The sequence below is a fragment of the Vulpes lagopus genome, chromosome 3 (assembly GCF_018345385.1).
Source record: "Vulpes lagopus strain Blue_001 chromosome 3, ASM1834538v1, whole genome shotgun sequence".
Taxonomy (NCBI): domain Eukaryota; kingdom Metazoa; phylum Chordata; class Mammalia; order Carnivora; family Canidae; genus Vulpes; species Vulpes lagopus.
In genome coordinates, this window is record NC_054826.1 from 113984781 (window position 1) to 114128959 (window position 144179).

Below are 144179 nucleotides of genomic sequence, written 5' to 3' on the forward strand. Positions count from 1 at the left end.
GTTGTGAGGCCAGAGGGGTGGGTGCTGGGAGAAGTGGGATCCCTGGGCAGGGTCTGGGTGGGGCTGAGGACACAATGTCAGGGATTGAATCAGAAGGGGGTCCAGAGTTTGAGGGGGAGTGCTGTGATGAAATAAGGCTGAGCTGTGGCCAGTGAGAGTCTCAGAGGAGAGAACAAGGGGTTGCATGTCAAAAGGGGGAGCTGGAGGGAGAGAGAGAAAGAGAGAGAGAGGGAGGAGAGAGAGAGAACAACTTGTGCTCTGCTACCCTTTTCCTGGAAATGCATATAGTTCACGTTTTTGCTCCCTCGGTCTGTTAAACAAAATAAATGTTAAAGACCTTATTGGCTTTATTCAATGATTCATGAATCAGGCGACATCCCATCCAGCAGATAGAAAGGAGCTCTGAGATGCTGTACAAGTGAAAGACCTTCATAGGCTGAAGGGAGCAGGAACAAGGCAACAAGGAAATTCTACTACACAAAAAGCTGGTTGGTAATTACAGGGTTGCTTTCCATCTGCGGGTGGCAGATGATCTATCTAATGCTGATCAGGTTAACTACTGATTGAGTGGCTTAATATTCCATTTCTGGGAGAGCCAAAGACTGTAATTAAGTTACGCCTCCATTTGGTGACACGGGACCTGCCACAAGTGACTCCATTTGGAGCCTGTTGTCCTGTTTTTAACAAGTCAAACAGAAACTTCTGAGTGAAGCTTCTCATGGTCGCCCTATTTAAAAATGTCAGTGTGCCTCCCTTCACCTTCTTCCTTTCAAATCTTTCCTGATGGACATTTCTCCTTAGCACTCATCAGCGTCTGACATACAGTCATAGAATCTATTTCTTGATCTCATTCACTATATCCCTCATGTAGAGGGTAAGCTCCATGAACACAAGGTATGTTGTCTATTTTGTTCGGTTCTCTATCTCCAGTACCTCCAATGGTACTCAGCATGTATTTATTAAGACCTCAAGACATATTTGAGCTTGTTATATATATGAATGAATGAATGAATGAATGAATGAGTGAATGAATGGGAGTTATTACCAGGGTCCACAGAAGTCTGACCATGGAGGGATTTGTCCACCAGTTGCTGGAGCTTGGTCTCTATCTTGTGAAGCCTAAGCACTAGAAATCTTTTAGGCTTATACTCAAACCTGCCCCAGGTTAGCAGGAAACCTCCTACCTCCCTCTCTGGGTCTCCCATTGCCCCATCTCCATAAATTGATCAGGAACTTCTGAGAATTCTTTTTGTTTGTTTTTTAAATAAGCATTCCTCAGCTTTGGTATTTATACATTATTTTTATTAAAGTATAATTAACACACAGTATTATATTGGTTTCTGGTGTACAATATGATTCAACATTTCTATACCTTGCTCAGTGCTCTTCATGATAAGTGTACTGCTAATCCCTGTTTCACTCATCCTCCCACCAACTTCCCCTCTGGGAACTATCTGTTTGATCTCTGTTTTTTTTTTTTTTTTTTGGTCTGTCTGTTCTTTTTCTTTGTTTATTCATTTGTTTTTTCTCTTAGATTGCACCTATGAATGAAATCATATGGTATTTGTCTGATTTATTTTGCTTAGCATTATATCCTCTAGGTCCATCCATGTTTGTTGCAAATGGCAAGATTTCATTCTTTTTATGGCTAATATTCCATGCAAATATATACCCCACGTCGTCTTTATCCATTCCTCTCTGGATGGACACTTGGGCTGCTTCCAGATCTTGGTTATCATAAATAATGTTTCAATAAACATAGGGTTGCATTATCTTTTCAAATTAGTGTTTTCATTTTCTTTGGGTAAACACCCAGTAGTGGAATTACTGGATCATAGAATGATTCTGGTTTTAACTTTTTGAGAAACCTCCATAGTGTTTTCCATAGTGGCTACACCAGTTTGCACTCCCACCAACAGTGCATGAGGGTTCCTTTTGTTCCACACCCTCACCAACATCTGTTTTTTCTTGTCTTTTTTAGCACATTTTCATATGTCTGTTGGCCATTTGTGTGTGGGAATACTCTTGTCAAAGGTGTATGAGGGGAGAATGGGAAGGGGAGCCACAATAGCCCTGACTGGCCTGGCTAGTACTCAGATGCTTTACTGTCCATTCTAGCTGGATGACTTGCCTTGGTTGATTTTATTTGTGTGGTTCTCAGCCTACAGACTGTAAGACAGGGTTAATTAACTAAGGTTTTCAATGACAATACATGGATCTCATTTGGATCCTGATTCAAACAAACTTTAAATTCTGAGATAACTAGAGTAATTCTCACACTGTCTGAATATTTGATAAGAAGTTATCTTTCATTTTGTTAAATAGGACAATAGTATTGTGGTTATGTTTTATTTAAAAAGAAACCTCTATCTTTTAGAAATTCATAATGGATTATTTATGGATGAGCTAATGTAATACATGGGACTGGCTTCACAGGGCAGGGAGTGGTGAGAGTAAGATTGGTGGTGACAAGTACTCAAGTTGAGTGACAGGTACATTGGGGCACACAAGCCATTTTCTCTGTTTTTGCATTCAAAATTTTTCAAATAGAAAGTTAAAAAATAGAATCATTTGGGGACCTTTTAAAACATACACATATCTGGACTGCACCCTGAGTGATTCTGAATTCATTGATCTGGGTTGAGCCTAGCATCAGTACTGTTAAAAAACTCCCAATGGAATTTTAACGTGTAACCTGGGATAAGAAATGCTAATGGAGTACAAGTTCTTTATCATATCCTTGAAACTACCCTGGGATGGGCACTATTCACCCATTCTACAGATGAAGACACTAAGTTCTAATAGTGGACTCACAAATTTGAGGAATCCAAGATTTGAGGGGTGAGCGAGGGCTCGTGGGCAGTGTGGTATGGCGATTTAGACCTGAGGTTTGCAAACTTTTCCTGTAGAGGGCCAGATAATAAATATTTTTGTCATTGCTGGCCACATATGGTCTCTGTTGCAACTATTTAACTTGGCAATTATAGTAAAAGTAGCCAGACAATAGCAAAAGAATGGGTGTGACGGTGAGCCAGTAACACTGTATTTGTGAGAACAGGCAATGGGCCAGTTTCCTGAACCCCAGTTTAGACCACAGACATTGAGCTTAGGTGTACCTGAGCCCATGTGCTCTTTCATCTACCTGCTAGCTGGTCTTGTAGCAATCTCCACCTTCATGAAGGCGGCATCATAATTGTACATACTGATGTAGGAAATGTTGGGGTTTGGAACCGACAGCCAAGAAAGAATTCTTGAGATGTCTTTGATGCAAAAAGGTGTGTTTATTAAAGCATGGGGATGGACCTGTGGGGCAGAAAGAGCTGCACTGGGGTCAGGAGGGATGGTCAATTATATACTTTTCAAGTTGGGAGAAGGTTAGGGACAGCCTGTGTCTCTAAGGAATCTTGGAAGCAAGGTCCCCAGGACCTTGATGGGGCTAGCTATTGTTAGGAAAAGATCATTTATTACTGTCTAGTAAAGCCTCAGTCATGAGACCCTTCAGATGTATATTGGTAACTCATATGCTAGGGAGATGATTGCTAACATATATCTTGGTGGGGGTAGAGATAAAAGAAGTTTCCAAAGGAAACAGGAGTGCCTGGTCCCTGCTATCAGTTTCAAAAACCTGTTTTGCAACCCCTAATCAAAAATCTGATTCTGTTCTCTGTTGCAGCCTCACCCGACCCCTCCTGAGGCAGGACTCAATTGGACGATGGAGAGTAGAGGGTATCAGGGTGGGGGGTGGGGAGGGGCTCTGCTAATGTCTCAAAATATTTTTCACAGCATCCATTTTTTAAAAGAATGTTTTATTTATTTATTTTAGAGAGCTCTCACATGAGAGCAGGGGGAGGGGTTGGGGGTAGGGGCAAAGGGAAAGAGAGAGGGACAAGCAGACTCTGCACTGAGTTTGGAGCCCCATGTGGGACTCAGTCTCCTGACACATGAGATCATGACCTGAGCTAAAACCAACACTCAGACGTTTAATCGATTTTGCAACCCAGGCGCCCCTGTTCACTGCATCCGTTTTGCAGTGGGCACTAGAGAGGCACTACATCATTGTGGTTAGGTGCATGGATTCTGTAACTAGGTTGCCTGCCCCCAAATGTGGGGCGATGCTCGGGTGGAAGCTGGTGGCCCAGGCATTGAAAGGATTCACCCAAGGCAGAACAAAGGAGACACTGAACTCTAGGAAACAAACTGAGGGTTGCTAGAGGGAAGAGAGGTGAGGGATGGGATAACTGGGTGATGGGCATAAAGAGGGCATGTGATGCAATGAGCACTGGGTATTATATGCAACTGATGAATCACTAAATTCTACCTCCAAAACTATAAAACACTATATGTTAACTATAACTATAACTATAACTAAATTGAGCTCAAATAAAGAATTTTAAAAATAAATAAATAAATAAATAAAGCCTCTATACCTATTAGCTGTGTGATGCTGGGCAAATGATTTAACCTCTCAGTGCCTTATTTTATACTCATTAAATGAGGGGTACAATAGTACTATTCCTACCTCATAATTTGTCAAAAGAGATGTGATGGTATGAAAAGCACTAGACCAGTGCCTGGCACATGAGAAGCACATTTAGCTATAAGTACTTATAAATTTTAGTGCCAGAATTGGTCACAATTCTCTATATTTTAGGCAAAAAAAATTTACATTAGGTCAATTTTTAGAAACTTCAGGTAGTTTGACAAACATATTTGGCAAATACCAAGTGTTTATTCATTCCTTCATGTATTTGTTTGTGTCACTCATTCATTTTCTTACCATAAATGACAAGTGCTAGGACTACAGCAGTCAACAAAGAAGTTAAGATCCCTATAAATTTAATCTGAAGGTGTGACCTAGAATATACTGCTATCGGTCTTCTTATGTAAGACACTCATATAGTCTATGCTACACAGAGAAACAGCTCTATGCCTGAGGAGTACTTAGGAAGATCTGAGGATGTGATTCTATGCTCTAAATTGTTAAAGAAGACATAATTAGGGAAAGTGGAGCTTACAGAAGGGCAGCTTCTGACCCAGACCATTCTAACAATTAAAAATAGTAAAGAAAAAAAAAAGAAAGAAAAAGAAAGAGAAGGAAAGAAAGACAAAAAAGAGAGAAAGGAAGGAAGAAAAAAAAGGAAAGAATTAGGAAGGAAATCATGCCATAGATCTAAAATGTATTTTTATACTTTTATAGGATATATGTGATATATTTCATATTATTAAGAAAATCAGAACACTGAACAGTATGCATTAGCTGACTCCATTTATGCTTAAAATTGTACGTTTGAGGGATCCCTGGGTGGCGCAGCGGTTTGGCGCCTGCCTTTGGCCCAGGGCGCGATCCTGGAGACCGGGGATCGAATCCCACGTCGGGCTCCCGGTGCATGGAGCCTGTTTCTCCCTCTGCCTGTGTCTCTGCCTCTCTCTCTCTCTCTATCATAAATAAAAAATAAAAATTAAAAAAAAATTTAAAAAAAATTGTACGTTTGAATGTGCATATATAGGAATTTTCAATATGTGTAAGAATTCATTTCAAACTGTTAATAGTAGCTTCTTCAGAAAGGATTATGAGAGATTTTATTTTGTACTTAACATATTTTTATTATATTGTTTGGAATTTTTACAAATGTTACTTATAAGTTTTAAAAGAAATATTTACTGTTGAGAAAATTTTTTCAAGTATCAAATGGGGATGTGAATGGGAAGTGAGTGTCCCATCATAAGGGGCATTCAAGCAGGAGCTGGAGGAGCATGAAGCAGACGCTGTGATGGAGAATTGGACCAGTCATCTCTGTGGCCCAAAGGCTCACCCTAGGACTTTGGATTGGGACTCATCTCTGCAAAAGTCTCACCTATTGTCTGGGGGAGCCCGTGGGCTCAAGTGACTGGCCTGGGAATAGGATTCTTGTTGTTCTGAGTGGGGCCCTGCTTTGAGCTATCCCTGTGCAGTTTACACAGGGGCTGAGGGTAAGCTAACACTTTGCCTCTTCCAGTGCCCTGTCAAGCTGTGGGCACTGCTTGGGAGGCCGTGGGCCTGCTCAGGCCATGTTCTCTATACATAAACTGGCTGGGCAGGGAAGGGTGGGGAATGGAGTAATAACATGGTGCCCTGCCACCGGTGTTGATAAGGGCTCCTGTTCTTTGTACCCCTGAAGGACAGCCATGAAGCTGCTATGGATGGCCCTGCTGCTAGTGGCCATTTGCGTCTCCACTGTCCAGGGCTTGCCAGAGGAGGATTTTAGGGAAGCCAGCATCAACATATCCCAGCCCTTGCATATCGTGGAGGAAGGCAACCTGTTAGTGCTAACACCTCCTGGCCTAATCCAGATGCTGAACCAGACTCGTTTCCTCATGGTGCTTTTCCGTGAGTATCCCTGACTCCTGGGTGGCAGGCGATGGGGAGGGGACAAGATCTGCCTCCTTGCTCCTGGTAGCCAGAGGAGTTTTATATATTGCTAACCACACAAGAACACGTTATTGACATACTTAAAAATAATATGTATATACTATCATTCCCAATTTCCAGATGAGAATCCTGAGGTCCAGGGAGGTTAAACAATTTGCAAGATACTACGTTTCCACTTTAGTCTTGATTTATATGTTGCTCCTCAATCTCACTGAAGGTAAAAAGCCAAGATTTATTCTTAGGTATCTTTACATTCTGAAACTCAACTTTCCTCTTTGTAAAATGGGCATGAGCATCATGACCATACTGAATTGTTGTAAAGGTTAGATGAGATAGTATGTCAAGTAGCTGGAACACAACCAGAGAACAATAAATGATGGCAGGTACAGGCAAGCTCTTGAGCAAAGATTTACAGATCACCATGTGTATCTGAAACCTGCTCACAAGTGGGAACCACAGACCCTGTGCTACACCTGCTCCCACTTGCAAGGATTGCAAGGGTGCAGAAGGCAGATGAGAACACCAGATTCTAGAATCCTGTGGAGCCTTTTCTGGGAAGTGTCTGGCTATATCAGTCCCCAAGACCTGCTTCCAGGATGTACCTGACCTGACTAGCAGGCCTGGAGGCCAAGCAGGGCCTGAGTTTCCAGAGCTAGGCAAGGTGGGGCAGGGTGGGTGCGGCCCCTTCTTGGTTTCTGCCCCTTTCCATGCACCCCTCCCCTGGCATCCTCCTCCCTTCTTCTTGGTTGCTGCTCTGGTGGCCTTTTCTTCCCTCTGTCAGTTTTCTTTCCTTGAACCCAGACCCCTCACGGGCTTCCTGTTCTCTCCAGTCTGACCAATGCATTTACTGGGATGAAGTTCAGCTTTAGAGGTTCATGGCCCTCGGCTCAAATGCTGGGCTCTGTCACTTATGGGCCACGTGGCCTTGAGCAGGTGACCTTGATCACTCTGAGCTTCTCTTTACTTGGATGTGAAATGGAGAATTTGATAATACGATATAATTCCTGGGGTGCTTAGCACAGTGCCTGGTGCATGATAAGAGCTTAAGAATGTATTGGCTGTCATTCTCTTTATCATCATCATTAGATTCCTCCCATCTGCACAAAAGCATTAATGATTTTTCCCTTGCAGGTTGTTGTGGTGATGAAAATGGGCTCAAATATGCAGTCATTAGTGCGTAGGGAGCATTCATTGGGCTGAAACTGTTATGATTGCATCCTGATTCACCCCACTTTTACTCAGCTCTGCTCAGTGCCAGGCCTTGGACGGACCCTATGGGAGCCCCAGAAAACAGGGGCCTTGGTTTCTGCTCTCAAAGACTTTGTAGTGGAAGCCAGGAATGTCACAAAATATGAGAAACTCTTTACAACAATATTCATGCCATTAGGATAGTCTAAATTGTATACATTGGGGGCCTTATGGAAAGTGATAGCTTGGACTTGTCCTTAGAAATGGTTCTTCTGGCGGCAAACCAGCTGAGAAGCCTCCTCGGGCTTGGATCCTGCATCCTTGTATCCAAGAATGCACACAGGCCTCCATGCCAATGCAAATGCATCTTGAACCTTGAAGTTTGGCCTGAAGTGAGAGAAATCTTTGCTATTTGGCCACCCAGTGACGCCCAGTGATGGGCAATCTTTAGCCAGAGCAGTGGAGTAAGCACTTTGGAAATCTATCATTGTTGATATCAATAATTATCAAAGACCACATGCCAAGTGCTGGTAAATCCTAAAGTGTTTTTTTAAACTTGAATCACCCACACACTTTTAAAGTCTGTAAATGATATCAAAGTTTGGGGTAAAGTCCATGGGTTTGGGAGTCAGGCAAGCCTGAGTGTGACACCCAATACTGCTATGACCTAGACTTATGGCTTTGGGTCTTTGTGTCTCACTTACATCTCCAGAGTAGGAATAAGATAAATGGCGGAGTCATAATGAGGATTGACTGAGAGTATCTATGAAGGATCTGGCACTTGGACTCAGTAAATGAGTCCTGATCCTCCTGTGGCCCTGGGGCACAAAACCGATCATAAACTTTCTATCAATTATGACTGAGTTCAACTTTAAGGAATAAAGAATCTGCTAATCATGACTTAAATCCAAGATTTATCTCCTGTACTCATATGTAGACCAGGGATAGGCAGTCAATGGCTGTCCAAGCAGCTTTATGGTCTCAAGGACACAGGCTCCTTCTGTCTTCTTGCTCCATAATACCTGACATGTTGTAGCTCATGGTCACAAGATGGCTGGGCACCTCTTGCATTGTATTGTGCATTTTTCTAGGGAAAAGGAGGGACAAGCAAATAGTAAAAGGACAAAATATGTGTCAGCCAAGTATATATCCCTTGAAAAAAACCAAAACTTTTCCAGAAGCCCCACCAGTGACTTCTGTTCTGTGTTAGAGAACATTCCAAGGCTAGAATGAGGCCATGGCTGTTCCCAACGGAGGCATCTGAAATGGTGAATGTTTCAGGTCTCTATCTCTATGGTCCAGGGGGCAAAGAGGTTGGGAATGGTTGATTCATAGCATTTGCCACAAGATTCAAGGTTGTAGGCTAACTTAAAGGTGCCAAATATCTTATTGGTTTTTTGCATATTATAGTTCTATTTTTAATGGTAGATGAATGAAGTCCTATAATGAAATAAATTCAAAGATTCATTGTCCGCTTTTGCACCCAAATGCTTTCATTGTTCTGATTTTTTAAAAAAATATATGTAGGGCAGCCCCAGTGGCACAGCGGTTTGGCACCGCCTGCAGCCTGGGGTGTGATCCTGGAGGCCCGGGATCGAGTCCCGTGTCGGGCTCCCTGCATGGAGCCTGCTTCTCCCTCTCCCTCTGTCTGTGTCTCTCTCTCTCTCTCTGTCTATAAATAAATAAAATCTTAAAAAAAAAATATATATATATATATATAGAGAGAGAGAGAGAGAGAGAGCATGAGCAAGCAGGAGGAGGGGCAGAAGGACATAGAGAATCCTAGGCAGATTCCATGCCCAGCATGTAGCCCAAGGTGGGGCTTAGCCTCACGATTCTGAGATCATGACCTGAACCGAGATCAAGAGTCAGACATTTAACCAACTGAGCCACCTGGGCACCCCTCATCATTCTGATTTTGATTATATATATTTTTTTATTTTTTTTACTACATATTTTAAAGATCACTGTGTTAGGGGAAGTAAGTGCTATACAAACTCCCAAATCTAAGTTTGTAAAGGTTGATTTCTTAAATCTTAGTCTCAGGCAGGTCTGCAGAGGAGCTTTGCTCCATATAGTCATTCAGGCACCCAGTCTCCTTCCATCAAGTGACTCAAGCATTCCTTAAGGCCTAGAGTACTCTACTGAGTCCTCTGCCTCCAGCCAGTAAATGGATTGAAAGATAGAGGACATGCTTCTGGGCCAGGCCAGCCCTGGGAATGGTGCATTCACATCAGTGTTACTTGAAGTGTGGTCTGTGGACCAGCAGTGCCAGCATCACTTAAAAGCTCATTGGGATTGCAAAATACCAGGCCTTGCTCTAGACCTACTGGGTAAGAGTCACAGTTGAGTCACATGGACATTATAGGGTAAGAAGCATGTGTAACACCACTTCTGCCCATGTTTCATTGGCCACAGCTCTGTAAGAGAGGCTGGGAAATGAAGTCCAGCAGTGTAAATGAAGAGGAAAAAGAAACAGGGTTTGGGGAACACATGGCATTATCTGCCTTAATCACACTGTACCTCATAGAAGCCTTGAAACAGCCTTTGATTCTAAGACAACCTGAAGCTGAGGTGGCTGAGAGGCAGCCAGGTGGTGTGAGCTCTTTCCAGACACTGAGCCAACAGAAATAGGTTTCTTTTCTGGGCAGGAATGTCAACAATTGTTTCCTGCAATGGGTTGACTTTATGGACTGTTTGCTCCGGTTAATGTTCCAAGGACACTAGGTTCCCAAATCCAATAGGCACTTGTCAGTCCTCACCTTCCTTGATCTCTCTGCACCCCCAAACTGAGACCCTCTGCCCATTCTCGTCTGGTTTCCTTTGATCTCTCTGGCTCACTTCTCAGTTCTTTATGCCTCCTCTTCTTTCCCATAACACTGAAATCAAGGATGTAACAGGCAGTCCATGGATTGAAGATGGCCAGCAGGTAGGTTATGTTTGGGTCACACAGTGTTTTAAAAATGGAAACATTTCACAGTTAAAGTGGAATTTACATCTGCTTTTGAAGAAACAGAAGATCTAGAGGCACAGGCCCACATTCTTGCAATGTAACAACTGGCTGGAACTGAGTCATGATTTTCCCTTTTGACCTGAAAACATTCTGTCAGTTTGTCACATCCCTGCCCAGCCAACCCCACACAGTCACACTCCTTGCCTCACCACTGCAGCATGAGTCTGTGTCCCCTTGTCTGAAAATCAGGTCTTCAACAGCGTGGTTGCCCTGGGTCCCAGAGCCTCCTCAGCTGGCTTGTGCAGTCACTTCATACAACATCGAACAAAAACATTCTTTTTGTGCCTTTAACCTTGATAGTTCCCAGAAGGGAAAATCCGATTGGGTCATTTTTGCTTCTATCCAATATAGAGCATGCCTGATACATAAAATTCCATCAAAATAGTTCCAAGCTTCTGATCTCCATCTAGCCCAGTCTCTTAATGGTTTCTTTCATTGTACCAGGGTGCATGCTGGATTTGCCTTCAAGCCTATGAAACAAGACCTTGTGTGTGTGTGGTGGGGGTGATCTGGTTTGGGACATTCTCTTTACACAAGCCTGTGAGCAGGGCAGGTGTTTCTACTTTGCTGATTGACTCCTCTAGCTGATTCTACATGTCCCTCATCCACTCTAGGAAAGGGGCCACCACTTACGAATCGGTTTCATGGTTTCTTCGGGGAAGAGCTGAGAATCCTGCAGCTCTACTCTGCCTGCTATAGAATCTTAAGATAGGACAGCCCAGGTGGCAGTGCGGTTTAGTGCCGCCTGTAGCCCAGGGTGTGATACTGGAGATGCGCAATCAAGTCCCACATCAGGCTCCCTGCATGGAGCCTGCTTCTCTACCTGCCTGTGTCTCTGCCTCTCTCTGTGTGTGTGTGTGTGTGTGTGTGTGTCTCATGAATAAATAAATAAAATCTTTTTAAAAATTAAAAAAAAAGAATTGTAAGCTAATGGTTTGCCCAGGTCAGACATCCAAGAAGGATATCCATCTTCTCTTTTTTGCTGTGGTCCTAATCTCTGATCCTGGACCCTCAATGTTGAAGGACTTAGAGCCACACACTTTGCATGACACAATGCACATTTACCCTTCCAAAAATGATGCAGCAGGTAGACAAGAAGGAAGAACCTATCCTCCCCACATGAGAAAGCAAATCTCTGCCCAGTGGCTGCTCTGTTTTAATTAGGGCAAAAGGGGGGAAATCCATGGCTCTTTGGGGCTTTAACTGACATCTTATAACTCAGGGATTGACACTGAACCTGGGGCTACAGAGAGATCCAAACAATTTTACATTCTTTTTTTTTTTTTTAAGATTTTATTTATTTATTTATTCGAGAGAGAGAGAGAGGGAGAGAGAGAGAGAGAGAGAGAGAGAGAGACAGAGACACTGGCAGAGGGAGAAGCAGGCTCCATGCAGGGAGCCTGACATGGGACTTGATCCTGGAGCTCCAGGATCAGGCCCTGGGCTGGAGGCAGCGCTAAACCACTGAGCCATCAGGGCTGCCCTCAATTTTACATTCTTTAATGACATTCAATGACAACCAATTTGAATACTTAAAATTTATTTATTTATTTTTTAACAGATTTTTTTTAAATTTTTATTTATTTATGATAGTCACACAGCGAGAGAGAGAGAGAGAGAGAGAGAGAGAGAGGCAGAGACATAGGCAGAGGGAGAAGCAGGCTCCATGCACCGGGAGCCCGACGTGGGATTCGATCCCGGGTCTCCAGGATCGCGCCCTGGGCCAAAGGCAGGCGCCAAACCGCTGCGCCACCCAGGGATCCCTGAATACTTAAAATTTAAAGCATTCCCACTAGCCCTATTTCAACACTAAGCACCAACAGAGATTTTGTTATCTAAAGGAGACACTCAGGCTCATTACATTTGAATATCTGATTTCTTCCAATACACAACTGAAATCAAAATGAGTTCTCAAAAACTGGCCGGCCTTCTAAAGTGACCTTTGGAAAAACTCATCAGTTGGGGAAAGCATTATAAACGTTTTTCTCCCCCCGCCCCCCCAGGAATCAATAGGCTCTTTACAAAAAACAATTTTTCCAATATTGTCCCAAGGACATGCTGCATAGTACCTCTCTCAAATCCTTAGCTGCTGCCCACTTTCTTAGCTCTCTGAGGGCTCCAGGCTCAAGAGCCAATGACCAGTAGGACTTTTCTCTTGCGTGTTCCTGACTTGGCATGTCTCAAATGCCACATGTATTTTAAACAGCACTCAGCACTTTTAGTTTGCTCCCTACAACTTGCTTTTTCTCATGCCCTGCCTTAGCTGACAGCACTTCTGTCTACCCAGTGTCAAAATCAGAAATCTCAAGATCATTCTTGAGTCTCTGTTCTCCCATCCAACTCATCACCAGGTTCTGTTGATACCACCTCCTTAAGCCCTTTGCAATCTTCAGTTTTCCCACCCCCTTACCACTGCCTTTGTTCTGGCCAGTGTTCCCAACCTGAAATACTATAGCACCCCCTAGAGCATCTGCCCACTTCCTCTGATGCTGTCCCTATAGTGCACCCAGAGATATTTTTTTCTAAAATGCCAAGTCTGATCAGGTTACTTCCTGATTAAAAATCCTCAGTGGTTCTCTAAGACCCCAAACTCCTTAACATGGCTACAGTGTCCTCCACTGGATCTAGCTTCAGCCAACTTCCCCACTTTATTTGAGAGCTATGCTTTAGCTCCTGAGTAGTTTGTGGTTGTGATAGGCCACACTGGCTTCAGCCTCAGGGCCTTTGCACTTAAAATTTCCTCTGCCCATAGTGTCCTTCCTACACTTCCTCACCTGGATTGTGAGGTTTATTTATTTTTTTTTAATTTTTATTTATTTATGATAGTCACAGAGAGAGAGAGAGAGAGGCAGAGACACAGACAGAGGGAGAAGCAGGCTCCATGCACCGGGAGCCCGACGTGGGATTCGATCCCGGGTCTCCAGGATCGCGCCCTGGGCCAAAGGCAGGCGCCAAACCGCTGTGCCACCCAGGGATCCCGCTTGTGAGGTTTAAACTTATGAAGCCACTTTGTCAGGAGGCTGTGTCCACCCTTACTCCCACTTGCACTAGCTAGCAGGTCCTCCCATGCTAACGCAACCCTCTGTACACTTCCGTTCATCAGTTCATCACACTGTATTGAACTGCTTTCAAATTTCTGGGCTCCATGGTGGGGTACCAGGGCCAAATCTCATTCATGTCTTGATTACTAACATCTGGCATTGTGCTTAGTAGGCCTGCATGAGATGCTGAAAGAATGAATGACTGAAATGAGCCCATTATGTTGTGCATGAGTGAGGCAAGGAGAAAAGGGTAAGCTACCTTTAATGGGGAGAAGTCAAAGTGAGGTTTATCAAGAGCTGTCTCTAGGGTCATTTAATAAGTACCTCTAAAGCAGAGAGGCAAGAATTCTGGGAGCAGGTTAGATGATTTCAGGGCAAGATTAAGGGTTCTCCACCTATATCATCATAATGGTTAATATTTTGGGGGCACTTCTGTGCCAGAACTTTGCACATCTTAGGACCCACAGATGGCTGTCCTTGCAGGAGCTCTCAGCCTCCCAGCAGAGGACTCCCTGCCTATCCACAGCCCACTGGGTTCCACTCTGCCCAAGCAACAATGTACATCAGAATTGTTCCCATACCCCAATCAAGCTGGCATTTCCAGTTGGCCAGGGCAGGACGTAGGTACCAAGACCTCAGAGGTGTATACATTCATTCCACCTTTACAGACTTGGTTTGCAGAGCCCCAGAGTTAAAACCGATTTGTAAGTTTTAAAAAGAAACCAGAAAGCAGGACTGAAAATCATAAAGAGTGGATTTGTCTCTACAGATTCTCCCTATTCTGACGGAAACCACCCAGAGCAGGGGAGATGGAAAACCCACCCCATCTCTCCCCTCCAGGAAAAAAGGAAACTTTTTTAGACCAACTTACCCATGTGGTCCATCAGAGCCTGAATCTGGGGGTCAGACAGCCTCGGAATTGAGTCTTAGCCTAACCACATACTAGCTGTAAGACCTCTGGCTTCTGTTTCTTTTTCTTTAAGATTTTATTTATTTATTTGAGAGAGAGATAGCAAGAGAGCATGAGTGGGGGGTGGAGAGAGAGAGAAGCAGATTCACCACTGAGCAGAGAACCCAACATGGGGCTCAATCCCAGGACCCCGGCATCATGACCTGAGCCAAAGGCAAATGCTTAACAACTGAGCCACCCAGGTGTCCTGGGCTTCTGTTTCTTGTCTGTAACATTCCTCACCTGGAATGATAGGTAACTCAGAGGTTGTTTCAAGGATTAACCAGGATAATGCAGGTAACACTTCACAATATGGTTGGCACAGTAAGTGCTCGATAACTTGTCATTGTTGTTACCTTGTATCATTACTGTCACCATCACCATCATCACCGTCATCATCGTCATCAGCCATCTGGCTGCTTTGGACAAAATCTCAGTCATCCTTGACTCCTCTCATTCACTCATACTTCACATCTAATCTCTCATCTCCTCCCATCTATCCAATCTATCACCTTTCATCTCCTCCAAAATCCCTCAGACTCTGACCACTTCCCACTCCTTCCACTGCCAGTACCCCGGCTGAAGGCAGTACTGTCTATCACCTGGATTATTACAGAGGCCTCCAACTGGTCTCCCTGGATCCACTCTTTTTCCCTTTTACTCTAGTGTTCATATAACATTAAGTACAGTCCAGGTACAAAGTAAGTAGGATCATATCTAATTCTGCCCCAAACCCTCCAGTATCTTTTCACAACCCTCAGAGAGAGGAGCCAAAATCTATTAGTGGCCAGTAAGGCCCTATATTGTCTGACCCCCAGGTCCTTCATTCTGCTTCAGGCCAAATGGACTTCTTGTCATTCCTCAAACATGCTGCACATACTCCCACCTCAGGGCCTTTACACTTATGGGAACCGTAAGTGCCTGGAAACTCTCTCCCCCCAGATATCCACATAGCCTCTGTCCCTCCATCTCCCTCACCTCCTTCAGTCTTTATTAAAATGTTTCTTCTCCATGAGGCCTCCTTTGGTCTCCCTACTTAAACTCAATCCTCCTAACACTCCTAACTTCCAGCTCTGCTTCTTTTGTCTCCATAGCACTTAGCATCTTATATAGTATATATTTTACTTATTTATTTTCTGCCTTCTCCAACAATAGCAGGGATGTTGATCTGTTGATTGTTAAATCCCCAGTACCTAGAATAGTGTCTGGCACATGGTAGATTCCAGAAAAGATTTGTTGAATGAATTATGAATAATTGGATGGATGGATGGATGGATGGATGGATGGGTGGATAAATCTCAATTACTGTTATTGTTAGATCCTATCCAGCTAGCTTTAGGATCCCAGCATTCCCGTTGTCACAGCCTATTTCTCTCACTTTCATTCTAGCTACTCAGGAGCACTGGATTGTGTGTGGAAGCTCTAAAAGTTCCACCATTTGGACAATCATTCCATGTGTTTTTCTTGCTCTCAGCTGCTTGCCTTAGGGACTCTGCTTTGGACACAATGTCAACCAGCAACCCTGAGCCAGGCAGGACTAAATCCACAAGGAAGCCAAGGGATGAGGCCTGAGGGCTAGAGCAGCTGGCAATAGGCCAGAGCCTGCTGGTGATGATGGATGGGGGGTATGAAAGACAATGATGGTGACAAAGCAGGCAGTGGAGAGGCAAAAAGTAGCATTTCCTATGCATTGATTGGAAATTTAATGAAAAGAATCATTCACTTTCGTGTTCCATTGCAGGAACAGGTGTGCTGACTGACTGGTGGGGCATGTGCCAGTTGTCCTGGAGCTGGCTCTCTGGGTTTTGCTTTACAAAAGCCTTCTCTGTTGGACTTGGAAGTTGCCCAGGCAGTGGAGGTGATTTGCACTTTCTCCAAGTGTGCTCCAGATAGACAGAGGAGAAGGGTGGGGACTGACACAATGCATTCTGGCTTGAGAGGGAATCAATGACCCCTTGCCCTGGCTCAGTCCACCTGCCGCAGACATCAAGGCAGGGAGGGTCCTGCAATCTCTCAGGGTCATCAGGAAAAAGGAAGGCAAACGAGAGCACCTTTTAGTCCTCTCTCATTTAGGCCAGGAAGGCCTGCTTGGGGGCCAGATTTCCATGCCAGCTCCCTGAGGTTTTCCAGAAGGGGCTCCCTACTCCTAACCCCCACCCTGCACCCAGGAATAGGAGGGGCCAAGGAATCCTAATCCAGAGTGTGAGGTCTCTTAGACACCACTTACCCCAAGGGGAAGACTCTGAGAAGGTGGGGGAGCATTGTAACCTCTTCTCACACCTGACTTCCTTATTTGAGACTAAGAGTCCCCTGATGTATTACAAGCAACCACAGGGCAATTGGAAGGGCTCAATGTGGCCTGTAACTCCGGGACTTTCCACCAGATGGCACGCATGCTCCCTCATTCTTTTCTCCTCTAACTTCTGACCACAGAAATTGTACAATAATAATAATAACAGCGGTCCTTATCATGTGCCAGGCACTATGCTGAGGGTTTGACACACCCAGTGTTGGTTAGAGAGGCGATTGAGTACTTCCAGATCCTGGCTATACGTCTCACTGCCACATAGCCCTGGGCAAGTAGGACATTTTACTTCCCATCAGTTTTCTCATCTATGGAATTGAGATAATAACCACACCTACCCTATAGGAATGCTGAGAAGATTAGGTGGCTCAATGCACGGAAACCTCTTAGAAATTGATAAGCACTGTATAACTGATTGTTAAGTAAGTCTTACTTGGCTGAGAACTCTATGGGGTAGCCGATAAAATTTTTCTCATTTTACCCATGAAGAAAGTGAGACTCGCAGATTTGGAACGAGTTGCCCAAAGTTGTATTACTTCCAGTGTTGCTGAGCCCAAAGTTCCCTGAAGTGCCTCCAAAATGGCCAATTTCATGAAATATGTGCCTTGCATCCTGTCACATTGCTGAAAATTTACCTACTGTAGCAGGGCCTGAGGAAGGCCCAGGAGCTAAGTGGGAGAAACCCAGCCTCCTCCTTGGGAGATGGGGAGTGGGAGAGGCTCTAGCAAGTTCTGATTTATACTGGCTCTTTCAGACAACCCATCCTCCAAACAATCCAGGAACCTGGCTAAGGAGTTGGGCAAAGCCGTGGAAGTCATGGGCAAAGGCAAGAATGGGCTCGGCTTTGGCAAAGTGGACATTACAGTCGAGAAGGAACTTCAGAAGGAGTTTGATGTTAAGAAGGCCCCAGAGTTGAAGCTGTTCTTTGAAGGCAACAGGTCGGAACCCATCAGTTGCAAAGGTAATTAATGCTTGTGTGTCAATCAAAGTAGTGCTAGCTATGGAAACACAAACACCAGCATTTCAGTGGCATAATATCAAGGACCCAGGTTCCTTCCAGCTTGCAGCTTTGCCTTCCCTTAGGGCTTCTGAGCTCCCTGCCATTTTCTGTATCTAGCCAGCAGCTGGGGCAGGAAGGCAGAGGGTTGCCACTGATGTTCATGACCCAGGCTTGGGAATGGCAAACGTCACATCTCTTTCCATTGACCAAAATTCTAAGTGGACCCACTCAATTGAATGGCTGAGCAATATGGCCCTGATCTGTGTCCATAAGGAAAAATTTAGTGAATACATAGCTGCCTCCACCACAGCTTGCATCTTAGTTGATGAGCCGTAGAAGCACCATGAGGTAGGAGATAGTGAGATGCATGGTTCGTAAACTGCCAGAGACCAGAGAGTGAGTTCCTAACCCCACATCCCATCTCCCACCCCAATCTTCTACTTTAGAATGATTTTAGCAGGGTCCTAGGCCAAGAAAGGAGAGAGTAGGAGATGATGAAACAAGACAGATTTGGGACAGGGTGACTACCAAACACTTTAGCTTCTATCATCTACTTCATTCATTAACTTGTTCATTCATTTATTCAACACTCTTTAATTGAGAAACTACCATGCCTCAAGCCCTACCTTGGTGTCAAGGATGCTTGAAGAATTATGTGACTCAGTGCGGCACATGGTAGTCCTAGTTTTTAAAAATGCTAAATACATAAATGCATAAATGTGTACAAAATTGATTGATGGATAAAATGAAACTGACAAATGCCAATGTGCCCAGCACAGCCTGTACTATGCTTGTAGAAAGTTCCTAATACATGTGTGAATGATTGAATCAGGAAACTGAGATAGTTTTTTGCAGGGTCTGGCATTTAGCAAGTCTGAAATAAGCCTGTTGCAGAAACCAAGAGTGCCACCATCTGCAGGTGCCACAGGATGCCTTGCAGTTCCCTGAGTGGACACAAGGGGGCATGAGACACAGGCCAGACTCGCCAGCGAAAGTGCAGCAAAAGCGCCAACCTCAGGGTGGATTACAAACAAGACCAGGCAGTGCAATGGCTCCCTGGAGGCTTGTGGGACAATGGGGTAGGGGGGTTGACAGTAGTGAAGAGGGGGGCCCCCCCGAGGTGAGGTCTGGCTCCTCTTGAATAAAGGTGACAATGTGGCAACTTCCAGACTGTCTGAGCCCCTTTAGGTAGGAGCTGGTGCCTGGGACCTCCTCTATTCATGCAGGAAGCTGCAACACTGCCTCCCCTAAGAAGTCTCCTTTGACTGCCCAGATCAGGGTGCCTGCCCTCCTCTGGAGTCCCACAGCACCTGTGCTTCCACCTCAAGGCCCTCATTTCACAGAACCATATCTGTTCTTCATTGTCTAGAAAGAGCACAAGGGCAAGAGTTGATCTCATTTCTTTTCCTGGGTGCTCTAAAGAGGTTGCCACAACTGGCAGACCCCAGCTGGCTTTAAATCCTTGTCGTATGCCTGAAGAACAGTTCCTTCCTCTTGTCACATTTTATTTTCCTCGTCTGTAAAATGGGGATGGTGGCAGTATCTACCTCCTAGGGTCACAGATTAGGTGAAACAAATTTGTAAGGGACAAGCCCCGACACATATCTGAACCCTTTACTGTGCTCTAGCACTATTCTGGCCCCTTTTACCTATGTCACAACTACTCAATGTAGCAGGTACTTTTACAGACCGGGAATTGGAGGCATAGAGAAATAGAACAACTTCCTCCAGGATCCCCAGCTAATAAGCATTGCAGCCCACAAATGTTTTCTGCAAAGGACCAGAAAATATTTTAGGCCTTTCAAGCCAGACTATCTCTTTTAGCAGCTACTAAACTCTGCTGATGTAATAGAAAAGCAGTCCTACGTAAACAAATGGGTGTGACTGGGTTCCAATAAAACTTTATTTATAAAGTCAGCTGCAGGTCAGATTTGGCCCTTGGGCTGTCATTGACCAATCTCTGCTCTACGTTGTGCTGCACTCAAAGTAAATGGCAGATGTGGTTCTTATTATTATCAAACTGTTAGTTTCCGGACCCTTGTGCAGTGCCTGGAACACTTGGGTTCTTCCTGAGTAGTTTTTGAGTTTGAGTGGGATAGAATTGCAAGGGCTCACTGCAGGCAGTCTTGGGGTAAGGAGTCAACCCATATTTCTGTCTTGCTCATCCCTCTTTGTCTTCAGTATTATCCCCAACCAGGGAAAGAGGCAGTGGGATGCTGGGAGGGAGCCAGGGCCTGGATTTAGAACAAACACTAGTTATAAGAATTTGAACCATGGCAGCCCAGGTGGCTCAGCGATTTAGCACCTGCCTTCAGCCCAGGGCCTGATCCTAGAGACCGGGGATCGAGTCCCATATCAGGCTCCCTGCATGGAGCCTGCTTCTTCCTCTGCCTGTGTCTCTGCCTCTCTCTCTCTCTCTCTCTGAGTCTCTCATAAATAAATAAATAAATAAATAAATAATCTTGAAAAAAAGAAAAAAAGAATTTGAGCCAGTCTTCCAATTTCTCATTTCCTAAAGAGTTCTGCCAACTTGACAGGGCTTCCCTGAGCTAAGAGGGGCAACAGAGCTTTACTAGTCTCCTGTACGAGCTTTTCTGAAAACTTTTCCAGGAGACACGTGGGGCTTAGTCCTTGCTGGGTCAAAGCTATAGTTCTGGTTCTCCTCTAGTCTCCCAAGGATTGATGGTGGGAGACTCCCTGAAGGGAGGGGAACTCAGTTAAGCTTCAGGGCCTCAGTTAATGATGCATTCACAGCTTGTGCTTGGAAATATGCAGTGGGGCCACAGCCCCAGTCAATCATTGACATAGTGTTCACACCTCAGTTATTACCATGTCCTCTGGTTCAGAGCCAAGTGCCAGGGAGACACCTGCCCAATAGAGGCAGTGACTGATCTGCAAGTAAACAAACTATTTGCCAGATTCAAACCTACCTTGGTCCCATGGGTTCAGAGGGGCAAACAGAGCTCAGATATCCCAGAGAAGATGGCTCAAGATCAAGTTCCTTCAAGCCAGCTTATGTTATGATTTATTCACCTCATTTATTCATCCTATAATTATTTCCTGAGCACCTAGTACGAGCCAGACATTACAGGAGCTAGTGAGCAAGCTAGCCAAAAATCACAATTTCAGAAAAAGACTGACTCGATGAATTAAATGCAACAGGTCATAAACTAGAGAATGATATGATTGATGGGTTTGGGGGTGGTAAGAAACACCCAAACCTCAAACTAAATAAGCCAGAAGAGTTCCCTGACTGCTGAGGAGAAAGTGGCCCAGGCAGAGGGACTGGCAGATGGCAAAGTCTGGTGTGCTGGAGGATAGGGTATGAATGCCGTGTGGACCACAGGAGACAGTGGCACAAAATGAGATAGGAGCGATGGTTCTGATGACCTGAAAATCAAATGCATTTGGAGGGTTTTTGCTCACCTTTTTTCAGTATTCTCACAACTTTGAAACCTGTCCCTTCCAGAGCACTTACAACATAATTTTTTTCAGACAAATGCTTATAAGGGAGACTTTCCATGATATGTGCCTGTTTCTTCCTGAAAGATGGCTTGGAATGTTGAAAATAGAAATTCAGCTTTGGGGCTGAATCCAGGAGGGAGAGGGGGCACTGCAGCAGGGTGGAGTGCTGTGGTCTGAGGGTGGCACGGAGTGTCCCCCACAACCCTTCTCTGTCCCTTGAGGCCAGCACATCGTCCTTCTATGAACTTCTATTGGCCTGACTCATTGTGGCTTTTAAAATGGCCTACTCGGTATCTGCTAATGCTGAACACAGCATCCCCTATGACCAGAAATTCTACTCCTGGGCATGTACTCAACAGAAGTGCATGCAACGTGCCCCCAGAAACATACACGAAAATTAATCCTTAATAGTCCCAAACTGGAAACAACCCAAACGTGCACCAATAGAGGATGGATAAATAAATTATAGAACATTCACGCAACAGAATGCTACACAGAACATGCAACAATATGGATGAATCTCAGGTAACAACGCCAGATTCCAAAACATGCACTGTGTGATTCCATTTGTGTGAAGTTCAAGAGTAGGCAGACTAACTCATGCTATTAGAGTAGCGGTTACCCTCAGGTAGGGGTGGGTTAGGGGCTGGGAGAAGGCACAAGGGGTCTTCGGAGGGCCTGGTAATGGTCTATCTCTTGATCTGAGTGGTATTCAGGTGTGTTCATTTTGTAAAAATTCATCAAACTATACATTATAATTTGTACACCTTTCTGCATGGAAATATATGTCCTTGTAAGTTTTTTAAATGGCCTTATGTTCTCAGGAAATGTAAGCAAAGATGCTGAAAATAGAGTCCTTTCCAGTCGATTTACCAATTCAACACGCATTCATCAAGCCCCATGTTGCAATTTGTCCTGCACAGGCTGCTTGCTCTGCCCGAAAGCTTTTCCCTCTCCTTCCTTGTCCAGTTCTGTTCTTCTTGTTCTTACTTCCTTATTAACTCCTAATGTGTCCTTCAGTTTTCAGTTCATAAGTGATCTCCTCTGGGAAGCCCCCCTTGACTTCACAGTCTAGGACATGTATCCTTGCTACAGGCTCATAGTACTTTGCTTTTGAATACCTACTTAGGCTCTGATTATATACTTGTGTAATTATTTGACAATTGTCCTACTCAACAGAATGAGAGCTGCAAAGCAGTGAATGTGTTTGTTTCTGCTCACCATTATATCCCTGGGACCAAGCACAACACAATAATAGGTACTCAGCACATATTTGTCAAATGAATGAATGAGTGAAGGAATGAATGGTGAGTAAAAGAATAAAGGCCTATAGATATAGTCCAAAGCTACTCACAACAAATATTGCATTATCTCAAAAACTCAGTTTATTTTTTTTTATAATTTTTTTAATTTTTATTTATTTATGATAGTCACAGAGAGATAGAGAGAGAGGCAGAGACACAGGCAGAGGGAGAAGCAGGCTCCATGCACCGGGAGCCCGACGTGGGATTCGATCCCGGGTCTCCAGGATCGCGCCCTGGGCCAAAGGCAGGCGCCAAACCGCTGCGCCACCCAGGGATCCCAAAAACTCAGTTTAAATGTTCCATTCTATAGCAGTCTTTGATAGAAAATAATACTCTACATTATCTACTATCATGTAGAATTGATGATGCTAAAAAACACATGTCCACCTGTAGCCTAACATACTTTCTAGCACAATGTTTCATCTCCCCAGATATGGTATATGTGCCTCAATTTTAGAAGCTAAGATTTTTGTGTGCTTGGCAACCCCCTTTATGATAGCTGAGAAATAGAAGTCAGGCTCTATGACCTTAGGGGACATCTGTGCTTCAGCTAAGGAAGTGGAAGCACAGACAATAATGGAGTTTTCCCAGAGTCATAGAGCTAACTGGTATTTTTATTACATTTCATTCATTTACATTTTTTTTTAAAGTAAATTAATTTTCTTGTCACTTTGGAAGGTAGGTAAGAAAAGAAGACTGGGCATGCTTCCTCCTGGGTTTGATTCTCAGGTTCACTTGTAATAGGTAGCCACTGGCATGTCTAACCTCAATTTCCTCATCTTTAAAACGAGGAGAGGAAGAATATCTATCCCATAGGGTAGGGTGGTTGTGGGGATGTAATACATGCAAATTGCTCAGCTCAGCGCCTTGTCCTTAGAAAGTGCTCCATGAAGTTTAACTGCTGCTATAAATGTTCATGCTTTGAGGCTGAGACTGGAAGGAGTGAAAGGACTGACCTTGGCCTTCAGTGGGTGGGAGCTCAAGACCAGATATTTCTGTTCATTAAACTTGAAGAAAATAGGCCTTGCTCCAGTTCAGGAGGAAAGTGCTATGGGATCCATTTCACGGTCTCTCTCTCTCTCTCTCTCTCTCTCTCTAGGAGTGGTTGAATCTGCTGCCTTGGTCGTTTGGTTGAGAAGACAAATTAGCCAGAAAGCATTTTTGTTCAATAACACCCAGCAAGTGTTAGAGTTTGTGAAATCTAGGCCCTTGGTCATTGTTGGCTTCTTCCAGGTACTGGGGTCAAGGGGTGGGAGGTGGCTTTTCAATTGGTGAGGATTCCTGTGTCTGGGAGGGGATGAGGGTGGGGAGAGGTCTTTCATTTGGGTTAATGCCATACCCATTCTTCCCTTTCCAATGAGCTGGTTTTCTGGGTAACTGCAGTGTTAAAATGAAGAAGGAAAGAATAGAGGATGACCAGAAAGGTGGATAGGAATGCAGAGAGAGGGGAGATTAACATTTTTAAAAATGGTTTTGATATTATAACTGATCTTGTGGAGGTCTATTTAGAATATTGCTGGATAACGAATAATTTGCAAATTGCTTTTCCTTGTGGAGAATGAGTTTCTTATATGTCTTTACTCATTTCCTGGAACTTGGATTGCTCCTCCCTTCCCCCCAGTGGAAGTCAGAAATTTGGCATTATATTTTTACTTGGGGAGAGTATGTACCTTTCTGTCTCATCTCACTTTTTGACAGTGTTTCTAGCCCTGATTTTCTTGAAGTTCTAGAATGAAGGTTGTGACTACAGCCATATCTTGATTTCAAGTTTATATTTGGTGATCTATGTGGTCAAATCATTTGCCGCCTCTGAGAGCAATTAAGGGAATAAAATGCTTAAAAGTTTCAACCTGTGTTTTAGAACAGCCTCACTCCAAGAACTTGGAAAAAGTTGAGCTTCTCAGTTCTTTTCATTAATTTCTGTGGATTTGCCTATTTTGGCCTTAGTCATACCCATAGAAGTATTCTGAGTATGAAACATTCATGAAAGGGGACTTAGGGAACCCAAGAAACCCCAGAACTTGGAAAGGTGAGGAGATGAATTGGTCACCATTTCCACCTTGACCTTAAATAAGCCAGATGTTTTGCTTTCTACCAAAGCCTCACCAACCATCCTTTCCCAAACAGGATTTAGAGGAAGAAGTGGCAGAGTTGTTCTTTGATATGATCAAAGACTTCCCAGAACTAACATTTGGAGTGATATCAATTAGCAATGCCATTGGGCGTTTCCATGTCACCCTTGACAGTCTTCTGGTATTCAAAAAGGTAAGACTTGCATTCTTTTGCTAGTTAAGGGTCTCCAGCTCAAAATAGTGGACTATGAATGTATCTATAGGCTTTGAGTACAAATTCTGGTTCTGCCACTTGTGAGCTAAGTGGCATTGGACTAGGCAGCTTTTGTGAGATCACAGTCTCCCAGAGTTTCTCTGGCCTTTCTAGACATCTTCCATTGTAAGTTCCTCCTCCTTTTTTTTAAATCAGTAAATGCCATTCATGAAGGCTCAGTCCTTTGCCCTGTGTTTTCTTGTAGTCCATGCTCTCCCACCCACCCTCCATCAGCAATTGCCACCCATACACCCATGATTTACAAATCTCCATTTCCAGCCAGACTTCTCTATCTCCAGACTTTCATATCCAACACCAGATTTCTCAACATGACCAAGCCTAACTTCATAATCTCCCCTCCAAATCATCTTTCAGTGTTTTTTTTTTCCTCTTTCAATGAATTGCATCACCATTTCTCCAATCTCCCATCTGAGCAAAGCTGTAATACCCAGGCATTATTCTAACCCTTCCCTCTTCTCCACTCTTCATAACCAGTCCATCGCCCCAAACCCACCAATTTTAAGTTCAAAATATCCCTTGAGCACTGAGGGGGGCACTTGATGGGATGAGCACTGGGTGTTATTCTGTATGTTGGCAAATTGAACACCAATAAAAAATAAACTTATTATTAAAAAAAATATATCCCTTGAGTTTATCTATTTCTCTCTATTGCTACCATCCTAAGTCAAGTGACCATCATATCCCATAGCCTAATGCAATATCCACCCCACTGGCCTGCCACATTCTCTCTTATCCTCTGAAGAGTAATCTTTCCATAACTCAGTGTGATGGCCACCTGCCTGCTTCCCACCAAAAGCACTTTAAGGCTTCCTATTATTCTTAGGATAAAGACTCAAGTCCCTAATAAGGCCCACAAGGCTTTCCATAGTCTAGCCTCTTTACACATCTTCCTCTTCTCTCTCCCTGATCTGAGATTAGATCATCTGAGCTGTCTGATATGGCAGTTGCTAGTCCCATGTGACTATTTACATTAAAATTAATTAATATTTTAGTTCCTCTATCAAAATAGCTACATGTGGATAGTGGCATCTATTGGACAACATAGATATACAGAGCATTTCTGTCATCATAGAAAGTTTATTGAACTGTGTTACTCTAGACACTGTAGTCTGGTTCCTGGAACATGCCTTACTCCCTCACCACAGAAAGCCAAATCCTTAAAATAATCATGTTATTTATAGATATGGCTTAGATTGGGTTTCTTGCCCAAAGCCACATAGGAGATAGGTAAACTGATCTGCTTAAGACTGTGAGTCACTACATTTTCATTTGGGCTCTTAAAAGTCATTACAAGGTTTTAAGTTGGAGAATAAAATAACTTGATTTGTGTCTTTGAATGAGAAAACAGAATCCAAAAATAGATCCAAATATATATGGAAATCTAGTATATGATAAAGATATTTTAGATCAATAGGGAAAATATGTTATTTAATGACTAGAGTTGAGAGAATTGGGTAGCCATTTAGAAAAAAAATAAAGCTAAATCTATATATCCTCCTTCCACTGAATTAAATTGCAGATTGATTTCTGATTTAAAAATATAACAAAGAAACCATGGAAAGACTAGAAGATGCCATGGGGGGGGACTGCTTTCTAAACTTGGAGTTGGAAAGCCCTTTTATAAAGCATGATAGAAACCCCAGAAACTATGAAAAGAAATACTGATAAGTTTGGACCACATAAAATTTTTAAAATTCCACAGAATAAACCTCAGCACAATATCAAAAGCCAAAGATCAAACTTGAAAAATGCACTTAGGACAGAGTCAGTCTATTTTAATGGATAAAAGCATGAGCTCTAGAGTCAGACTGCTGGTTGGGATCACTAGCTAAGCAACCTTGGGCAAGTCACTTCACTTTTCACCATATGTTCTCAACTGTACAATGGGAGAAATAATGATTCATAGCTCAGTTAGATGTTATGAGGATTAAATGAATTCTTGCATATAATGTATTTAGGATTATGGCTGGGACAATATGAGCTCTCAATAATTCTGATTAGCATTATCAGACTATTGTCATGACCAGAAAAGAGTTTCAGCTTTGTTCAAAAGACAGCAGGGGTGTACCTCATTGTGGTTTTGATGGCAAATGATGAGGAACGTGTTCTCATGTGCTTGTTGGCCATGTGTATGTCTTCTTTGGTGAAATTTCTGTTCAGGGGTAATGGAAGGGGAGGTGGGTGGGGGGATGGGGTGACTGGGTGATGGGCACTGAGGGGGGCACTTGATGGGTTGAGCACTGGGTGTTATACTATATGTTGGCAAATCAAATTCCAGTAAAAAAAAAAAAAAAAAGGACAATGGGCTGTGACGTATTTGAAAAAGAGAATGACACGAGTTGTTTTTCTAAGAGCATCACTCTGGCTAAAGGTGAGGGGAGAAAAACAAGGGGAGAAATTGGAAGATTATTAGGTAGCTTTAGTAGGAATTCAGGAAAGAGGTTTGGACTAGAGAGTAGGCTCAGTGAAGGCAAAGAGAAAGAGACAGAGTTGGGAGAAATCAGCCAGAGAGAGCCAAGTCTTTGTTCTCCATCCCCCAAAGATTTTGATCTCGGGCCACAGAGAATTATTTGTTTCTTTGTGTTGATCCTGGTCCTTCTGAGAAGCAGTCGTCAAGCAGGATTAGGCATGCAAAAGATTGGAGAAAATGCCTATGAAGGGAAACGGAGGGAGCTGGAGGAGACGCATCAGGCCATGATGTTGGTGTGACCCTTTGGAAAGAAGGAAGGTCCCCTGACTGTAGTGAAGTTCTAAGAAAGCTGGACAATGTCACCTACCAGAGAAGTCCCGCATCTCCCAGAAATGAGCTTGCCTTAGTATCCCTGACACACTGTCATTGGTTAGGAGCAGTGGGTAAGAAACTGCTCAGCATTAGCACAGCTATTTGGATGGATTTCAAAATGAAACAACCCATTGACCAATGACTATACTCCCTGCTTTGTAGATTGGAAATTTTAACAACCGCCACAGACCCATATTCCACTCACAGGCTAATAATCTGCCAGGCCGTTCATATTTACCAAATACCTAGATTATGGATTACACTTGTCATTATGGTGTTCTCCTTTTGTCCATGGGAAAAATTGTGCTATTTATATTTATTAAGTGTCTACATTATGGAAGCTACTGCCCTCCAATGCTTTTTTCTTTTTGTCCAAGGGAAAAATTGTGAAACGCGAGGAGCTTATTAATGACATTACCAACAAACAAGTCATCAATCAAGTCATAAAACAGCACCTCACAGATTTTGTTATTGAATACAACACTGAGGTCAGTAAGCCAAAGGGTCCCTGGGAGAAGGGTGGGTGGGGCAGCTGTGTGCATGGATGAACTGTTTTCCTGGTAATTTCAGAACAAGGACCTGATTTATGAATTGCATATCCTGAATCACATGCTGCTCTTCGCCTCCAAAAGCTCAGAATCATTTGGTATGATAATGCAGCATTATAAGTTGGCATCAAAGGAATTTACAAACAAGGTTTGTGGAAAGTGCTATTGCCCTTGTTGGATGAGTATCCAGGACCCATAGACACTAATGCCCTTTGCCTGCCCTTCTTATTGTAAATTTTAAAAGAGTGATTTGCATATTCATCTGCATACAACTATCCTTATTTACATATGGATACTACATATTATTTCCTACTTAAACCAGCTTCCTACCTTCTTCCTGCCCAGTATCTCTTCCTTTCTTGCCATACCTATGCTTCTTCTTCCCTCATCTTTATGAAAGTCTACTTGGGAACATGATGGTTTGGCTGCTTTTTTGATGAACCAAGCTCTAGCAAAAGAGAGTGACTATAGTGCAGGTGGTCTTTGACCTAGAAGTGAGGGGGAGGAGAGATTACCTCAGGGAGGGAGTAGGAACAGGCTGAAGGTGTGAAGCAGCACAGATTATCTGATAAGTGACTGCTGAGACTCAAAGCTTTAGCATTGCAGACCTGGGTTCAAATTCTCTTCCTCTTAGAAGCAATTTTGTCATGAGTTTCTTAGCCACTTAGTTTCAGTCACCTTATGTAAAATGGAGAACTGCATGAAAGAATTAGAGGTGCCACAGGTAAAGCAATGAGCAAATGTTCAGTGATTGTGCTATTATTATTATTGCTATCATTGTTAGAAACAAATCTGTTTTTTTTCAAGCACTATACCTATATGTACCACCACTTGAACTATGGGGGCCATTTACTTCACTTGTCTCTTATTTTTTTATAAGAAGTATGGTAATGGTGAACCCTGGTTGGCTCAGCGGTTTGGCGCCTGCCTTTGGCCCAGGGCGTGATCCTGGAGTCCCGGGATCGAGTCCCGCGACGGGCTCCCAGCATGGAGCCTGCTTCTCCCTCTGCCTGTGTCTCTGCCTCCGCCTCTGTATCTCTCTGTGTCTATCATAAATAAATAAATCTTAAAAAAAAAAGTATGGTAATGGCAGATTATTTTCCTTTTGAGGAAAATTACTCTAAAATTCAAATGAAATAATTAAAAATTATAAATAAACACACAGTAAAGCCACTAGGGCATGAACATATTTAATGTTCATGCTACATCGTGCCACACTATTCTCCAGGAAGTTTATTCCAATTACAGAAATACTTCTTGTAAATATATTTCCTGGTATATTCAATTATAAATTTTTGAAGTAATTCAGCTGATCACAATCTGATTGCTTCCCTGTACTTATGTTATACTAGTCAATATGTAGCCATATTTCTTCCAGATTTTTTTTAACTCTTTAATCTAGGTGAAGTTTGTGTTGGCATATATTGTGAGATAAGTTTCTTTTTTTTAAATTAATTTTTATTGGTGTTCAATTTACCAACATACAGAAAAACACCCAGTGCTCATCGCGTCAAGTGTCCGCCTCAGTGCCCGTCACCCATTCCCCTCCAACACCCGCCCTCCTCCCCTTCCACCACCCCTAGTTCATTTCCCAGAGTTAGGAGTCTTTATGTTCTGTCTCCCTTCCTGATATTTCCCAACATTTCTTTTCCCTTCCTTTATATTCCCTTTCACTATTATTTATATTCCCCAAATGAATGAGAACATACACTGTTTGTCCTTCTCCGATTGACTTATTTCACTCAGCATAATACCATCCAGTTCCATCAACGTTGAAGCAAAAGGTGGGTATTTGTCGTTTCTAATGGCTGAGTAATATTCCATTGTATACATAAACCACATCTCCTTTATCCATTAATCTTTCGATGGACACCGAGGCTCCTTCCACAGTTTGGCTATTGTGGACATTGCTGCTAGAAACATCGGGGTGCAGGTGTCTCGGCGTTTCATTGCATCTGAATCTTTGGGGTAAATCCCCAACAGTGCAATTGCTGGGTCGTAGGGCAGGTCTATTTTTAACTCTTTGAGGAACCTCCACACAGTTTTCAGAGTGGCTGCACCAGTTCACATTCCCACCAACAGTGTAAGAGGGTTCCCTTTTCTCCGCATCCTCTCCAACATTTGTTGTTTCCTGCCTTGTTAATTTTCCCCATTCTCACTGGTGTGAGGTGGTATCTCATTGTGGTTTGGATTTGTATTTCCTTGATGGCAAGTGATGCAGAGCATTTTCTCATGTGCATGTTGGCCATGTCCATGTCTTCCTCTGTGAGATTTCTCTTCATGTCTTTTGCCCATTTCATGATTGGATTGTTTGTTTCTTTGGTGTTGAGTTCAATAAGTTCTTTATAGATTTTGGAAACTAGCCCTTTATCTGATGCGTCATTTGCAAATATCTTCTCCCATTCTGTAGGTTGTCTTTTAGTTTTGTTGACTGTATCCTTTGCTGTGCAAAAGCTTCTTATCTTGATGAGGTCCCAATAGTTCATTTTTGCTTTTGTTTCTTTTGCCTTTGTGGATATATCTTGCAAGAAGTTACTGTGGCCAAGTTCAAAAAGGGTGTTGCCTGTGTTCTCTTCTATGATTTTGATGGACTCTTGTCTCACATTTAGATCTCTCATCCATTTTGAGTTTATCTTTGTGTATGGTGAAAGAGAGTGGTCCAGTTTCATTCTTCTGCATGTGGATGTCCAATTTTCCCAACACCATTTATTGAAGAGGCTGTCTTTCTTCCAATGGATAGTCTTTCCTCCTTTATCGAATATTAGATGACCATACATTTCAGGGTCCACTTCTGGGTTCTCCATTCTGTTCCATTGATCTATGTGTCTGTTTTTGTGCCAGTACCACACTGTCTTGATGACCACGACTTTGTAGTACAACCTGAAATCTGGCATTGTGATGCCCCCAGCTATGGTTTTCTTTTTTAAAATTCCCCTGGCTATTCGGGGTCTTTTCTGATTCCACACAAATCTTAAAATAATTTGTTCTAACTCTCTGAAGAAAGTTCATGGTATTTTGATAGGGATTGCATTAAACGTGTAAATTGCCCTGGGTAACATTGACATTTTTACAATATTAATTCTGCCAATCCATGAGCATGGAATATTTTTCCATCTCTTTGTGTCTTCCTCAATTTCTTTCAGAAGTGTTCTATAGTTTTTAGGGTATAGATCCTTTACCTCTTTGGTTAGGTTTATTCCTAGGTATCTTATGCTTTTGGGTGCAATTGTAAATGGGATTGACTCCTTAATTTCTCTTTCTTCAGTCTCATTGTTAGTGTATAGAAATGCCATTGATTTCTGGGCATTGATTTTGTATCCTGCCACGCTACCAAATTGCTGTATGAGTTCCAGCAATCTTGGGGTGGAGGCTTTTGGGTTTTCTATGTAGAGTATCATGTCATCGGCGAAGAGGGAGAGTTTGACTTCTTCTTTGCCAATTTGAATGCCTTTAATGTCTTTTTGTTGTCTGATTGCTGAGGTGAGGACTTCCAGTACTATGTTGAACAGCAGTGGTGAGAGTGGACCTCCCTATCTTGTGAGATAAGTTTCTAAATGGCCTTTACACTCCACCTATCTAGCTTCCTGAATGCCCTTTACTGATAGTGATCCATTTTAGAGTAAAAAATAAATGGATGATATTATAAGAGGTCATTCCCCCATATCTTATCTTGTTCACAGCTAGTCAATATTTGTTGAAAGTATGCCAGGATGGTTTTAATTTGTTGCTTTGTTTTCAACTCCTCAGCAGAGAGAATGGTGTCAGGCACATAATAGGGCTCTTAATACTTTGACGGATGAATGACCTGAGGGTATCAGCATTTGCTGTGGCCTCTTAGTGGTGTCCCTGCTTCCACTCTTGCTACTTACTTCTCTGCAACCAGAGTCATCTTTTAAAAATTAACATGGTACTTTCTGGTTCTCACTATTCTTTAGTAGCCTTCTCTCTTATTCAGATAAAAGCCAGTGTCATTACTGGAGCTCTGATCTCATCTCTGATACATCTCTAACTTTGTCTCCTGTGACTCTCTTCCCTCATAGTGCCAAAGCCACACTGGCTTTTCCTTTCTATTCTAGAACATTCTAAGCTGCTCCCTGACCCCAGGCCTTTCCACTAACAGTTGCCAGTGCCTGATTCAATGTTCCTCTGACTTGTTATCTCATCACCCAGGTTCCAGTTAGAATATCACCTTCTCAGATACTCCTCCTGACCTTCCTACCTAACACTGAGCTCTGACCTCACTCCACTTGTATAGTCATTCTCTATCATGGTGCTCTGTTTTACTGTCTAACTGGCACTCATTGCTATCTGAATTTGTTAATTTGTTTATTCCTTTGTTGTCTGTCTTTTTCATTAGAACATAAATGCCATGAACACAGATCTTGTCTGCCTTGGGCTGTTTATATCCCTAATGCTTAGCAAAATACCTATTAGGCACTCCGTGAATATTTGTTGAATGATGAGTGCATAAAGTCATGAATTTCCTTGACAGAAGGATAATCTAGAATAATAATGAGTTGACATGTATTGAGCATTTTTACCTCCCAGTTATTGAACCAAGTCTTTATACACATTGTCCTTTTCTTTTTTTATTATTTTCTTTTTTATTTTTTTAAGTTTCTTTTCTGTCACATTTTATTTTATTATTTTTTAATAATAAATTTATTTTTTATTGGTGTTCAATTTGCCAACATACAGAATAACACCCAGTGCTCATCCCGTCAAGTGCCCCCCTCAGTGCCTGCCAACCAGTCACCCCCACCCCCTGCCCTCCTCCCCTTCCACCACCCCTAGTTCGTTTCCCAGAGTTAGGAGTCTTCCATGTTCTGTCTCCCTTTCTGATATTTCCTACCCATTTCTGCTCCCTTCCCCTCTATTCCCTTTCGCTATTATTTATATTCCCTAAATGAATGAGAACATATAATGTTTGTCCTTCTCCGATTGACTTATTTCACTCAGCATAATACCCTCCAGTTCCATCCACGTTGAAGCAAATGGTGGGTATTTGTCATTTCTAATGGCTAATATTCCATTGTATACATAAACCACATCATCTTTATCCATTCATCTTTCGATGGACATGGAGGCTCCTTCCACAGTTTGGCTATTTACACATTGTCCTAATTCTCTCAACAACCCTATAAGGTGGGTACTCTTATAATCACCACTTTATAGGTAAGGAAACCAAAGCACAGAGAGGGTTAGTTACTGTATTGCCCAAGGACCTGGATGAAAGCTCAGGACCTCCTGACTTCCTATGATTGTGTGGGTAGTATCCTATATAAGGACTGTGAAACCAGGCTGGTGGCCAGAAGCCTGTCGGTGCCCTGGAGCCCAGGGCTGCCCTTGCCAGATGGAAGGGAGCTTTGTTCTGTCTTTCAGGTGGAAATAGCCAGAAATCCTACTATTTATACTCTCTTAGTGCTCTCCCAAGGCTTCCCAATTTTCTCTCCCTCAGTAAGGGATTCCTTAGCCAATTTCATGACCTTTTCATGACCTCCAAACACAGAAAGACTCAGGTTTTATTTGATTTGGCAGATCCTTTTCATCCTTGTGGATGCAGATGAACCCAGAAACGGACACATCTTCAAATATTTCAGGATCACAGAGGTTAATATCCCATGTGTCCAAATCTTAAACTTAAGTTCTGATGCGAGGTACAAAATGCCTTTTGAGGAGATAACCTATGAAAATCTCAAGAAATTTGGCCGCAGCTTCCTGAATAGAAGTGCCAAGGTAAGTTTGTTCTTCGACAAGGTTTACTCAAAATTTCATAATTTGCTGGCTTTGGTCATCTGAATAGAGAGAAGCAGGATCTCATTGGTTCATTGTCAGGAAATAACTATATCTCTCCATCTTCAATCTTTTCAACTTTGACCTATCTGACCCTATGATTTCACATTAATTCTTTATTTTTGAAAGGCATTTCCTTTGTAGGAACTCCCAACTGAAGTGCAGGGAGCTCCCACAGCCAACATTCTCTGTGAGGTGACCCTTTTCCTCTCAGACTCTTATGGGAAAGATTTAAGGATAGACGGATTTTTTGGATGAGGGGACAGGGGGGGGATGTATTAAGCAATTAGGATTTATCCTCAAATGTTAGAAAGGAGTCTATTTTGCTAAAAGGAAGGAGAGGCCGTAAAAGGATCATACACAACACATATCTCTGATGTTTATGTGGCACTTGAAATGTCCCCCAGCCACCCTGCTGAAATAGATGACCATATTTTTTTATTTTTCAAATGGGAACACTATTGAGAGTAATGCAGGAGTTGAGAGGTACAGAATACTTTTAAATATTTCTTTAAAAGTATCCTGGAATAAAAGGAATAAATTGGAACTTTCCAGAAAACCAGAATGTTTGGTCACCTTCCCTCTGAGGGTTCCCATTACTTTTCTGTCAATTCCTGCACAGACACTTCTTCTCAAATGAAAGCCATTTTTTCTCTGACACAAATAATCACAGGCCAAGCAGTGAGGCTCCTCATCTTCTCCATGCCATTTCTCCTTCTTCTACCTTCAAAACCCCAGAGCCCATGCATTTGGACTTTAGATCGCCTGCTTCCACCCTCCACTGCTGTTCCCTGGGCATGTCCCTTTCACTGTCTGAGGACTTAAGCTCCTTATTTCAGACTTCCCTCTCTCCCTTCTCTGCTATCATTTCCAGAGATGCCAGTATCCAAAATCCTGGTCTCTCTTTTCTCTCATAATTGGTGTGTCTGTGCCATCCCAGACATCTACTCTGTAGCCACACTCTAGAGATGGCAGCCCTTCCAAAAACCCGATTTCAAGCTTCTCGTCCTATTATACTTCCATTTCTAGTATCCATGTTGCTATAATTCCTTACCTTTCTCATGGCCTCCAGTTTCCTGATTCCATTTCACAATCTGTTTACTGTCTTTCCTCATGAACTTAGTTGGATTTGATGGTTCATAGCAATGATTCCTTTAAAGGGATAAAGATTTCTTTATTCTTTAAACTACCTTCTACCTTCTTTACACCCTATAGAATTTATGAGGCAAAAATCACAACCCTGGTTCAACCCACTTAATATCTCTATTTCTTCCAGACCAATGCTGGAGAAAAAAAATACTGCCATGAGTCAGGGTGGCCTCATGGAATCACAAACCTCTTATAAGCTCTGGAATGTCCTGACATCTCTATATAAATTTCTCTTAGTGTGTTCACTCTCTGAATCTCTGAGTCTCTTTGTCTCCATATTCCTACTTCCAATCTCGGCTGAGTACAATCCCATATGTCATTAAGACAGGGGCCCCTCATTTTCTATCACCATATCTACAAACCTATCTGGAGCTCTACTCACTCTCTCTCTCTTCCCTCCAGTTTACCTTAGTAGGTGTCTGTCTCCTCCTCAAGGGACAATATATCCTCTCATGCTCTTACAATAGAGATGAGTATCCTTCACATGACTTATGAGATGTCATATGCCTGATCCGGCCCATTTCTAATTTCCATCTTTTTCATCATTTCCCATTTTCCACGCCCAGCCTCTACCCCCTTTGTGCTCCCTTGTAAGGAATCTTCAATCCTTTCCAGAGACTGATATAGAGATGAGAGAAGTATTGTAGGAATTGGAGAGCCAGGCAAAAGCCAGACAGCTACACATATTAAGGATTTGGGTATTAAGAGAAATGGAAAGCCAAATTTGTATGGTGAAAATAGAACCCTGTTGGTAGAATCAAGAGGTAGAGAAGGCTAGGGGATGCAGAGAGAATTATGTGAGGCCATTATAGTGATGAAGGTAAAAGATGAATGTTATTTGGACGAGGGTAGCAGCAGTGCTGATGGAGAGAAGTGCATGGATTCAAGAAATTGCAGGAAACAATGGTTGTAGAGAAAAGCATATGTTCTGAGATTTCTATTACATCCTTCAAAAAGAAGCAGAGCTAGGTCCATTCCTTCACAAAATATTTATTGAGGACCTACAACGTACCAGGCTGTGGATACTCAGTGATAAAGAAAGAAAAATCCCTTGTGACATTCTGTCTAGTGTTGTAGAGACACCATTAATCAAATAACCAGAAAAGTAAGATATAAATGATAAACTTGAATAAGTGATACAAGGAAAAATACCAAACATTATGAAAATTTATGGTAGCACAATCTGACCTAGTCTGGGGAGAGTTAGGGAAGCCCTCCCTTGAGATCACTTTGAAGGATAAATCTGAGTTGATCGGATGAAGAACAGAGAGCAGTAATGAGGAGTAGGGAAGGCCCTGCAGGCAGAGGAATGGCATGAACAAAGGTCTGAGGTGGAAGAAGGATAGCCCTTTGGGTAAATAGAAGACCAATATGGTTGAAGAAAGCAAAGAAATAATGGTAATGAGCTTGATGAGGCTGGCAGGAGTATAGGTCATGTAAATTATCTTGGTTTTGATTCTGGGAGTAATTGGAAACAGCTGAATTTTGGGGGGAGGGAGGGACAAACTAGTTAAGATGTTGAAGACATGAACCCTATTCACATCTAAGAATCTCAAGAATCATATATTTGGTGCTAGAATTCATCCCAGTTTGAAGACCTGCCTCCTCCCCAGCCCTCTGATCTCACTTTGCCCTGCATAATCCAGTCTGGACATCAGGCATTTCAAACTCTTTCCCAAGGCATTTGTAAGAACAAGAGAAAACTTTCTGTTGTTTCCCATCAGGGGAGGGAGCCCCAAATACCAACCCCTTTCTGGAGATTGTTAGACCATTTCAAATTTGCTTCCTAGAAACATCAGTCCAGCGAAGACATTCCAAAATATTGGGACCAGGGGCCAGTTAAGCAGCTCGTTGGGAAGAACTTCAACGTGGTGGTCTTTGACAAGGAAAGGGACGTATTTGTGATGTTCTGTAAGTATCTCTGCAGAAGCCATAGAAGGCAATGGCCCAGACATTACTTTTCAAGTGTTGCTCCTGAATTCCTGAGCCCCCAAATCCCCAAAATCTATTAAAGCACCATGCCAAGGATGTTCTTCAAACAACCAAAGAGTTTGGATCAAGATGCTATCTCCACTGCAATGCAAATCTCCTCAAAAATCTAATTCTTGGAACATGTGGAGTATCTTCCATATAATCCAGTCCTGTGGCTTTTATAGCAATAATAATGCTGACATTGATTTGATGCTATGGCATGCCAGGCCTTTTGCTGTGCTGTTCTATATGTTATCTCACTTAATCCTCCCAAGGAGCTACTATTATTGCTCCCACTTTGAATAGGACTAAACAGAGTCTTGGGGAGGTGAAGCAAGTGCTGGAACTGGGATTGGAGCCTGGGCATTCTGACCCCAGTGGCTGGTCACTGCTATACAGAATGGCAGTTCTGGCCATTCTTAACAGATGGCCTGTATTTAACCTACCTGAGTTGGTGTGACCAAACTGGAGACTCAAATCATGCAGGTAAGGGGCTTAGCAGTGTGTGGCATATTGCAAGTCCTTGGTAAAGGACAGCTATTGTTATTCCCATTGTTGTAATTATTTCCTTGCCTACCTAAAGACTATTGCGCTCTCTCTCTCTCTCTCTCTCTCTCTGCTCTTTATGATTTGCACATGAGAGCCATAAGCCAGGGATCTCCCTCCCACCCTGAGACACAGAGAAGGATGACACTGAAGTTACATCAGACGTCTCTTGTATTTTACCATTTATTGAGCACCTATAATGAGCCTGGCATGAGTTGGCTATCTACACACCTGATTTTATTTCCTCTTCAAAACAAGCCTCTTAGAAAGGTCCAGTGGATTTCCTCATGATACAAATGAGGGAACTAAGCCTCAGAAAGATTAATTACCTTACCTCAAATTGCACAGTAAACATATCGCAGGGCAAAAAGTTCAAATCAAACTCTGATGCCATTCTTTCCTGAGGGCTGCATTGCATCATGCAAGCCTTTTAAAATCACACTGAAATGGACTCTCATCCACAGGGCTAGAAGTTTAAGGTCCATGTGGTTGAATAACCATGATCTGTTGCCTTTATGTGAGAGGTGGGCAGCTTTTCTATACTTAACTGACACCAGAGTTAGGAGAATGCCCATTTGGTTCTGGTAAAAGGTAAAAGCAGCCTCATTTTCTTGGAAGCAGGCCTATCAGATTGGCCCCCTGGGACTGCAACCATTATGCTCTCCTCCTCTTCCAATCCAGGTCCATCCGGCTCCAGGGGAGATGCGGGGAGAACAGATGGTCAGGGAGCACTTGGTTTGTAAATGGAGGGATGATCATCCAAATGTACAGTGTCGGGGCCCTTGAGGCCACCCCTCCCACAGAGCCAGAAACTTTAATGGGATGATGAGCAGAGAAGGTTAGAGCTGGTCTCGGATTCTCTTCAGAGGACTAGGTGCCTGGGCCAGACTCAGAGCTAAAGGAACTGTCCCTAAGGAAGTCTGCTGTCCCCTTTTTAGGGGTCATTGTCCTTGTCATAACCTCCTGTTCACTTCTTGGATGTATTATCCTCCACGAGACTAAAAGTCACTGTGGTATAATGGTCACAAGTTAAAGCAACCTGACTTCAAATCCCACTTCCTCTGCTTAATTACCTGGGTGACCTTGGGCCGTGACTTAACCTCTGTTGGAAAACTCTTGTGCTTTCTCTTCTCTCTCTCTCTCTCTCTCTCTCTCTCTCTCTCTCTCTCTCACACACACACACACACACACACACACAATTTCTAGCAGAACGTGAGTAATCGTCTGGTATAAATATTTTTCTTTTTTTTTCTTTTTCAACTGGAGTGGAAAGCAATGTTGAACGAAAAACAAAGAATAGGAGAAAATGTTCCAGCATGCTCAAAGTGGTAACATCTGGGTAGAGGGGACTAGATCAATTTTTTTCTAGTTTATTTCATAGTGACCAAGCACTGTGGTTGAAATGTAAAATAAGGTAATATGCTATTCAAAGATATTTGCATAATAGCAGAACCACTAGTAGAACACGGTGATGTTTCTGGGGCAGTGTTGGATTTCCATCTTTATTATGTGTGAGCTTGCACAACAGCTCTTCTCTTCCAGATGCACCCTGGTCGGAAAAGTGTAAGGCGTTGTTCCCAGTGTTGGAGGAGTTGGGCAGAAAGTATCAAAACCACTCGACAGTCACCATTGCCAAGATTGACATCACGGCAAATGAAATTCAGCTGATGTACCTAGACCGGTACCCCTTTTTCAACCTGTTCCCCACCGACACTCAACAAGTAAGGGGCTCTTGGAACCCACATATGTGATTATCACAGACCTAGTTTCTCCTGATCGCCAGCTCCGCCTTCTACCAAATCAGCTTCATTCTCAGCTCCATCTCTCATTATCCTCTCATGTTCAATTTGAAGAGTGTTCTCCATTAGCTTCCCCAGAAGTCCCAAGACTTGCTATAATTGTATCCACCTTGAGTCAGCTGTTTTGTCTTGACCCAGTCAATGACCCCAGTGATGTGGGGTCTTGATTAGCCAGGCCCACTTCCTTCTGGTATTGGGGCAGAGCTCTACTCAGATGATATGGAACATGGTGGGGGTAATCTCCATGTGAATATTGGGGCTAGGGTACTACAAGAAGAAGGAAGAACACATGATAGAAAAACAATGTCTTTTACACACCAATATCACAATCACCAAGCATCATCAGTGTCATGTAACATACCCTCCATGCTGCTTTGGCACATGGGCAAAGGTGCCCATCAAAGCACTGCAAGTGAAGGTTCCTGCCCACTGAGTGTGGGAAAGAGGTCATGATATGGACCTACCTCCACATGCAATTGGAATTAAAGGGACAGATTCTGGAGGACAGTTATTCCATGCAGACATGGGATTTTAAAGAATGCTGAGGATTTTTTTTTAAAGATTTTATTTGTTTATTTGACAGAGAGAGAAAATATAAGCAGGGAGAGCAGACGGCAGAGGGAGAAGGAGAAGCAATCTCCTCAATGAATAGGGAGCCCAATGTGGGGCTTGACCCCAGGACCCCAAGATCATGACCTGAGCCAAAGCAGATGCTTTACCAACTGAGCCACCTAGGTGCCCTAAGAATGCTGAGGATTTAAGTCAGATTAGAAGAGGGGTGTGAACTATTGGCAGGAAGTATAACAGGCATGAGGAAGTAGGCAGAAGTGTGGCCACAGTGCTGAAGGAGAAGCCATCCTGGTACAGAACATGCATTTGGGGCAGTTGTGGGAAATGAGGCTGGGTTGAGAGGGTGGAGCTGTCACAGATCTTCCATTATCCAAGAAAGAGTGTAGACAACCAGTGGGCAGTAAGCAGCTTCATAATCTTCTTAAAGACTGAAAGAGGAAAGGGACCTAGGGGTGGCCGAGCAACAATCATGCATCAGATGCTTTGTAAAATGATAACTAATCTTATTCTCCTTGTTATAATAATAGCAACCATCTACCATGCTCACTATGAGGCAGGTATTGTTATTTTTTTAAGATTTATTTGTTTTAGAGAGACAGAGCAAGCAGTGGGGAGGAGCAGAGGGAAGGGGAGAGAGAATATCTCAAGCAGACTATACACTGAGCATGGAGCCCAATGTGGGTTTCAATCTCATAACCCTGAGATCATGACCTGAGCCAAAACCAAGAGTCAGCTGCTTAACCAAATAAGCCACCCAGATGCCCCAAGTCAGGTACTGTTTTAAGTGCTTTTCATCTAGTAACTCATTAAATTCTCCTAACAACTTATGTGGTAGATACTGTTATCAACATCACATTACAGAGAGGGAAACTGAGTCATAGTAAGGTTACACGGGGTTTGAGCCCTGAGAGGGTGGCTTCGAGGTCCATGCTCTGAAGCACCACATTACAGCATATGATGGAGGAATTTTTTATTACCCCTATCTTAGAGCCATGATAATAGGCTCAGAAAGGCTAAGGAACAAGCTCACTGTACTCAGATTGTTAGGAATTTGGCCTTGGATTTATTTTATGTAGCAATCCTTGACTATTTTGCAGGAAAAGGCTACCATTTTGACCTTGTTCTGTTTTCTTTCTAGGCTATAATGTATACAGGAGAACATACCATGAAGGGCTTTTCTGACTTCCTGGAAAGTCAAATCAAGATCAGGATTGAGGATGAGGATGAGGTAAGGCAAAACGGCAGTACCTGCAATTATTCTGTTCCATACAGAATCATCAAGAACTCAAACAACTAGGAAGGAGTGTGCCAAAAGTCCCATAATCTTGTGCTCTCTAGAGAGTGTTGGCAACGAGAGAACAACTACCTAGACTGGATGACTTTATTTCAAGGGCACTTACTACAAGGAAGCAGAGATGGCAGGCTTTAGAAGCAGAGAGAAAGGTTGTGACGTCTCCTAAGGCTGCTTCCCTGGGTCCACTGTTCCTGAGTTGGTAACCAAATGTCTTGACAGGATCCGGTGCTCTGGCATTATTTTCCTGATGGATGGAATAACCATCCCCTTTCTCTCCAAATCTCAAATTCCATTCACACCTCAATGAGGCCAGCTGCAGGAAAGTGCCCCCTGTACTAGTTAGGACCCTTTCAGTTAGAAATGTCAGAAATACTACTCTTTAGTTGAAGCAACAATGGGAGTTTAATCTATATAACTGGTAGGACATTAGGCATAGGTGGATTCAGGAGTCCAAACTCATTTTCTGTCTCCCCATCTCTGCTTTCCTCTATGTTAGCTTTATTCCCAAGCAGTCATTTCCCAATGGAAGGTCAAAGATTGCCCCACAGCTTTAAGCTAATATCCTCCCAGCTTAGAAAGTTAAGCACCTAATTCTTAGTAGTCCTACCAAAGTCCTGGATAGGAATTTCATGATTGGCCTGGGTCATGTGCCCAGCCCTGGAGCTAGACCTGGGCAGCCAAGCCTGTGGCCTTTGAGTAGAGGAATGGGATTCCCCAAAGGCCCTATTTCTGGAGGGCAAACCATGTTGGGAATTTCCTCACCTAAGCCAAATGGGCCTTTGTATCTATGAGGATCCTCCAAGAGCCTCTCTCTGGGCATTACCAGAAAAAGAAGGCTTGGTAATTACAATCACAATTATCACATATTTGTTGCCTTTTTATTTCTTTATCCTATTTCTTCCCTCCTTCTTTTCTTTTCTTGATTAGCTGTTGTCTATTGAGGAAAGTGAATTGACAGAAGAGGAGGCATTAGCTGAAGAAAAGAAGTTAGCTTTTATCAAGGAAGAGTTAACTGAACAGAAGGTGCTTGAGCTGGAGAATGTGACAAAGCTGGAAGAGCCAGCTGGGCAGAAGGAAACAGCCAAGGAGGAGAAAGAAAAGGTGGCTAAGCCAAAGGGACCTCCAAAACAAGAGAAGAAACCAAAAGTGAAGGAAGAACTGTAGTTTCTCCAAAGCCAAGAGCCATTTCCCAGGTCCTGGCATCATTTTCTAAATGGATATAGTCCAAAAAAATTATATATAATTGTGGTGAGTGGAGGCTGGACAATTAAAAATTGCTGAATATCTTTGGCCCTGTTCTACTTATTGCCTCTTTTTCCTGGCTGGTGCTGTCTTAGAAAAGCTGTTGGGTCCAGAATTCAGACAGCATTGCAAGCCAAGCCATAACTGCAACATTTAATGAGCATTTACAACATGCTGCTTAGTCATGCAATTCTCACAATGTCCCTTTCATTATTCCCATTTTACACATGGGGAAACTGAGGCAAAGAGAGGTTAAACAACCAGTCAGGATCACACAGTTAGGAAGCCCTTGAGATATGATCCCAGGCACTCTCACTCCGGATATTGCATTTAATTACTATGCAGACACTGCTTCCACTAGGTTGGAGTCCCCAGAGTGGGGATTGATTTGCTTATGCTGCATTTTGACAGAAAGAGATTCGGCCCCAAACGTGTCTCCAGTCTTCAATATCTCAGTAAGTGATCCACTTTCTTAAGCAGCAACGTGTTAGAATAATGCTCAACTCCCTTTGTTTACTACCCTAAAAATAATTCCACCAGTCTGTGTGACTCCACCCACTTGCACTGACCTGCACTTACTTCTATCCACTGACACAGGCCTCACTTATCTTTACAGGACTCTACCCACTTCCCTCCATGTGACCCCACCCACTTCGCTCCACTTCCTCCCACCATTTTCAGCCCTGGAAGTGTCCTGAATGGTGTGTCCAGAATGCCATTCTGTACCTCTGTGCCCACTCCCCCATCCATATTCCATAAAGTTGTTGAAATGATCTTTTAAAAAGCCATCGTCTTGAAGGCTTACAACACTACCTTGTTCCAACTCTAGAACAGAATCCTTATCACCTTTAGAATAAGATCCAGTCTGCTTACCACACCTTCAAGGCCTAGAACGTTCTGGCCTCACAGATCTCTTCTGCTTTTTCCACCCTCCCTCTCATTTTCTAGCCTCCAGCCATGCTTCCGGTCTATTCTTTAGTTCAAGTTCTCTCTCTCCTCATGGCTATTTCTTCTGCCTAAACGCACACACGATACACTCCCAAGGATCTTCATGCAGATGTGTCTTTTTCATCCTTCAAACCTCAGTTCAGATGTTACCACCTCAAAGAGGCCTTTCTAGATACCAATATTTGACTGCATCTTAATTTGCTGTGCACTAATATATTGCTTGCTTCCCCCACTGCAAATTAGATTCTGTATTAGTTTCCTATTATTGCTCTGACAAATTCCCACAAATTTAGTGGCTTGAAAAAGTACCAACTTACTATCTACAGATTTGAAGGCCAGAAATCAGAAGTCAATTACACTGAACTGAAGTCAGGGTGTCATCAGGGTTTGTCCCATCTGGAGGAGTACCCTGACTTGTCTTTTTTAGCTTCTGGAGACAGCCTGCATTCCTTAGCTCGTGGGCTTGCCCAGGTAAGGTCACATCAAGATCCTGAACTTCCCTTTTGCCATGTAAGGTACCATTGACAGCTGCTGGGGATTAGGACATATATGTATTGGGAAGTCATCACTCAGCTGACTACAGATTCATGCTGCTGATTCATGATAATCCTTTTGGCCAAGTGATAACAGAGCTCCTCTTAGAAAAAGGAGGCGTATTATCTTACAGACCAAGGTCTTTACAAACCCTCTGGGCCTTTCCACTTCTCACCTGTCATGTAAGAGAAAGGCTGTTTGTACTCTTTCAGGCCTCCTGATCCAGCTCCTAGGCCTACCTCTCCCACCTCTAAATCTGGCCTGTCCACATCCAGATGAAGCAGGGAACAGCCTGAGGCTCTAAAACTCACCTGAGCCAGACTGCCCTGACAGGAGCAGGTGTTAGTATTCAGGACGTGGTGTAAGGTTCACCTGCCTCAGCCCTAAGGCTATGTGGCTCCTGGTCATAGGAGGGGTTCATGGAGGCTGCTAGGAGTAAATCATGCAGAACGGAGTCCCCGATTGGCCAGCAGCCAGAGAATGCATGTACTACCTGCAGGTCCACCAAATGCATCTGGGGCTTTAGGAAGTGGGGGCTCAGGTTGGGATAAGCAGTTATAGGTAAGTAAGGCTGGTGATGACCCTCTGTTGGGAGGGTCTTCTCCCTTGGTTCATTTTCTACCCCGTATAACACACACTACTCTCACATATATCCTTTCTATTCTGTTTGATCCGTTTTTCAAATCTCTCCACACCTCAGCTTCATTCTCTCAAAAAAAGACCTGAAACCACTTATCCCTCATGACTGAGCATGGAATATTTTTTTATCTCAAGGAGTGCAGTGCATCATAGGAGTAATCTGAATAAGATAAGGACTGTAGGGACAGCTGGGTGGCTTAGTGGTTGAGCATCTGCCTTTGGCTCAGGTTGTGATCCTAGGCTTCTGGGATCGAGTCCCACATTGGGCTCCCTGCAGGGAACCTGCTTCTACCCCTGCCCGTGTCTCTGCCCCCCTCTCTGTGTCTCTCATGAATAAATAAAGTATTTTCTAAAAAAAAAAAAAAAAAGATAAAGGCTGTAGTATGGATTTAACATGGGCTAGTTGCATAATCTCAGGGAAGCAACTCAATATTTCTGAACTACAGTCTTCTTGGTAATGTGTTGCTGTGCCTCATTGTATGAGACACTAAATGTGAAAGCATTCAATATAGTCTCTGACCCGAGAGAGAGACTCTCAGTAAGGTGACAGCTGTCAAGATTATTAAGATCAAATTTCTTACCCATGTTTAAAAGTTCAGAGAAGAGCGTTCCAAGAAGATGGGAACTTCTGATAAGCTGAATAAGGTTTGTTCAGAAATTTTTATTACTTTTCTGGAAGCAAGATAAAGAAAAAAAAGGTCAAATTTGGTGATCTTGATGAGCAATGTCAATGAGCTGGCAGTTCAGGAAGTGTATCAGTGTGAATTTGAGTGGAAAGTGTGCAGATAAATCTTTTGTGAAGTTTGGCTATGATAGGATGGAAAGTAGGATGGTGGTTGGAGGGAGTGTGGGGTCAAAGGAAAGTTTCTATAGAAGGGACTAGCAGACAGAACAAATAAATAAATAAATTTTTTAAAAAAAGAAGGAACTAGCAGATGAGAATACTCCAAGAAGCTATGAGAAGAGAGTCACAGGAGGTAGGGATAAATGAAGGTGAGTCAGAAAGGCTATGAGCCCAGGAAGAAGGATGATGCCCCCATCATGGCAGGAGAGGAGATGTGAAAGATGAGTCCAGAGACAGGAAGATTAGAAGATGAGGGAAGCAATGCTTAGTGACTCCAATAGAGAAGATCATGATGTCATTAAATGTGTGGGGATGGGAGACAGTAGGAATTTCGAAGAGTGGAAAAACAACCAACTAGAAAAACACCACAGGACGATCCAGCTGTGTTGAGTGTGGGGGAGGCACAAATGTAGGTTTTATTATTTAGGTAGGTTTTATTACTATTTCTCAGATATAGCAAGGCTCACAGATGAGAAGGTGAATGCCATTGAGAACATGGTTGATTATATTCACAGATCCTAAGGAGGGGGTGCACAGGAAGAGGCACCAGGGTCAATCAGGAGGCCAAGGGAGAAGGGAGATATGAGCAACAGCCTTTCTTGTGGTTTCCATGGGAAGGAACAGGAGAGGCAGGGTAAGCAGGTTTAGGATTGGATAGTGTGAATAATTTCCACAGGCCCTGGGATGAGGGAACTGTCCCAGGTTGTCTGGTGCCTGGCCCTGGAGTGATTAGGGTAGGGGAATAGTGGCCCAGAGTGTGAGAGCCCCCAGCAAAGGAGGGCTCTGGGTAGTTGGTTTGCATATGAAAGACAGATCTCAGGTCATCTGTTTGCTATCACTATCTCTAGGAATTAGTTAGACTAGGAGGGGCAGTCCCTATAGAGTCACCAAAGCCCCAAGATGTACAAGCAACAAATATAGAAACTAGAAAAATGAAAAATGTGGTTATTAGACTGATGAATAATCTCCAACACAAATGCCCCACTTTCCTGCCTGTAGCCTTTGCCCAGACAATTCCAGGAGCTACCTGGAGCCCCCATTTAATCTTTTAAGGACACCCTGACTCGGGTTTAGACAGGGCCTCATAGGCACCAACCAGAAATGATATTCACCGTCCAAAATGGAGAAAAAAAATATTAAGAACACTTATTTTCTTCTCAAGCAGTAGGGCGGGGAGGGGGAGGAAGGACACATTCCTATAGGAGGGAAAAAAGGACATGGTCAGTTGAGAAAAAAAAATAACACACAAATGGTGAGAGATAATGATTTCTCTTTTCATTGAAGAACAGAAAAAGTAAACAATGAGATTTCTCACTTATTTTTTTGAGAAAGGTGAAGGACAAAGATGAAGCAAAAATGCTCAGGCTTGGTACTATGGTGGGATTATAAACTATTTATTTTTTAAAGATTTTATTTATTTATTTGAGAGAGCAAGTGAGCACACAAACAGGGGGAGGAGGAAAGGGAGAGGGAGAAGCATCGCTGAGCAGGGGGCCCAACGCGGGGCTCAATCCCAGAACCTCAAGATCACAACCCAAGCCAGTCAGATGCTTAACCAATTGAGGCAACCAGGTGCCCCTAAACTAGTTTATTTTGAAAAACCTCTCTCTGGAGTGCTGTTTAGGAAGTATCAAAATTCTTAAAATGGCACCATTCTTTGACCCAGAAGTTTCACTCCTACAAAATTATCCTGAGGAGTATATTGCACAGTGCTTGATGGTTACCCTACCACTAAATGAGGCAGGATAAGAAAGATGCTGAAAAAATAAATGCAGTGGGTCATTATTCTATTTCCTGCTCAGCCCAAGTCTACACACATTCAGTTTTTCTCAGTGAGATTGACTCTTAGACTGGACTGCCACCTGGGAATGGGTCAGGAGCCATGGGATTGAACCCATGCTCTACCATTTCAACTCCTGTGACTGTATGTCAGCAAAGCAGCATTGAAGTGACTTCCACAGATAGAGTCATTACTATACCTCTGTCCTCACATCCTCTCCTTTAACCACCATAACAACTCTAAGAGATGGGTACTTTCCATTTACAGACAATAAAAATGACCTCAAGAAGATTAAGAAATGAGCCATCTGGCACACAATAAATGGCTGATCTGGAGCCAGGCACACTGACTCAAAAGCCAGTCTACTAGGTCAGGAAAGTTATCCACCTCCCAAAGGGGCCTATCCTCCTTTTTTCACAAACTGGGTCTGGTCCAGTAATGTCTGAATTATTTTCTCACTTTGACCTTCAACCATTTTCACTTCCTCTCCTGCTCATGTTTGGATGGTAGAGGAGTTTGCTGAGCCCATGAGGACGGAGTATGCTTTAGCAGAGTGCCCTCCCCAGGACAGGGAACCCAAATGGCCACAGATGCATGTCTTAATGGTGCTAACAAATACCGCTTTTCCCCCAGCACAGCCTGGCTCAGCACATACTGGCCTCTGCCTGGCTCCTTGGGTCTACCTTGTCCTTCTCAGTAACCAAGAAAAAGCCTAGTACCCTGGCACTGCTTTTTCAGTTAATTTCTAACTAAGGAATCTCTTTATGCCAAAAGGTGCAAAACAGAGGCCTTATATTTGCAGGCACAAGTTTGACCCCCCAATGTCAGTCACTTGGGGTGTCCACATATTAGGAAAAAGAACAACAACAATCTGACAGCCTAGGAAAGGAAAACACTGTGCCCAAAGGGGAAAATATTCCACCCTCAAGAAAACAATCTCAAGAAACAGAACCAGAGAATAATTGGAGGAGAGATTGCCAGCAAGGGGTAGATGTATATATAGGAGGCACAGACCTGTAAACAGACTAATTCTACCTTTCTGGCTTCAGGTAAGGCTATCAATGGCTCTCTCTTCTCCTAGCCACTTCTCCCCCCACCTAGTTGCCTACTATTTCCCATTCCATTTGGGAGAGGGAGAAAGGAAATGAAGAGATTGGACACTGGGTCAGACCTAGGTTGGGTCATTCCTCTGTTGACTATTGGCTTCATTATCTTTGTTGGTCAATCTCCCTGTCTTTGAGGCTATGCTTTTCTAATAATAATGACTACTATTTCTTCACTTGTTCAACAAATATTAGTGAAGTGCCTACTATGTACCAGGCACTGGGGTACGGCAGTGAACAATAGCATTTGCTATGTGCCAGATCCTGCTTTGCTTATATCATCTTAGTTAATCTCCATGACAACATGGAGTCAGTTATCATCTGCCACAGTGTTTTCAAAGTATAGGTCATGACCCATTAATAAATCATGAAATCACTTGTGGATTATATCCAAAATTTTCTTTTCTTTTATTTTTTATTATTTTTTTATGATAGTCGCACAGAGAGAGAGAGAGGCAGAGACACAGGCAGAGGGAGAAGCAGGCTCCATGCACCGGGAGCCCGACGTGGGATTCAGTCCCGGGTCTCCAGGACCATGCCCTGGGCCAAAGGCAGGCGCTAAACCGCTCAGCCACCCAGGGATCCTCCCAAATTTTCTTTTGATTAAATTTTATAGACTCTGTCAGCAAGCAATGCAAACAGTAATGATAAGGTTTTTTTTTTTTTTTTAAGAAAACGTATTATATTGTGTGTGTGTGTGTGTGTGTGTGTGTGTGTGTGTGTGTACCCATGTACATACACAAGCAATAGCACCAGGTTATGGTAAAAAAATATTTTCCTTATAGCAGATTGTGGTTACAAAAGCTTGGAAAACACAGCTCCAGAACACAAGTTCTTTGATCACAGGGATTTCAAACTGAGCCTGGCACATCACAGCTTCTCAGTTTGTAAAAACAATAATCCCTATTCATAGATGAGGAAACTAATTCTTAGCGAATTGAAATACCTTTCCCAGTGTTACATTGTTAGCAATTAGTGAAATACAGATTTGGATCCTGGTTGCAGCTCCAGGTCCCACACATTTAACCACTATACTACTCTAGTTTGCAGCTATAAAAATTGAGGCAATAGTAATACTCACCTAGGATTATTTCACCAACTGAGTGAAATAATAAGTGACCGCTCTGGAAACACTAAAATCTTTTGTGAAGGTTCATCATCTCTCGAGTTACTTATCTTAAGCAAAGCTACCTCCAAAAAGATGGTGAGTCCAGAACGTGCTACCCTACCTTGCTGCTTCCTGTTTCAAAAGAGACTCACTTCTTCCAGATGCACTGAGATTGGGGAAGCAGAGGCTAATATGCGGGTGGGAGTAAGAGTTGGGTAACAGATGGGAAAACTACCAAAGCAAGGGTCACAATACTGCACATATTTTGTCATTCATATAAATGGCGTCTTCTGGAGTTGTGCAGTGCACAACCAAAGCACTCCTCTCAACTGTGGAGAAGTGAGTTCAATCATGTATTTATCCCACCCATCTCTGTTCCACAGGACTCCAGGCATCACAGACAGGGAGGAAACACCAAGGGGTCAACCTGTCCTTGCCTTTGGGCAGGTCTTCCCCAGACCAGAAGTAACTGTGAAGAGCAGAAAAAAATGGGGCAGCTTTCCTCTCTGACCTCGGTGTGGATGGTAGTAGTGGTAACCTCTTGGGTCATCATAGCTGCAAACATTGATACTGTGGAAGCAAGTAAGTGGTGTGTGTGGGAGGGGGGGGGAACAAGGCTGCTGTTAACAGAGCAGGTCTGGCTCCATCTCCTATAATGCTTAGAATTTGATTTATTCAAAATCCATTTTTACACTTTAATGTATATAGGACTCGGATGAGAATTTTGCTGAAATGCAGATTCCTATTCAGTAGACCTTAGGTAGAGTCTGAAATTCTGCATTTCTGACAAGCTCTCAGGTAATTCTGATGCTGTCTATGGTCCTTGGATCATACATTGAGAGGCAAGAGTCTAGAATACCACTAAGGTCCCCTGGTACTTTACTGGAAGGTCAGGAACATATTCAACCACACAGGAGATTTGAACACACCTAAGTGGTTTCCAAACACCTTCCCTTGCACTCTTAAGGGGTCATTCCATTGGATTTTGCATTATCCTCATCTAGCTTTCAGCTTCTCCTGGAGAAGGGAGCCGGATATCTCCCCTGAGCTGGAGCACTTTGGGGCACAGTAAATGCCATTTCAGGGTCATAGTTAAGAGGTTAAGAGCGTATACTCTGTGGTCCTGCCGCCTGTGTTTGTGTCTTGGTTCTGCTGCTTACTAACAGAGTAAGTGGCTTAAACCCTCTGAATCTCAGTTTGCTCAGGGTAAATACAAAAGCAATCCCACAGGGCCACTAGGGAGGATTCAATGAGATAATGAGTGAAAAGCCTAGTGTCCGGCATATAGTAAGTGCTTAATAAACGATAGCTCATTATCTTTATTGTTTTCATTGTTGTGGAGGATGTCAAAGTGTGACATTGACACACAAAGTGTGACTGCCCCTATCAGGGAGAGTTGGGGAAGTCTTCAGAGGAAAGGCAGGGAAGATCTGTTAAATGTTCAAAGGGGGGGTGTGTTGTGTGTGTGACATGGACACTTAAATCTTACCAAAGTGTCAAGAACTCTGCATTATTCCTCTGCATGTGGAAACATGGATATTTTAAAAGAAGACACAGTTGAAAGTAATGCTTAACAGAGAAGAATGCACAGTGGAATCATCAGGGGAGTTCTGTTCAGTTGTTTTGGAGGGAGTCATCCAGGGACCACGTCTTAAAAAAACATGGTACCCTAAGGGATGCGGAGGACTCTGGGTAACCACTGGCCCAGCTGCTCCCACTCTGAGGCTGGGCTCTTTTGTCCACAGGAAGCTGCTCTGAATGTCACAGCAATGCCACCTGCATGGAGGATGGGATGGTCACAACATGCTCCTGCCTGGTGGGTTTCACTGGCAACGGCTTTGAGTGCGTGGACCTGGATGAATGTGCCATTCCTGGTGCCCACAACTGCTCGGAGGGGAGCAGCTGTATGAATACGCCGGGCTCCTACCTGTGCACCTGCCCTGACGGCTTCCGTCTGACACCGGGGCTGGGCTGCATCGACGTGGATGAGTGCTCGGAGCCGGGGCTCAGCCGCTGCCATGCCCTGGCCACCTGCATCAACAACAAGGGCAATTACTCGTGCGTGTGCCCAGCGGGCTACCGAGGGGACGGGCAGCACTGTGAGTGCTCCCCGGGCTCCTGCGGCCCGGGCTTGGACTGCGTGCCTGTGGGAGACGCGCTGGTGTGCGCGGACCCGTGCCAGGAGCATCGCATCCTGGATGAGTACTGGCGCAGCACCGAGTACGGGGCGGGTTACACCTGCGACGTGGGCCTGAACGGCTGGTACCGCTTCACAGGGCCAGGTGGGGTGCGCCTGGCGGAGACCTGCGTGCCGGTTCTGCACTGCAACACGGCCGCGCCCATGTGGCTCAATGGCACACACCCGACCAGAGACCAGGGCATCGTGAACCGCACAGCCTGTGCGCACTGGAGTGGCCACTGCTGCCTGTGGGATGCGTCCATCCAGGTGAAGGCCTGCGCCGGCGGCTACTATGTCTACAACCTCACGGAGACCCCTGAGTGCTACCTGGCCTACTGCACAGGTGAGTGGGCACCTCCCCCCCCTCCTCCACCCCCTATTCCAGGCCTGGGTGGGCACCACGGGAGACCCCGGAGCATCCCTGTTGACTGTGTCTGTGATCCTGCAGACCCCACCTCTGTGTTGGGGACATGTGAGGAGTGCAGTGTAGAAGAGGACTGCAAATCCCATGATGGCATGTGGAGCTGCCAGTGCAAACAGGACTTCAATGTCACGGGTGAGGCCAGTGGGAGGAGGGTGATGCGTTGGGAAATGGCAGCAACTGGGGGAGGGATACATGGCTGTGTGTGAGTTGGGGACATGTGGGGATGATGCAGGGATGCATATCATCCCATGTGAATGAAAAGTGGATCCAGTAATATCTGTCAAAACCAGCAGAAGCTTGAGGTGCCTGGATGGCTTGGTGGTTGAGCATCTGCCTTCGGCTCAGGGCATGATCCTGGGGTACTGGGATCAAGTCCCACATACAGCTCCCTGTGAGGAGCCTGCTTCTCCCACTGCCTATGTCTCTGCCTCTCTCTCTGTGTGTGTCTTTCATGGATAAATAAAATCTTTTTAAAAAACTCAAAACAAAAAAGGAACCCCCCAAACAGGAGAAGCTCTCTGGGCTCCTAGGCTCCCTTTAGTTGACCCCAAAGCTCCGAGAGCTTGGGGGGCCCCATTACCCCAAGCCTCCTTTCTGAGGCTCCCACATCACAGCACAGGTGGCTGCCACTTGTTGTCCAAAGACTGCCTAAGCCATATTTCTGCAGCTCAAGAACAGAGGAGTAGTGACCAGCCTGTGGTTTGGAGGGCTGGGTCCTCCACTGACCAGCAGAGGATCCTAAGCAGACCTCCATGGGCCTCAGTTTCCCCATATGTACAATGATTAAAGCAGGAGAGTATCTCCCAAACTTTAGTCATGATTTTAGTCACATCCAAGTACCAATTTTATAATTTTGTATTATCTAAGTACTACCTAGATATGATTTTTATTAACTTGTTCTTTAAATTGATTGAATCATTCTTTTACATAAACTTGGGATATTTATGGTCACTGCTACATCTATCTGTGGCAAGTAACACCTTAGAAGGTAACAGTAAAAATAAATACAGTGAAAGAGAATTCTTAAATTCCAGCAGCGATTTAATTGAAGTATTACAGCTGGAATACTTCAGAAAAATCCAGCTGAATATCATTGTGTTCCCCAAACACTTAGCCTGATGTCTGCACTCTGTTGTTTTAAAAGAGAAATTAGCAAATGTATACTTTAAAAACTTTAGTAGCTAGTGTGGACTACCTCTCTGATATAGAAAGGATGGAAAGATAATTGCAATTAATATGTTAGTTTGTTGTTTTGTTTTACTGACATTAAGTGTATTTTTTTAAAGATTTTATTTATTTAATCATGAGAGACAGAGAGTGAGGCAGAGACAAAAGGCATAGGCAGAGGGAGAAGCAGGCTCCCTGCAGGGAGCCCAATGTGGGACTTGATTCTGAGACTCCAGGATCATGACCTGAGCCAAAGGCAGACGCTCAACCACCGAGCTACTCAGGTGCCCCAAGATTCAATGTATTTAGTTCTGGGGGGCGGATTACACAAAAATAATATTACTTTTTGTATACAATGCACACTTAGGGCAACATGGAGCTGATGATTGGCCACCTGGATCCATCTAGTGGTGTTCAGAATCCAATCTTGTGTCTCTGTCTCTCTGAGAGAAGACCACAAAAAGAGACAGAAACTAATCTGAATGCTTCCAGCCTGTGGCCAGCTGGGCCCTGAATTGTGGTCACAGGTTTCCAATCCTGCCTTCTCTGCCCATTTCAGATCTCTCCCTCCTGGACCGCAGGCTGGAGTGTAGGCCCAATGATATCAAGGTGTCCCTGAGCAAGTGTCAGCTGAAGACCCTGGGCTTTGAGAAGGTTTTCATGTACCTGCGTGACAGCCAGTGCTCAGGCTTCAATGAGAGGGGCGACCGGGACTGGGTATCTGTGGTGACCCCAGCCAGGGATGGTCCCTGTGGGACAGTGATGATGGTATGTCCTGGTCATTGTGGGACAGGGTTGGAGCACTGCCTGGTTCAAGCCCCGGCTTTATCATTTCTTAGTTGTATAAGCCTGCCTGTGCCTCAGTTTCCTCAATGTAAAATGGAGTATGGTAATAGTACCTACTTCACAGGGGTTGTTAAGAGGATTAAATGAGCTAATATGTAGGAATTGATTGGGACAGTGACTGGCACTGTGTAAGTGCTCAATAAATGTTAGCTTTAAATAAAGAGAATGATCCATGGTGACAGCTCCCCATCTTACAGATGGGAACAGAAAGGCCCAGACAGGGCAGTGATTCTTCTCAGCCAGAAGGTATTAGCACAGGGCTCAGAAGCAGGTCTGTCTGTCTTGGGTGGTGCTGGGAGGGGCAAGGTCTGCATCACTGGTGTTCTGAACCAGGCCTTCACCTCCAGAAACCTCCTCAAAAGTGACCCAGAGGTCAATGTTTGAGTGGAACACAGGCTTCTCCAACTCCATCATCCCCCCAAAAGAAAAGGAAAGAAGTCAAAAGAAAGGAAGAAAAGAATTGTTATTTATTTTCTTAGCACAGTGTTTGAAATTCCAGCATTAATAATGAGTCTGGACATAGTTTTTAGTGTTTTTACTGTTTGAGAGGAAGTGTGGCCTAATTCGAAGAACCCAGGCTTATTAGATCCATGTACTGTGAGAGAGTTACTCAAGAGTTACTTCAATTCTATGAACCCCCCTCTCCACATCATGAGGCAGGGGGCTAGTAGCCCTGCCTCTTAGGGTCATTGGAGGGGTTAATGCAGCGATGCAGCAGGAGGAGTGTTTAGCCCAGGGCCCAGCTCATAAATGGCTGCTGTCATTGTAACTTTGGATCATGACAGCTGGGAAGGTAGCTCACAGGTGGCCAGAGAAACCCGTTTGGTTTTGAATCCTACTCAGATTCTCATGGCCCTTTCCTCTCTCCAACCCCCCAATACAGAGGAATGAAACCCATGCCACATACAGCAACACTCTTTACCTGGCAGATGAGATCATCATCCGTGACCGCAACATCAAAATCAACTTTGAGTGTTCCTACCCCCTGGATATGAAAGTGAGCTTGGAGACCTCCCTGCAGCCGATAGTCAGGTATGGCCAGAAAGGGTCTCCAGTACCCCTGACCATCTCTACACTGCAACCCCTTACTCACCAGGTCTTCAGCTTTCCTGTTAACTATCAGCCATTAGGAGCTGGGTGGGGGGACTGGGAGGCAGTATTTCCAGTGGAGGAGCTCAACTAGGAAGCCTGGAGTCCAGACTCCAATCTAGGCTCATACTAACCAGACAGCTTTGGAAATTGATATAGCCCCACTCTGGGTGTCAGTATTCTCACCTGTGATATTGATTTAGTGGTACTTGTACTACCTTTCTTAGAAGCACAACAGTGCTTGGCATATGTGGATTAAATATTAGGGCCTCTGGCTTATAAGAGGGACAGGGTAGTTGGACCAGATGGAAGAAGGGAGGGCTCTTGGTCCAGACCTGCTATGTATGATATATCCATCATATGCCATATTTGGAGCTTAGTTTCCTTCCTTATCTATAAATAGGAATTTGATTAAAGAGATGTTTATAAATTATGCCTCTTAGAGTTGAGGGTCTTTAAGGAAGTATGCTTAGGGATGCCTGCAGGGTGAACCAGAGAAGTTTCACCCATATTAGTGCTACATGAAGTTTTATTATTACAATAAATAAATAAATAGACAGTGTTGCTAAATAAAATTGAAAATGCCTGAGTGGGATGAATCATAGGCCAATGATGCTGATGTTGGAAAAAAATTACAGTTGTAATTATAACAAGTATTTATGAAGAAATGACTATGTGTCAGGCATTGTGTTAAGCGCTCTATAGGAAACATCTTATTGAAATCTTAGAACACTAGGGCACCCGGGTGGCTCAGCGGTTGAGCATCTGCATTTGGCTCAGGTCATGATCCTGGGGTCCCGGAATGGAGTCCTGCATTGAGCTCCCTGCAGAGAGCCTGCTTCTCCCTCTGCTTATGTCTCTGCCCCTCTCTCTGTGTCTCTCATGAATAAATAAATAAAATCTTTAAAAAAAGAAATTTTAGAGCACCTTAACAGGTGTAGCCATTACTATTATTCTTATTCCCATTATACAGATGTGGAAAATGAGGCTCAGAGAAGATTGAGTAACTTGTTCAAAGTTAGAGTCTAATAAATGGCAGAGCTAGGATTCAAATCAAGGCCTCCAGGCCCAGAGCCCCGACTCTACCATGACCTTCACTATGAGGCTCATCCATGGTTACATGTTCTTTGGGAAGGGCACTAGGCACTGATGAGTATGCATGGCTGAATTGAGGGAAGAAGGTTGCTCATTGTTGGCCTTTGGCCAGAGCATCGTCTGGCTAAGTAGTGTCCTGGAGCAATGGGGCCATGTCACAGGCCTGATGGACTTCAGGGAGCAACACATCTGTATGCAGATGTCTCTCTGGTTTGAGCTAGATATCTTGCCCTAGTCCAAACCAATAGTGCAACTCTCACCTGCAAAATGGACTTCCACATTACTGAGTTTTTATCATGTGCCTTATTTCCCAGCATATCAGTCCTATGATGTCCTTTTTTTGGCTCATCCTGTGAAATCTAAACCAGTGTAGCTGTTTTCAATGTGGTTAAAAACAATCTATTTACAAAATCTCTATCTTCTACTGTAGGTGGAACCAGAACTCTGACTTAGGCCTGTAGGTTGAGACCAAAGAAGGAATGTGTGTATGACTCCCTTGAGAATTTGTTTATTGGACTTCTTAAAGGCAATTTGTTTATTGGACTTCTTAAAGGCAAGGGTCACCAAGTGAGGGGGGCGGACATGTTACAAATATGTGGTCTATGGATCAGCAGCATCAGCATCACATGGGAGCTTGTTGAAAATGCAGAACATGAGCTCCACCTGAACCTACCAAACCAGAACCTGCATTTCAACAAGATCCTGAGGTGACCCATGTCTGTCCATTGCAGTTTGCAACCATTATAGTGGTTGGTGGGTTCCAGTCCTACTGCTAGATAAACAGGCAGAGAGCTGCCAGGGACTGCCTAGGACTACAGACAAGAAAGGGTGGCCTATCTGTTGTTGTTCTCAGCTCTGGTTTTCTCACCAACCCCTTTCCCCCTGCAGCTCCCTAAACATCAGCGTGGGCGGGACAGGCATGTTCACCGTGCGGATGGCACTCTTCCAGACTCCTGACTACACACAGCCCTACCAAGGCTCCTCTGTGACCCTGACCACAGAGGCCTTTCTCTATGTGGGCACCATGCTGGATGGGGGTGATTTGTCCCGGTTTGCACTGCTGATGACTAACTGTTATGCCACACCCAGCAGCAACGCCACAGACCCCTTGAAGTACTTCATCATCCAGGACAGGTAAGGCCCATGGATGGAATTCTGGGGCAGGAGAGGGCACCTTTTGGATTTGGATTTGGGGGAAAATGTACATCTTTATATTCATTAACCTCTAGCTGAAATTTAGCATCACCATCCATTATGAACATAGGCAACAAACCACAGAAGTATTAGCAGGACACGTAAAAACATTTACCTATGTCAGTACTTTTTAGTTACTAGAGTATTAGAGTTTCTACTAGAAATTATTATTTAATGCATTACAAAATATATCCTTGTAAATACATGTATTTATATATAATACATAAGTAAATATATAATGCATACATCAAATGCTGTAATATTTTGAGAACTGTACTTCAATTGAGCTGGTTTCCTTTATAATCTTAGGTACTTTACGCACTTAAAATAGTATTTTGGAAGAGGGATGCACAGGCTTCACCAGAAAGCTGGAGGTATCCAGGACTCAAGAAAAGGTTAAGAAACCTGACTGAAAGGTGCGCCCATCCAGGGTAGGAGGCAAGCTACCTTGGGTGGGAGGAGTGAGCTGGAGACACAATTAACCAAGGACCAATTGTAAAAGGGAAGACACAAGCGTGCTGCTTTTGGAGAACACTGGACCACACTGTGAGGAGATAATGCACACTGTCATTCAAAACAGAATAGGTGTTTTTGGAAGCTTACTGTGTGCCAGGCTCTGTGGATGGCACAGTGAATAGAAGGGACAAAACTCTTTGCCCCTACCTACAGCTGATATTCTAAGAGGGCGAGACCAATAATTAAACAAGATGGAATCGATAGCATGTTAGTGGTGATGGGGCTAAAGGAAAAACTCAAAGCAGGAAAAGGGGAGGGGCATATGCTATTTCATAGCATAGGCAGAAAAAGCATCTCAGACACAGTGACCTATTCTGTTTCGGTTCTTAGAATCTTCTTGGTTCCATCAAAGGAAAAGCATCAGTTGGGTGCTCATCTGACGTTTATACCTCTCTGTTATTGCCTAATCCCTTTTGCAACAGAAAGTAGGCAGAAGTCTGTTTTAGAGCTTTTTGCTGTGACAGGAGCTAACTAAAATTTAATGGCAACTGTTTTACTTTATATTTATCTATAAATGGCCGTGTTTTGCTTATGACAAGTGATGCTGGTTTGCTGTTTGTGGTCAGGATCTAAAGATTCTCCTAAAAAATAGCTGTATTCCAATAAAAAGATACATATACTTAAGGCAAATAGCCAGTAAATAAAAATAAAACAGGTGTTGGGAAACACAGGAAAACACACATGAAGGTGGTTTCTAGGTAAGGCAAAGATTTGCAAAGAGGCATTGATGGAGATTGGAGATTCATGGAGATTTGGGTTCACATCTTGGCTTTGTTATTTCTTAGTCCAGAGACACAAGTCATCTCATCTCTTTGAGATTCATGTTTTCATATGTGAAATGGGCATAAATAATACCTACAGTGCAGGGATTTGTAAACTTTTTTTTTCCCCAGAGTAAAACAATTGAGCATGTACATCATGGGACACTTAGAAGTTTTGCAAAAGAAGCAGAAAGAAATGCGGGGTGTGCCTGTGTTTTCCTGTCTAGGCATGTGTGGGAGCTGGGTCGGGGAGTGCCAGTCCAGGGGGGCTGCCAAACATCTCAGAACATATAAGGAAGAGCCAGTTGGGGAGAGAGTAGAAGGGGTGGGAGGGGACCCTTGGATGCCCTGTTCAGGTTATGTCCATGGGGCTTTCAGGGGGTGGTCCCATTAACCTCAAGGCATTTATTTGGTCAAGTAGAGTTTGCACTTTTGCAAACAGATCTGAATTGTTTGAACAAAGCAGAGTTCCCTTCTTGGTTCTTCCTCTTTGCAGTCAGCATTCAGCCCCTCTCCTAAATCAATTTCAAGCAAGTCATGTAAAATAACTGAGAAAATACCCAATTTGCCTACCCTTGTATCCTGATCCAGCCCAGCACACACATGAGTCTCTGCAGGTGCAGTTTTGAGTTTTGGTGCAATTGTGTATGTCTATGCATGGGAGCGTGCGTGCGCACACACACACACACAAACACACACACTCTCTCTCATATGGTCACTGCCCCTCAGGACTTAGAAGCATCCACTGAACCTGGAACATAGGAGATAGCTGACAAATGGTAGCTAATGAACCTGAATGCCATTTCCTGGGGAACCAAAGTACTGACTTTATAGCATAATTTCAACCCTGTGCTGATGACATTTTTATGTCAGCAGATTTTATATATATCAGAAAAGTTAACTTGTTTAATCTTCACAGCTACCTGAGATGCCTAGGTAGTTCAGTGGTTGAGCGCCTGCCTTCGGCCCAGGACGTAATCCCGGGGTCCTGGGATCGAGTCCCAATCGGGCTCCCTGCATGGAGCCTGCTTCTCCCTCTGCCTGTGTCTCTGTGTCTCCCATGAATAAATAAGTATAATCTTTAAAAAAATCTTCACAGCTATCTTATGATATGGATCACCAATAATAATTGCTGTATACAGATGGGGAAACTGAGGCACAAAGAAATTAAGTTGCTCAAGGACACACAGCTGATAGGTGGTGGAGTGAGATTTGAACCCAGGAAGCTTGGCTCCAGAGCACTTGCTTCACCACCCGCATTATGTGACTTAACCCTCTCAGATGTCCACGCACTACAGACTCAACCATCCAGGTGGTGGAGAATGGGGAGTCCCCTCAGGGCCGATTTTCTGTCCAGATGTTCCGTTTTGCCGGGAACTACGACCTGGTCTACCTGCACTGTGAAGTGTATCTCTGCGACATCATTAATGAAAAATGCAAACCTGTGAGTTGCCTCTCCTCCCTCAGGCTCCTCCCCATCTCCCATAACCAAAGACATTTGGCCACAAGGTCCAGAAGAAAACAAACATTTCTGCTGTTTCCCTTTTAGTCCAGGAAGAGAATGAGCAGTAGGAGGGGTTGGACATAGCCATGTGAGAGACCAAAACTGTTGGGAAATCAGGCAGGATCAGTGCAGTGTGACAGGCTGGTAAATGCTCTGGCTTATCTGCAAGCTTGTGTTCTGATAACAGACACGGACATTTTAAAGCAGCAGGTGCACCTTATCTATGTTAACTTTTTAATGCTTCACAAGTAACTAGAGATGAGGCATGTTATTAGTTCTCTATATGGCAAGAGCAGCTCAGAGAACTTAAGTGACTTTCCTAAGATCATGTGGGGCATAAACCCAAATGTACAGATCTCCTGACAACTCCTGCCTCGACCATCCTCAAGCCCCAGCCTGAGGCAGGAGGATGCCCCTGAGGGAGGGCAGCCCACTCCCCATGGCAGGACCACATCTAGTCTCCCTCATGCAACGATTTCTTTGTTGCCCTCTTCCTGCAGACCTGCTCTGGGACCAGATTCCGCAGTGGAGGCATCATAGACCAAAGCCGCGTCCTGAACTTGGGTCCCATCACACGGAAAAGTAAGAGAACCACTCCCTCCCCCATGTTTCTGGTGGGGAATATTCTCTGGAGATGAGGAAGGATGCCAGAACCTGGCACGTGGATGTTACTGGATTCTGAAGAACTGGAGAAAGTGGATTCTGTGGACTTCAAGCTGCCTTCCTTTTACCGGTTCCTCATCATTGATTCATTCCATTGTACAAATTTGTTCTTGTACCTCTTCTGTGCTAGGCCCTGTGCTAGTGGCTGGGGATCTTGTAAGCAGACACAGACACAGACCCGGATCACATGGAGCTTATAGACCAGTGGAGAAGGCATTATTCAGATTGAGGAGGGATTAACCAAGAGAGGTCAGGGAAAGTGGGTGAGGGGAAGGGAATCCCAGGCAGAGGGCACAGCATGGGCAAAGGGCCTGTGGTGGTAAGGGGATGGTGGAGGCAGTGGGTAGCCCAACCTGCTAGAGGAACTGAGTAAAGGGCAGGCTGGTAAGAGGACATTGGTATGGGATGAGCTGATACAGGTGGGCTCAGACCATGTGGGGACTTACAGTTGCTAAGGTTTTGGGTCTTTTTCTCAAAAGTAGTGGGGAACCTCTGAAGGGTCCAAAGCAGGGAAGTGACATGATCAGATCCGGGTTTCAAAAAGACCACTCTAACTGCAAGGAGAAGGGCAAATTGAAGGGATATCTCTCAGGTTTCTTGCCAACTGCATGCCTTCTCTTTGCACTGATCCTTCTCTTTCCCTTTACAGATGTCCAGGCAGTGGTCTCAAGGGCTGCTTCCAGCAGCTTGGGTAAGTTCAGGTCCTCTTTTCAGGGGGACCTCCACTAGAACCTTCCTCTGGGGCTTTTATCTGTGGCCCAGGATGTGCTGGAGTGCCTGGCCTGCTTGGCTTGAGCTCTAAAGAGGTGACTGCATCTGTGGAAATGCCTGGTACTGGGGCTGCACATATATCTGTGCTTTCTCACAGTAGTGCATATGTGCACACAGACACAGGGGTGCATAGACAGGCACACAGAGTGTTCATCACCCAGACATGTTTGTGCGCACACACACACTAGATCATATGCATGTGTTCATATTTACACACACAGATGCAGAGATGGCTAGAGTTGCATGCATGTATATTTGCAGGTACAGACATACACATACTTCCACAAACTTATACCCAGTAGACCTGCATACACTAGATCTAGACCTTGGGCACTTCCTGAAGCTTTGTGATTCATCTCTAACACCTTTTGCAGGGTTCACTCAACAGGTGACAAATCTATGTGGAGTGCTACTACATGCCAAGGACCATGCTTAGTTCCGGGATGAACATGTTAGATAAACAAGAAACCCTGTTTCTCTGCCTCTCTGACCACAAAGGCCAGGGACAGGTGGCATTTTATGGCCTTTGATTTCAGACACACTGATTTGTCTGAAAATCTGGATGAAAAATGAATTGATGTAACTTGTTGCCCTTCTTGGCTCCTGACACCTCAATCTGAAGGAAGTATTACACCAACCTAGTGTTTTATCTGATCTAGACCAACCCTGCACCAGGAAGCTTGGAGCTGAAGATTCAAGGTGTTCCTAAAAGGCTTGTCCTCTGTGAATATCAGAGGTCACTAAGGATGGTTGAGTAGTTTGGGCACTGCACATGAGTGTCCTTTTGAGGAGCTACCAATCCCAGTGCCAGAGGAAAGGCTGTCTTCTCCAATTTGGTTCATCTGGGAGGGCCCCTTTTTCTATTTTTCCACCCCAACTAGCACCTTTTTCTAACTGGTTTTCTGGGCAGATAAAGAGAAAGCTTCCTTTTTCTAACTGACCAGCCCAGAGAGGGTGTTCTTTCCTAATTGATCAGTCTAAAGGGGGCATCTTACATTAGTTTTGCACAAAGGCACGTCAGTGCTTGCAGCAGCCCTGTAATTGCTTTCTTTTCAGGGTTCCTGAAGGTCTGCCTGCCTCTGCTTCTATCGGCCACCTTGACCCTGATGTTTCAGTGATTGGCAGCTGGAAACCCTGTGCTCTGTGGCTTCATTTCCTGCTGGCTGGGGATGATGCCGCTTAGTGCTCCAGCCACAGAAAAGGGAACTCACACTTCAGTCACTGCTCCTCTTTCCCCACCTTTAATCCTCATTATCACAAAATATCTTAATATCTTTAAATTCTGCCTTCTTTCAAAATGGGACTTGTGACATGTGTGCACATGAGGCCCCATGTCTCCTTAAAGATTGTGGCAAAATAATAATTTTAAAAGCTCAGTCGTTGAAGTCATTCATTCATTCAATAAGTATTTATTGAGCACCTACTATCCAAGGTAGGAACTTATCATAGTGCTGAGGATCCTGTGGTGAGAACAACCAGGCTATGTCCCCACATTCATGGAGTTCACATTCTAGTCGGAGAGACTGGGTTCAATTAGTTCTGCTGTGTAACCTTAGATAAAAACCACAATGTCTCCACGTCAGCTGGATGTCGAGCTTCATCCACCCATGCTTTCATTCATCCACTCATCCATTTATTCAAGAAATATTTCCATCTCCTATATGTCAGGCACGGTGTTAAGGAATACAGAAGAAAACAAGCCAAATGCAAAGCCTTCTCTCCTGGAGCTTACAGTATGGCAGGAAAGGGAGAACTTGAATGGTGATGACAAGTGTGGCAGGCATGGCAGAAATGGAAGGTGTAACTGGAGGCCACTGGTGCTGTATAATGGGGATAATAATGATGCTTTCACAGGATCCATTGAACTTTGCAGAAACATTTATGTGAGCACCTAGTACATGCCAGGTACTGTGATAGGTGCTGGAGAGACACTAGTGAAATAGACAGATGCACTCCCTGTTTTCAGAAGTCTCACAATCTTTAGAGGGGATATACTGACACATCCTAAGGACCTCCTCCCTCCATTGCACCCGTCCCTCTGCATCCAGAAGATGTAGGCCTGTGTACAGAGCCACAGCAGCAGCAGCAGTGGAGAGCAGACCCACTACCCTCTTTGGACAGGGTTGCTTCATAAGGGTCCTCCAGGAGGCTCACTGAAGGCACAATCAGAAACCAAGATATTCCAGGTTGCTAGACATCTGTGTCAAGGCCAGTGGAAGCCAACACTGATGGGAAATTTCTGCCCTGACACCAGCTGCTTTCCAGGACTCCAGCTGTGGCTTTCCAGGACAGACCAAGGACCTGTTGCATTATTAGAGCCTTCTGACCTCAGGGAAAACCACACGTGTGTATCAGCAAACAGGGATTATGGGGATATGTATCTTGAGTTAAGGGACCTCACATGCAGACATATGGACATGCACCAAATCCCTATACCTGCTGCCTTTACATAAGAGCTTTATATAGGAGGACTTTGGGGTAGAGCCCAGGCCTGTCTATGGTCAATCCATGGTCAGTGGAGACTGGCTGAATTGTGTGCAGATTCACTTTGACTCAGGTACAACAGAAGATTAAGAAAAAGAAAAGAAAAAAAAAAGAAGAGAAAAATAAAAACAGGGGCCAAAGGCAAGAGCCAGGGAAAAGAAAACACATCAGAATTAATCCCTTTATTCCTCTGTTCTTTTTCCTTTTCTTTAGTTTCTTGGTTTTTTATCAGGTATTAAGCTCAATATTCAATAGATATTTTAAGCATAAATTCAATGCTGAATAGGCACCAGGGAAATAGCAAGTAATCAAAACAGAGTCCTTGCTGGTAAAGAGCTTATGTTTAAAAGGGGGAAAACATTTAAACAATAATTATGTGAAATGTCAGGCACAAGCACTTTGGGGGGAAAAATAAGGAACAGAGAATAGAGCTATGGGGATGTTATTTTATATAGGACGGTCAGAAAAAGTCTTTCTGATAAAAAGAAACTGAGAGAAGTAAGAGAACAAAGCAGGAGGATATCTGAGGAAGAGCATTACAGTTAAGTGTAAAGGCTCTGAGGCAGGATCTTGTGTCTTCCCCAAAAGGTTTCATTAAGACTTGGACAGCCATAAGTTTTGAAGCATTACTCACAGGAGAGGCTCTGAAGCATGTATGTTATGTTTTTTCACCCTTTGATTTACCCAACAAGCACTTACTAGGTGCTGGTTAGAACTGCAAAGACAGGATCCCTGTCCATAAAGGTCTTACAGCCTTCAGAGGGAGACAGATAAATTAGTGGTAATTGAGTGGGATTGGAATCAGCCCATAGAGGCATAGGAGAAGAGAAAAGAAGCACCAGAAAGCCTACAGTGCTCAGGAAAGTCTTCCTGGGAGAGATGGACCTAAATATGTAGGAGGCTAGGCATAGTATGATTTAGGCAGAAGGAATAGCAAACATGTAGAAGTCAGGAGGTGGGGAAGAGTTCAGAGAGCCACAGATTGGCTGGAATATAGAATCTGATGGGGAGAATCTGTAGATTATGTAGGAGCTGCGGCCAGTGGTCAGATCCCAGGAATGGGGGGTAATGCTGAGAGGTGATGTTATGGCATCTGGCTGCAGGAGAGGTAACAGAATCAAATGAGGCAAGAATGAAAGCAAGGAGCCCCACTAGGCACCCGTTAAAGCCACCCTCATAAGGTGAAGGTGGCCTGAACTAGGGTTTGGGAAATGGGGCTAAAGAAGGAAAGATAGAGTCAAGAAATATTTGAAAAGTGAGTAACAAGTTGTGGTGATTACTGGAAATGTGAGGGAAGAAGGAGCCACGTTTCCAGCTTGGGTGACCAGGTACATACCAGTACCATAGGTTAAGATAGACGATGCTATTTAAAGGGGAGAGATTTAGGGAATGGATGAGTTCAGATTTGGGCCTGCTGCATCTTGGCCCAAGAAGACAGGTCCAGCAGGCAGCTGGGCGGATGGATCTGATATTCAAGGGGGGTGGTCAGGGGTAAAGATACAGATTTGAAACTCACCAGCCTGTAAAGGATACTAGAAACCAGGAGATAACTTGACACCTTCCAGTGACAGTATATGGAATGATAAGAAAAACAGGACCTACTAGCATTCTCAAGGACATCTGAAAGAAGAGGATAATGACAGAGCAAGGGTGTCCAAATCAAGGAAACATTGGCACAGCAGAGACAGGGAGAGGCAGAGTGCCTGGAGGATGTAGCAAAAAATGTACTAAGGGGCCAGAAAAAAATACCTTAAGATCTGGCCTTAACAGAGAAGCTCTAGTGGCATGGTTCAGATTGGAATAAAGTAGTTGGAAGAGGGATGGAGGAACTGTTTTGTGGGACCAGATGAATTTTGGAATCCTGAATTTTCGGTGGTTATAAGTTCCACATTTAGGGTTTTTTTCTCCAAATGTACTAGGAGTAGAGAAGGTGGCTTGTAGCACCTTTTCTTTGCCCGGGTTGGGGTTTTGCTGGGAGGTGTGACCAATGCCAAGACCTCTGGGCTCCCTGCCTTCAGTAGCCTCAGCTCCTTAAAGAGTCTCACAGAAACACAGAACAGGCCGTGACCACTTGTTCTGCAAAAGCTTCGACTTCTTTATTGATGTCCAGATACCATGCTATGGAAGCCAGGTCTAAGCCTGACACTTCTAAGTCCAAGATTTATGGCTTCCTCTCTGTTCCATACCTTCCAATCTCTAGGGTAGCCCACATATTAGGAGGGATTGGAGGAGAGGTGATGCTGACTCTTAGTTTGTCTGTCCTCTGGTATAACTCCATGATTCACCAAGCTGGCCCTTCCCAGACTCCTCAACACTGAGTATCTGAAGGTGGGTAGAGTCTATGGGTCAAATATAGGAAACACCATCCCCCGCTTCTTTATTTATTCCCTTGCTCTAACTAGCCGCAAGTGGAGTGGCATCCAGACAGAAGCAGAAGTGTTCTAAGGTGATTAGCTAAGAACACAAGGTACAATTGGAAATCTATTGTGCAAACAAGTGCCTGTTTGATTTCTTTCACTTCCCTTTGGGTATTAAGCTCCCTTTTGATCAGTGTTTGGTTTCTGGTAATAAATATGGCACCAGTTTCATTGGTTTGTGGAAGGAGACATTCTTCTGCTATTTTCTGTAGTAAATCACTTATCTTACCTACACCCAACAAGACCAATGTATACCTACCTGGAAGATTAATTCCAGTCCTACCTGGGCACCAATCATGGAGAGCCACGTAGGTGGGAAATTGCAATAAAAGTATGGTACACAGCAGGTTTTCCCATGGCTGACCAGAGGAGGACAGCTCTGTGTTCGTACCCCCAGGTAAGTCCTACTTCAAGCCCCAGCAGACTTTCTTCCAATCTTGGGGGGCTCCCCCACCACCCTTGACTCACTGGATGTGCTAGGGTTGTTTGTTTCTGGAAACTTTCAGAAGAGCTTTCAGCCCGGTCAGGTGCTCTAGATGTCGTCTGTGCCCAGCTTAACCATGGTTCCAACTACCTTCTGGCTATTCCAGGTCTAAAGATCCCTCCTCAGCCTGTCCCTCCTCCAGGAACGTAGGCCCCTACTTGGGATCTCATCCCTAGGAATTACCAGTCCTGGGTGCTCTCTAGTAACATATTCATGATATGCTCCAGAAACAGATAGATCTCTAGCTTCAACCTGAGTCTTCCAGAGGCTTTAAGAAGTCATCAAAGATCTGCTCATTGGAGGAAAGTTTCCCTGAAGAGGGAGTGCTACTAATTAGTGTCGACAGGCTCTTCATAGCTTGTTTCTGTCTTCCCCACCCCCCATGTACTTACTCATTTATTGCTCAGACCTTTATTGAGCACCCCATATGTGCCAAATGCCATGCTAGGAGCAAGCAATGTGGACTAGCCTGACATGGTCCTACCCTTACAGGAAATCTGTATGCATTATAGGCATTTCAGGAGTCTCTTAAGGCAGTGCCCAAGACACCAGAACTAAGAAAGCAGCTGTTACTCTTGTCTGTAGATACTCATAGCACTCCAGCCAGTCTCCCAGAGCCTCTACCTATGCTTGAGTAGGAGCCAACCTGAGGCCTTCTAGGATGTTCTGCAGTACCAGCTTTGCCTTTGGTTTTCTTGCTATCAACCTCATCCCCTTGGCAAGCCTCCTACTGTCATTATCTCACCTCCTCTCTGCAAGTCACACCTGCTTTAAAACAATATGGCCCTTCATGGAAGAAGTCATGGGTCTGCTTCTGAGAACATGGGCTTGTGGCCTTAAGCAAGCTGTTTCACTTCCAGCATAGTGCCTGCATGTAGGAGGAGCTCAGTAAATATTTCTGGGATTAATATGCTCTGAGTCCAATATCCTTCTTCATCCATAAATGGGAGCAAGAATGGTACCTTCCCTGGTGGGTGGTTCAGAGCCTTAAATGAGCTAACATATGCGAGGGGCTGAGTATAAATCATGGTGCTGAACTGATGTGAATTCCCATCTTAGCCTTATACCCAGAGAAATAACCTCTGTCACCCTGATGGTATTTGAGTCTTTCTCTTCCCCTAGCTGCATGGAGAATCTGCACACTGCTGAATGACCTGCATGCCTCAACTTATGGAAAAGATGGTAGGCTCTTATGTCTTGTGGCTGGCCTTGGCTTCCTGCATTCTGACCCTGGCATCTCCAGAACAGCAAGGTGTGTGCTCTGCTCACCTGGCATCTCAGATGCTCTGTAATACCTGGGGAGAGGGGGAGCACAGGGAAGGTAGTTCAGGGTCAGTGAGGGGGACAGGGACATGTCTAAAGCAAAGACTCAGCAGCTAGAAGTCAAGGGGAGCAAGATGAGGGAAAATAGAATGCAGCCATAATCTCTTAAAGAACCAAATCAGAAATCTCCCCCTGCAAGGACCATGGAACCAGTTAACATAACTTCCCATGCCCAGATATGTGGAGCTCAGAGAGCCCAGGTTCATGGAGACATGAATCACCTAGTCACTCTGTGCCCTTGCTTTGTCAAGCACCTTCTCCTTCCTCTGAATGTTTGCTTATCTATAAAAAGAAAGGACTAGAGGTAGTGATCTCTTGGTGGTCCTCTCAAAGATCTGTGGACAGGGCATCTCAGATGCTTGTAGAAAGGGTCTTCAGGCTCAACACCAGGCTGAAATTTCTGCCTAAGTCACCTGTGGAGGGGGTGGTGGGGCGGGGAAGGATGGTATGTGGGAAGTAATCCAAGAACAGCAGTGACTCCTTTTCTTAAAACAAGCATATAGATAAGCAAGGCTTGAAAATCTCCTTTTCTAAAAAGTCCCTCTGACGTGTATTACAAGAATGTGATCCTGTGTCTATATTTGTCCATAATTCAGGCTCTTAAACTGAGAGCCTGAATTCAGTAAATCAAAACTGGAGAAGAGAATCAGCCCGAACTCCTAATAGGCCTCAGATGCTGTGTTTCGCATTTTACACTTATTATCTCATTTAATCCTCTAGCAATGCCTTAGGACTTTATGTCCCCCAAATGTGGGACACTTCCTGAGAGGACTACAGTGGTGTATGACAAGCTCTTAAAGAATTTTTTGATGGCTGTGTATATCTTTTTCATGTATATTAAGAATATCTAACTAGTACATCGTACCTATGGTATCACAGATATTATTCCATAAGATGAAACAAATTTATAGAGAATCATTGAAAGAAACATATTAAGTAGATAATTGGAGAGGGGGACACAGATATGGCAAACATTGTGACTCAAGGAATAGGAATGGAAAGAGTTTAGAAACCACCAGCCTGCAGGTGTTATGTTGCAGATGAATCTCAGGGGAGTTGAACCACCTGTCAAGGTCATCCAGCCAGCAGGTGTGGAGCTGGATTTAAACTCAGACTGGCTAGCCCACCCCTTGACCTCTCAGCCTCCTCACACATCATAGTTCCTTGAGGAACTATGGGGTGTGCCTGGCAAGAGTGGAGTGGGGTTTTTAACCTCTGTTAAAAACCATGAGATCAGGGCACCTGAATGGCTCAGTTGGTTGCACATCTGCCTTCCCAGGTCCTGGGATCAAGGCCTGAGCTGGGCTCTCTGCTCAGTGGAGAGTCTGCTTCTCCCTCTCCCTCTATCCTCCCCTTAACTCATGCCCTCTCTTTCTCTTTCAAATAAATAAATAAAATATTAAAAAAGAAAGAAAGAAAGAAAAAAAGCCCATGAGATCAAGGGCTCCTAGGTGGCTTAGTCAGTTAAGGTTGAATTGTTTATTTCAGCTCAGGTCATGATCTCAGAGTGGTGGGACTGAACCCCACATCAGGCTCTGTGCTCAGCAGGGAGTCTGCTTGGGATTCTCTCCTTTTCTTTCTCCCTCTGTCCCTTTCCTCTCTCTGTCTAAAAAATAAATAAATAAACCTAAAAAACAAAAACATGAGATCAGCAAAATTAGAAATGGTCCTGTTAGAGCAGTGGTTCTCCATTGGAGGTGATTTGGACAATGTCTGGAGACAACTTCCAGGAGGAAGGAACTACTGGAATCTAGCAAGAAGAGTCCAGGAAAGCTACATCCAACAATGCACAGGACAGTCCCCCATAACACAGAATCATCCAACGCCAAACATCAGTAGTGCCGAGCTTGAGGAATCTTGTGTTAGATCTGTATCTATTAATAATGGAAAAATGTCTATGATATAGTAAGTAAAATATGTAAGTGGGGAAAAAAGCTGTACAGCTTTAAACCCACTTTAAAAACCCCTATATTTTAAACATATGCATAGAAAGTCTGAAGACTGTACAGCAAATTTATGGTTACTTCTGGAAATAGAATGGGCTTATGACAACTTTCATTTCTACTTTATTCATTTTAATGACATTTGAAGTTTTTCCAGTGAGCCCATATTACATTTATAATACATAGGTCAGAGAGGACCACAGTGTACAGTTGCACAGGGGAGCACCGCACAACTCCAGAGCCAGGGAGAGGGCACCTAGCTCAATGAGAAGGATGCCCCTTGGAATTGTGCAGTGTGAAGACCTTGGTGTTCTTAATGCCTATAAAATACCATAAAAAGTCCTCACTATTATTCTGACTCTAAGGTGATGAAGGCTGGTGATGGTTAATGAATAGGAAGTTTGCCTCATGTCCTCATTAGGGTCCTTAAGCACATTCAAAATTCAAAACAGAGTGTATGTGGGTGCCTCATTGGCTCAGTCGGTTAAGTGTCTGACTCTTGATTTGGGCTCAGGTCATGATCTCAGGGTCATGAGATTGAGCCCCATGTTGGGCTCCATACTAAGCATAGAGACTGCTTGAGATTCTCTCTCCTGCCTGCCCTCCCTCTCTAAAACAAAACAAAACAAAAACAATAGAGAGTGTGTGTGTGGGGGGGGTGGGGATTAAAATCCCATGGACTTTGAGGATGCTCAGTAAACACTGTTGCTTTCCAGGTAACAGAAACCTCATCAACACTCGTTCCTATGACCCCTGCCAGAATTACACCCTCCTGGATGAACCCTCACGAAGCACAGAGAACACAGAAGGGAGCCGAGTGTGTGACAAGGACAAGCATGGCTGGTACCGCTTTGTGGGAGATGGAGGAGTGAGGATGCCCGAGACCTGCGTCCCAATGTACCGATGCCAGACAGATGCTCCCCTGTGGCTGAACGGGACCCACCCCACCCTTGCGGAGGGCATTGTCAACCGTACTGCTTGTGCCCACTGGAGCGGCAACTGCTGTCTCTGGAAGACCGTGGTGCAGGTGAAGGCCTGCCCAGGCGAGTTCCACGTGTACCGGCTGGAGGGCACCCCCCAGTGTACTCTGAGGTACTGCACAGGTGAGCTGCAGAGAGCTGGAGGCAGCTGTGGGGTGGGGCTACCTGTAGCTGGGCCCAGACATCAGCAGTGAGTGGAGAGCAGACCAGGAGACTAAGCAGGACAGCCTCGATTCAGCTCCTGCCTGTTAGGGCCCAGTGGGGATGTTACCCAAGGTTGCCAGGCTTTCCAGCATTTCAAGGAAAGCCAGAAACTCAGAGTTGAGGGCCAAATATCCTGAAAGATAAATCTTCATATGTGTAGCCTAATATGAAGAACTGAGGCTCATTCAGATTTATATTTAATTTGGGCAGCTTAATTTACCTCTCTGAGCTTTTTCTGATCTGTAAAAATGGATGACGGCAAAAGTAACAGCCAAAGCGCAGTGTCCTCACTCCCATCCAAAGTGCTTTAGATTATAACTCACTTAATCTTCTCACCAGCCTCATGAGATATAGGTACAAAATAACTACACCTGATGAGAGGTCTAGCGCACAGAGAGGTTAAGCAGCTCTCCCAGTGTCACAGAGCAAGAACATGATAGAGCTGGGATTTGAACCCAGACACTCTAGTTCCACAATCTATATACTTAACCATTATGCTACCCAGTTTCATACTGTTACCCTGAAAATTGAATGAGCTAATTTGTGAAAGGTACTCATAATAATGTCTGCCACATAGTAATAACCATTAGGATGGCAGCCTCTGGGTTCTCACTTCCCTGGATTGGGAATCAGAAAATCTGAGTTTGAGGTTTGACCCTTCCATTATATACTTATTGTACATCCTTGGGCAGGACTTCTGTACCCTGGTAGAATGACAGAGTTGGCCTTAGTGGCCTCAGATCACACTGCTCTGCATTCTGATCCTCTTCCTCTATGCTTTACTCCCTAGACGCCTCCACTGCCACAGACAAGTGTAAGAACCTCTGCCGCCCGGAAGAGGCCTGTAGCTTTCTCAATGGCACCTGGGACTGTTTCTGCAGATCGGACCTCAACAGCTCTGGTGAGTGGCTCAGTGGGACTGGACAGTAGGAACAATGCTGGTCTGACTGGGCAAGACAGCAGAGAGGGAGTTTCAGAGGGTGAGGACAAGAGGTGGACTAGAGTCAGTGGGGATAGAACTGAGGTCAGGGAATAAAGGTTCTCAAAGCCATTTGCAAGGATAGGAGAGCAGGAATGGGAAAAATTTCCAGGTCAGTCTTTGGAACACAGGTTCAGGAAGCAGCTCTGGCATGGATGAGCTTGACCATGAGGGCCAAGTGAGTACTCTGCAAGTGTGGGAGCTTCATTCAAATAGCTGCAGAATCTACATGTGATGGACATGGGCAGACTCCTGTGCCAGTTCTGGATTTGTGACATAGTAGCTCTCTGGGGCCTGGGAAGACGCCTATACTCTCTGAGGCTTAATGTCCTCATCTGCAAAATGGGAATAAGATAATAGTAAAAATAACCACCATAAAGAGCAATTACAAAAATTAAATCAGAGTTGTCCAATTGGGCGGGCTGGGAAGATGATGAGGTTCTTGTTCCAGGAGGTAAGCAGGAGTCAGGAGGCAGATGACTCATGGGTAGAGATGCCATAAGCAAGCCCTAAGCCCTGGGTGGGGGTTGGATGAGTTTCCCATTAAGATTATTTCATTCCCTCCTAGGAGTCTAATGAGGGCCTTTGACTCTTGTCATTGGCATAAGCATGCACAGCACACTCCCAGTCCCTGTGGAAGAGAAGGTGTCCTAGATAGTGAGCCAAGAACAAGCATATGCTTGGAAAACTGGGCTGTAGTGTCGACCAGGTAGTGCTTGGGTGTGCCTGGCAAGAGTGGAGTGGGGCAAGAAACTATAAGGAAACAACCTTGCTCTCCTTGAAGGCTCTCTCTGCTCACTGAGTGAGCAAGCCCCCAGACACTCTGTTGTTTCCAAGAATTTGGGCCATCACAGAATCAGATGCTGGACTTCAAGGATGCCCTCCCTATACCTGGAGACTCCAAGGGTGTCCTTAGCAGGTCCTCTCAGCTGATTGAGTGGGCAGGTGATCTGCCTCAAGTCTTCATTGGTGGCTACTCAGCAAGTCTCCATTGCTTCTGGGCACAACCCTATTGTGATCTGGCTTTTGCTTACTTCTCCATCTCTCACACTCCACCCCCACCCATTCTAAGTTCCTATACACCTGAGCTCTGCATCTCTGTAAACACACATTCTCTCTCCCATCACCATGCTTTTGCCTCTGCTGTTCCCTTAGGCAGGGGTGCCCTCTCTTGCACCTGCAAAACTCCTTCCACTGAACCAAGTTCCAGCCCTCCGTGAATTCTTCCCTGACTTAGCTGACAGACTTGGATATGCCTTCTTGTGTTTCCCTCTGCACCTAGAATATACTTCAGTTAGTACTTTAATCATATGGCATCTTAATAAGCTACTGATATGTTGGTTCCTACACAAGACCAAGGACTCCTCATGGGTTGGGCCCATGTTTTCTTTATTTTTGTGTTGAATGTGCCTTGCACATCGAGAAGGTGGTTACTAAAAGTATTTGAATGAAAGCATTCATGAATCCAATCAAATTGATATTTCTCTTAGTTTACTTAATCTCCCCTATCAGAATTTTAGCTCCATAAATAAGGGTAGGGATTTTGTCAGTTTTGACAAACACTGTATTCCCAGTACCTAGAGCAGTGAAAATTGTAAATGCCCAAGAAGTATCTGTTGAATAAATGTTGAATGAATGAATGAATGAAATGAATTAGTGAATGAATGAACAAATGAAATATAATGGCTCTGAACCTGGTCATATGTGCTGACTTCACAAAGCCAGAGAGTCAGAGTAGTACATATCTACCTTTGATTCTAGTCTGGAATACAGGATACTCCTACTTCTCTAGAGACCCCAATCCCCAAAGACCCTAATCCCGGGTTCCCAAGACCTCCCCACACCTGCACACAGGATGCTTAGAAATCTTGAACTAGGGGATGTTTTTTGCCAACCTCATCCACCACAAGCCTAAGTGTGAATCTTACCTGGGTCCCAGGCCCCTACTAGTCTATCCAACTCCCCAGTGGGTATGATGGCATTTGTAAAGGGCAGGGAATATGGGCTCTGCCCACTGCTTCCAAAGCCCCGTCCACTCCACCTATCTCCTTCTCAACTTTCCAGATGTCCACAGTTTGCAGCCTCGGCTGAACTGCGGGGCCAAGGAGATCCAGGTGTCACTGGACAAGTGTCAGCTGGGAGGCCTGGGTTTTGGGGACGAGGTCATCGCCTACCTGCGAGACTGGAACTGCAGCAATATGATGCAAAGAGAGGAGAGAAACTGGATATCTGTGACCAGCCCTACCCAGGCTAGGGCCTGTGGAAACATTCTGGAGGTGAATGGTGTTTGTTGCCAAAGGGTGGGAGTTGGGCTATGAAACTCATTTAAGTAGCTGTGAGAACTTAGACAAGTCACTGACCCTCTCTGGGCTTCTAGTAGTATCTGAGATTACACATGTTGGTTCATGTAAAGAGCTTAGAACAGGTTTGCTACTTGAGCTCAATAAATGTAAGCTACCATTATGATTATTTTAATTACGGGTGATGTGGGAGAGGTCGACATGGGAGCAAGCATGGTGGTTGCTGATTCTCTCCAAGGGCCAAAAATTATTGTTTTAATTTTTGATCTGGGATTCTCACTCCCCTTCCCATAAAGCGTCAGAGCCACTGGGGTGGGGGTGCTTCCTGGAGATCAGAAGGCAGGGTGGCAGCATAATTGAGAGCATCAACCTTGCAGTCAGGCAAGCCTGAGTTCTAGATACATCTACACACACATAAACATATATGTGGTCTTGTTTTCATGCCACAGAGAAATGGAACCCATGCCATCTACAAAAACACCCTCTCCTTGGCCAATGAATTCATCATCAGAGACACCATCCTCAACATCAATTTCCAGTGTGCCTACCCACTGGACATGAAAGTCAGCCTCCAAACTGCCCTGCATCCCATTGTAAGGTATGGCACTGATCCTTAACCTTTGATCCATAACCTTGGCACTGATCACATTCACTTCAAGCACAACTTAAGATGTCCTCAGAATGCTGCCTACCTCCTTCAGGAACTCGCACTCTTCCCATCATTCATTCTGCAAATATTTGTTGATCGTAGATTAATGTTCAGCATGTGCAAGGCAGACATAGAATATTTTGTGGCTATTAAAGATTATTGTTATGAAGCAATGCAGCAACATTAAATAATGTTAATTAAATATGATAAGGAACAAAAACATACCACGGTTTCATTTATCTTGAGGAAGAAAGGAATTAAGGAACTAATTACAACAATAATTATTTACGAGTGAGGTGAATGCAATGTGGGAGAAGCACTGGGTGCTATGGGATCGGGGAGCAAGGGTCCCTGATCTAATCTTGGTGGTGTGGGGATGGTGGGACAGGAAGGCATCCCTGTACATGGGTGATTGAAGCTGGGATCAGCTTTGACTGGATAAACAGCAGCCCCAATTCACTAGAAATAGAACCAAGTAGCAATTTGGTTGGGAGTCCACTTGGGAAGACGCTTGGTCACTGCTCACTGTGCCTGGAATGAGGCCCCTGTGGAATGGGTTCCTCAGCATTCCTAGACTTGCTGGGGGACTTTCTGAGGGTGTCAGAACTCCAGGGTGGCCTTCCCATCCCCTCATTGCCTCCTGGGCTCACAGAGAGGCAGGATTCTTAGGACTAGAAATTTTCTAGTTCAATGGTTTTCAGACTGTATTGTGTTGGGGCCCCAAGTTTCATAATAGATAAAAATTAAAGCCATTCCTCTTTTAAAATGGATATTTCACTGGATGATTCACTGGTGGAGTTCTGCTGCTAAAATGATGAACCCACAGGACTGATCCCATTGTACAGAGGGGAAGACAAAGGCAAGCACTAGGCAGTTAATTTTGAGTGAAGGAGATAGGAGTCATCTGTGAGGCAGGGAGAACTGGTGGAGATCCAGAGACACACTCATCTACTTATCAAGTTTAGTTCCTAAGAGATACTAAATGCTTGATTTAACTGAGTGTTTGAAGACTTCCTTTAGGAATAAAAGATATGCATGCCTTCACTTCATAGCCTCACACAAGTGCAGGGCTGGATTTATTTTGTTCTCACTGGTAACACTCTTATGGCTTTCCTGTTCCCAGTTCTCTGAACATCAGTGTGGATGGGGAAGGAGAGTTCACTGTCAGGATGGCCTTGTTCCAAGACCAGAGCTACATATCTCCTTATGAAGGGGCCGCAGCTGTGCTTGCTGTCGAATCCATGCTCTATGTGGGTGCCATCTTGGAGAGAGGGGACACCTCCCGGTTTAACCTATTGTTGAGGAACTGCTATGCCACACCTACTAAAGACAAGACTGACCCTGTGAAATATTTCATCATCAGAAACAGGTAAGGGGCAACCCTGTGTTATCTTTTGGCCTGAATAAGGTTTTGCGGGGGAGAATGTTCCCTTGGCCCTGCCTGGAAGTTATGTAAATTGGCTTACCTCTTTTAGAAAATAATCTGGAATTACATATCATGACTGTACCTTTGACCTAGGAATATCACTCCTGAAATTTTAGCCTAAAGCTTTAAAGTAGGTCAGCAAGATAAAGAAATGCCAATTATTTTTCATTTCAGTATGCTTTAAAACTTTGGCAATAGGTTCATAGTTCAAAAATAGGAATCCATTAAGTAATGATGGGCTATTATATAGATATTAACAATGACTAATCAATGTGAAAATGGCATGGCAGGTGTTATGGGACAAAATATCATTGAAATGGTTAACTGGCAAAAACAAAGGAAACATACATATGTATAGATCATGATTCAAACCATGGTAAAAATACTAGCTAATATTTATCATTGAGTTTAGCTATGTGTCAAGCACTGTGTCACTAAATGCTCACATCAACCCCAGGAAGTATGGATTACTGTCTGTATAGACAAGAAAAGTAATGCTCAGACAGGTTAAGTCATCTGCTCATGATCACTTAGCTAGAAAGTGGGTCTGGCTAGAAGCAGTCAGTTTGAAGCAGTCAGTTTCACCTCAGAGTCTGTGCCCCACAAAACTGAAACCACGTGAGCTGATAAATAAATGTCTTGAATGAAACCCAGAGGAATAAAAGTCTATGTCAGGATGGAGGGAATTGGGGGAACTCTTTAATTCTCTGTGATAATGTTTTTATACTGGATACAGATTAAAGATATAGCCAAGGGCCTCAGGTCTCTTGAGCTGTTCTCAAAGTTAGACCCTTGCCTCTGTCACCTTCCCAGCTGCCCAAATCAATATGATTCCACCATCCATGTGGAGGAGAATGGGGTGTCCTCAGAAAGCCGGTTCTCAGTTCAGATGTTCATGTTTGCTGGAAATTATGACCTCGTGTTCCTGCATTGTGAGATTCATCTCTGCGATTCCCTTAATGAACAGTGCCAGCCGGTGAGTATTTCTTTGGAGTGAACTATTCAGAGCTTCACTTGGGGCCTGTTACCTGGTAGGCTCTTCATATATATTTACTGGAATTAGAGACGGATGGAAAGAAGGAAGGAAGGGGAGGAAGGAGGGAAGGGTGAATGGATGGACACTCAACCTCCGAAAAGCCTGTGTGTATGCAATTGTTGTGTCCCCAGGAAGCAGATCAGATGAAGAAGCCTGCCCACTAGGTTTCCTTGGCATAAGATATATTTTGTATGATTTCATAATAGTTGACTTTTTAAGTGCTATTCCATGTCAGGAATTGCACTAAAACTTTCATATTCTTTATCTAATTAAATTCTCACAACAACCCTTTAAGTAGATTCTTTTATGACCTCATCGTACAGATGAGGAAACTGAGCTTCAGAGAGATCTTTTGCCCAGGGCCAGCACAGCTAGAAAGCATCAAAGCTGAAAGGGAACTCCAGTATTCATGTTCTTAACCCCTGTTTGGTACTGCATGCTAGTACTGGGCATTTGTTGAGTGCTTACTATGTGCCTGGGTATTGCAGACATGCACATTTTAACAGGAAGGTACCGTTTAATAGTAATAGAGAGGTTAAAGTCATTAGCTCCAAATTGGTCAGCTAGAAGAGGGTGGAGATGAGATTCAAACCCATGTTTGTTTGACATGATAGTGAGAATTCTCTAGATTGAGAAAACCACAGCCTCAGAGCCAAGGCCACATGGTGGGTAGGATCCCATTCTTGGGCCAGATTCTTGTCCCATTGCAGGGACAGCTGGGATAGGAACTGTGACTCTAAATTTTGATATAATGAGATTTCTCTGTCTTCACAGTCTTGCTCTAGAAGTCAACAGCGAAGTGAAATAGTGGCTATCAACCCACCTCAGGTTCTAGATTTGGGACCCATCACTCGGAGAAGTAAGTAGCCAACTTCTGGTGAGAGGGCCAGCTGGCCGGTCAAGTGCTGACAGTTAACCACAGATGCCTGGGGTCACCATTATAACAACCTAGAGCCTTTTCTGCCTCTTCACTGCAGCCCCTACAAGTGAATCTATCTTTCCATGAGGTGTTTTGGGTAATAATAATAGCATTTGCCATTTTTGCTGAGCCTCCTATGTGCTGGAGACCAGGCTAAGCTCTAAGTATCCATCAGCTCATTCATTTTGCTGACTGAGTCTGTTTTCTAGGCAAGAAACTAAAGCTCAGAGAGATTAAGTGGCTCACCCCAAAATCACTCAGCTCATGAGCAGCTGGAGTTAGAACTGAACCCAGCTCAGATTGATTCCACAGCATATGTCCTTTCCCTTACTCCTCCTGCCAGGTCTCCTTACCTCAGCCTCTTTTAGGTGAAGTCTAGGTCCTAATTCAACTTTGTTTTCTAGCGAATGACTATGTTTTTCAAAATCTATTTACAATATTCTGGGGCATGATGTAAAGGAAACTTTCTAACTGCCTCACAATTTTTTACCCATCCTACCCATGGGCCAGCATTACTTTCTGGTTTTTGTTCCTGCTGGAATGCAGGAGTCAAAAAACCCAGAGGAATTAAAGCAATTTTTTTTTGTCCTAAAAAAACTGGGATGCAGTAATGTTAGTAACAACAACGACAGTAATAGTAATAACACATGTGGCTGGCACAGTACAAAAATTTATATACATCATCACATGGAATGCTCACAACATCCTAGTTGTGAGCCAGTCATCCTAGTAAGAACTATTTTCCAGGTGAGTAAACTGAGGCTGTCTTGTAAAGAAGGCTCTGCCTTCAGTTGTCCTACCTCTTTACTAAGCCTTCAACTTGGAGCTTCATATGGTATCACAGGGTAATTGGAAGGTTAGGAACTTTCATTTGGAATCAGACAGATGAGGGTTCAAATCCCAGCTTTGCTATTTACAACAAGGTCAACTTGGCCTTGGTCAATTGAGCCTCAGTCTTCTCATCTGTTGAATGGACACAAATACTTTCCTCACAAATCTGCTGGAAGGACTAAATTTCAAACGCATGAAATGTGCTTAGAGAGGAAACTGCTAAGTAACAGATGTCTCAACAGTGTGGGTGGCCAGATCAATGACTGTGGTGGTCTGGGAGAACTTGGAGCAGCTATGACCACAGTGCCAGTCATGAGCACATGACTGAGGAAACCTTCACCTCTGCTCTTGCCCCCAGGTTCTGCATCTGTTGACATCACAGATGGAACCCCCAGCACTGCAGGTATATCATTTTCTCCTATCTATCTCACTGCCCTCCCTCCCAACTCTCTCTTCTTCCTCAAGTCAGTGCACATTGATTTAGCCTGTGCTAGTGACTGTGGACCCTGAAATTAATCAGTCCCAAGTCTAGCTCTTGAGATGCTAATAGTCTAGTGCAGGGGCCAGTCATTTAACAATACTTATTGGGTACCTACTGTGTGCTAGGCATTGTTTTAGATGCTGAAGATATAATAGTGAACAGGATATGCCAGGTGCCTGCCCTCATGGAGTTTATGTTATAGTGTGGGAAATAGGCAATAAAAAGCTAACAAGAAAATTTAGAAAGAAAAGAGTGTGATGTGATAAAAAGTTACCAGCATGAGTAATTGTGTCTAAAAACAGATAGTCATTTATTTTACTCACACATAAATGAAGTCCAGAGGCAAGAAATCCAGGAGTCCTGGGGTGGTACCACAAGGTTGTCAAGAATCCAAGTTTTTTTAAGCTCTCTCCTCCACCTTCTTCATCCTCATGATCCAAGATGGCAGCCAGAGCTCCATTCTTCATATCTAGTCACCAGGTTGGAAGGAATATGGAAGAAGTTACAGAGTGTTAAGGAACATTCCTAGAAGATGACACCTTATACTTCCACTTACATCTCATTGGTCAGTGCTTAGTCACACCTGGCTACAAAGGAAGCTGGGAAATGTAATCTTTATTCTGGGTGGCCATGTCCTGAACCAGTGTTTGATGGTTCTATTAATAAGATAGGAAGAAGGGCAGCCCTGGTGGCTTAGTGGTTTAGAGCCGCCTTTGGCCCAGGGTGTGATCCTGGAGACTCGGGATCGGGTCCCACGTTGGGCTCCCTGCATGGAGCCTGTTTCTCCCTCTGCCTGTGTCTCTGTCTCTCTCTGTGTGTGTGTGTGTGTGTGTGTGTGTGTGTGTGTGTGTGTGTGTCTCATGAATAAATAAATAGAATCTTAAAAAAATAATATAGGAAGGAAAAATAAATATCAGAATGGGTCAATGGCAAGAAAAGTGTTCAGAGGAGGTGATATTTGAATGCGAAGAGAAAAACGAGCTTATGTTTCATAATTACAAACTGATTGTCATACCCTAATATTTCAGAAAATTATGATATTCTTCACTCCCTTCTAGGACATTAGCAAGTTTCTTTGAAATTTGTGGGATGGGGAGATGTTATAATTTTGTAGTATGGTGGGGGGGGGTATATATACCTTTCCCAAACCCCCCTGGTACAAGGCAACTATCATTCAGAATCCACCCTTTACTATCACTGAGTATATGGTCATTTTCAGAGGAAATATGATTCCAAACCTTAGAGTCTAATTTTTCAAAACCAACATTTATATTGTGTTTACCATGTGCCAGGCACTGTTCTAAGTGCTTGATATGAATTTACTCACTTAAGCCTTACAAAAGTCCCATGAGGTAATAGCTACTTATGATATTTTAATTTTGCATATAGATAAACTCAGCCATAGTGAGGCTCAGTAAGTTGTCTAGGCCTGCACAACTAGTTGTAGAGCTGGGATTCTTTTCTTCCTTTCTTTAAAATATGTTATTTATTTCATAGAGACAGCATGAGCAAGGGGGAGAGGCAAAGGGAAAGGGAGAAGCAGACTCCCCACTGAGCAGGGAGCCAAACACTGGGCTCAATCCCAGGATTCCGGGATCATAAACCTGAGGTGAAGGCAGACACTTAACCAACTGAGCCACCCAGAGGCCCCTAGAACTGGAATTCTAAACTAAGAAATCAGGACTCAGATTCTTTTTAACCTCTGTGTCGTTCTGCCTCTTTAGTATTAGTCAGCATAAGTAATGTTGGCTGCTGTGGCAAACAATCCTCAACTTTCTGTGTGTTTACACAATAGTTTATTTCCCACTAAATCACTGGGGGATACAGTTCTGTGCTTTGCAGTCATTAGGAACTCAGGTTCTTACCTTCTGGTAACTTCTGGCAATTCCACTGTCCCCAGAAAGTCCTCTGCTGGATCCTTGGCATCTGGTCCCTAGATGGTGGATGAAAGATCATGTAAAATCATGTAGGAGGTTTTAAGGACCAGGTCTAGAAATGGTATATGTGATTTTTTACCCACATTCCACTGGCCAGATTCAATCACATAATCTCACCTACCTGCAAAGGATGCTAGGGAAAAATTGCTTTCCAGTGTGCCCAAAGGAATATGAAAAAGTGTTTGATGGTTAGATAGCTTTGCCTCTACCACATGACCCCTTTGTCACTTCCTAGGGGCTGTAACCTAGCACAGATATTAGGGGTATATTACTTTTCTTGTCCTTGTAAGTCAGAGGATAGAGAGGCTAGCTAGCGTTGGCTGCTGAGTTCCAAAGCCCAACACTTGACAGGCATCTTTCTTGCATTTCAGGGTTCCTGGTGGCCTGGCCCATGCTTCTCCTGCCTATCCTCCTGGCTGAGCTGTTTTGAGACCTCAGCTGGGCATCTGGCCTTGAAGCTTGCATTCTTCCCTTTGGTGATGGCTTCCAGTCACCCATCGGCAATGCCAGTTCTCTCTCCAAATCATGGAGACCATCTTGGTGTTCATAGACTCCGGGCCAGGCTAGGTTTGGGGAAAGGGAAGAGCTTTGCCTTGTTCAACACACTCTGTGCTTTTATATTCCTCTTTCTTTCATGGTGGGGGCCCTGTTGGCCTGTCTTGGCCTGACTTCTTCATTTATTACCAGGATCCTGGGGTCAGACTTGTTCCGTGCCTCTATAGCTCTAGCCTTTACCAGAAATGTAGCATGTGTTATGTCTGTAATTCCAGGGAAAAGCAGCTATGTCACTGGGTGGGGGAGGAAAAGGGGGATGAGCTTGTAAAAAAGGCACCTCCCATGCTTCCTTCCCAGGTACCCTTTGCTCTTACTCCTGATGGATTGAACAGACTGATCCTTGCTTTTACTTGTGTCCTCTGATGTATTTCCATCATGGTCTCAATAGTCACCATGGGAATAAGTTGTAAAGGGTCCACTTTTGGAAACTCTACTCCAGGGAAGACTGGTTCCCACTGTTCCCCTGTCCCCCTCCATACCATAGACATGCTTTGATATGCCTAGGACTAGGCCAAAACCTGCTGGAGGAACTGCTTGATTTGGATGCAGAGACACTGTCACTCTGGAACACACCTCTAGCCATGAATAGAGTAGTGTGCTTGCTTGGAGTAAGCAAAAAGTCCCAGCAAAAAATGCTGTGTTGATCCTGCCATGGGGACCTAACAGCAGCACCTGGGGGATAAGTGAAGTCTCTTTCTGGAAACCCCTGATGGGCCCTCACAAAAAAACTCCACAAACATGCCATAAAGAGAGAATGCTTCTCCTTCCCATAGCTATACACAGGCCTCTCCAAGCTGGCCTTGGGGAAAATGATCAGATTAGGGCCAGGCCACAGGGGAGTGGAGCCTGTTTATCTGCCAGAAGGAGATGACTTTCCAAAGTGCTCTTGTGTTCAGAGATAGCATGGTTGCAAGAAATAGAAACCCATTCCAATTAAATCAGGCAAAAGGAGAATTAATTATAAGGATATAGGAGCAAAAAAAAAAAAAAAAAAATCCAAGAACAGAAGATACAACCTGGCTGTATGAGGAAAACCACCAGAAACCAAGGTTTGTCTGTCTTTTCATATGTTGGTCATCTTGAAACCACACAGCCTTTATATCTGCTTATTTTGATGTGTCTTCTTTATTCTGAAACTAGCTCTTCCTCTTCACTCATCATGTCTTAATTAAATATGGATATTGCAGCTTCACCTCACTTTCTAATTCAGGGACCACAGAGACCAACTAGCACTTGGTATCCTACATCCAAATTGTACAAGAGGGAATGTGATTTCCCTGTTTGGGTCAAAGTGCTTCCCTTGGTGCAAGTATCTGAGGCCAGGTGAGTGGTCTCATCTAGTGCAAACATAGCCAATGGGCCAACCTGAATTGGCAGGTTTTAAACACATGACAGTGTTTCTTGGACAGATACCCCAAAAGTCTACTGTAATAGTGGTGTCTTAAGAAGAGAATTTCTTGGGAGAAATTGCTTCTTTTATCCCAGTAACTCAGAGGATTCAGAGGTACTACATTTTTAAGGAAGAAGGTACACTGACATTGCACCTGAAAGAGAAGTCAGGAGCCCTAACATTTCCCTTCTTTGAGGCTTATCTTCTCCCTTCTATAGAATAAAGGAACTGGACTAGAACAAGATTTTCTAACATTTACAAGTGGAGCCCTTTCTTTAAATACAATTCTACATGAATACCCAATATGTGGACATTAAATGTAAATAGACTCTTGTTGATGTCAGATAGGGGGCTTAGCTCTCCCCTCTGTGACTCCCTCATCCTCTGGCCTTCAAAGAAACCAATGATAACCCATTCGGTTACCAGGAGCAAAGTTCTAGAACTCCCTGGGATATATCACATCTAATATCTCTTCCAGTGTGAAGTACATGGGATTCTACTCAACCAGAGCCAACCCTGCCTATCTATGTATGTAGGTATATACCTACCTACCTATCATCTATCCATCACAAACTCTCCTACTCTACTTACCTGCCGCCTTGTTTTCTCCATCTATCTACCTGTATATCTATAATCTACTTAGCTAGTTACAGCTTTTTTGTTTTCCACAGATGGGCATGCTAAATGAATAACAATCTCTGAATGTCCAGTCCACGTCATTCATTTGGTCAACACTAATCTGGCTGAGCAATTGTTACATCCTATACCTAAGGGCCTAGGTATAATAATGAATGAAACACAGTCCAGTCCCTGCCCTTAGAGGTTCACAATCCTGTGGAACACAAACACACACAGAGGTACTCACAGGCAGGTCACACTCAAACATGCATACCCCCTGACCCTCAGACATAGGATTCATACACACATACTAACCTCATGTATGTACCCAAAGACACATTTCTATACACAGAGATCCTCACCATGGCTTTCAAGCCCAGTCACTTACATATTTATTGCCATGAATGACTTAGTAACAGCTAACATTTTTAGCATGTCCTATGTACCAGGCATTATTTTAAACACATTATGGACATTGCATCGATATGCCCTCTCCTTGGATATTGAAGGTAGGAACTATTTTTGTTCCCTGTTTAGAGATGAGTAACCAAGGCGTAAAGAGGGCAATTACTCACCCAAGGACTTATAGATTTTAAATGCTGAATTAAGGGCGTGGGCCTAGATATCCTGAATTTGGAGAATATGCTTTAATAGACACTGTATCCTGCCTCTGTTTATACACAAAGCACCCCCTACACACAAGAGGCGTTCATTTTCATGCATGTTTCACCATACATACATGCATCCACTTGCATACAGGCACCTGGGAACATATACATATGCAGTGACATGTGTGGACATTCACACATTTGCCAATACAGAAGCCCTCATACAGACATAGTCATAGACATTCATGGATGTACAGATGCCAACATGCACACTAACCTATATGGTCATTTAAATGCAGACACATATACCTTAGTACAGAAAAAAACACATCCTATGCTACACACACACACACACACACACACACACTCAGATATAAACATATGCATAGATACCTACAAGACACAGTACCTGGATCCCACTCCCCCCCAAGGCCAAGACTCTTGTCATGTCTCCTCTCCCATTAGCTTTCCTCTCCTCCTTCCCCTAGTCCTGCCCAGCTGGGCCCTGGGACAAGAAGTCCAAACCAGAGGCAGAGTGAAAACAGGCTCTGGACCCAGCATCTGAGAGTTCTGGACTAGAAAGATGATGGAGACAGTGAGAAAGGACCTGACCCACATTCAGGGAAACTGGCATCTCTGTTCTTGGTGAGCACCTAGAAGCAGCAGGTGGAGGATGCAAGGAGGGTAGGAAAGTCTTACTCTCCAGAAGCTTAAGGTCTGTTTGGGAAACCAGAGCATACAAATTCTAGGCAGCCAAAGCTAAACAGTGTGAGACCAAGACAGACATTGCTGCAAGATCCAGAGAAGGGTGAACTCCACTCTTCCCTTGGGAGAACAGGGAAAGACCTGTTTCACAGAGTTTAGTCCCTTCAGTTTCCAGATGGAAACTGAGGTCCAGAAAAGAGAAGTAGTATGTCCATTCTCAATCCTGTAAAAGACCCTATAAGATGTTCTGTTACCAGCTGGGCATGAGAAGGCAGGGTGAAAGGAGATTCCTAAAAGCTGGTCATCTAAAGAAAATTTGGAATGAGGACCCTACAGGATAAGTTCTACCCAACCTAACTCATTTCATAATCTTTCCTCACCCCTTCTTCTCCAAACTCTTTTCCTCCTATAAAAGGTTAGACATCACCCTTTTGCTTTCCTTCCTCATCATACTAGATTCTCCCTTCTAAAACTCTACTACATCCATCTATTTTTCTTCAATCCCATTGACCCTGACCATCTCTAAGCTAATGTCCATTATAATAGCTTCCCAGGTGGGCTTTCTCCAGTCTCACCACCCCCAATCCATTCTCTACCCAGAAGCTGCTGAGCATTTATAGCGAGCTCACTTCTCTCTTTACATCACTCCAGCAGCTCTTTACCTTCTATCAGATGAGGTTGGCCTGCTAGTGGGCAGACAAAATCTTCCACCCTCTGAGCCCTGTCTCCTTGGCTTCAGATCTTATACTTAATTATCCCTTTCATGCCTCATGTTTCAGGTGCCCTGAATTTCTCACAATGCCCTAACTGGTCCTATTTCACATTGCTCTGCCTTTGCACGTACTCTGCTTGCTGTCTGGAAGACCCTAACCCCCAGGAATGACACCCTTAAACAGCTTCTAGGGTCATTTCTCCTGTGAAACCATCCTGATCCTCCTCCCTGGCCTAGATCTGATCACACTCTTCTTTGCAGAACTCTTCTCTACAGAACCTTATTATCACAAGCATCATCTGCATCTGAAATGATCTGTTTTTACATCTGCCTCCCAGCCCCCATCCTTGACTGTTAGTTCTTTGAGGTCAGGGCTTTGCCATATTCAAATATTACTGGCTGAATAAATGAAGACATAAGCTATACCCTTTCTTCTTTATTTCTTTACTTCCAGCATAATCACACTCTCATCTGTCAGGAGAGAAAGGAACCACTTAATTTCAGAAACGAAAGAGACTTTCTCACTTGGATAATTATGATGAAAGGATCAAATCAGAACATGAGACAAGATTTCTGGGCTTTCTCCCAGACTCTCACCCCATCCCATTGTCAGCTGATTTTATAAAGGGTTACTTTCCTTCCCCCCTTTAGTTCCCATCTTCCTTGGCTTCAGGGGGTGACTGACTGAAAGTTTGGGTGCTTTTTCTTATTTTTTTTTTCATTGAGGAGCTGATGGAGTGGTTATTAGTGGGGAGTAAATTGAAAGAACTAGAGAGTAATCACTACTTAACAGCAGGGGAAAAAAACAAAAAAGCAAAACAGAACCTGTCAAGAGCTTGGGAGACTATTGAACTTTTTTTTTTTTTAATTTTTTATTTATTTTTGATAGTCACACATAGAGAGAGAGAGAGAGAGAGGCAGAGACACAGGCAGAGGGAGAAGCAGGCTCCATGCACCGGGAGCCCGACGTGGGATTCGATCCTGGGTCTCCAGGATCGCGCCCTGGGCCAAAGGCGGGCACTAAACCGCTGAGCCACCCAGGGATCCCCGAGACTATTGAACTTAAGAGTAAAACAGCTAGTTATTTACCAGCAAAATGGGCTGATTTGGGAATAGCAGAGGAATTGCAATTCGGGACACGTAAGTTATGGCAAACCATAGGCAAGATGGGAAATGAAAGGAGAGGAAATAAGAAAAAGAGGACATTAGGAGAGGCTGCTTTGAAAGGAAGTACATTACAGGAAAGTCAGAATTCAGGGTGGTGATGGTTTCTCATTGGCTGAGCTTATTGCTGGCCAGGGAGACATTCTTCCCTCCTCCTGATGGAGTATTTAAGTATAGGCTTCTTCTTATACTCTAGGAATGAAAGATATATCTCTTCCTGTTAGGGTCACAATTGAGGACAATGGTAGCACATTAGAGCTCCCCCTTCTAGTCTGTTGATTCCACTTAAAATGAGGTGTCATTTACTCAGTTTCACAAGACTAAGTCCAGAACTTAATATATGTCACAGCTGCAGGGGAAGAAACATAATTTTCCCTCTATACTTCTAGGTTCTTAGCTGAGACAATTTTCAATTAAAAAAGATTAACAGGAGAAAGATAAACAGAATTTTAATAACAAGTATATTTCCCATATATACGGGAGATACCCAGGAAAACTGAATAATTATCTTATTTGGCCCATCACTTTTTTTTTTTAGATTTATTTATTTATTTGAGAGAGAGAATGTGTAGGGTGTGAGTTGTGGGGAAGGTTGAGGGAATGGGAGAGAGAGAAAGAGAGAGAGAGGCAGATTCTCTGCTGACCAAGCACAGACCCCCCCCCCCCACCCCCAATGCAGGGCTAGATCTCAAGACCTGAGATCACGAATTGAGCCGAAATCAAGAGTCAGATGCTCAATTGACTAAGCCACTCAGACACCCCCAAACCATCACTTTAAATATCACCTTGAGCTAAAGACAAAATAACATGTTAAGGTAAGGAGTCAGGGAAGTTACTAAGAAAAATGCAGTAAACAAGAGTAAGATTGTTTTGGGGATTAAACTATTTGCCATTTCTGTTGATAAGAGTTTCTGTAGATTTAGAGTCATTCTCTTTTTGACAGAGAGAGAGAGAGAAACCCATTCAAATGGAGATTTCCCTTATAAGTGTTAATGTCTTACAAAAAGGGTAACTTCTACTCAGTTTTTAGAGCTGCTTCTTTGTCTACATTTTTTGTCTTTTTTTTAAATTAGCTTAAAATAATCCTTATGCCAAAGAGGCATATTGTGGGGTGGCAAAATCTGCTCCCCTCACAACCAATCAGCAATCGAATCTTAGAAAGCCACAGAGAAGGACTTTCAAGCATCAAAAGCATTTGTTGTGGATTCCTTCTTACCCTTTCTCTGAGAGAGGAATTCCTTTTGTTCCATAGAATATTTTTATATGGTGATTTGGATTTGCAGGGAAAGGGATGGGTCTGGTCATACACATTTCATTCAGTTCCTAAATCTGGCTCCAAATTCATTGAGAAGAGCTACAGTTTTAAAGATCAGAACCCTTTGGTTCTGGGCCCCAAATTACCCATGAAAACACTCACACTTCTTATATTTCACGATGGGAGTAGTAGGTTGCTAGAGAAATAAAAGCGATAAAGGATGTGAAGTCACTTTGCAATGCATGAAGTATCATACAGATGATAACTGCAGTATGATCATCATCATTATCATCATCACCTACTGTTTTTCCCATTGTAATGAATTAAGCTGCTTTTCACATCTATTTGCCCCCCCCCTTTTTTTTAGAAAGGGAGGAGGGTGAGGGACGGAGGGAGAGATTCTGAAGCAGGGCTCTATCACAAGACCCTGAGATCATGACCTGGGCTGAAATCAAGTTGAATGTTTAACGGACTAAGCCACCCAGGCAACCCCTCTTTATCTCCCTTCTTAACTCCTAGATGTGACCAAAAGGGAGCTATTTTTTAGAATCTTTGTATTTGCCAGAAACAGGACTCCTGGGAGCACGTGGGAGGGACCATCCCCTCTCTCAGCACATGGAATACTTTATGAACACTTAATATGTACAAACCAGTGCACCAAACACTTTCCATTTATTATCTAACTTAATCCCCACAATAATTCTTCAAGATAGGTGATGTTCCCACTTTATGGAGGAAAAAACTGAGGCATAAAGGGGTTTAAGACACTCTTCAACATCACATAGACAGCAAATGCCTGTCATTTACTCAGTGCATATAGATGAGTCAGCACTTCCAGTTTCACATTTTACAGATGAAGAAGGTGTGATTAAGGAACATTACATAACTTGCTCAAGGTTGCACAGTGAGGAGGTGATAGACTTAGCGACTGGAACTCAGATTTGCTTAAATTTAAAATACGTGCTCTTTTTTCTATGGCACAAACTTCCCTGCATGATGCCTAATGCTCTGACAACTAAAAACCTACCTCAGAATCATAGCAAGACCTATGCATGTGTATTTACATGTGTGTGTGCATGTATGTTGTGTGTATGTGTGTGTACCACTAATTAACTATGGCAAGGCTAAAGGACTATAAAAAATACTCTTCCTGTGACATCCTGAGACATCCTCAAGCTCCTTTCACCCTCAATAGGAACTCCAAAGAGTCATAAAAACTAGGAGATCTAGAGAAGATTTACAGATGATCTAATCCTACTTCCTTTTGTGTCCATGAGAAAACTGGCACCCAGAGGACACTGAACCAGGAATCAAGAAATTCATATTTCAGTCTGACTTCTGCTGATGTATGAGTTTAAGAATGCCACTTAACTTCCCTCAGGCCATCTGTAAATTAAGATAATAACATCCCCTTCACTATACTTAATGGTCTATGACTCTGTCATTGACCGGCTGTGGCTGTCAAACCTTCTGGCCCCAGCATGGCCCTCTCTAATCCAGCCTGGGGCTGTCTCAAGGCAGATTCCCATTGATAAATTTAGCTGAAAACTCTCAAGTTGTTCAGAATCCAGGAGAGCACCGCTCTAGTTCTGAAATGCCAGGCAGAGAGGCAGCCAGGAACTCAAGAGATGACTTGGGGGCAAACTCTCCCTCCCTTGTTCCTTCAAGCATTTTCTGAAGAGCTTTGTGTGCCAGACCATTTTCAGTCTTTTTTCGCTCTTCGGGACCTCAATGGAACTGGTTACCTTGTTAAGGGTTCCCCTTTGGTTGCAATTTCTCAGGTGGAAGAGTAGCACTTAGGGCCTTTTCCTCAAAATATTTGTGGCTGTGTTGCTCCTGCTGATGGTGACAGTAATGTGATTGTGATGAAAAAGGCAATGTCACTTTGTAGCCATATAGTGCTTTTACTATATTTTATTGGTGCATAACACATGCATCATGCACATATCTCATGTACACAACTTAATGAATTTTAACAAAATGAACACATGCAACCAGTGCCCAGTTTGAGAAATAGAGCAGTACCCACTCCCCAAGGAGCCTGCTTCTTGGGGGCTCCTCAAGGAGCCCTCCAGTTACAAAACCTCCCAAAGGCAACCACTATCCCAGCTACGAGCACCATGGAGTAGTTTTGTCTTTTTTTAAATTTTACATAAAAGGATTCATATGATATCAATTTTTGAGCCTGTTTCTTATGTTCAATATTATCTTTGTGAACTTGACCCATGTCGTTGTGTTTAATTACAGTTTGATGATTCTAACTGCTGACATTAGTCTATTGGAAGAATATGACCTAATTTATTGATCCTTTCCCTTGCTGACGGGTAGACGGGTTTTTCCAATATTCAGCTATTGTGAGGCATGCTGCTTTCTTGTGTATGCCTTTCAGTGAGTGCAAGTACCCATTTCTGTTAAGTATGTATATTCAGCTTTAGCAGATACTGACAAATGATTGTCCAAGGTGGTTGTACTTTTACCAGACATGTTCTTAATATTCCAAGATGCTTTGGCCTCCAGTATCTAGTATCTATTGACTGAACTTCTTTTGGATCTTTGAATTCTCCTTCAGGGACTTAGCACATGCTTTTTTTCTTGCTGTCATAATCTTTGCCCAATTAAAGGATGGGCAAGCACTCATCCTTTGGGCCTCAGTGCAGATGTTGCCTCTTTCAAGCAGGCTCTGTGCCTGTCATACTCACCACTTTACACACAGCATCTAGCCCATGCCTGGTAAATGATTAGCACCAAACAAATGTTAGCTAACGTTGTTGCAATAAATAGCCTTTAGGTTTCCAAGGTTCTGTGATTGTAGGAAGTCAGATTTCCTGTCTCTTATCCTGGTGTGCTGATTCCTATATGCCCCCAAATCTTCTAAATCCTCCACAGAGAATAAGGAGTTAGCAGGCCTGGTTTCCCCAGGCTCTAAATAGTGAGCACCTGTCTTCTCGAGGGTGTACCGTCCGTGTTCTCTACTGAATGACCAACAGAGGGCACTGTGGGAACATGTCTGCAGAAGGAAGGCGGTATTGGTTAGAATTAGAAAGAGCCGGAAGGGAACTTCATTTTGAGGACCCAAACCTTCATTTTACAGATGAGCAAACAGATGCTTAGATAGAAGACGTGACTTGCCCAAGGTCACCCAGCTACTGGTTGGAAGGCAGAGATGACTCTTAGCCCTTTGGCATTCTCCACTCTGCGGGGGAGTGGCCAAGCACTAAATGAGACCGTTGTCTGCCAATGCTGTAGCACTGAGCCTGCCAAGGCCCATTTGCCAAGCTCCTCACTTCCCCAAATTGTCTTCCTCCCTCCTATTCCATGACAAAGAATCTGGATTTTGGAGGTGGGACAAAGCATGCTGCTTCTTTGATTCCACAATGACCTTTGAGGAAGCATTTTACTTTTCTTAATAATAGATACCAATTATTGGGCACTTCCTAGATGCCAAATATGCTATGTGCATCGTATGCATTACAAGATTTAATCCTCAAGCCAGAATAGTGTGAGGGTTCAATGTTTCCCTCTCTTCTGAGAGTCCTTTCCTCATCACTCCATTGAGAGAGACTTCTCCACCCATTTCCTCTGAATGGTATCACCCAGGTTATTTAACAGCTCTTAACAATTATGTTTATAATAACTCTGCTTATATACTCATCTACATATTATTGTCTGCTTCAACTCTTCCACTCCTCCCAGCAAGACTCTGATCTTGGTGAAAGAAGGATTCTGGAGCTCAACAGGTCTGAGTTCAAGTCCCAATTTGTCCATTTACTTTCATTAGTCACTTAAACTCTGTTTCTCCCTTTGTAAAATAGAGATTCATGCATGTACTTTACAAGTATATAGAGGACTATGCCAGCTGTTGATTAGATCTCTTCAACATTGCCACCGTGTGGTTATCCATCTTATATTTGATTACCCTCAGTGATATGAAACTCACTACTAAGCAGCTCAGAGAAGACAGCATATCTGAGAACTCCAAGCTTGGTCAGTCATAAATTATATGCCTATAGGAATATCCAAACTTTTATGAGCCTTAATTTCTTATTCTTTAAAGTAGAGATAAGTGATGATAATACCCATCTCACAGGGTTGCTATTGTTAACCATAAAAATAAGTTATTTTACCAGCAAAAATGGTTTATTTGGGAATAGCGGAAAATTGCAATTTGGGGCATAGAAACTATAGCAAAACCATAGACAAGTCCAACAAACAAAGGAGAGAAAGCATTATTTTATGGAGAAGAAGGAGGAAGTTGGGAGGGGTTATTTTAAGCAAAGTACCTTGGAGAAAAGCCGGAGTTCAAGGTTATGAGGGTTTCTCATTGGCTAACTTGCAGGGGTAGTCAATTTCTAGTAGGAGACATATTTCTTTTCCTTTTGGGGCTTGCAATTGATTATTCTTTCCTATTGAGAATTATTCTGTTAGAGTCCATAATTGATAATTCTTCCTGTAATTGACATTGAGTGGTATGGCTCCCTCTTCTAGCTTCCCACTCTACTTTAGTGAGGTTTCCCTGTATTAATTTTTCACATTATGAAGATGAAGATGAAATTTGAAATTGCATATGACTTAAGGGGCTTGTAGATGCTTGGTGCTTACTAAATGTTAGCACCTTGTTCTTTAGAAAGGGAAAATGACTCTAAAAAGCACATTCTTTCACATTTAATGAAACCTGAGGTAGTTACATGTTCTATAATTGATGGCATGTCATAGCTTTCTTTTATTCTTGGTGATGCATTAAAAAATGGTGTGTTTTATAACCAAAGTCATCTTAGAGTCAATGAGATGTGACAGTAGGTGCAAGGGACAATATTCAAAATTCAGGTTTGCCTGACTCTCAAAGGCCATTTTATAGGACTCATTTCTGGGAAGAGGAGTCAGGTCATGAGGAAAACAGTTGAGAAGGGAACAGACAGTAGAAGGCAGGGAGCATGTTCAAAATAAGACTTGTCTAAACACAGCTGCCCTCACTGCTCAGCTGGTAACTGAATTTGGAAATGTTTTACCATGCAGGGATGTCTGCATAGACTCTCACTGGTAAATTGGCTCCTCCCTGGCCCCATCCCCATCCCCAACCAAACCAAGCAAAAACTTAAAAACTGCTATGGGTCATATTAGTATGCTGTGCTTATGTGCCTGGGGCAAGAAGGAGAATCTGGGATGGAATTAAACAAGGATGTTCATCATCTCCTGTTGTCAATAGATATGTCTGCACATGTGGTCATTTGAAAGGACATAGCATTTATTGAGTTTCTATTGAGTTCAAGGCATTGGGTTAGGAATTTTGACAAAGGCAAACAAGTTAGCTCCTCATCACAACCTTATGAGGTAGTTATTATTACTAATGGAGCTCATTTACAGACAAGGGAAATATAGACAAGTTTAAGAAATGTGTCCAATATCCCATAGTTAGAAAGAGGTAGAGAGGAATTGGAACCCAGGGTTACCTAGGGCCTGGAACTTAAAGGAAATTGGTTGAAATTATTAATTATAAACCTTGAATGGGCTATCATTCCTCCTCTTGGCTCCCAGTGATCTCCAAATTCTGATATTGTTCTCTCATATACCTTGAGACATATACCTCAACATATACCTTGTATTAAAAAAAAAAACTTGACACAGGAGTGTGAACCCCAATATACAAGCATTCATTCACTTCATACTTTTCTGAGGATAGGCCACTTTGTTGGGTAGACTTTGTAGCAGAATGTATCAGCTGCACCTGCTTGGCCAAAGTTCTTCACAACTTAGAGCCCCAGTTATCAAATCTAAAGGAGGATGACAACCCTCATTTGTTAGAAAGAAGAGCCTGATAAAATGTTCTGAGGTCCAGGACTTATGGTCAAAGGAGAACACATTGGCATGCCCCAGTTGTGGAGATATGATTATGGGCACATAGTTTTCTAGACCCAAATGCAACATAAACACAGAGGAAATTGGAAGATTTGAGCCCAGGAGGTCAGATTCAAAAGTCCACATTCAACCACAGTTGTATGCCTTTCTGACCTTCATGGCTTCTATCTGCTCAAGTTTCTCTGATCCACTAACTATGCATCAGTCACTGAACTCAGGCTTCAACTACTTTATTCTAGGATTCTCAAACTCAGCATTAATTTACCGCGTTCAAGTTAAATCAACTGGGCTCAGAGAGGTTAAATTATCTACACACAGCTGAGCAGCTTGAAACAAGTCTGACTCCTAAACCCACGCTTGTTCCACTACTGTATACTTTCTACCTACTGGAGCAACAGGTAGGCAGAGTGACAGTCTTGAGAATGAGTGACAAAGCACAAGGAACAGGAAGTAAGTCATTAGGGCAACCATTCCAAGAAGATGTGGTTTATTTATTTATTTTTTTAGATTTCATTTATTTATTCATGAGAGAAGAGAGAGAGAGAAAGAGAGAGAGACAGAGACACAGGCAGAGGGAGAAACAGGTTCCATGCAGGGAGCCCGAAGTGGGACTCGATCCCGGGTCTCCAGGATCATGCTCTGGGCCAAAGGCAGGCACTAAACCGCTGAGCCACCCAGAAGATGTGGTTTAACGGAAGAAAGATAGAGATTTCTAGCTGACCTGATACAACATCTGATACCAGCACATTCCATGGTTACCCCTGGAATGCATTTCTTAGGTCCTATTCCCCTGGAAGCCAGGAAGCACATGGGTCTCACCCTGAAAGTCTGTCTACAGACCTGAAAGAAAGAACTAAGGGCAGATCTTATTAACAAATATGTACAGTGTCTATTATGTTGCAGGCATTAATCTAAGCACTGTATACAGTAATATTAAGTCCTTTAACCTTCACAAGGGAGGTACAATCATATTCTCCTGTAAGATGGGAAACTAAGTCACACAGGCATTAAATAACTTGCCAGTTCACATGGCTAGTATACAGTAGAGGCAGGATTAGAATCCAGGCAGCTGGGTTGCAGAAGCTGCATCCTTGACCATCATGCTATACTGCTGTCTGAACCCATCTGGCTTTGATCCCATACTTTCTCTGCTCCCAGATCCTTGGCATCCTAGTTTTAAGGACTTGTTTAATGCCTAAAGCAGAGATAGCCAGTCCTGCTCTGACAGCTGCTGGAGTCTAGCCAATAAATTACCAATGGGCTGTCAACACGGAGACTTCAAACTTATGCAGAAAGATCCTATAGGATAAATTCATAGGAAAGCTCACTCTGTTCTGGAGGTGTCCATTCCTAGCATCCCCTAGGATTTTTGTCTATTCCCAAGCTAAATTCCAAGGCTGTCAACTTCCCCTTATCTTGCTGTTGCCCTCAAATGTGTTTATTTCACTGTGGCTCAGAAAAGTCCTCACCCTTGGCAACCAGAGTTGTGAATCACACTGTGGCTTTTCACCTTCCATTGGCACTAGGCAAACAGATCACCACTGGTAAGAGTCTCTTCCCACACCTCTTGGAACTCACTGCTATAATGGCCTGTGCTGAACTGTAATGATTTGTTTATGTGTCTCTCTCTACCTTTCTAACTTGTGAACTCCTAGAGAGACTAAACCATATTATTCACCCAACACATTTAGCAAAGAACCTGGCACTTAAAGACACTTTATAAGTGTTTCTTGAATGAGTAGGTGGGTGGGTGGGTAGATGGATGAATGTATGAATAGGATGGATGGATGGATGGACAAGTGGACTGATACATGGATGGATGAGTAGGTGGCTGGGTGAATATACCAGATAACTCTCAATAAGACTACTTTTCCTCACCATCCCCATCCATGCCCTGTTCAATTCCTATTTAGATAGATGCAATAGCCTTATAAAGGGTTCTTCACTTCCAATCTACCCCCCAAATCTTTTATTCATACAGCATCCATAGGTTCCACAAAGATGTAAATTTGATTATACCAGCCTTGTCCCACCTCTGCTTAAAACACACTAATGACTTCCCACTGTCCTTAGAATAAAATCCAAATTCCTTCCCAGAGCCTACAGGAGCTACGCCTGTGGTATCTACTGACCATTCCATCCTCATTCCACATCAGCTTCCTCCTCATTGATGACATTTGGACACCCTGGCTATCTTTCATTTCCTAGAATAAGCCCAGCTCTTTCCTGCCTTAGGGCCTATGTCTGAACTTGCTGTTCTCTGTGTCTGGAATGTACTTCCTTTGACTTTTTGCATAACTGACTCCTTCTCCTTCCAGTCTCAGCTTCAAAATAAAGTCTTGGGAGATTTTCTCTGTTTCCTCCATCTAAATTTTACCCCCGCATCTTCTTTATAGCACTCATGTAGTAATCCACTTTCATAGAGCACTTTATTGAACACTTGCAGCATTATTTGTTAATATCTGTCTTCTAGCCAAACTGTAAGCTCTAAGAGGGCAAGAAGAGCAGGAAAAACATATCTGTCCTATTCATAGCTGTATCCTTCATACTTAGCAGATAACAGGTACTCAAAAATATTTGTAATAAGTGTCTAGGTGAATGAGTGGACAGGCTAAGATAGTTTCTGACATTTCATAAAAGTGAGGACACCTGGAGTACCACATGAAAGTAATATCCAGGCCTCTTTCGCTTTCCTTGAATGTCACTGATAAATAAGTTTAGGTATAGAGTCATAAAATCTGACAACCTTGGAGATGAGTGGGATCTCTTTGATCATTAAGTCCAACTTCATTTTTTATTTGGAGAGATGGGAGCCCAAGGGTAGAAGTCACTTGCCCAGGATAACTGTGTTAGGGACTGCTAGTTATCTGCACAATAGACATTTTCTTACTCATCCTTACAAGCAGAACCCAGATTTAGTTGCTGATGATGATGAACAGTTTTTAAAAAGACAAAAACAAAACTTTATTTTCCCAGCTTCCCCTCCCTTTTAGGGAGGCAAGGTCATGTGACTGTTCTGACTAATAAAATGTAAGTGGAAGTTGTTAGGTACGGCTTCTAAAAAATCTTCTTAAAAGAGGATTTGACTTAGGCATACTCTTTGCCTTTTACCCTTTTCTTCTTCTGGACCACAAGCATGAAGGCTAGGGCTCTGGTGGATATTTTGTGTTCATGAGGCAAACTCACAAATTAAAGAGAATAGAGCAGAAAGTTAGGAGTCTGGAATATTGATGGCATCAAGGACCTACCACATTAGCCCTGGGTTACCTACCTCTGCATTTGATGTCATATGAGACCAAAATAAGCCCTTATTTTGTCTAAGTCATTGTTATTTGGGTTTTTCATTATAAGCAGCTAACTGAGTACATAGCAAATGTCACTAATGGAGCTAGTGGAACATCCAGGTTTTGAAGCCAGGGACTTGACTCTATACTGACTGCCTCTTTCATTAAGAGAACAAGTAAGGCAGTGCATCTAACCATAATGGGCATGGCTAAGGAAATGCTGTCCTGGAGTTGTTACTATAATATAGCCATTCTCAAACTGTGGTTCCCAGACCAGCAACATCAGCATCATGGGAAGTTGTTAGAAATACAAATTCTCAGGCCCTCCCCAAACCTACTAACTCAGAAACTCTGGGATGAGGCCTAGCAATTTGTATTTTCACAAGCCTTCTAGATGATTCTATTGAGTGCTTAAGTTGAGAACCATACTGAAGTAATAATGTAGTGTCACTTAAGGGAAGAACAAATAAAACCGGTCATTTCTGAAGCATGGGGAGGCTTCTACAGGGTACAGAGGTATGGAAGTCACTCAAAGGGCATAAAGAAGAGAGCTCTCTCAAAGTTCAAACACACATGGGCTCCTACAGATAGAATTGTATTTTTTTTTTCACTTGCTACTCAAATCAGCAGAGTAGCTGCTGGGAGCTACTGGGAGTTTGTTGGAAGTGCAAAATTTCCAGGCCCATCCCAGACCTACTGAATCAGAATCTGCATTTTAATAAGATCCTTTCTGTGATGGTTCATACATATATTCAATCTTGAGTGCGCATCTCAGGGAAGACTAGGGCTAGGGACAAGGCAGCCTAGGTCCTGACCCCCAGAAGCACAGGCAGGAGGTATTTGTAGAAGATGGCATCCATGCCTAGGGCCACAGGAATTGGGATCACAAAGCTGACAACAGAGTAGCTGCCCAAATGGCATCTATTACCCACCCACCCACCATCCTTCCCATCTTGCTATCTCCAATTTATTCCTTAACACCCTCTTCTCCATCCTCAGCATAGTGGTTAAGAGGGTCCTGGAGTCAGATCTGCCTTAATTCAACCTTATGGCTTTTTTTTTTTTTTTTTTTTTGACAAGTTATTTAACCTCTCTGAGCCTTGGTACCAACTTCATAGAGTTGTCATGGAAATTAGATGATTTAAAATTTCAAAACACATAGACTAAAGCTTTGCCATCCAAGATTCATATTTGCATCACCGTAGGAGCTGATGGTGGGGCCACCCCAGACCAATTAAATAAGAATCTCGGGGGATAAGGTCCAGCATTCATATTGAAACAGATCAAACACAAAGCTCCATAGGTTTTTTTTTTTTTTTTTTTTTAACATTCCTCCAGGAGAGTGAACCACTGACCTCAAGGGATGCCAGGCACAGAGTAAATATTCCATAAATGCTGCTACTGCTATTCACACTGTGCACACTTAAACACACACACACACACACACACACACACATACACACACACACTCTAGTCTGCCTCACGCCTTCGCTCCAGATGAATCCTTTGCCTTAGATAACCTGCCCCTCCTGGATTGCCTGGCCAAGAGCCATCCCTCCAAGATTCTGCAAGAGCCTCACCACCTTCATGTAGCCTTTCCTGATTTCTCCAGAGTACTGACCACTTCCTCCTCTCGGTTCTAATGTAACTGAGCTGCTAATAAAAATACCGACTTTGGGGGCCCCTGGGTGGCTCAGTGGTTGACCATCTGCCTTTGGGTAAGGTCATGGTCCTGGGTCCGAGTACCGCATCAGGTTCCCCACAAGGAGCCTGCTTCTCCCTCTGTCTGTCTCTGTCTCTGTGTGTCTCTCATGAATAAATAAAAAGAAAATCTAAAAAAGAAAATATTGACTTTGCCCTTTTATGGAGGATTTAGTCTATTTTGTGGATTGTCCTGGGTCATGTGTATATTTTCTTTTTAGGTCTTCACAACACCTCTGTAAGGTGGGTTCCATTCAAAGCCTCATTGTATAGATGAGGAGATAAGGATCCAGAAAGGTACAGTGATATATCTAAGACCATTCAGCTGGTACCCTGGGCAGGTGATATTTGTACTCAGACTTAGTGGCTCCAGAGCCTGGGTTCAAACCCCTATACCACACTGCCAGTATCTGCATGACTGTCTCCTGCTACAGCCTTTTAAGCCTTTCAAGGACAAAGATTGTGTGTAATTTATCATTGTACTTCTAACACCCAGGACATGTTAGGCACATAACAAATGATTTAATTAATTAACTGTCAGAATAGTGTGTGATAAATATCCACCACCTACTGTGTGCCAGGCAATCTGCTTGCCACTTTCCTAATACGGGGAGAGAGAAAGGATAGAGTTCGAACCCAAGAACCTTGGTTTCATTCTCACTGGGACCAAAGACTGCCCACAGGACTCCAGGGCTGGTGGCCTCTGGTGAGTTACATGGTCTTTCTAAGCTTTAGCTCTTCATTTGTAACTGGGGACAGCAAATGTGGCTATTTCACAGGATTGAGTGACACACATATGGTGCCTAGCACAGTGCCTAGTACATAGCCAGGGCTCAGTAAATATGGGCTGCTATTGGCCTCTCATTTTATCCTCATGACAACCCACTGTTGTTACCATACTGCTATTTTCTTCTTTAGCTGAGGAAAATGAATCTCCCAGCAGTTGCAAAGCTAGTAAGTAGCAGAGCAGGGCCTAGAACCCAGGATGGTCCTATAGTAAATCTAAGCTTTTTTCTCTCTGGGTCCTCTCAGGCAGACATAGTGTTTTAGTGACCTTTGCCTGCTCCCCTGGAGAAGGCTGCCTACTGGGGAGCAGTGGGGAGGACTGCCTGCGGGAAACAAGAGGCTGCCTTGAGCATCCAGGCTCAGAGGGAGATTCTATCTTTTCCCATTCCCTGAATCTATGTGTGCCCGGAAGAGCGGTGGCCCTAAAGCCTGCAGAAGTGATGGCTGGCAAGCAGAGCACAGGGAGACAAGAGGTGGGGGGGGGGGCACAAGGAAGAGTGGCAGAGTGGCGGTGGAGGATGATGGAGGGGAGAGGGGTGGTGGATGGACAGGATGATTGTCCAGAGAAGACAGAAAGGTGACTAGGACTATTTGGGGCAGGGAGCTAGGGGGCTGAGGAGAGGGAAGGGTGGCCTGGGAAGGGGAGGGGGCTGAGAAGGTCTCCTCATGGTAGTGAGCCGGATCTCTCCCTGAGTGGAAGAGCTGTTGCCATGACAACACCCAGAGCCAGATCGATGCTTGGCATTGGATGGAGTTCTCAGTCACTGCCATTTCCCTCCCCCTGTCTCTCTCCCCTGAAGTGGGAAGCATGTGAGGGAGTGTGGGGGGAGGGTGGGGGATCATCCCAGTCTCCCCGAATCATGACACGGGTCCCCAGAGCCCCCAACCTAGTACCTGAGAACGGGCCTGGTGGGGGACAGAAGGGAGTCCTCCTGCTTCCCTCCCAGCTCCTTTGAAGATGGGGTGAGGAGGGAGGACAGGGTTCCCCTGAGAGCTGGAGGACTTCCTGGCTGCTTTCACTGGGGCACAAGGATACAGAAGACAAATGTCATCTTTTTACTTCAAGTCATACAGAGAGACCTGCAGAGGGGATCACAAGGCATGGGTTCAAATTCCTTTCAAGGTCTCTACTTCATCATGTAGAAAGAGCCAGCAAGGAATGGATTTTCTCTGAGGTTCCTTCCAGCTCTAAAAGCAACAACTTTTTTTTTCCAGTTAGCTTTATAAGGCCAGGCTACCCTTAGGACTGGCCCCCTATCATAGGACTGTAGGACTGTAGAATCCCCTATGGAATGCCTTTCTGCCTCAGTGTTGGTCTTCTCACTAGCCAGTTAAGAAGATCTGAAAGGACCAGGGTCTACTTTTTTGAGCTTCTTGTAAAGAAGCAAATACCACAGGGCAGGATAGCGTGTTGGCATATTATCAGGGGACAGGCCAGATGCTCTGGAGCCCTCACACCTTGACTGGAATGCTGAACCTGACACTGACTGGCTTATTGATGCTGGCAAGTTACACAACTTCTCTGAGACTTAGTTTCCTCCTCTGAAATGTAGGCTTTCGAGGAATATTAACACGGGGCAGGTACTGCTACAGCAAGCATTAAATGAGATGAAAGAAATGAAAGCACATTTAAAAGTAGCAATCAGGGGATCCCTGGGTGGCGCAGCGGTTTGGCGCCTGCCTTTGGCCCAGGGCGCGATCCTGGAGACCCGGGATCGAATCCCACGTCGGGCTCCCGGTGCATGGAGCCTGCTTCTCCCTCTGCCTGTGTCTCTGCTTCTCTCTCTCTCACTGTGTGCCTATCATAAATAAAAAAAAATAAAAAATAAAAAAAAAATAAAAGTAGCAATCATTATGTAGATATTTTAAATTATCAACAGTCATACTTGAGTGACTGTCCATCAGCCCTGATAGAAAAGATGGCTTAATGAGCACGGTGACTGTGAGAACAAACCCTGAACACCTATTAGATGCCAGGCACTTTAGTATCCCATTTGATCTCAACAACTCCGGGAGGCCTATTATTCTCATCTGTCAGTTGAAGAAACAGTCTCAGAGAGGTTAAGTGTATTTCCAAGGTCACAGCAAAGGTCAGGGACCAGTCTAGGATGTGAACTCAGGTCTCTCTGACTCCAAACTCCTCAGTGGAAAGATAGTTCTTGAGCTGAATCTCCTGTCCAAGGGGAGGGGGGCGTGGCTTGGGGACTGTTTTGGCATAAAGATGAAAGGCTTTGGCAAGAAAGGCAGTGGGGGGCAGGTTGGTGAGAAAGTGAAGGTCAATTTATCCACATCTCCTGTAGGAGGATTTCTGAGTGAGTCCTAGTTCACGGGGATCTATCAAGGATGAGCAGTTTATCACTGATTTCAGCTCAGGGAGGAAGAAAGGGAGGAAGGAGAAAGGGAGGGAAAAAGAAAGAGGAAGGAGAGGTAAAAGGAGAAGGAGAAAGAGAAGAAGGAATGGTGAACAAGAAATCCTAGTTGCAAAACAATGAATCTCTCCTTTTTCTAGTCTAAAGGCCACAGGATTTTGCCAAGGTCCCACCCAGAGGGTCTGGAGAAGCCTGACCGCATCACCTCCACTTTCCCTCAAAGTGGCTTCAGGGTAGTGCGTGAATAAAGTGGGGGGAAGCATTCAGAGCAAAGCAAGAAGTTGACAGAGTTGGGCTTTCCTGGAGGGCAGCATGAACCACACAAGTGGCCCTTGAAGCCAAGAGATTTCAAGAAATTCCAAGCCAGCGAAAGCCCAGCACTGGCTCCCCAGCATCCAGACTGGAGCTGTTAATGTCCAAGAGGCTGTGGGTGTGAGCTGGCCCAAAGGATGGGGAAGGGACTGGGAGAGGGCTGGCACTGAGAAGGCAGCAAGTTCTGCTCACTAACATCGCTGTGGATGCCAGCCTCCTGCTGTCTGCTTTGGTTGAGAAAATGAATACTTTTTTCCAAAGGAGTGAGTTTTCCTCTTACTTTGAAAATGAGCAGATTTGCTGGCACACAGTGGTCATTTTGCCTGTTAAGAGCATAATTTCTGCAGCGAGATGATCCTGGATTCTGTTCTTGGTCCAGCCTCTTGTTAGCAGTACAACCCCCGAGTATCAGTGTCTCCCTCTGAAAATGGGGTAGGGGTTATCTACCTTGGAGTGCCGGTATAGGGATTAAAGGAGATGATGTGTGAATGTTAGCTTAAAATAGCTGTCTTTTAACTTAGGATACGTATAGTGGCTGAGGGAAATTTCTTCTAGAATGTCTAGGTCCAGGGGGGAGGGAGGTGCTGGAATGGTCCCTGAGGGGCCATAGGAAGACACATCACTGGAGTTGTGAGGAGGCCAGTGTGTGAGATAACAGGGATGGACATGGGGCCATGTAGGAACAGAGTATTTCCTTTCTGTGGGATGAGATACCATCAGCCCCATTTTACAGATGAGGAGCTGAGGCTCAAGAAGAGTTGATATTTAATTGAGTTCACCTAGTCACCAAGTCCCACCAAGTAATGGAACCAGAATGCAAGTGCAGGTGTTTCTGCTTTCAAAGCTGAGGCCTTTTCCATACGCTTCTCAGAGCAGCACTTGAAGGCAGGTAGTATTGGCACCCACTCAGGCAGGGGACTTTGCCTCTCTAAGCCTCAGTTGCCAATCTATAAAGTAAGGGTTAGATATGCTAATGAATATAAAAGAATCTAACAATGGGAAAGTATATGAGGACGTTGTTTTTCTAAGATCCAAGAGTTCTGGGCTCTCGTCTTACCTCTGCTTCATTGTGCTGTGTGACCTTGGGCAAATCACAACCTCTCTGGGCTTTAGAGCATTAGAATTTCCAAGGCAACTTTAAATGCATGAGTGACTCAGCCTCCCCTCTAGAGATTCTGATTCAGTTGAGTCTGGGAGGAAGTCTACATATCTGGGTTCTTTTAAGTCCCGCAGGTGTTTTAGATGAGCAAACAGGGTCCAGATGACAACACAGGTCCTCAGATGTACTCCTTGGACCAGCAACATGAGCATCACCTGGGAACTTATTAGGAATGCAAAATCTCAGGCCTCATAGGGACCTACTGAATCAGAAACTTGAGTGATTTGTTTTTACAAGCCCCCTCCAACCTCCCTTGGCAATTCTAATGTATGTTCAAGTTTGAGAGCCTCTGGGCTACAGGATTCAAGCCAATGAGCCTATACTTTTTAGGCTGTGCATCAGAGGAACAAGGTGAAAAAACTGGATAAGAGCAGGAGAAAGTATGCGTAAAATTGGGGGAAAAAAGAGGGATGGGAGAAAAGACCCAAAGAATCCAGAGGCAACTTTGACTTTGTCCCTGGGTGAGTTGGCATCACAGCTATGAAATGTGCTAAAAAATTTAAAAGGTCTCCAAAGACATGCTTCTCAAAACAGGGCATGCAGTGGGGGTGGTTGGAGATACGGAATGAAGATGGTGTGTCTTCCCGGAAAGTCAATTTACCAGAACATGTTTTAGGGGAAAAAGTTAAATTATTTCATCAATGAGTAATTGAAAACATGACTGTTAGATTAAAGCAAATAGATCTATGGTGCCACAGAATACCACCTGCTTGTATACTTCTTAGATAAAAGGAAAGCCTCAAAGACATTTTATACTTGCATTCAAGAGCTTTAGACAACAGCCTCAGACCCCTGGGGACCAGTTCTCTTTTCCTTGCCCTTTGGTGAAAAAATATAGTCATTAATGAATGAATTAATGGATTGACTGATTAGGTAAATGATTGAGTCCTACCTTGTGCCAAACATTCCACTGGACACCAGGGATGTACCAGTAACAAAAATAAGCAGAGTCTCTACTCTAGAAAAGCTATAGTGTAATAGGGGGGTGGTGAGCAGGCTCAGGCAGTAATCCAATTAGCATACAAATAAATACATAATTACAGGGGGAATTACAGGGGCGCCTGGGTGGCTCAGTCGGATAAGCATCTACCTTCGGCTGAGGTCATGATCTCAGGGTCCTGGGATAGAGCCCTGCATCAGGCTCCCTGCTCAGTGGGCAGTCTGCTTCTCCCTCTCTCTCTGCCCCTGCCCCTGCCCTCCACTCATGTTCTCCCTCTTTTAAATAAATAAATACATAAATAAATAAATAAATAAATAAATAAATAAATAAATAAATATTTTTTTTAAAAAAGCTTTTAAAAATACATAATTACAGACTGTGATAAGTATTCTGAGCAAAAAAAAAAAAAAAGGCAAAGAGAGATAGATGCAAGAGGATAAAATAGGGGGCCAGATCTAGAGTGAGGTCAAGAGAGGCTTCTCTGAAGAAGGGACACTGAAACCCAGAGGGAAAGACTGGTATGGGAAGCTTGTTCCTGGGAGGTCTGGAGAGAGCATGCCATGTCTCTGGCTTCCCAACCTGAAGCTTTTCCCTTCTGCTCTTTCATCCCTAGATCACACACAGCCCCCTCCAGGAAATGCTTCCTGACCCACTTCCGCCACTGTGACCATCCTCTGAATTTCCACATCTCATTCTTCCAGCACCTCTGGAATCACGACTCACTCTTATGTTCTTTCTGGTGCCACCTTCATGACGTTTTCTATACCCAAGGAATACCAATGCTAGAGTTGACTTAATCTTTTACCCAATACTATTATAAGAAAACCATGAATAAATAATGTCATAAATATGCCAGAGAAAAAGATATAAAGGGATAAGGTATAAAGGTATAATTCTCCCTTTGTTATGAAGGGAGATTTGAAAATGTTAGGAGGGTGTTCAAGGCAAATCGGCACTAACTGGGACATTCTCCTTGAGACCTTAGAAAGACCAAAGAAGATATGAGAAGGGAAATGCAGGCATTTTGTGCTCTGATGGTTATCTGTGTAGCTCCCAAAATAACTTCATGAGTTCCACTTCATGACTACACAGCATTGCTTATTTTTTTCTTGCATGTTTCATGTTTTGTTTTCAGGAAGATGTTAGGGCTCTGTAACAAAATTGTAAAATCTGGAGGGATAAAGGCTCTTTACATATATTCCATAGCACCTATGGTAAGTGTTCAAATGTTTCTTGATCCAGAGGGTGTTTTCTGATGAGCCATGACCCACACAAGAGCTGAGGTATGTTACATCCTTAATCTCTTCCTTGAACTGTGCTAAACCTTTTGCATGTTTCACCTTTTTCTTTTCTTACAATATCTCTAGGACAGAGGTAGTATTGTCATCTCAACTCTACAGAGAAGAAACTGAGGCTCAAGAGATGGAAGGAAATGACTTGGTTAGGCTCATCCAGGAAGTAAGAGGCTGGACCAGGTCCGACACTGAAGTGCTCAGGGTCATTGAAGCCAGTGGCTCACACCACTTGGACACAGCAGGGCTGGCCCAGGTCTGAGTCACAGACACATATTCTGATTAATGGTGCTTACTTTTTAGAGGGGTTCCAGCAGATAAGATTCTTATGGAAGCATAAGATACATAGATATGAAACTGGGTGGAATGAACATAGATATGAAAGGGGTGGAATGAAAGAAATGAAGCCAAGCATTGCACACAACTGATTAACTCAGTAAAACCCATTATGAAACTGTCCTCAGCCATTGAACATCTGCCTTCAGCTCAGGGGGTAATCCTGGGGTCCTGGGATCGAGTTCTGCATTGGGCTCCCGGCAGGGGAGCCTGCTTCTCCCTCTGCCTGTGTCTCTGCCTCTCTAAAATCTCTCATGAATAAATAAAATCTTAAAAAAAAAGAAAAGAAAAGAAAAGAAACTGTCCTCACCTATTCAGCCCTTCTGTAACTTCTCACTGCCTCCATATGGGTCTCAGATACCTGACTTGCATATTTTGCCATAATGATCTTCACTATACATATGACCTGGGTGCATTAATATTAAGTAAATAAACTTTATTTTGAATGCACTCATATGGTTCAAAATGCAAAACTTATAAAAGGGTACATAGCAAAAACTCTCCCACCTTCCCCTTTCACGCAGATCCTCTTCCCAGAGACAACCACCATTGCTATGGTATGAATGTATGTGTTCCCCTCCCCGCAATTTCACATGTTGGAATCCTAGCCCCCACGTGATGGTGTTAGAAGGTGGGGTCTTTGGGAGGCAGTTAGGTCCGGACGGTAGAACCTCCATGAATGGGATTGGTGTCCTGATAAAAGAGGCTCCAGCGACATCCCTGACATCCCTAGCCCCTCCTACCATGTGAGGACACACCACAGCGAGAAGACACGAGCTGCGAACCAGGAAGAGGGCCTTCACCAGGACCCACAATGGCTACTACTACAACCCAGTCTCCAGAACTGTGAGAAATAAATTTCTGTTCCTTATAAGCCATGCTGCCTATGGTATTTTGTTACAGCAGACTGAGCAAACAAAGACAACTGGTATCAGTTTCTTGTGTGTCTTTCCAGAGGAAAAGACTACTAATGTCTACTAATATATAAGTAAATAGATGCACACATACACACAAACACACATGCACACACACATAAACCCTTTTTATTTTTTACAAAGATTTTACTTATTTATTTATTTATTTGAGAGAGAGAGAGAGAGACAATGCAGGGATAAGCAGGGGGAGTGGCAGAGGAAGAGGGAGAAGTAGACTCCCTACTGAGCAGGGAGCCCAAAATGGGGCTCGATTATAGGACCTCGGGATTATATCCTGAGCCAAAGGCAGACGTTTAACTGACTGAGCCACCCAGGTGTCCCATATACACCCTTTATAAACAAAAATGAAGCATATAGGACATAATGTTCTTTCACTTGCTTTTATGACTTAACAATGCACCTCAGAGCTTGTTTTATTATCAGAATATAAAAAGCTTCCTTATTTTTTAGGGCTGCTTTGTGTTCACTTGCCCCATTCTTCAACCAGTCTTCAACTGATGAGCAATTAGGTGGCTTCTGATCTTTTGATACAGCAAACAATACAGCATGAATAATCTTTCAATTATACTATTCATGACATAGCATCCTCCTTTCAATCAACTGTTTCCAAAAACTTCTCTCCTGTCCTAAGCAATATCTATGAAGGCATAGATTTGATGAGCTCATGATATATTTTTCTAATTCACATTAACATGAATAGATAAGAAATTCACAACCATTTAAATCAAGGTGCTTGCCTGTGTATCACCTGTAACCATTTTGCTTAGCACGTGTGCCATGCATCCATTATTAAAGGAAACACTGGCCACCCGGACATTCCCAACTACTTGAGGATCTGCCCTCTGCCTTCCTCTCCAAATTCATTTCCCCGGTCTCCTACACTCCAACTTTGTGGAATCATAGGCCGTTTTAAGTTCATGCCAAATTGGATCGTGCCCCAGAAACTTTGTACATGTCCTCCCCTGCCTGGAACAGCATCTGCACCTTGTCCCCTGGAAAGGGAAAGCTCCTATTCTTTCCTCAAGTCACAGTCTAAGGTCTCCCCCTCCAGGAAGCCCTCTCTGCCTTCTCCATCCAAACCTGCACCTACCTACCCACCTGGTTCCTGCTTGCTTCTATTTTAACCTTCAGCACACAGAGTTAGTACAGCACAGTGGTTACAAGAGTAAGGTCTGAGTTAGGCTGCCTGGGTTCAAACCCAACTCCACCACTTACTAGAAGCTTGACCTTGGGCAAATTGTTTACTCTCCTGGGGGTGTCATTTTTCCCATTTGTAGAATGGTGATGATTATAACATCTACCTCATAGTGAGGATCAAAAGATGTGTTTAGCAGAGGAAATGCTCTACAACTGTGCATTATAGCGATTATCTTTACAGCTCTGTTTCCCGTGCTACATTATTAGCTCATTTTAGCCTCCAAGCTCTCCAGTTTCTAATCCTGTCAGGCCTACCTTCCAAATAGATCTCATTTCTGAGCACTATCTCACCCCGACCACACTGCCAGCTGAATATGAGCCACCGTCCTCTCCCATCTGAGCATCAGCCTCCTAACGGCCTCTGTGTCCCATGTCCAATTTCTTCAGTCTATGCCTTACAGCAGAGGATCAGAGTCCCCTTTAAGATAGAAGTCAGATGAGGTCATATCCTGCTCTGAACCATCCAGAAGTTTCTATTTTTTTTTCTTAAAATAAAGGCTTTCTTATTTTTAAAATAAAACCCAAATTCCTTACTATGGCAAAAGAGGCCCACACCATCTGGCCCCTGCCTCCCTCTATGGGTGCTCCCTCTTCTCCAGGCACACTGGCCTCCCTGCCATTTTTTGCCCCTCAGGCACACAGAGGGAGTCCCCACCTCACTCCTCAGCCTGTTCTTCCACACACTCCCGCCCAACACTTGCTCCATTCAGGCTCTGACTCCTACCCAGAATGACCATTGACTATCCCTCTCCAGTCCTTCTCTGTTCAAAACACTCATGGCTTCCCAACATGATGTTTATATGTGTCTATGTGTCCCACTGGAATGCTCCATAAAGACAGGGACTTTGTTTTATTTACTACTGTCTTCTCAATCCCCAAGGCAGTGCCTGGCACAAAGTAGATGCTCAATAAATATTTGCTGAGTGACCGGACAAATGAGTGATGGCAGTGACCAGCACAGGGACAATAACATTTCTGAGGTCTAGCAAATGTCTGGAGAGGAATGGAGAGCTAGGGAAACAGAAGAACCAAGCACAGAGGAAGGAAGGAGAGAAGGAAGCCCAGAGGATTTTGGGTTTTAGCTGTCATGTCTCTTTATTGAGATATAATTTACATATCATGGGGGCACCTGGGTGTCTCGATCAGTTAAGCAGCTGCCTTCAGCTCAGGTCATGATCTCAGGGTCCTGGGATGGAGCCCTACAGCAGGCTGCTCAGCATGGAGTCTGCTTCTCCTTCTCCCTCTGCCTCTCCTTCTGCTCATGTGTTCTCTCTCTCTGTTAAATAAATAAAATCTTTTTAAAAATTTACATATCATGAAAAGTACCCATTGCAAGTGTACAAATCAGTACATTTCAGTAAATTTCCATAGTGAGGAAACCATCATCACCACCCAGTTGTAGAAAGATCCCTCACTCTTCTGGCCTTTGCTCTTATCCTGCTCACAGCTCCCGTCCCAAACCACCACCAATCAGTTCTGTGCTCTCTAATTTTGCCTTTTCTAGAAACTTCATATAAATGGAATCATACATTATGTAGTCTTTTCTGTCTGGCTTTTTCTGCAACGTTTCATAATTATTTTTAGGTTCACCCATGTCAGGCATGCACCAGTAGCTTGTTCTTTCTTATTTCTGAGTAGCATTCCATCATATAGATACACCACATTTTGTTTATCCATTTTCCAGTTGATGGATATTTGTGGGGTTTCTTGTCTTTAGACTATTATGAAGAATGTTGTCATGATTTTTCAGGCACATGTGTTTCCAAATGTCTGGGGTAGATTCGTAGCAGTGAAATTGCTGGGCCATATGATAAGTATATGTATGAGTCCAGAAGATTTTGATGCCCTAAGACTTTTGGAAGCTCCACTGAGGCTTATACGAAAATACTCCAAATGTTGTAGAGGAAAACACACGTAAAACTCAGTATGAGCTGCAAGCTCAGCTCCAAGTCCTAAGTACGTGGCCAATTCATTATGCCTGTGTTTGAAGCCCATTTGCAGTTGTATTTGATGTATTGTCTGTGGGGAGACGGTGAAATTTGCCAGCCTTCAGACTAACAACTGAGCCTAATTTTTCACCCAGTGATTCTAAAGAAGTTTCTTCTTGGCAGAGGTTTGGGCAAGGAACAGTTGAAATTGATTGTGGCAAATGGTGTGGGAAGAAGTGATACAGTCTTTACCACCAAAAAACACAAGTGAAAGGTGAAGTGAACATAATCATGTGGAAGAGTCCCTGGCCCCTAGTGAGATTTTGGTCCCTGCCAAGCATTCTGGACCCCCATCATCATTCCCAACTGCAGAGGCCTTGAAACCTAAGCCTTCCAGCATGCACAATCTCAGATCCTGCCAGGTGCATCCCAACAAAGCCTTGCTTCAGGTTTTAAACATTGTTATTATGATTTGGGGAATCATGATGAGCCAAAGCTTACTTGGGCTGTGATGGCATTTACAGAAAGCTTCCAGGCTTTCATCTCCTGCTTTGCCACACACCCCCCGCTCTGCTCTGCTTTGCTTTAGCTTCAAAGACTTCACCCACTGAGGGAATTGACCTTCCAGTGAAAGCTTCAAGGGATGAACCCTCTTGGCCTCCATCCCTATCCTACTGCATGAGAAAATGAAATACTCATCACAGCTCTCCTTAGAGATCTTCTGTAGCATAAAATCAGAGTTGGTCCTAAGATTTAATTTCGGCTTCAAAAGTCAATCCGACATTCCCAACTGAACAATGCCCATTTGAAAAAGGTAAATAAATAAATAAAATTTTCTTAAAGCAGCATTTTCAGAGCTTTGGGTAAATATTCTCTCCGATGGGTTCCAGCCTCCCTGTAAAGAGAGAGGACACTGGGAAAATGATTGGTCACGTGAGCAGATTTCATAGGAGTTCTTGTTGCTGTTGTTTGTTTGATGTAATGGGGGTTCCATCTAAAAGAAGGGGCTTCAGGCCATCTTTCAGGATCACCTGGAGGTGATCCATGTGGAAGAGTTGATTGACATGGGTGGAGATGGGAGAAAGAAGTGAGGTCACCATTGGTCTCAAGGCTAGGGTCTGAACCCTGGGGTGAAATGCTAAAGGAGCATCTGTGCAACTCAGGGAGCCCCTGTCAATATTTTGAGGGCCAGTGGACAAAGTGGGGCACGTGCAGAGCCAGGCAGATTTGACTCACTCCAGCACAAGCACACAGTGTGGCTTCTGCTCTGGAAAGAAGTTGAGAATGCAGGACCCACACATGGGGCAGGTTGCAGGCAATGGGCTGGAGGATCTGGGTTCAAAACCTTACTTTGCTTCTTCCTAACTGACTTTGGACAAGTTCCCTCACCTGTCTGTGCCTCAGTTTTCTTGTCTGTAAGCCAGATATATTAATAATGACCACCTCCTAAGTTTGCTATGAGGAATAAGTGAGTTAATACACAGAGAGGGCTTATCTGGGTGTATAGGAAGTGTTTGCTAAAAGTGTTGCATTCTTGCTGCTGTTATAGGTTTCCAGCTTTGAGGAGCCACTGGGTGACACCATCTATCATATACATTAATGTCAAGGTTATTCCAGCAAGAGCCACTGAAAAGCAACCTAGAGCAAACATACCCTGAAAGAGTCATTTGAGAGCTGATATGAAACCAACTTGGGACTCCCAGCAGAACCTGGGTGACACTTTGCTGGAATGGGGTGGGAGGGAGCAAAAAGGCCTTTATTATATAGATAAGGGTGCCAGTCAGTGGAGTAGATATGACCACTGTTAATCATGACCTTGTTAGACTCAGCTTTGGGAGCCTGGGAATATCTGAGTTACCCAAACAAGAGACTGGCAGAAACATAGAGGACACAGCTGCTGAACGGTTTAGCACATTCATACTCCCCAGGTTCAAATCCCAGATCTGCCACTTCCTAACCATGTGTTTTGAGTGAATTAATGAAATCTCCCTGTGCCACAGTTTGACTCAATTGTAAAAATAAAAATAATAGTCCATACTTTATAAAGTGAATGTTGGGTTTGCAAAAGATCATTAAAGAATATCCTTAACATGAGTGCACAATAAACATCAAAGAGCCAAAATAGCAGATTAGGAACAAGAGGTTCTCATGTGCAAAGGCTTAGAGGTGGAGAGAGAGCAGAGGTGCAGGGATCAGTGAGAGGCAAGGTGTGAGGTTGTAGCTGCTCTGGGACCCACAGGCCTGTCCTGGGCTCATGGGACTTCTTTTACACAAATAGAGTGATGATGAGCAGGAAAGGGATGTCTGGGATCCTGATAAATGACCGTGATTGTATCTATGTCACATGAGCTAACTTGTAAGCCTTTCTTGTTTTTCCTACACATAGCACCTGCCGCTATCCCCAGCACAGAATGAGTGCTCAGTTGGTGGTTATGAGATGTTAAAAGCACTGAACAAAGCTCCAGATTGGGAATTTGGTCCAGCCTTGGCCTTTACTGATTCTCTCTAGGACCATGACCAAGTCATGCCATTGATGCCCAGCTTTTGGTGGACCAACAGAAATTATGGAAGGGACTTCGGAGACAAAGAAACAGAGGTCCAGAGGATAGGAAGAATGCAGTTAATGTCAAACATTAAGTTAGAAATAGAGTAAGGGCTAGAAACCATTCCTTCTGCTAAGCCCAGTTCCCATTCCCACCTGATTTCTCACAGGTAAGATGAATGATTTTTGCTTTAGAGTTCAAGATCATATTCTCTGTCAAGCTTGCATATTTATTTTCAATGAGTTGGTAAATTCATCTCAAGACTGCATTCTTCCAGGGGCTCCTGGGTGGGTCAATGGTTGAGCGTCTGCCTTGGGCTCAGGTCGTGATCCTGGGGTCCTGGGATCAAGTCCCACCTCAGGCTCCCCACAGGGAGGCTGCTTCTCCCTCTGCCTATGTTTCTGCCTCTCTCTCTCTCTCTGTATCTCTCATGAATAGATAAAATATTTTTTAAAAAATTAAAAAAAGACTGTATTCTTCCAAACCAACTTGGGGAATAATAATAAGCAGCGATATGAAGAAGATAGCAATCCTATATTACAAATGAGGAAACCCAGCCTCAAAAAAGCTGAATTCACTTGCCCAAGTTCATACACCTGGTAGGGAAGCTGCAGAGTAGGAATCCAAACTCAGAACTTCCTGAATCCAAAAGCCGTGTGCTTTTCTCTCTACTGAAAGTGGATTCTGAGTAGTTGTTAGGGCACTTTGCCTGGAGCACAGGCTTCTGTTGGAGGTCTGGAATCCTGCCCTCACAGAAAGACCACTAAGACAGAAGACTATAGTCTGGGCTGATAGCTCCACCATTCTGAAGGTTTGAGACCATCTTAGTGAGCATGGCTACTTGGGAAAACCCATGAAAATCTGAAATTCTTCCTTCATGCTCTCCCCCTCTCCTTCTCTGAAGGGCAGTGGGCCTGTAAGAACAACCTTAGCTCTCACCACACCCCTCACTGATTTGGATAAACAGAAGTTAAACAGAAATGCAGCTTCATGGATTCATAACTTAGAAAACTGAGGGAAACTAGGGCAAGCTCTGGGCTGTGACATCAGATGCAGCACAGGGGTTGCTGGTCACCCTCAAGTTAAACGGCCTCCAGAGACTCTCCACAATTCTTTCCTCCCAGCCCCAATCCTTTTCAAGAAAATCAATGCTTTCATTTCGCTGGAACTGAAATTCACATTTAAATCCCCATTACATCATAAAATATGTCTCGTGCATCCGCACACATTTACCAAATGTATTACTGTCTTTTGCATTTTTTTCCATAAAGATCTATCTTAATCCAATATTGCTCCATCTCCATTAAGGCAACTCCTTTAAAGGCTATTCCTGTATGAATACTCCTGAAGTGCCTGCAATTTTGTTCCCTGTCAGTTAGAGAACTCTAGAAATAAATGGTAGCTACAATTTAGTGAGCGCCTACCATGTGCTATGTATCTTTAAAATGGTAAATTATGTTATTTACGCTGTAAGTTTGGTTACTTAAATAGACAGCCCCACATTACAGCAGTCAAATGATACTGAATTTTATTTCTCTCTTATTTAGCTGACTAGGAGTAAGCTGTCTAAGGTGACTGAGGGCTCCAAGCTGTCAGAAATCCCAGGTTCCTTCTATCTTGTTGCTCTGCCATCTTTGGGTATTGCCATCATTCACCTTTTCCAAGATGGTATGTTGCTACCTTTCAGCCAGCTAGTAAGAGGAACATAGGAAAGAAATTCCCCCTTTCTTTTAAAGTCATGAACTTATTGGTGGCACATTTCTCATTAGCCAGGACTTAGTCAAAGAGTATGACCAGCTGCAAAGGAGGCTGGAAATTATAGTCTTTAATTCAGATGTCATGGACCCAGTTGGAAGTGAGAGGCTCTATTACTATAGAAGAAGATAATAGACATTAGGATAACACAAGCAGTATGTGCCACATAAGGTGATCCTAAATGAGACTAGACCGCAAGATTTTTGAACCTGTGATAAGTACAGGCTAAAAATTAGATGTTGTAATAGAGGAACAGCCTCATCTAGACTGGGATGCCCATGCCCCATTTCCAACATTACTTACTATGAAATAACCTAAAATATGGGATGTAGGATTGTTCTATCTGTGTGGTAGGACCAAATTACAACACTGTGAGTGGGGATGGAGTTTCCTCTGAAAAGAAGGAATGTTCCCATAGTCAAACCTCTTTAAGAGTGGTCAATTCTGAAGAAAGAAATGAGAATTCTGAAAATAGGTTTTAATTGAGAGGAATGGACTTCTCTCCAAACTGGGGGGTCAGTTTGGCCTGGACTCCACAGTATAGAGATGCCTAGAATATTTCTGGTGAAGGAAGGAGGGAACTCAGGACCAGGCATGGAAACACAGGCTGAAAGAGAGAACAAAGCCAGGCAGTTGGACCTGTTCAGTTATTGTAAATAATTTCCTGTTTTGCTTCTTTTCAACTAGTCCCAAATTGTCAGTAAAAGCTTGTTAATAGCTACATCTTGGTGTCTGTTCTAATGTGGAGAATAAAGGCAAAGTATCTGCCCCACACTTAGGATGAAGTAGACCTACCACTCTGGCCTTTCTTCAACTCCTCAAAAATGCCACATTTATTCCCACCTCAGGGCCTTTGCACACACGTGTCTTCCTGGAATGCCTGCCCCCAGCACCCTTGCCTATACGCTCCTGCTCACCCTGAGCTATCATCTAGGATGTCACTTCAAGAAAGCCCTGCCACACTCTCCTAATCCTTACTTACCCCTGCCCCCCCCCCAAGATTCAGTAAGTTTTCCCTGATACTCTCTATTTATCATATTTTTATTTGTAATAATGTATTTACTCATGGCATTGTTTCATCAGTGTCCTTATTCTCTACTATATTATAAATATCACAGGGATCAGGAACCACGTCCAGTTTTTCTCACTCCTGAATGTCCAGCACCTAGAACACTACCTGGCACATGGTAGATACTCAATTAACATGTGTTGAATGAATGAATGAGAACAGTGCCTCACTCCTGAGGCCAGAGTAACTCTGGGTTCATCAGCAGAGGACAGCTTTGGCCACCAGAGTGTTGACCCTCATAGGGCTTTGACAAGGAGGCAGCACTATGCTGGCATGAGGAAGAGACTGGGATGGAATCATTGGTGGTTCAGAAGGGCCCTTAAAAAGCCTCCCAGAAATACTTGAGGAGACACACTGGGGCACATGTGGCTGAAGCCAGTGGTTCTCATGTTCTCATCATTTGGATTACACACATGGAAGTAATATCATCTAATTCTCTATCCATACTATGAGAGGGATTTTATTTTTATCTCCAATGAGCAGATGTGAAAACTGAGGTTCAGAAATGTTTGGAAACATTTGTTTAGAAATATTTGGAAACCCAAGGTCACACAGTGAGTAAATGGAGTCTGAGTTCAAACCCAGGTCTGCCCATCTCCAAAGACTATCATCATTCCCCATGCTGCCCAGAGGGGGAAAAAGGATATGGGAAAAGCCTCACAAAAGTCAATTCACAGTAATGACTCCTATGATAAATTTTTCCAGCTGATGGCTTCTCCATGATGACTTTTCTTCTGCATGAACGTCTCCTTGGCTGACTGCTCCCAGGCCACTCTCTGAGAGCCTCCACCATTTAAACTTAACACTGATTACTTTTCATGAAGTTTGGTTTCTGCTATGCTCTTTGCCTTCTGCAATCAGAGTCTCAGGTTTCCAAATCTGAAGGCTGTTATTGGGGCTCCCTCAGCCTAAATGGGATTTTTTTCTCTCATAACAAGTGTGCTTTTGGGTTCTGTCCTCTGAAACATAGCACTTTATCCATGACCCTCAAGGGTTAGCATCCCAAAAGGAACATGCTAAAATGGACCCAGTTTTTCCAAAGGGCAGTTTGTGTCTCTAAAGCTTCTAAAATGTGCGTCTATTTTACCCACTTACGAGAGTTTATCTCAAGAACAAATCAGACAGATGCGCAAAGATGCCAGATTATGGACTTTTTATCAGCAGAAAAGTTTGCAATAGTAAAAATATGGAAACAACCAAATATCCAATAATAGGAGACTGGTAAATAAATGGAGACACAATCATATGCAATGCAGCCATTAAAAAGGACAATGTAGACTTTTACTAACGGTGAACAATATTCACAGAGAAAAAGTAGGTTCAGAAGCTAATTGTAGAATATGATTTCATTTCTGTTAAGATACAGATTTATTTGTTCATACAATAAAAATGTATCGAGCAGTTGCTGTTTAACAGGTGCTATGCTAAGAGCTATGGGTATAGGCAATGAACAAAATAAAAGCTGTCTATCAGGAGATTACCAATCCACTGAGCATTCTCTTCTGGTGATCACTAAGGACAGTGGCTCAAACTCTCTGAGCCTCAGTCTCCACATTAATCAAAAAAGGATAATAACATTTACCTACAGCAATGTAGGAAGATCAAATATGTATGAATATAAGGGTTCAATAAATGTAAGGTATACACTATTTATCATGCCAAAATCAACTACTTCCTACTATTCCCACTCTACTAGGGGTTACTGTGATTTTTATGTAAAGACCCTAAGACCACATCTCAAATTCTAGTCTCAAAGCAATCATCAAATATCTCTGTAACCCAGGGTAAATTATTGCATTCAGTCACTTCAGTCAGTCAATAATTCAACAAACCCTTATGAGCACCTACTATGTGTCTTAGCATATAGGATTCTATGCACTCTGGCCCCCTCTGCTCCTATCATCGGCCTCCCAACATTGACCTCCCTGAAGTTCCTTCAACATGTCGTTTGCTCTCATTTCAGAGCTTTTGCTCTTGTTGTTTTCCTCTGCCTGAAATATTCTTCCTTCTGGATGTCATGACTGGATCTTTCTATCTTTCCAGTCTCAGCTTAAATATCTCCTCTCAGAAAAGTCCTGAGCAACCTAGGGCATCCTAGGGCATCCTAGCCCTCCTGCTCATGACTCTATTGTCTTCATAGTGTTTACCACTATCTGATAGGATAAAATTAATTTTCTTATTATCTGTCTTCTCCGCTATAATGGAAGCTCTAGGAGAGCAGACAAACATCTAGTTTTTCTACTCCATTTGCTGTACCCCAGACCATCAAACTGTATCTGTCACATAGCAAATGTTTAATAAATTTTCTCAGGTGAATGAATGAATGAATGAATGAACATCCCTGGCCTCAAGCTAAGGCAAAGGATATAATAGTGAGCAACACACATATATAATCTTTTATAATCATCACCTTGCAATGCCTGATTTCTCAGTCCTCTGAAAGGGAATTATTCTTGTCCCTGTCTTACCTAAGGATTCTTTATAGTTATGAAACCAGTATTCATTTAAATATGCACAACCTCCTATCAGATCCTTTCTCCAGGACTCTCCTCTGCCAGAGTGCTGAGTAATTATCCTTTAGAATCTACAATGGCTCCAAATTTTGATTAAATGCTTTTTTGGCTTTCAAAATCCTAGGCCAGACTATTAGGCTGTGCTCTGCTATGGCATTACCCAGCACAGTGATTGACTGAGACAGACTTTGTCTCCCTCTTACTTTGCAGCTATTTCCTTGAGTATTTTGATCCGGGTGAGAAGTATGACATTATTGATTTGCTCTGCTCCACTCACCAACTGCCTCATCTGCAAGAGTAGGAATCTTTATGGCTTCAATAATTTCCCAGAGTGCAAAGAACTCTTTTATATTTTTTGCTTGGCGCTTTGCAATTCTGTAAATTTTTTATGGACTCTGAGGTTAAGTTTCATCTTTTGCTCGCAGGCTCATTGTGACGTCTGCTTGTGCTCCAACAAAAAAACCTGACCTTTTTGTATCCAGTCACGTCCCACCCTATCCTTATCTTTAGAGAGGGAGGGAAAAAAGAAGAGAAAAAACAAACAGGATTTTAGAGTTAGATCCTATAGGTTTTTTTTTTTAAGATTTTATTTTTTTAAGTAATCTCTACACCCAGTGTGGGACTCAAACTTACAACCCCAAGATCAAGAGTTGCATGCTCTACCAACTAAGCCAGTCAGGCACCCCAATCCTGTACTTTTTTTTTAACTGAAAAGAAAAAAAAAGGAAGCTCAGAAAGGTTGAGTGACTTGCCTAAAATAACACAGCCAATAAGTGGAAAAATACTCTTCTGCTTCTGGTATGGTCATTGGTTGTCACAAATATTTTGGTTCTTTTCCTCCTGAGCACAAATGAAAGGAGTCCTCCTCTCTACCCCATAAGGACATATGACTTGCAGTGGCCAATGAAATATGAGTGGAAGTAAGCTGTGCCAATTCCAGGCGGATGCCTATAAGAGCTGTTATATAATTCATCATGTCTTTCCCACCTCCAGATGGTAAAGGCTCTATCTACCCACATCCCAAAATGAAGTCAGTGACCCAAGAACTCATATAGTATAAGCAATTAGTAAATCTTTATCATTTTAAGTACTACTATTTGGAGCTGTTTGCTACTACATATAACCTACCTAGCTCATTCAATTTCAGAGTCTCCCAGATAATATCATTTGCAAATCTTTAGGAAATAATTTTGGTTGAATTATCTGGAAGATTTGGGCAGAAGAAAACCTAGAAAATGCAGTTGTTTTAACATCGTGGATTTCCCTTGTATAGTTTTGTTCAGCTCGAGGGTTGGCAAAGCTATGAAACAAGGAAAAGTCAAATTCATAGGAAAATATTTATATCCCTTCATAACTTGACCCTATGCCTACTTTCCAAATCTCCCCTCTAGATAACCATCTAGCTATTCATTCAAATATTTATTGGGTTTCCAGTATGTTCAAAACATGTAAACATGTTACAGACTTTGGTGTTTCAAAGCATCACATATACTTCTCGTTCTTTGAATGTGTCCTTGCCACAGATCTCCAGGCTTTCTTTTTAATACAGTGAACTTTATTCATGCTTCAAGATCACATCAAAATCCTCTCTACTAGGAAGACTTGTCTGACACCATTTTTCCTAAAGTCTTTTTCTGTGTTTACGATGTTTTGTATATATCCTCCTGGGCATGTGGTATTATAATTGCCAGTTCACATATTTATCTCCATCACTGGACTGTGAACTCTTTGAAGGTAGGGATCATTGTTGAAGCTCTAATGCCTGGCTTATTGTCTATGCTCAATAAATATTTAGTGAATGAATGGAAGAACAGCGTGACTCAATTTTGCTTTTCTTTCTGATTTAGCTTCCAGCATCCCAGCATCTTGGCTTTCTATAAGGTAAAATGGCATCCAGAGTCCCAGACACTGGGCTGAGCTGGAAGTTTGGGTGGGTGCTTAATTTATTTTATTTTTTTTAAGATTTTATCTATTTATTTGAGAGAGAGAGGGAGACAGAGAGAACATGAGGATGGGGGAGGGGCAGAAGGAGAGGGAGAGAAGCAGACTTCCCACCAAGCAAGGAGCTGGGCACAGGGTTCATCCCAGGACCCCGGGATCCTGACCTGAGGTGAAGGCAGATAGTTAACTGAAGGAGCCGCCCAGGAGTCCCAAGGGTGCTTAAGTTATAAACATACCTGGGTGGGCTGCTGAGAATGGGAAGCTATTTAGCATCTTTATGCCTGCCTGCCCTGGAGAAAGCAGACTCCATGGATGTGTTAATATATCTGTATGATAGACAGCTACCAAGACTGGCTTGCTTAGGAAAGCAAATGTCACTAAATGAACAAGAATCACCCTCTTAGAGGCCCCAGAACATAATTATGCCAGTGGGGATGTCCTCCTTCGTTGCTTGCATTTCAAACATAATAAATCCTGTGCTACCCTCATGAGCCCAATGCTTGGATCTCAATGATGGAGCTTAATAAGACTGTGTAGCAAGACTTGCCATTTCTGCAACATCATCAACACCATTGATCTGTGGAAGTAACCCCAAATCAACTGAACCTTCAGATGGCCACCTCCCCTCCTTGGTTACCCTCCTCCCCGTGCCTGTGTCCACACAGAGCCTGGGCTTTCTGTGTTAGTTTCCTCAACCACATCTGCATATTCCTCAACCACATCTGACATAATCCATATTTTCCACTTTAAATATTTATAGCCAACTTGGAGGGAAAATATTCTCTTTTCAACAGGCCTCTAATTTCTTTTAACAGTGAAGGTCAGAGCAATGAATTGCTCTGCAAAGGAATTTCTCTCCTGATTTTCAGCCCATAGCAACTAGAATTGAGGGCAGGAAACATAGAATCCTTTTACCCAGTTTCATCCTCTATGCTCTTTACTATCTGTCACCTGAATGCCCCTATTCAGGGGAAAAACAGCTGAGAAATTACTTCTTAATAGATTTATAGTATTTTTCTGATTATGAAAATGCACATCCCTTACAATAAGTTCAGGATACATATAAAAGTAAGTAGAAGAAAATAAGGTCACCTTTACTCCACCACCCAGAAAAAAATGATTATTAACAATTTATGTCTAATCTTAGATCTTTCTTCCAAAAAAGGATTATATTATTTCTTACTAAAATGGATTGTATTATGCATACCATTTTTGCAACATCCTTTTTTCTAATTATAATTATAGTGTGGAGATCTTTCTTGTGTGGGAATATATATGTTTGCCTAACACATCATAATTTTTAATGCTGCGTAATATCACAGGACATTTAGGCTGTTTCCACTTGTTATTACTTAAAACATAATTTCAAGATATTATGACTATCCCTCTACAGACAGATGAGTGCTCTTCTTTTACTATTTTTTTCATATCAATTTCCCGATGTGGAATTACTGTTCCAAAGGATACAAGTTTTTTTAAGTCCTTTTTTTAAAAAAAAAATCCAGAATATTTTCATGTATCTATTCTTCCAGATGAATTTTAGTATTTTGTCAAGGAATAAAGAAAATTCTGCTAATATTTTGATTAATATTGCATAATATTTATATACTTTGGGATAAATTGGCATGTATCTGAAAACATAGGTTTTACTTATTTACCTCTTACAGACTTTGATAAAGATTTGTAATATTGTCCAACACAACATCTATACATTTCTCATCAAGTTTATATCCAGATATGTTACATTTCTACTGTGATAAATTTTATTCTAGATTTATTTTATTATTTATTTTTACTGACCTGTAGGAAAGCTATTGGGGATTTTCTGTGTAAATTTTTTACCTGCAATTGTTTTTAAAGCTGATTATTTGGTGGCTAAAGCCATTTCATTGTACTTCATGGTTTCGGTTGTATTACAAACAGGCATAAATCAGGCAAACTCATTTGGAAACCCCATGAGTATAAGAGTGGCTGTGTCATAACTATCACCCAGGATAGTTATATTAATCATGTTCTTTATTTTCTGATGCTTTGAAATCTTGAGGCCTTGCTAACCTGGGAAAGACTGCCCCCCAGGGCTAGCTAATTCCTAGAGAGAGCAAACTACTACCCTACTGGCAAGCACAGCTTTCATATGCAAACCAGCTAATCCAAAACCCATGCCCCCACCAACCACTTTCTTTACTATAAAGCCCCACTGACTCCCTCATCTTAATCTCCCCAAACCCTGGTATAAAACAATTTAGGACAATCCCCAAATCGCAGAGCCCAATGTAATTATTCAAACTATCTAATCCTAAATCTGCTTACCATGCTTCACCTGTTTCCTCCCATGGAAACCATAATAAAGACCATGACCATACTTTTCTCCTGCTCCTCTGCCACCTGACCAAGCCTAGTGCTTCCCCAATGTGGCCCTGCATGATTTGGTGCAACTCCTCCTCTTGGGAACTGAGTGACAAACTATCTTTTCAATGGCAGTTTGTGCCATGAATGACCTATTGGTCTCGCCATCCTTGACTAATAATAAAATCTACATTTTAAAACAATAGTCTTAATAAACTGTCAGTAAGTGTAATATAGGAACAACAGACTGAGCTTTAGAGTCAGACCATCACGGGGTTGAATTAAACTGCTTGGCTTATTGCTGTGTGACCTTAGACAAGTATCTCACTCCTTTGATACTCCATTTCTCTCTGCAGGGTGGAGTTCTGAGACACAGAATGACTCACTGAAGTTCACCCAGGCAATGGGTGGTTGAACTAGGATTCAAACCCACATGAGTCTGAATCCAGACCTGTGCCCTGGTCACTAAATCACATTGTACTTGTTATGTCACTGTGATGTGGAAGGGTCCTGCAGGGCTGCAGCCACAATTTTGAGACCCTGATATCATCATCCGGGTCTGCAACCAGAATCTAAGATAGAGAAGAGAAGGAAAGACAGGGGCTTCTTTCCACTGTCTGGAAGCTACCATTTGCATTAAGTGAGCATCTTGATAAATTGGACTCCTGTTGGTTGGTGGGGCTACTCTGAAGCCACGAAATGCTTTCCATACTCAGTGCATCATTGGACACAACAGTAGCCTCTTGAAGAAGCAGGGGAGCAACAGCAAGAGTGCTACCTGGATTAAAATGCACCTTTTGTGATTCACAAGCAACTCCAAGGGCCCACAGCCTCTCCTCAGCCCTTGTGAGATGTGCACAAACGAAAGAACTATGCAGGCCCTTCTTTATATATATGCACTTCCCACTTAGAGCTTACTTTCTGCAAAGACTACACTGAAGAATTCATACTCACAAATTCATGTAAACCTCACAACAGTCGTATGAGAAAAAACAATGATCTCCATGTTACAGATTAGGAAACTAGGATTGTGAGAATAGTCTAACTCAAGGCCATATATCTAAGAAGGGACAGAGTCAGGATTTAAACCTAAGCTTAGCTGATTTTTTTTTTTTTTTTTTTTTTTTAATTTATGATAGTCACAGAGAGAGAGAGAGAGAGGCAGAGACACAGGCAGAGGGAGAAGCAGGCTCCATGCACCGGGAGCCCGATGTGGGATTCGATCCCGGGTCTCCAGGATCGCGCCCTGGGCCAAAGGCAGGCGCCAAACCACTGCGCCACCCAGGGATCCCCCTTAGCTGATTTTTTAAATCACTTTGCTCTACTGTCTCCCTTTTGGTATTCTTGGGGCTCATTCACATCATGACATTGATGTTGTTCTGATCGGCTGTTGGTGGGTGATTGTATTGGTCCAATAACAAGTCAGTAATGAACATCTCTAACAGTGCAGGTGGCATGATCAGTAGTACTGCAGAAACTTCATGTTGCCCATGTGTTTTATTTTAACTATTACTGTCAGTTGCTCTCCTACTTGTTCAAGGACACACTGCTAGTGTGTTCCATGATGCACTGGGTATACAAAGTACAAAGCACAAAGCACATCTTGGCCTCACGACAGCGCCACCCCAATATGTAAGAGGTGATGTTGCTTTTTAAGAAGACTTTTAACAATGCCCAACACAATGGGTTGTGCAGATGAAGCGTTCCCGCATGCACATATTCCCTATAAATTAACAGAGAGGACACCCATTGGATGTTGGCCAGTGGAATAAAAACATACTTGTGCAGAAACATGTTGGTATACAACCCATAATTGGGTGTTTCTCAATCAATGGTATTTAGGCAGTAGATGTTCCTTGGGACTGAGCTGAGCCCTTTCACAGGAGAAGCTAGCTCAGTGCTGCCCCCATCTGCACACTGGTACCCATTGTCTCTAGGAGGCTCTGGGGTCAAAAGAGCTGTTGAAGGTCATTATTTCCAAATGCCAGCCCCAGGGATCTCCAAGGCTCTGAATTGGCTGCCCCTATATGTCTAGAGCACAACATCCTCCCCGGGAGGTTGCAGGAGCAGCAGTGGAGTGAGCAGGAACAGAAAATCCCTCATCTGAAATGTTATGCATTAATGTGAGAACAACATCTGGCCCAGAAGCCAAGGACCCCAAAGCATTTGATTTGTGACCTCAGCGAGCCCAAGGCTGCCTAGGGAGGGGTGAGCCTTACTCATCACAGACACTGCCACAGAATCACATCCCAAAGGACATTGGTCTATGCTAAGGACACCAGGTCGCAGAGCCCATGGAGCATATGGTGAAGCCGATTAAGAGGGCAAGAGAGATTTCCTGTGCCAAGGCATCAGTCTCATTTACATGGATTACCACCTATGGCTGAAGTCACTTCCTCTCAGTCAAAGGCTGAGGAGCTTGGAGACCAAAGTAAGGACCAGAGCAAGATGTCAGGAGAAGGGTGAGTCATGTCTTATGACTTCTCTAGTTTGGAGCTTTCTGATGAGCAAAAACCCATATGTTCTGACAGTCCCAGAGAGAAAGGGATGTCAGTCTGTGAGTGTGGCATCTGGTAGCCACCATTTAGCTGTGGTTTGGACTTGACCATAGGGATTATTCTGGCAAAGCCTCAAAAGCACTGATTTCTTCATTACTAGTAACAGCACAGAGCAGGCATCTCTGTGCCTTATCTCAGATCCTGACCCCATCCGTGAGTTCCCCACCATGCACCCTCACCATGCTAAGGGGCTTTGGTGTACTGGTCTCACTCAATCCTGAAAACCACCTAGGAGGGGCAGCCTAGAGTAACCAACACAGCACAGTGGGTAAGGGTATAGACTCAGCCAGGTCATCCTGCCACCTACTTCTTGTGTCATCCATAAAATGGGATGCAGTGGGCTGAGTGGTGACTCCTAAAGATGTCAGGTCCTCTTCTTTGGAACATTGACTATTGCCTCATATGGCAGAGCTTTTGCAGATGTGATTAAATCAAGGATCTTGAGATAAGGAAATATCTTGGATTATCTGGATGGGCCCTGAAGGCCATCAAAGATGTCCTTGTAAATGAGGGGCAGCGATATTTGACACACAAAAGAGGAGAAGGCAATGTGACCACAGGAGCAGAGACTGGAGTGACATGACCACAAGTCACAGGATGCCAGTAGCCAGCAAAGTTAGAAGAGAAAAGGAAGAGATTCCCACCTGCAGCCTCTGGCAGGAGCACAGACCTAATGACACCTTGATTTCAGACTCTGGTCTCTAGAACCACAAGAAAATACATTTCTGTTGTTTTAAGCCATAAAACGTGTGGTCATTTGTCACAGCAGCCTCAGAAACTAATACATGAGGATTATATTTGCTATCTCTTAGGGTGTTTTAAGAATTAAGTGATTTAGTAGGTCTATACTATTTGTAATAGTGCCTGGTACACGTTAAGTGCTATAAACAGCATTTACCAAGTAGGTATCAGCACCGTAATTATTTTTTTCAATTTTCTACTTAATAAATTCATACCCCCTTCACCTATTTTTCCCATCTCCATCCCTCTGCCGCTGATAACCATCAATCTGTTCTCTGCATCTATGTTCATTGAAGGTTTATTTGCAATAGCCAGAATATGGAAACAACCTCAGTGTCCACTGATGGATGAATGGCTAAAGAAATTATATATACATATATAATGGAATATTATTTAGACATAATGAAGAATGAAATCTTGCCCTTTGCTACATGTGGATGGACCTCAAGGGCATTATGCTAAGTGAAATAAATCAGACAGAGAAAGGCAAATACTATCTGACCCCTCTTCTATGTGGAGTCTTTTAAAAAAATCAGCACCATCATTTGTAAATGGAAGGAGAAACTGAGTCTTGGGGAGGCCAATGGGACACAAATGCCTGTGTGCTAAACCACAACATCACTACATTGTTTCTCTAGATTGAGCTCAAGTTGTAGAGCACTAAACCCCAGTCGGAGGCTGAGAAGATTTCAAAAGCCAAGGGTCAAATTAAAATCACATGGTGAGACTCAACTCAAAGCCAGGCTGGAAGTCTGGGGCATGGAGCCCAGCCCCAACCCCCTGCTTCTGTGTCATTGGTCCACCCATGTGAGCCAGACCAATGACAGGGACTTTTCTCTCCTTTAGATTGTCTACATCCTGCCGTTTGCTCTGGTTACATCCAAGCTGTGCCCCACTGAGGCCATAATACGAATACAAATAACAACTATCATCATTTATTTTTACGTACAGTGTGTCAGGCTTTGATCTAAATGAAGTATTTTAGACATTTTATAATGCTTAATCCTTAATTACTGTACCCACCTCACAGATAAGAAATATAAATTTCAGATGCATCAAATGTCATCCCCAAGGTCAAATGAAATTCAAATCCAGGTCCATCTGTCCCCCGATCTTTGGTTCTAGCAATCTTCCTCATCATTATAACAGCTGAATATGTGGCAGGCATTTTGCTAGGGCTTCCATGTACACTTTCCCTGAGTCCTGTTAGGATCCTTTTTTCACAGGTAGAGAAACAGATGTGCTAGCAGGGCAAGCTGCCCAAGGTCACCCAGAGAGCAAGCAGCTGAATGAGGACTTGAACTCCAATCTCTTGACTCTAGAGCCCCAGCTCAGCCTCTGCCTGCCTTCTTCCTCCTCCATATGGCTTAGACTCACATGCAGACACCAGCAACTCAGAATTACAGAAGACATTAAATGGCCTCTCTACCTACCTTCTTCTATGAAACTGGAGAGGAGGCCAGCTAGTAGGAAGCCATAAACCTGGGTGTGCACAGAGTATTTCTAACATATATGGATATTTACTAAGTCCTTGAAATGCACAGGGTTATGCCATCCGCTGGAAAACCAGGACAGGCTTTACAGTAACCAGCAATGATGGGTTTTCCCAGTGCTGGGTGGTACAACGAGACGAGGATTTCCTTTTGTTGCAATCACACTGGCAGTTAGTGATGATTGTCTCTATAGGAAACAGTCCTCACAGTTCCCTTCCAACACCTCTAAGCCCAACTGCTATAGGGTGCCCTCCACAGGGAGATTGTCTCCCCTGGGCTTAAGATATGTGGCTTCTCTTCTCTGCAGCCCTGAATTTCTGCTTCTGATTGAAGCTTCTCTCTTTTTTTGTATATTTTTTTTATTGGAGTTCGATTTGCCAACATATACTATAACACCCAGTGCTCATCCCATCAAGTGCCCCCTCAGTGCCTGTCATCTAGTCACCGCATCCCCCCACCCACCTCCCCTTCCACTACCCCTTGTTCGTTTTCCAGAGTTAGGGTCTCTCATGTTTGGTCACCCTCTCTGATTTTTCCCACTCATTTTCTCTCCTTCCCCTATAATCCCTTTCACTATTTTTTATATTCCCTGTATGAGTGAAACCATGTGATGATTGTCCTTCTCTGACTGACTTACTTCATTCAGCATTATACCCTCCAGTTCCATCCACATCAAAGCAAATGGTGGGTATTTGTCATTTCTAATGGCTGAGCAATACTCCATCGTATACATAAACCACATCTTCTTTATCCATTCATCTTTCAATGGACACCGAGGCTCCTTCCACAGTTTGGCTATTGTGGACATTGCTGCTGTGAACATTGGGGTGCATGTGTCCCGGCGTTTCATTGCATCTGTATCTTTGGGGTAAATCCCCAGCAGTGCAATTGCTGGGTCGTAGGGCAGATCTATTTTTACCTCTTTGAGGAACCTCCACACAGTTTTCCAGAGTGCCTGCACCAGTTCACATTCCCACCAATGGTGCAAGAGGGTTCCCCTTTCTCCACATCCTCACCAACATTTGTTGTTTCCTGTCTTGTTAATTTTCCCCATTCTCACTGGTGTGAGGTGGTATCTGGTATCTCATTGTGGTTTTGATTTGTATTTCCCTGATGGCAAGTAATGCAGAGCATTTTCTCATGTGCTTGTTGGCCATGTCTATGTCTTCTTTGGTGAAATTTGTTCATGTCATTTGCCTGTTTGATTGAAGCTTCTCTTAATCTCTCCCACACTTCTGTCTTCCCTAAGACTTGAACAGTCTAAGGGCATGCCCTGGGTCCCTCCCCTCTCCTTTAAATAGCAGAAAGGGGCTTATAGAAGTAACTAGGAGAGGAGAGCTGATAAGAGCTTGCAGAGTCACCTGCAGGGTCGCTGAGTAATCATTATATACTAAGCACAGCCTAAGGTATTCTGCATACATTTTCTCTCTTTACTCTCAAAAAACCCCTGTGAAGTAGGTCTTATATCTATTTTACAACTTCAGACCTTTTCAATGTTGCCGAAGATGATGATGATGCTAAAAATAATGCCATCTGGGACTAGCCCTGACTCTAAGGCAGAGCTCTTCATGATTTAACTCATTTATCTTCACAACAACTTTGTAAGGTATTACAATTATGACAATTATTACCAGGTATCATTCCCATTTTACGGATGAGGAAACTGAGGCACAGGGGTTAAATTATATCGCACAACTCATAACTGGAAAAGGCTAGAGTCAGATTCAGGAATTTATTGCAGAGATTGACTAATTATTGCATGGCTGGCTGGTTGTCTGTTTTTGTAAATAAAGTATTGGAACACATGCCCATTTTTATTTACTTATTGTCTACTGCTACTTTCCTGTTACAATTGGAGAACTGAATAGCTGGAACAGAGATCATATGGCCTGCAAAACTTAAAATATTTACTATCTGGATTTTTTACAGAAAAAGTTTATCAAACCCTGGTCTAGCACCTGAAGGAGATGGCATGTGGCATGCTGTGAGAAAGCCAAATGTCACCCCCTCAGCATGTCTTCCCAAGCACAACTTGGTGGAGTACTGGAGAACACCAAAGCTTCAAAATCAGATACTGAAATCTCACATTGATATAATGTCTCTTTACAGCACCTTGAGTTCTGCATCTATAAATTTAAGGATAAGTGTTTCTTTCCTGGGAGGCTTTGTTTGAGGAACATTGTAAAACATACCATATGTAAAGCGGCAAGCAAACAGAAAGTATGCAACAGGTGCTCAGAAATCTTCAATGGCACAGGTGAAGTGGGAGACTCCCTTCACCTCCCCTGCATCCCAAAGGAAGAGAAGTCAGTTCCATCCTCCACCATCCATGGAGAAATAACACCTGTTATCCTACTGAAGTGCAAAACACTCCCCATCTATTTCACATTCACAGACCAACATCAATATGCTGCTTCAGCTTGGCAGCTGCAAAGAGAATCGCCAATCTCCAGCACAGCCAGCTGCCTCCCTGGTGGGCAAGGAGGAAGGGGAGGAGGGAAGAAGGAAGAAGGAAGAGACAGGATCAGGATGGGGACAAAAAGGAGTAAGAGGAGGGAAAGGGGAGGGAGAAGAGGAGGAGGAGAGGTGAGAACGGGAGGGGCTTCCACCACTTCACTGGCCCTCCTCAGTGTCCAAGTGGCCCCCACCTTCAAATTGGACAAAGGGCCTTTTAGAACCTGAAAGTGGAATTCTCAGAATCCCAGGAGCTGCTTGCTTCTACAGAATGCTTTAATAATGGAAGCTTTGTATAGGACAAAAAGACCTGGAATCTGCCTGCAGGAGCCAACACCCACCCATCTCATCCCTGGAGCTGCTGGAGTGAGAAACAACTGGAGGTGCTTTATCAGACTGGCTTCCCTGAATAGCTTCCAGCCACCACCAATAATAAGAGCCACGTCCATTGCACCCCTATCACTTAACACTCACAATAACCCAGTGAAGAAAATACTATAATCTCTATTTTACAAGTGAGTATACTGAGGCAGAGAAAGGAAGATCCAGGACCATGAGAGAATAAATTTGTGTTAAGTCACTTAGTTTGTGTCAATTTGTTACAGCAGTCATAGGAAACTAATACAAGGGCTTTGCACATGTATTGGCACGTGGTAGTCAAGGAGATCATTAGATCTCACACTCAACTAACACAGATCAAGCAGTAATGCCTGGCCTCCTTGAGAAAGACAAGAGTGATGAGTGATGTCTGCCATGGCTAAGTATTTGTGTAGACACAAATACTATTTGTATTTCCTATAACAATGTTCAATAAAAAGCTATGAAAGTAATCAACAAATGAAACTTCCACAAAGAGTGTCCTCTTGAGATAGAGTATCTGCGATTGTCTAAGTGGCTAGAAGTCTCTAAACCAGCTCTGTCTCCAACTGTTCCAAGAACCTGGAAAGCTCCCACAGAGTTAGGAGCTCAGTGCCCTCCTTCCCCACAGCTTCTTGTGGGGAAAGGGAAAGAGACCAGCATATTTCTCAAATCCATGTCTTTCTTTCCTCACTGTTCCTACAGTCACCATCTCAGCCCCTGTCCTCCTCACCTCATACTCACATTATGTCATCAGCCCTGCCCACACCTCCTCCTCCCAGCTGTCCCCACCAGCTTCTCCCTTGCAAAGCTGAAGCTCATCTATGTGAAATACCACTTCCCTGCTCTTACTCTGCTCATAATCTCTTTAGGGCTGCTCCTTGCCTCCAGTACAAAATTTAAACTTTTCTGCTTGACAATAAATATCGTCTTTTTCCCTTTTCCCCAGTTCATCTCCACTTCAGACAAGCTGAGCTGACAAAATGAATGTCTTGGGTAAAAGAATCCGGATCTTTGGCCAAGGAAAGCCCTGGGGTGCCCAGTAGTTTTTCTTTGTGTATATTTGGGAAAATGCCAATTATGATGATCTCAGCGGCAAGTAGCAGAATTCAGGACTCTGGGAAACTCTCCTTTCACCTACAGGTTATCCCGAAGACAGAGGGCTTCAGGAGTGGTTGATTCAGCCATTCAGCAGTTATCAAGGACCCAGGTTCTTTTCAACTCTCCTCTCAGTTATCCTAGGGTCTAGTGTCCTGAGGTTGGGGCTACTTTATTTTCAGATGATAAATATCTAAAATAAAAAAGAGAGGCCACTTCCTCCCATTTCTCTCCTTTAGGAGCCATAAGCTTTTCCTAGAAGTCCCTAGCAAATTTACTGCCATTTCCTATTGGCTGCTTTGGGGACATATGTTCATTCTGAACCATTCTCTGATTAGAGATATCAAATTACCCTTGGACTAAATTCACTCCTTGTGCCGAGGCTGGGTTCAGCTTCCCCTGACACTCATTCCTGGGTCAGGGAGGGGAAGCTAATAAAAAACAGGGATCTGTTTGAAAGAGATAAATAGATGCTGATAGGGATGGGAGGTGGAGGTGGGCAGCAGCCAATGGCACCCATTACATAAGAGTTAAAGACACGACCTTAGAGAAATTATCAGAGCCTTACAGGCTAAGATGTCCCATCTCAGCCACTGCCACCCTAATCCAAGGCACCATAATTTCTTGAAATGGCTACTACAAGAGCTTTGTCTGTTTCCCCCACATCTTCTCTTGACCTCCCCCACCCTACCCCATTCTTTACTGACATATAGAGTCACTTTTTAAAAATGTACATCGGATCTTGCCTAAAAGCCTCCCACGGCCTCCCCTTGCTCTTAAGAGAGAACAAACAAACAAACAAACAAAACTCTTAATATTGACTTAGATGGCCCTGCAGGATCTGAACACTGTCAACCCCCAAAGATCACCTTGAGTCACTTTCTTCCCTCCATCACTTGCCATAACTTTAGCTTTGAATTTTGTTCTCTCAACTTCTTTGAACCTTGAATGAGCTCCTTCCCTTCTTAGGGACTTTATATAGGCTGTTTCTTCTTCCAGTTTGCTGTCTTTGCTTGACAGACTCACTGAATGCAATTTTTTATGTCCAGAGTTAGTTTCCTCCTGTATTTGTTCTTAGAGTATTCTTTCCTGTATTTTACTGAGTAAACTTAAAATTACAAAGCTTTTTGTGTAATTAATTAATTACAAGCATATCCCCTTGCTAAAATTTAACCACCATGAAGGCAGGGACAAGGTTTATTTTCTCTTTTAGTGTATCCCTCAGAACCTGGTATACAGTAGATGCTTAATAAATAATGGAATTCTTAAGGATTTTTAGGGTGACAAACCACAGAAACCCACTCTATTATTTAGAATATAATTTCAGCTGCTGTCCCAGAGACTGAGTACTAGAGGCTCAAAAAATTAAGGCCATGTATTAGTTTAGGTATAAGCATTCCTGGGCTGACATAGCAGATCCATCAAGTTAGGGATCCAGGCTCCCTCAGTCTTGTTGCTCTACCATCCTTTGGGTGCGGCCCTCATCATTATGATGCAAGGGAATTTATGGCCACATCAACATTCCTGTCAGCAGGAAGGGGGAGAAATAAAATGGGCAGGGGAAAATCCACCCTTTTTGTTCAAGGATACTACCCAGGAATTACACACAAGCTTTCTGTTAGCACCCATTGGCCAGAACCCAGTCATAGCATCACTCAGTTGTAAGGGGACAGGTGGGAAATATGGTCTTTATTTTGAGTAGCCATGTGTACAGCCAGAAATCAGAGGTCTTAAATAAGAAAGGAAGAATGGACATTAGGAGAAAATCATCACCACCTTGAACAAGATTAGGCCATTTATTGCTTCATATAATCCCTAAAATGTGGTTAACAATCAAACCTCATGAAGGGCAGGGACAGTCTGGGCCTCAGAACAAGGAGAACTAGGACAGACTCTCCTTCCATCTTCATCTCTGCTCTCTTTGCCTGTCATCTCTTTCGCATTGTGACAGCTTCTGAATTATACATCTTACAATGCCCACAGTTGGAGACAGACTGACTCTCTTTATCAGTTCCTGGGGAAGTCCAATGCCCATTTTGAATGAACTGAGGGACACAGGATAGAATGTTCTTATAGAACATTATAGGACTAAGTGGATAAACACAAATGCCTCCTACATGACATAAAGACAGAGTGAATGAATAAGTGAATTTGCACATCCTTACCTGTCATCCTGTATTTCTGGCTAATATTCATGTGCCAACACCTTGAAAGCCAAAACCTCCATGGGACCCCATTCATGTCTCCCCAGACGCTGGGATCATTCACTGAATGTTTGTTGAGACAGTCAAAGAATCAATATTTGACATTAATGTCAGACAGTGCCATAAAGATGATCAGTGGACTAAATACATATTGAGTCTGAGAGTGGGAAAACTTAGCAATTGTGCAATGAAAAGGTAGAGTGGACTTGGAAAAGCCCCAAGGCTGCGGTCTGCTGAGTCTGCTTTTTGTGTTTAGCTGATGGGAGGTCCTCGGGGTGCAATAAGGGCAGCACGTGCTAATTGAGGCCAGAAATCGTCTTCATTACCAGAGTGTTTCTGCTATCCTTTACATCTAAATGAGACCCAGTGGGGTAAGTCTGGAACATGATTATCAGAGATTTTGCAAGGTGGCTCATTAACATAATTCCCCTCATTAGAAACCAAAGAAGCTCTTGTTGAAAATTTTCCACTAAATATTACAGGGCCATAATTCCTGCATCATTAGGTGCCTAGCCCTGAATTCTAATTGCAAACCTTCTCCTCTGATCTGTGATAAGGCTCAGCTCTTAGAGGGCTTTCTTTCATTCAGTAAACAGTTATTGAGCTCCTATGTGGTGAGTACTGGATTATGTGTTGAAGATAGAAATAAGAGATCATCCCTGACCCCAAGAAGCTCACAGTCTAATAGGTGGGGTAGGGAAATAGACATAATTGCAATGCAAAGGAGATATATGTGTGTAATGTGCATGAAAGAGAGGCAGGGAGAATATGAGCAAGATGTTTGGAAAAACCTAACAGCTTCTCAGCTTGGTAGAGAGTTGAGATGAGAAGGAAAAGTCAGGGAAAGCTTTCTGAACTAGGCAATCCATTAGCTATTTTGAAGATCATTGTGTGAAAATTCAAAGGAAGGTATTTCTGGCCATGGAACAGTATGTGCAAAGGCCTAGAGGCATGAGGGACAACATCAGGTCCTGGGACCTGCAGAGAGGTAGTTCAGCATGTCTGGAACTTAAGAGAGCAAATTGAGAAATAGAGATAGGCATGTATTGGTAGGTGGGAGTCAGATCACAGCACATCTTGGAAATTGTGATAGAGAATAAGAGGGAGAGTGAGAGGTGAAGGAGGACACTGATTAAAACAACAACAACACTTTATATATGATGCCTGGAGGATCATTCTAGCAAAAGCCCCTTTCTCTACCCTAGAAACTTTTCCACCCTCCCTCCAATCCCCACCATTTTAACATGGTAGCAGTCAGAGATATCAGCTTACAATTTGACCCGATGGTTGATTGGTTTGGAGATCACCTCATTCATTGGTTGAACCAATCAGGCTTCACCAATGTTCTGAAGTTGGGTATAAAATGTTGAATGCATTTTAGGCTAATGAACAAACCCTTACCTTTTCTCAGCTTATCAGAAGATTATTCCAACCTGTCATTTACTAAGGCCCCCAAAATTTGAGAGCTGGTGACTTTCCTAGGACCACAAAGCATCACACCCAAACCCACCTTCCTCCTGCTTGCTTGAGCAAAAAAGAGAATGGTTGTTGTTGGTTTATTTTTTTTTTAAGCATAAACTACTCTCATGTCTTCTGCTTCAAATTCTTCTGCTAGTCTTTTCATTATTTCAGACCCACACCCACCCCACTTCTTTTTGTCTGACATGATACAGTATCTATCTTGTGAGAAATGGTGAAATGGACTATAATAAATATATTGCTTAAGCGAAGAAAGTTGACAGGAATATAAATATGGGGCATGATATATAAAGCCCCACACATCCCAATGGTCTCATTTATTAAAATCTTGCCACGTTAAATTTACAAAGAGTACTTGTTTCTCTATGGGTTCTCATAAAATACGGCTTACACTATTGCTCACATATAAAGCCCTCCCCAATTTCACTATTAGCTGACCTTTCTCTCTGTAAACCTCAAGGACTGGCTAATGTCCACCTGGGACTCAGCATTTAGGTGGGTTCAGAGTAGGATTTAGATTTAGATGAAGGTAAAGAAATGAAGCTCTGGTCAAGGTTAAAATGAGAATGAAAATGAAATTTCTGAAGGAATCCTGTTCTCTGGGTCATTCCCATTACTAGCCACCCATCTAATCCTGAGCCAGATTCCAAATAAACAAAGTTCATTTATCTAATTAATATTTGTTGAATACCTACTATATTCTAAGTATTGGCAAGACAGAAATTGAGTATCCATAGCTCTTGCTTTTTAAGTATTCACAGGGGTACCTGGGAGGATTATTCAGTTAAGGGTCCAACTCTTGATTTCAGCTCAGGCCATCATCTCAGGATCATAAGACGGAGTCCCACATCAGGCTCTCTGCTGGGTGTGGAGCCTGTTTAAGATTTTCTCTGTCCCTCCCCTACCTCCATTGGACGTGCACACTATCATTTAAAAAAATAAAATAAAAATATTCACAGGAATGAGGGAAATAAATGTACAGATACATTGTTTGGACACATCATGGCAAGTGATGTGATTGGAAAGGTAAACATCTATAACTGCTGAGTCTGTGGCTGGCTAGGCACTGTCCTGTCATTATGTCACTGTCTTATATTTACACATGAATCTCCACTTTACAATTACAGGAAACGAAGCTCAAAGCAGGGGGAAGGGACTTGCCTGAATCAAAAAGTAAAGGATTTGAACTCAAGTCTCCCTGAATCCAAAGACTGTACTTTATTCTGTGGCTTCTTTAGACTCTGGCCTTTACAATGGGCAATAGGGTACCCATGCAGGTTTAGCACTGGATAAACTATTGTACTTCAAGTTTCTCTGCTTACCTGCTTTAACCTGCTACTTCTTGCTCCTACTTTCTCACTCCCTAAATGTACGCATGAAGGATTTGTTTGTTCTGCCCTTGGTCCATGCTAATATATATCTATTGCTTATTGCCTGCTCACCACTCACTCCCTTTTCTTCTTTTAATAGAATGCTGGTATCCCTTATCTTTTCTCCATCCACATGCTTAGATGGAGATGATCCCACACATACAACCTAGGCCTAGGCAAGCAGTCACAGTGATGCATCCTAGCCCAACTGGAATAAATCTGGGGGCTTTTTCTGGAATTATTGAGAAAGGGGTGCTGTCTGTTGGCTGGAGCTGCTAAGGAGAGATAGCATAAGCCTGGAGCTGTCCACAGCCATGCCTTTCTCCCTTTGGGGAGAACTTGCTATAGAATGAAGTCAACAGAGAAAGCAATGCTAAGCAATGGGGAAAGACTGATCCTTGATTGCCTTTTCAGTTTATTTTCAACATTGAGTACAGCCAAGCTTGAAGTCTGCACTACCGTAGACCATCAAGGTACATGTGTCAGTACTAATGCCCTTTTTATCTAAACTAACTTGAATTCAGCTACTGTCATTTCTATCAAGAGTCTTAATTAATACAACCACACACCAGTCTTATTTCCTAGAACTTCTAAAGGCTTGAGCTCAGACTTGGGTAAAGTCCACTATGTCATCTAGCTCCTAAAATCCCCACCAACTAGCCAGCTCTCCACCCAGGTAGCAGAGCAAACAATTCAGTTAATCTTAGACCCAGAATCCTTTCTGTCAATTTACTCCATCATCTTTCTCAGTGACACTGGAAAGAAATTTGAGAAATGTCCTCTTGCATGGCTTTAGGATAAGACTGTCTCACCATGTTGGGTATTTTTGAAGACATATTTCAATATGAGCTCTTAGGAGATAGGTATGTGGTACAAAGCCAGGCCTTACAAGAAACAAAATTTCCTCTCATAAAAGTATAAGTAAAAAAAAAAAAGTAGACATGAAATTATATACAAAGGATGATTTGAAATTTAAACCCTGAGAAGATACATAGGGATAAACTGAGTTGGAACGTTAAAACATAATTAACTATAAGAAAGGGGAAAAAAACTGATGGAGATTTATCACACAACACCATTTAAGTGTATTAAAATCATATGCTTATGCTGAGTGAAATAAGTCAATCGGAGAAGGACAAACATTATATGGTCTCATTCATTTGGGGAATATAAATAATACTGAAAGGGAATAGAAGGGAAGGGAGAAGAAATGGGTAGGATATATCAGGGAGACAGAACATGAAGACTCCTAACTCTGGGAAACGAACTAGGGGTGGTGGAAGGGGAGGAGGGCGGGGGGTGGGGGTGACTGGGTGGCGGGCACTGAGGGGGGCACTTGATGGGATGAGCACTGGGTGTTATTCTGTATGTTGGCAAATTGAACACCAATAAAAAATAAATTTATTATTAAAAAAATAAAATAAAATCATATGCACATAGAAAACAACCCTGCATATTTTATATGTAAACTAGCTTTAGGATTATATATCAAAAATATTAGAGTGGGTGCCCATGAGGGAGGGGTTTGGGAATAAGGACTGGGGATGAACAGGGTGGGGGATGATAAGTAAAATGAGAGGAGCATTGCCTAAACCAATGATGATTATGTGCTATGAGCTGGGAAGTATGAATAACTCAGCTCTCTGCATCTGAGGTTATAGACAAGAGTGGAAGGAAGGAACTAGAAGGAGATACTCCAAAATGTTAACAACAGTTGTACTTTAGTCAGCGAGCCTTTGATTACCAGGAAGAGAAACTCATTCAAGGAAGCTCAAATTAAAAGAGGGTTGGTCTTAAAACACAACTGTAGACAGTTCAGGCTGGCCTCATAGAGCTGTACTCTTGGGTGCTCTTTCACCTCACTCTCTCAGAACCACTTGCTCTCTCAAAGTGGCCTCGTCCTTTCTTCTTCCTTCACCCTCTGCAGCCCTACTGCTTGCTCATTCATTGCCTTCCTCAAGATCCATCATGGAGGCCCTGGTGGCCACCCCACAATGGGATCCTTCACATTGGGTCCGCATGCCTTTGTACTTTAGCAATCCTGCCCCTTTCCCCAGTTAATAGTCTTTGTGACCTCTATGCTAAATATGGGAGAGACAGATAGAACTGGCCCAGCATGAGTCAGCTATCTGCCCCTGATGTAACTAGCACTTGTTATAGTGAAAAGGAGTTGGGTAGATGAAAGAGAGATGGAAATGATCTGGAGGCTAAGAAGACAGCAGGAGGAAAAGATTAGTATATCTTGTACAGACTGTCCCTCAGTGTTGAGATTATGGATGATTACTTTCTTTATAATTGTTAACATGATCCAATTTTCCTAAAATGACATGAGTTAGGATAGAATGACTAGCGCTTATAGATATCGGCTCTGGAGTCAGACAAAACTGTGTTCACCTTCTTGTTCTTCCACTTCCTGTATGCACGGCTGTGGAACAAGCATCTCTGCCTCTCTGAGCCTCTCTCTCCTCATCTGGAGCACAAAGTGTTAACTTTCTCATAAGCTAAAAAACAAACAAAAAACTTTCTCATAAGTTCTTATAAGCACTAAGTGAAAACCAGAAGCAAAGCATTGAGCACAGTGTCTCATTCATAGTGATCATTCAAAAAATGCTATTATACATTATTAGTAGTACATATAATTTTTATAATTTAAAATTATTAACCAAAACAAATAAACAAAAAACCTTTGCAAACCCATGTCATCATTGTGCTCTGTTGCTATTGTTTTGTTTTGTTTTGTCTTCCTATCCCATTCCTCCTTGGAATACAGAATTTATCTGTGCTGGAAATGGCTGTTGGAAATTACCACTGTGTACCAAGTGCCCCCCCCCCCGCCACATAATCAATAAACTAAAACAGTTCCCTCTTTCTAGTAGCCCTCATCACTCATCCTAATTGATCATTATGAGGCACGCTCAGAGGGTCCCTGGACTCATATGTTAATTGACTGCACACCCACTTAATAGGGAGCTCCCCAATTCCCCAAGCGTGAGCACACTCTATGCTCTCTCCTGCACCCACAGTGCATTCTGGGAGCCTTTGGAGGAGAGAAGGTTGGCAGGTGGTGCATCTGATAATTAATTAGGAGCATGCTGAGAGGTTTGACTCCAAGCCCAGCTAATCGCATCATTAAATCTCCACCCATCCTCCATCCCAGCTCGCAAACTAAAAGGCTCTCCCCAGCCTGCCATTCCTGTTCATTGATAGGCAGTCAGAGGAAGATGTGATCTTTGCTCAGGTCTGTCCAGGACAGGGATGGTCCCTCTTCCTCCTCCTGCTCCTCATTTCTGAGGAAAATGTTCTTTGAGAGCACCTGGGAATGAAAGTGAACTAACGTCCTCAAAAGGTTGTGTATGGATTAAAGGAAATAATAGAGAAAGAAAGGAAGTTTTTCAAGGGGAAAAACCTCAACCTGTATTAGATAAGCAGAGCCTGTTGATTTTTTCCTTTGAGGACGTTGTGCCAGACACAGTTCTCCCTCTCCTGCCCACATCCAATCTCTTCTTTACCACAGAAACCCTGCTTTTGTTCATGGCATCCACATGTGCAACTAAAATGAAATGTTTTCCCCAGGATCCCTTGAGAGAAGAGTGGCCCCATGACATGCTGCTTTTTGGGGAGAAGTAGTAGTTGACCTCAGAATGCATAACACTCACAAATAACACATGGGGGCACTTTTGCCTCCACCTCTTGACCTTCTCCTTCCTCCTATCTGTAAGACTGATGCAATGGCTGGGAGTGGAGCAACCATTTTACCACCATGAAGAAAAAAGCCAACCTCCAAAGATGACTAAGCTGAAAAATGGAAGGAGTGTGGGACTTTAAGAGCACTGCAGACAGCCATGACAGCCTGGGCTGCCTCTCTGGATTTACTGCTACGGCAAAAAATAAAGCCCTATTTGATGAAACCACCATGGGCAGATATCAGCCCCATCTGAACATACTCCTGATACGGATACTGACATCAGCCTGACACATGGATGTGTCAATGTATCAAGTATAGTAACAATAACATATTATGATCATATGCTATAGAATAAGATTATTGGGTTGTTTGCATGAGCCAAAGTAGTTAAAACTCTTAGTATAGTGACAGGTACATGGCAAATATTCATGAATCTTGGCTTTTTTAGGACTCAAGTTTGAGAAAATTTATAAGACTTATCAAGAAGTCTTTGATAAGACTTATCAAGAAATTGGAAGGGAAACCAACACCAAGATTTGAGGAGCCACAGCACCCATCCTAGACTCAGAAAACTTCCCCCTTAGCAAAAATCCTGGACTTGCTTCTTATAAACTGTGAGATCTCAGTTTCCTCTTCTGTAAAATAAGGTAATTATGAGATTTAATGTCCAATGTAAGGGCTTAATATATGTGGTTAGCCTTTGTGGTTAATTCCACTAGAAATGGGCAGGAGTCTTAAAGGAGAGAATCTCCCATGGCATCAAGACAGGTTGCCAGCCAGTATTCCAGTCTTTTGGCAAAGGTGTTTTTCAGCAGGCCTCATGAAAAGCAAGAGGAGGCACTCAGCATATTTCTCACTTTGATAAAAATCTCTCAGAGAGGCAGTAAATTACCGAATCCTTGTTTCAGCTAAATCAAACATAGTGCAGAATCCATTGGCATCTAATACTGATATTATAGCCCCCAGGAATAACAAGTGAAAGTAATTAAGTTTAATGATTCCAACGAACCCAATATGCTTGATTGCAGTGTGTATGCCTAATTATCTTCCCTTTTTTGTTGTTGTGTGTGTGGTATAAATAAGGCCTATTTGTTAAAAAAAAAAAAAAAAGCACTAATTTTAAGACGCATTAGGGAAAGCTGCATCCACAGCACCTTTCTGAAGGGCTCGCTCGAAACCCTAAGTAGGGGAGAAAGTCGCTTGTCTTGTCAAAATGGCAAAGGAGGGATGATGTAATGCTTAGGTCTCTAAACTGTGTGACAAAACCAGCCTTCCCAAGAACAGAGGAGGAATATAAGGAGGCCCAAACCTCTAGGCTCTCCCATCCTCTCTCCTCCTGTAAAGGAAATACAGAGGTGAAGCAAAGGCTAGAAGCATATCCTGAGGAGGAAATGGTGAGGTCTGACTACTACCTTCGGGCATAACTCTGCTCTGCTCACCTGGAGAGATGCCCCTGTGGTAGACTGAATCATTGGTCCAGATGCTCCAACACCTCCCTTTGCCAAATGGCTTTTACTTCCCTTCATAAAAGGACAGAATATATTTCCCCAACTCTTGACTTTGGGTCCAAATATGTGACTTACTTTGGCCAGTAGGATGAGGTGGAAGTGATAGGCTGCCAGTTGAAACCTAAGGCTTAAGAGACCTTGATTGTTTCCATTTACCATCTAAGGTTTCTATCATTGCTGCATGGTCATGGCTGGATTAGCCTACTGGTCCCGAGTGGTGGAGAAGAGAAAAACATGGAGCAGACCCATTGAGTCAAGCCCAGCCTAGATCATCTGGACTCCAGCCAAGCCACAAATATGGCAAGTAATATATGCTTGTTGTTGATTTATTTATTAAATGCCACTGGGTTTTTTTTAATGCCACGTAAAGGCTTTATATAACAATAAAAACCTCGAAATACTCTGAGAATTTTGTGACAATAAGCAGTTTTCTGGGGAATGGTATCCCAGCTTTCAAGGGATTCTGAAAACTGTATCTGACCCAAGGAAAATGAGAAACACCCTGTAAGAGTTAACCACACCTACCTGTACTCAGCCACAAGCTGACAACTCCTGAGGCATTCTTGGCTCTTATCCTTAACCCTCCACTCTCTCTTTCTAAATCCACATTCAGTGGCATCATGTTAATAACTTCAAAGCAGCCACAATGGTAGGATTTATACCATATAAGCCAGCAAACACTACAAACCATTACTAGTACCTCCTACTATTGATTAGATTATCTTGTTGTTTTTTGACATCAGCAGTGTCTCTTGGAAGTGGAGTCACTTCCTCAGCCTTGCCTTTGCTTCATCCTCATCTTCACTATCCTCATCCAGAAGGATCCTACTACAGATACAGAGCATACTTTGGAGTCAAATGGTATATGTTTGAATCCCAGCTCTGCTACTTAGCAGTTACATGATCTTAGTGAGTTCTTTAAACTTTCTCAGCTTCATTCTTCATATCTGTAAAATGTAAATTAAATAGTTTCTAACTCTAGACTTATTACGATCCAATGAAATAATTTGAGCAAAGCACAGAGCACTGTTTCTGACACCCCTTAAACCTATAGTAAGAAATAGCTATCATCACTTAGTTTGTGTTTACATCATCTTCTGTCTTGGTTGTTGGCAACACCTTTCAACTGACCTTCCTCTTGTTGCTCTTCCCCCTTTACACTCCATCCTCCCGACAGCAGAAGAACCAAAATTGCAAAAACACAAATATTATTGTGTCATTGCCTTTTGCCTTCAGGAGACAGACCCAATTTACAAATGGGAAATTTGAAGCTTGAAGAGGCTAAGAAATGTGTCCAAGGTCATGCAAGTCATGAATGACAGTACTGGAACCCAGGCTCTCCATCTCTATATTCTGTCCCTTTGACCATATACTATACTGAAGGTAAAAAGATAGGAAGGTAGATGGGATGGATGAATGAACAGATGGAACAACAAAAAGACAGAAAAGTGGAAGGATGGATTGAAGTCTAGAAAGGATGGCAGACTCTGGAATGCATGAAGGGATGGAAAGATAGAAGGATAGAAGCATAGGAAGATAGAAAGATGAATGGATTGAATGATAGAAAGATACAGAGAGTCTCTGAAGCTATATTCTCTCCTGCCCTCTTCTCACGAGAGAAGCCCTTCCTAGGAAACCTACTTCAGACATCTGCTGAGAATGCAGCAAGCCTTATGAACCATTCCACATCCTAA

General features: G+C 43.3%; 3 protein-coding genes across 3 annotated transcripts; all 3 read left to right on the top strand.

Moving 5' to 3' along the window:
* Nucleotides 1-461: 461 nt before the first annotated feature.
* On the top strand, nucleotides 462-42724 carry PDILT (protein disulfide isomerase like, testis expressed). Its single transcript, XM_041750284.1, has 12 exons — nucleotides 462-488; nucleotides 6159-6367; nucleotides 17660-17866; nucleotides 23774-23907; nucleotides 24802-24939; nucleotides 28180-28290; nucleotides 28373-28498; nucleotides 33889-34086; nucleotides 37083-37203; nucleotides 39352-39530; nucleotides 41317-41406; nucleotides 42400-42724. Exons 2-12 carry the CDS (start codon nucleotides 6166-6168, stop codon nucleotides 42634-42636), a joined length of 1743 nt encoding a protein of 580 aa, XP_041606218.1. The 5' UTR covers nucleotides 462-488; nucleotides 6159-6165; the 3' UTR covers nucleotides 42637-42724.
* Nucleotides 42725-48320: 5596 nt separating this feature from the next.
* UMOD (uromodulin) lies at nucleotides 48321-63255 on the top strand. Its single transcript, XM_041748371.1, has 11 exons — nucleotides 48321-48508; nucleotides 50054-50252; nucleotides 51416-52192; nucleotides 52298-52405; nucleotides 54000-54208; nucleotides 55170-55318; nucleotides 57359-57604; nucleotides 60223-60385; nucleotides 60946-61027; nucleotides 61758-61799; nucleotides 62936-63255. The coding sequence occupies exons 2-11, from the start codon at nucleotides 50159-50161 to the stop codon at nucleotides 62995-62997; spliced, it is 1932 nt and encodes a 643-aa protein (XP_041604305.1). The 5' UTR covers nucleotides 48321-48508; nucleotides 50054-50158; the 3' UTR covers nucleotides 62998-63255.
* Nucleotides 63256-63401: 146 nt separating this feature from the next.
* Nucleotides 63402-84013, top strand: GP2 (glycoprotein 2). The gene is made up of 11 exons (XM_041748372.1): nucleotides 63402-67177; nucleotides 68387-68516; nucleotides 71247-71633; nucleotides 72505-72615; nucleotides 74758-74969; nucleotides 75443-75591; nucleotides 76766-77011; nucleotides 77882-78044; nucleotides 78879-78963; nucleotides 80213-80257; nucleotides 82644-84013. Exons 2-11 carry the CDS (start codon nucleotides 68414-68416, stop codon nucleotides 82700-82702), a joined length of 1560 nt encoding a protein of 519 aa, XP_041604306.1. The 5' UTR covers nucleotides 63402-67177; nucleotides 68387-68413; the 3' UTR covers nucleotides 82703-84013.
* Nucleotides 84014-144179: the final 60166 nt, after the last annotated feature.

Coding starts and splice junctions, on each gene's coding strand:
- GP2 (XM_041748372.1), top strand. CDS start 68,414: ATGACCTGCATGCCTCAACTTATGGAAAAGATGGTAGGCTCTTATGTC. Junction 72,616..74,757: donor ATCGGACCTCAACAGCTCTG/GTGAGTGGCTCA, acceptor TCAACTTTCCAG/ATGTCCACAGTTTGCAGCCT. Junction 75,592..76,765: donor GCCCTGCATCCCATTGTAAG/GTATGGCACTGA, acceptor TCCTGTTCCCAG/TTCTCTGAACATCAGTGTGG.
- PDILT (XM_041750284.1), top strand. CDS start 6,166: ATGAAGCTGCTATGGATGGCCCTGCTGCTAGTGGCCATTTGCGTCTCC. Junction 23,908..24,801: donor TCATTGTTGGCTTCTTCCAG/GTACTGGGGTCA, acceptor TTTCCCAAACAG/GATTTAGAGGAAGAAGTGGC. Junction 28,291..28,372: donor TTATTGAATACAACACTGAG/GTCAGTAAGCCA, acceptor TGGTAATTTCAG/AACAAGGACCTGATTTATGA.
- UMOD (XM_041748371.1), top strand. CDS start 50,159: ATGGGGCAGCTTTCCTCTCTGACCTCGGTGTGGATGGTAGTAGTGGTA. Junction 50,253..51,415: donor CATTGATACTGTGGAAGCAA/GTAAGTGGTGTG, acceptor TTTTGTCCACAG/GAAGCTGCTCTGAATGTCAC. Junction 60,386..60,945: donor TTAATGAAAAATGCAAACCT/GTGAGTTGCCTC, acceptor CTCTTCCTGCAG/ACCTGCTCTGGGACCAGATT.